The sequence below is a fragment of the Salvia hispanica genome, chromosome 1 (genome assembly GCF_023119035.1).
Source record: "Salvia hispanica cultivar TCC Black 2014 chromosome 1, UniMelb_Shisp_WGS_1.0, whole genome shotgun sequence".
Classification (NCBI taxonomy): domain Eukaryota; kingdom Viridiplantae; phylum Streptophyta; class Magnoliopsida; order Lamiales; family Lamiaceae; genus Salvia; species Salvia hispanica.
The window spans coordinates 11,341,050-11,463,003 of NC_062965.1; the positions used below are offsets into that span (position 1 = coordinate 11,341,050).

Below are 121,954 nucleotides of genomic sequence, written 5' to 3' on the forward strand. Positions count from 1 at the left end.
GATTTGAGGGGTTAGACCCAAAAAATTCTACTTAGACCACATATTGAAAAAAACAACTTTAAACAACAAGCATCCCATGTCACGTGTATCATACAACGTTCTTGTTGCTCCCACTTTGTGTAATAATATTAAACTAACTAATCAAATAGTACTATATATTTATAATTATATGCATGCATGGAATTGTAAAGGTGGCCCTCCTATTTTTTCATAATCCAACTTAGTAAGAGGAGAAATTAATATAAATCAATGGTTATATTATAAACATAGTTAAAAATCAATACATGATGATGATGATATAATACGCATTTTTTGTAGGAGGATGAAATAATAAGGCAAATCTAATATTATTATAAACAAGTCTCTCTCCCCTTCCCTACATTGATTCAGTGATCTATTTATTTCTATCACTACATGTTCCACATTCATAAAATATTATTTTTCTTTAATGTTAATTTGATATGCTTTAGTTGAGTTTGTCTTATTATCTAGAGTTTATTACATCAAATTAGAATATATAATTATTTAAAAAAAAAACTACTATCATTTTTAATTTTTATTAGATAAAAAATTATCATTAGAGTTGATTAGTTCAAAAGTAGGATATATATTATTAAATAATTAATTTAAAAGTAAATATACCAGGGACCAGATATATAAAGAAATAGTATTAAAATTCACAGCTCAATTATTCACGAAAATATAGATATTTTTTTACACATCTTTTTACTTGTTTTAGGCTTGCATCTTTATGTTCAAAGACTCATCATTCACATTGCAATCGGTGTAAGAGAAAAGAATCAAGTCAATACAATACCACTTTTCTTTGGCGCTAAATATTCAAATTTCTTCAAAATCTTAGTTTTATTCAAATGCAAGAAAAGATGAAAGATTCCTGCACCTCAGAAACAGCCATCAAAACAAGCTCATCAATGACATAGTAGAGAATCAAATGCCAACATAATTTAGGCTATGACCTCACAGTCAAAGATTTCTCATGTTTCATCACAAATAGTGAGCCAAATTTTATACCCTCTCCAAATTCTAAAATAAAGCACTAACTTAACTAAAACCATTATCAAAGGTAAAGGCTTGATTGGCTCCCTCTTATATGCTATTTCGCTCTTTCGTGTGAAAGTGACGTGGATCGTATAAATTAATTCCTTATTTTAAAGGCACATGCCGAGTGGCAATCCCAAATCCACGGGCCCACCATCCCTTCTTGCTATCCATTTTCTATGTTCACTGCACCAAATTGATAAACATATAAGATAAGAAACCTTAGTGCGTTTAACCTGAAACTATGGTCAATGGTAAATGATTGGCTCTCTCTTATATGCTTTTCCACACTTTCGTGTAAAACCGACTTGGGATCGTATCAAATTCTCAATCACTTCAATCTTGGTACGTAAATAAAAGCAAAATTTATTATGACAGTACTGTAGTTCATTTGTAACAAGGAAGAAACTTGGAGTCAAATTAAATAAAAGAGCATAATCTTTTTTACAAGCTGTTTTGAGTCAAAACTCAAAGCTTTGGAAACGGACAGGTTACTGCACAAAAAATCCTTGCTTTTTTTTATAAAAAAAAATAAAGGATTAATGTGACACCAATGATTGTAATGTGTTTTATTTTTGGTGGACCAAATTTTACCGACTTCTTGGTATTTGGAAGGTTTTGGGAAATCATGATGAAATGTTTCAATATCTGCACGCAAAAGGAGTAGACAAAGTCCAGATGAAATTTGATTGGTAACTTTCCATCATAATTATCATTGCTAAAATAATGGTAAACGTACTTAGTCTTCTAGTTTATTTTTAACTTTCTTCGTAATCCCCTTTTATTCCATCAATCTTGTCAGATATGTACTTGAAATTCAACTTCGTAACACCATTGATTGGATGGTGAAGGAATTTGGGGAAAATTGTAGATTATGGAGGAATTTGGGGAAAGTTGGGATAAAACTGTAACATATATAAGGAGTAAACTATAGATAATCCTACTTTTCTATTTTATATATGATGTGCACAAGTTTAAATTATAAGACCGGTCGCGTTAGAATGCTAAATAATTAATATGTTACTTGCTAATTAACTGTATTAACATTTTTAATATAATAATATTGATTAGTTAGCAGTAACACATCAAATTAGTTAGTTACATCCCCTAAGACTATATGTCTAAACATTAAAATCATGAACTTAGAGTCATTTTAGCAAAATTTAACAACATATCACATTGATAAATCTGTGTACATGACACTGATTTTATATTATTAAAAATGTTTTATGGGAAAGATTGTTGGTGTGACATAGAAATCTGTGTTTTCCATGGCCTCCAGAGTCGAGAACAGCGATCGAGATTATCAACCATATTTTACAAAACTAAGAAACTGAGACTTATGAGTAAGGTAGTAGGATCAATACATTTCACTTCCTTCGATCACATCTAAGTGAGTTATTTGATAGATGATTACATTAAATTCAAGTTAACTACTTTCGTAACTAATTCGATTATGTCTGCCAAGGGATGCATTTGGATAAGATAATATACAGATTTTCTTGTTAGCTACCACAACTACTCTTGGTTTCTATTCTAACATTGTGTGTTTGAATTGAAGTTTATCTTTCATTTAGATAAGAACATAGTCATTTTGTAGAAATGCTTTTCTTGGTTTTTCATTTTTATTTGTTGTGTTTGAATCGATGGTATGTTATCTATAGTCCTTGATATCACATATTTGGTTTGTTATTTAAAGTCACACTATAGTAGGAAATTCCAAAACTATCATTTGATTTTTTATATATTTCTAAGGCTGAGGACTATATTAGTAAATTCCACGTAATTTAAGATTGATATAGTGTTGCACGTATTATTATCATTCAATTTTCTATGATAATAAAACACCATTTTTCAGCCTTAATTTAACGAGCCCTTGCCCATTAAACGGGTCGCACAGAAAATTTAACCAACATATCAACACTAGATTGGACCACTAAATGTTCTTTAAATGTGCCTATCGCAGAAAATTTAACCAATACATCAAACATTAGATTGGACTACTAAATGCCCTTTAAATGCGCCAATCTACCAATTCAAACACTATACTTGGTATTTAACTTTCCTTGTCCAGTTTGTAGAGTAAGAGCTGATGAGAAAATAAGGCGCTTTTTGGTGTGTGGGTTTATCATTATCAGAGTGAGTTTTTGTTCTCTTTAAGATATTGGGCCGATTTGTGTTTTCTTTTGTTTCCCAAACAAGTGGGGCCCTAACTTATTGTTTCTGGGATAAGGAAATTTTAAGGTAGGCCAACTTTTAAAAATAAATAATGTGTTTGGGCTGTATAAATACTAATCTATGAGCCCATTCCAATTTCTTTCAGATAATTATGCTATAGAGTTAATTAAATAGTACTAATTGATCTCCCTACTAGGAGTATTTAATTTCATTACTAACGAGCCTTTAGATTCCTCAAGTCCATCATCGAGTTATTTAACACCATGAGAATAAACCTTTGGTGTAAATTCAAATAAACATTCGAATATTATTAATTAATGGGAGATTGGTCACTTAAACTATAAACTTTACTCAAATTTTGGTTATGTCAGCGAATTTAAAATTAATCTAAAACATCACATATTTACATTTTGTTTATTATTTTCTACGGCATGTTAATAATCATATCTGACTAACTTATATGCATTTTTATTTTTATTTCATATTTGGCACTACTATATCAACGTAGTTTTTTTATACGTGATTTTTTTTATTATAATTTTTTATCATACTTGCCATAATTTTAAAAGAGGATTTAAAATATCATAAATATTTCGTGGTTGTGCAAGTAGAATAATTTTTTCATTGAAAATATGTGTATTTGAGTTGGGTAGGGAAATACTAACAAATAGAATGTATATTTTGTGATATTCTCAACCAAATTTAAAGTTCATGAAAAATACAAGAATTTTTTCAAAGTTTATTATTTTATAGATCAATATCTCTTGATTAATCCACTCTGGATTAATTAATTACGAGGAATTTAATCACATGACTTTATTAAAAGCCTAAGCAATTAATCTATTGATTAATTAACAAAAGTTATCAAAACTTTGGTTTTAATTAGTTCAAGAGAATCTCATAAATTTTCTAAAACAAGACAATACCAAAATAAAGTTCCAGTAGGATACATGCACATGTCACCTTCTATTAATCCTAAAAGTAGGAATAGAAGGACAATACCAAGATAAATATTTTATTCCCTCACCATTTCCTCCTTAATCGGAGTAATTTAGAGTAATCGGAGTAATTTAGAAGAAGAAGAAGAATGAATGAATGAATGTGATACCAAGAATGTGCTAGCCCTAATTTTAAGGATGTCTAATGCTATTTTAAAGTCTACAAACTAAATATGTTCATATTTCAAAACTCTAGACTCTATGGGTCAGCACAATTTATTTGAGCCCAAACTACATTAGCCCAATCAGTCCATTTAGGCCAGGTAATATTTTCAATCGCCATTATCAACTATCAAGGTTAGCTTTTTTAAGGAATTAGTTGTTCAATCATCTTTCTTTGGCAATGTACAAATAAACACACTACACAAAACATAGATTTGTACCTACCGTTTTGTTTGAATTCATTCAAAAAATTATCATATAAATAGATAAGTATTGCCATATACAACAGTAGAACATAAAAAAATTGCTCAATATTACTATTCCCTCCGTCCCGCTTTAGGAGTTCCGGTTGAGTCGGACACATGTTTTAAGAAAAAAATATTTGAGTGTGTAATAAATAAATATTGTAGTGGATGTTGGGATCCACTTTTAATTGAGGGTCCAATAAATAAATGTTGTAGCAGATATTGTGACCCACTTTTAACACTTTTTTATTAGTTGTAGTGGATGTTGGGATCCACTTTTAGTATTTTTAAAACTTTGTAGACATTTTTTATTAATTATTTCAACCGGGACTCCTAAAGCGGGACGCCCAAAATTGATCAACCGGGACTTCTAAAGCGAGACGGAGGGAGTAATAAATTGTGTGTTACCTCAAAATTCAAATTGTAAATTACAGTCAATCCCAATTCTTTTCAAGAGTAATGAAAAGCAACACTTGAAGACTTCAAATAGGGCAAGGAAGGAAAAATATTTTATGGAATGAAAAGATAGGATAAAACATAACATTAGAAGATTCAACAAATTCAACAGAGAAGTAGACACATGTCATATTTCCTGGAAGTGCAAAAATGAGTGTCACAAACAGTAGATAATTTGTAACTAAAAGTGTCTTGCACTGGAAATAAAATACAATATCCACCTTGACTAACTTTGCTAAAAACAGGCACATCGACTTATGCAAGTTCATTTAGCTGCAATAAAATATTATTTCCAATTTGACTAGCTTTGCACATTTATATAGCAAGTCATTTCTAGAGGACATATTGGTTGTATTATATAGTTATGAAATTATAATTCGTGATTTGCATGAGACACATTTCTTTATAAATATGTTTGGTCACTTATTCGAAAATTTTGTAGTACTAGTAATTGTTAAGATTAAATTTATGACTTCTATAATATTTTCAATTTAATCTAATTATCTAACTTTAGGTGAAAGGTACTTAATTATAAGGAAGCTTTGGAAGTGGTAATTTTGGCTACTGTGACGAAAACATATTTAATTATTTATTAAATAAGTTATCTATAATCTAATTTTTCTATGCTCTGCTTACGTTACATCACAAGATGGTGCCACGACACGAAAATGAATGTGTGAGTGTAGATTTCCTAAAAAGATTTTTTCCTTATTTTCCGCGTATTTCTGTCGGCGACAAATCCAAATTTTTTTCTCTCTTAGATTTGAAATCTATATTTTGTTTTCCCATTTGGAGAAAGATTATATTTTTGCAAATATCGATTTGTTTTTTACTTTTCGTTTGTTTGTAAGAAATTGGTGTCGTGTTCCACTCCAATATTTCTTATTCCATCATTTTTCCTCTTTCAATGAAGGCGTGATCTGTGTTAATAATCTATTGAAGTAAATGTTAAGAAAGAAATTATAGAATATCGATAAAATGGTAAAGGAAAATGAAGAAAGAAAAAGAGGATCGAAGAAATTGATCGAGAAAGAGAGACGATTGTACATTGTACTTAGTTGCATACTTGCATACTTGCACATTATTTGCGAAATTATTTAAAATATGACAAAATTAAAAGCATTTATTTGACTCCACAACTTTTAGTATACTAATGGCTGTTGATTTTATCTTTTTGTTCACATATGGCAATGAACTTGAAGCAATAAATTGAATTTCATGGAATATTTTGCTTATATATAGCACTCCCTACGCCAACAAATAAATGGTGCATTTTGCCATTTTTGAATGTCCACTAATACACACTTAATTAATTTTTTTTATAAGTAGATCCACTATCCACTAATTCATTACCCTCCTATTTTACTATAAAGTTAGTTACTCTCTTCATTTTCTATAAATAAAAACTTTTGAAACATAACATATTTTAATACAAAATTGGTAAAGTAAGAGGAATACTTATAAAAGAAAACTGTGTTAGTGAAAAATGGGTCTCATCTCATTAGAGAGAAAAAAAAAATTCTTAAACGAAAACTTTCTATTGGACAGACCAAAAAGGTAATAACTAATAATTTCTATTTTTAGAGAACAGAGAAAGTATAAGTTTGTAGATCTCGTCATTCACTAATTCATTACTCTCACATTTACTATAAAGTTAAAAATGGAAATAACACTCTTATTAAATTTTCACCTATTTTGTTTATGAGATTAAATAATTTTTAAAATTGGTAGCAAATTGTCTTTTAATTATACACACTATTTTGTTTATAAGATAAAGTAATTTTTAAAAATTGGTGCCTAATTAAAAGGTGTCTTTTGTTATCAACGGATCGTAGCGCGGAGCTATGGTGATCTTGAGGTCACGAATTTAAATTCCGCTACCCGCTGGCAGATTTTCAGCCTTAATTTGCAATATGATCGAGCAGGAATTTCACCGAAGCGAATTCGGTACACATGTGATATAAAAAAAAGGATAAGTGTCTTTTGTTCATCGAAAAAATTATAAAGGAGTATATAGTATTTAGTCATTAGTAGTATATGAGTATTTAGAAACCCAAGTTGATAAGACTATAGGAAAAGAATGCAGAAAAATCAAGAAAGAATTCAAAGATTTATCTGAAAGGTGAGTGATGAGGTCATCATCTTATTGTCGTCTAGTTCTTCCATGCAACTATAAATACATTCCATTCTCTACCATCATTCTTCACACCACAAAAAACATGAAGTTTTCTAAAGGTTTGGCGTTGTTTCTTCTTCTTGTCTTTGCTGCAACCGCAGCTTTAGCTGATGAATCCCAACTTGGTACACAAGGTATATTTATATATCTTTCCAATTGTCCATCTCTTATAACTATTGCATTATATTTCACTGATTTTAAAACTTTGTGTTTAAAGGCGATGAGCCAAAAGAGATCAACCAACGTGGCGGTGGTTACTGCCGCTACCGGCGCTGCTGCGGCGGTTGGTATGGCGGCAGCTGCAGACGATGGTGTTGCAGCCCCTCCGGTAGGACTACTTAACCTCTACTTACCAAACATTTTATTTTTGCTAAGAAGATTACCAAATTACCGGTTTTTTGATGGATTTTAATATACAAAAATTGTACTCGAATTTTAATTTTAAAAAATTATAGGTAATGCAGCTACTGAAGCGGAGGAGGCTTACTCTGTAGAGGACACCACTCTCAATGGCGGCGGCGATGGACATGGCGGAGGTGGAGGACATGGTGGTGGTGGTGGACATGGCGGAGGTGGAGGACATGGCGGTGGTGGTGGACATGGCGGTGGTGGTCATGGTGGCGGTGGAAAAGGTGGTGACGGAGGAGGACATGGTGGTGGTGGAAAAGGTGGAGGCGGTGGAGGACATGGAGGTGGTGGAAAAGGTGGTGGCGGAAAAGGTGGCGGCGGTGGAAAAGGTGGCGGCGGTGGAAAAGGTGGTGGTGTGGAAGGCAATGAAGAGACGAAGAACTAATTAATAAAGAGTTTGGGAGATAGTAGGAAGGCCATGTTTGGATGTATATGTTGTAATTGGAATAAATTATGCATGGTTGTAAGTTCGAATAACTACTTGTCGTGGAATTAAGGTCTTCTTATACGAGACCTGTACTTCACTTGTGTTTTGCCTCTGCAATGACTTATATGAAATCACTATTTTCTCTCACTACTAGCTCTTTCCATTTTGATACATACCGCTTTTAAGATTACTTGTTAAAAGGGGTGGTTTCTCTTCTAAAGCTAACACCAAAGGGAACAGGAAGACTTGGTTATTGTAATTTACTGCGAATATGCAATTGAATTTCACATAATATAAAAACCCTAAACATATATACAATTAAACAGAAACCTTTTTTTTAGTTTGAGAGTTTTGACCTGACTGACGAGATCGAAATGACAAAGACTTGAACACACAAAAGAAAGAACAATTCCTAATTTGATTCGGATACTAGTCATGCATCCGATTTCCTGAATGAGAAACAAAAGGACATAGTTTGAAGCCAAGACAACAAAAAGGTAGAAAATTGTCGGGGTCTAGAAGCCTTCTAGTAGGCCGCTGGGTTCGCACCATGTGAACTCATCGGACCATTGAAACACCACCGAAGACCAGAGGGAACCCATTGGGCTATTGGGTTCATATATATCATGCGAACTCAACATACCATTGAGATTATAGGAGTCAGGCTACCAAGTAAAAGAGTCACTAGAAAGTCCGACAAGAGTCCCAACAAACTCTCGAAAGATAAGTCTTTAATAAAATAGTAGTGTTCGATTTTATTTTTCCATTGTGCACTATTTAGTTTCTCATGTTAACTCTATTTCCTAAACTCTGATGAGAATCGAAATACGGTATGTTAAACTTTAATTCAGGTGTATGTGATTTAGTGAAGTTATTATGAAACTTTGTTATCTTGTATCACCAAGTAAATGTCTGATCGATAACTCCTCCTCCTTTAATTTTAACGCTAAGGTTGTAACATATTTAGGATAAAAAGTACAGAATAATATTTAATGTGGATCGTGGAGGGCCAAAAAACTAATTATATATGGAAAATATTTGAGAACAAAAAAAGATTTAAGTACTTAATTAATTAGGCTAAACTGTTAATTAATAAGTATGCTTTAACTTACTGATCCAGTCAAAGTGTACTCTTGACCGTCATTTTCACGAAATCACATATTTTGACCAATTTATATAGTATGGGTTCAGAAGTTCTCAAACATAATATTAAGAATAGAAAGCTTATTTCAGTTAATGTAAAAAAATTTAACATTAGTTTGACAAATAATTTAAATAGTTCCCCCATGACATTCTTTCTCCGTGTTGTTTCGAGAAAAAAAAATTCATTTTTTATAATTACATATACTTACTATCTCCATCGCTTAAAAATAGAAACTAAATACATTTTGGGCCGTCATTTAAAAATAGAAACTTTCCAAATTTTCTATTTTAGAACGTAGACCTCACAATCCACTAACACTATTTTTTCTCTTCTTATCTCTTACTTTATCCATTTTTTTTTCTTCTTTCTTACTTTATTAATTCTTCTCTCTTACTTTGTTAATTGCGCATTAAAACTCATACCGTTTTAAAAATTTCTACTATTTTTCAAGGACGGAGGTAATAATATTTGAAGTTTCATTCATACTACTTCATATTAGTTGCATCTTATTGTGTCAGTGTAAGTTACTCTTATCATGATAAGCATGCACCCAATTAAATTAAAATAGATCTTAGTATATTCAACCAAGATCCGACCCATGGCATGCCAGCCTGCCTCAATCTAACTGAATTGGTGTTATTGTACTTTCTATTTTATGATAAAACTCGTGAGCTTAATTTAATTTGGGAAAATATCTAACAAATCAATGTCAATTTAAAATTAACCCACCAAGTTTTTGTATATATAGATAGTACTCCAGTTGCCTTAGTCAATTTTCTTAGACCTCACACAAATTATGACGAATGTGGAGAATTCAATATGGAATTTTCATTTGTAAATTTGTTAAACCACTTTATCGTAATCATTTCCATGAGAGGAAGAATCAACACAAAAATACAAGAATACATTGAAACAATTATCTCTACGGTGCAGTGCATGTATCATCGTTAGCTTGTGACGTTCATCTACAATAACTCCTGCTGATGGAAATTATTAGTATTTTATAATTAGTATTAAAATGAAAAACAACACTATAGATATATATTTAATTTAGATAAATTAACCACCTTTACGAATTATATTTGTTTAGGGGTATGTAGCTCAGATAGTAGAGCATCTGTACGTTTACCATTCATTTCCATTTTTCAACACAAAAGCATATATCATCACCCATCCTATAGATTTTCTCTTCCATACACAAATTCTAGAGAATTTTAAAATAGATTTTGCATGTAAAGATTTAAACGTATAGTCAAATATATAACGTAATACACATCCTTACACAAAGACTAAACACAAAATTACAAAGATAAAGAGATGTGGAGTGGTACTATTTTTCTCTAGCCAGCCACCTATCATAAATGCTGTCGCTGCTGACCTCAACTTCATATTCCTATTAATTACATCTCGAATTTAATTAATAAGACTAATAGTCATTTAAATTTTAAAATTTGGTTAAATTTTAGTACTATTTCAACTCGTGATCTTTATAATTGGAAAACTAAATTAAGAAATTTTATTTTCTTTAATTGTCTCATCCACGCACAAAATGTCATCTTTTAATGATGTTTAAAACGATATGTTTCATTAAATTAAATATATTTTATTTCTTTATTTTCTTATTTCTCTTCCTATTTTATTGAAATATTTTTGTTTTTCGTTTTCTGGATGAGACAATCAAGAAAAATTTAAACTTTGTGATTTAGTAATATTCAAATTTCAAATATCATGGGATTGACCATAATTTAATCAAGCTTCATAATTGAAATGGCTATTATCCCTAATTAATGTAACCAACTTATGCTACGTGTAGATGTATAATACACAGCGTATTGAATGAAATCATAAACAAATACAGAGTACAAATTTATTATTGATAACAAAAATTTTAAAAAACGGTTGAGGTGTGACGTAACATGCATCTATAAATTGAGTGTGTAGGATCATTACATTATTGTATCGTAAAAACATTTCACTAAAATGAAGCTTAAAGGTTTTGTTTTGTTTGTTCTTTTTCTCCTTGCGTGCTCTATAGTAGCTGTGGAATCAGAGGTTGAGCATCAAGGTGAGGTTCAGTTAAATTGCTACTTATGTATTGAAGAATGGTGTATTTCTTTTTATGTACATGCATGTTGAGATTTGGTTGTTTGGTTTATGCATAGGTGATGAGGTCTTGGAACCCAACCAACGTAGGGGTGGGTTCTGCCGTGGTGGGCGAATCCGAAGGTGTTGCGGTGGTTTTCGCCGCGGCCGGTGTACGAGGTGGTGTTGCAGGAGTTCTGGTGTGTTATTTTTCTATTAATGGGTGTTTAGTTTTAGTGAAAGATGGATCGAACTAATTTAGTGTTTATTTTGACATAGTATGAATCAAATTGTTTTTACTCCTTAGATGTCACACTTGGGGATTGACATGAAATTTTAAGAGGTATTGTTTGATATATTAAGTGGAAAGAGAAAATAATATATTTATATTAATGTGAGAGAGAACTTTAAAAAAAAAAAAAAAATGTGAAATCTCGTGTGAGACAAACTAAAAAGAAAAGTAGGGAGGGGGTACTATATTATGATTCAAATACATGATTTATTTTGTATATCTAAATGCTTGGTTGCTAAAATGCAGCTGATGATGAAGCGGCGCTTCTAGAGCACGATGCCACAGATGGTGGTGGTGGAGAATATGGCGGTGGAGGGCAAGGTGGTGGGGAAGGCGGCGGAGAAGGTGGTGGGCAAGGTGGAGGGAAAGGTGGCGGGGAAGGTGGCGGTGAATATGGTGGTGGCGGCCATGGTGGTGGGCAAGGTGGAGGAAAAGGAGGTGGTGAATGTGGTGGTGGGAAAGGCGGAGGCAAAGGCAGCGGTGGTGGCAGCCACGATGGTGGAAAAGGCGGAGGCAAGGGCGGCGGTGGTGGCTGCCACGATGGTGGAAAAGGCGGAGGCAAGGGAAGTGGTGGACACGGTGGTGGTGGGCATGGTGGTGGAAAAGGTGGCGGTGGGCATGACGGAGGTAAAGGTGGAGGGAAAGGCGGCGGATGTGGTGGTGGAAAAGGCGGAGGGAAGGGTGGAGGAGGAGGAGGTGGTGGTGGCGGTGGCGGGGGGATAGGAGGAGGAGGTGGTGGTGGTGGTGGTGGTGGTGGTGGCGGCGGCGGCGGCTATGGTGGTGGTGGGAAAGACAACAAAGGAAGCTCCGAAGAAATTAATAATTGATTGAATATTTTCCGATGTAGTAGAATGCCATGTTTGGATCATCAATGTGATCTATTAAATGATTAAATAATTGCATGGTAACAAGTTTGAAAGATCTATGAATAAATTTCGGATGTGCATATGGCCCTTGTCATATTAGAGCATGAGCTATAATTACATACTAGTATTAAGCCACAAAATCTATTACTATTAGTACTATATAAATAAGTTCATGACTTACTCAATTAATTGAATTCCAAACACTATGCAAGCTGGAAGCATTTTTTAAACTTAATAATTTGAATTATTGGCAAGGTTCGAGTATTACGAAAATTTTATCATATACTGAATTTTGTTGTAATATTGTGTTAAGGACCTAAATCCCTAATGATCAGATAAATCGGACAATAACAAGATAAAGACAATCCGACGCCCGTGAGGGTCAGCGGAGATAAGGATCTGGGCGGCTGTGCGCGGGTTCCAACCCGTCGGGCAACGACTACTATACAGATCAGATATACGTTCCGGCTGTGCGCGGAGACCTTCCGTCGGGCAGCAAGTAGCGTAGGAAACTATGGATTCAAAGCATTTCACAAGGCATTTAGCCAAAATAATATATTCATTGATTCAAGTTCATGTTTGATTTAATTATTTTTCCACTATGTAGAAAAGTACTAATCAACCTAATTACTCATAACTTTATAATCAATCATCCAATGAAATCCAAACGTATGTTTCAGTTATTATATACTGTGAACTAACAAATTTAGGACCTTTAGTTTCACTGATGCACATTTACGATACTTAAACTTTCCAAATATCATTTGTGGTTGTTAGTCTATACCTTACGCACGTTTCAGGGTCCTTGTGAAGTTTTATCACTTTTTTCGGACTAGCAATAAGGAGCCTTTCCACCGCGGGAGGGCTATCGCGGGAGAGCACATGCTAGGCTGAGAGTGGGAAAGCGGTGGGATGGCACCTATTGTGCACCAACTGCCAAGCCATCCTGAATTTTTTTTTTTTTTTTTTTTTTAAAAAAATTATTTTCAACTGTATATATACAACTCATTGCACTTTATTTTTTTAATATTTGATAAACACCAATAATTAAAATGAATTAAAATTGAAGGGTTGTTTTGAAGGATTAAAATAATGTGGCGAACGGAATTTTTGGAAGGATCGTGGAAGGACTCTTTCCTATTGTGAATGCTCTAATAAAAATGAGTGGAGGGTAAAATATTTTTTTTAAGTGTCAAGTTTAAAAGTTTAAATATTGCCTATGTATATGCATGATTATAAAGTTTTGTAGCTTTGCCTCATTTGTCTTTATACTCGTCTCATTTGGGCTATAACTACAAAATCTTTGTAGGTAATGAATGTCATATGTTTGTATATGACCTATATTTCTACTGTTCCCTAAAAATGAAAATATTAATTAATTTATTTATTTATTTATTTATTTATTTATAGTACTTAAATTGCTCACTTTTTTAAAAACTTATAGCGAACCTCAAACAGTCAAACCCACGTTGGACACACCCGTAGAAAGTGAAGAAGATTAAGCTCCTGCTGCACTATTTTTTTCTATTACTGTTTCTCTATTTTAAAAATATGAACTGTCTCCTTTTTAAGTTCATTCATTAAAAATATGAAGTTTCTAAATTACATATTTGAGCCTGTTTAACACTATTAATAATATAGAACTGATTATCTATTAACAATACTTCATTATTTTTTTCTCGTTTCTTCTCTTACGTTATAATTAATTTATACATTCAAATTCATGCTCTTTCACAAATTTATATTTTTATGTGATGAAGAGTGTATTATTTTTTGGCAAAATAGTTCAATATCATTTTCATCCCTAGACATAGATCGATGAGGACAATTCTATGAGAAAAAATATTAGAATGAACGAAATTATAAAAAAAAATGAAGAAAAATATTGTAAATGATTGATCTGAAAAGGCAGAAAAAATGTTAAAATGACATAAAAAGTAAAAAAAAAAATCAAATAATATCTTAAATATAAACTATAGTTTTAAGTTACGATATTGCATTGCACTAATTTATTTAATAATGTGCTAAATATAATACTGATATGGTATTTTGAAAATAAATTATCAATATTGTGCGTATATAATCCATTATAAAAGAATCTGTTCATGGAATTAATATTATATTTGACGCTAATAAATGTATATTGATCGAGTATCATCTCATCCATTTCTTAAAATAATATAATCTCTCGCATATCTAAAATTAAGATTTTGGTTCGGTGAGTTTTGTCCAATTCGCTGTCGTCAATTATCACAAATTAAAATAATATTAATTGTGTTCTCTATTTGACTATGAATAAAATAATAAATGTGAATAGCAAGAGCCGTAAATACCAGCCCACAAATGTGGGCTGAGCCCAATTTTCAACCGGATAACAAATGCAAGTCAGTAGTCGGTGCTTTGAAAGTGGCGCAGCCACCTTATTCCCAATTATGATCACACGTGGTATTAATTAAATACTAGTACTACAAAATAAAATCAAATTAATACACCACTAAATATATTAACTACCCGAATATTCTGTAGTGATGAAACATCAATCACATTAAAGTTCAGAATCGCGTATGATCAATTTATCATTGCAATGCATTAATTTTCACCAAAAAATACAAAACACACATAAAGATTCATGGCCCATTTTATTTCACCAAAACATGCAAATGTACATACAAACATAGTACTCATAGCAATCCCAGATAGTATCCAAAAAATCCCCAGCAATGAATCAAGGAATCTCACTATCACAGAATCAATTTCCATAAATAGATGTCATATGTTTATACTTTATAGTAGTAATTAATTAATTACACACGATTAACATAATTCAAAAACAAAATCACTACTAATATTATTCTAATTCAAAAAAAAAAAAAAAAAAAAAAAAAAAAGAGAAAGCAGAATTGTTTTGTATAGGAATAGGATGTTGGTTCAAATCCATGATAGCAACATGTCCAAGCCGTGGTCCCTTCGAAAAAGGAACAAAACTTCACAAATGATAGTAACGTGGGCGTTTGCTCCCCGGCAAACACTGCTCCGAACTCGTCGACTTGTCCATGACCATTTTCAGCGCCCTCCTCAACCCCCCTAATCCGGCGTCGTTTTGGGCCCCGACTCTCACCCACAGCACGCTCTTCGTCCGCCCTCCTACGGTCGCCATCTCCGCCCTCACCACCTTCGCCTCGGCCGCCTTCAGCGCTTGTATCATGTCCACGATTATCTCCGGCCTGTCGTCGCACGACAATGCCGCCTTTACCAGCCCCGTGCTCTCGCATTGCGACAGCTTCAGCTCGTCCGCCTCGCTCGGGTAATCCTCTTGCGCTGCCGCCGTCTTCTTCAGCTCCTTCACGCGCCGCACGGCTTCTCCCAGAAGGGAGGCCTTGTCTGTCTGCACAATTGGTAAAGTAAGAGAGAATTACAAAAAAGAAGTTGAAACAATGTAATGAACGGTGGGGTCTATAAATGATAAAGTATTCTATAAATGGATATGTACAATTTCTATGAGATGGACGAAAAAGGAAATTCAGCTTTATGAAATGAAACGGATGTAGTATTATTTTTTTAATTGTACCTTGATAGTGTTGGGGAGGATGGATTTGAGGGTGGCGATGTGGCCGTTAATGCGCTTGCGGCGGCGGCGCTCGGCTTCCTTGTGGCTGATGCTGGCGGCGACGGCTTTGGCTTCGGCCATGGATCTTGGGCTGAGGTTTGGATTGTCGGAGTTTGTCGGGGAACTCAGCATTCCGACAACATCGTATGAATCCGAACAGGTCCCGAGTTCATAGAAACTCGGGAGAGAAAACATATCTTCTTCTTAAACCTCAGTTTTCTAACTGGGACAATCCAATATAGAAAATCTGAAAATTTACAAACAAAAAGATTAATTTAAAGTCAAAGATTTCATACACTATAATCTTTTGTGAGTTGGTGTATGTGTGCGAGAGAGAATGTGATTGAACTTACAAAGAAAAATGTTTTGTGGTGAGGAATCTAATATGTGATCAGCAAATTCGATTCTGGGGAAAAGGAATCAACGAGGTTGATCTCGGTTGGATTTTCAAGAAAATATTGTGAAAAAATGTTTCTATAGATAGGCCTTCAGTGTCAATTTTTGTTGGCCAGATGAGTATATGAGATCTTCACTTGCATCTCCATTTATAGTAGTAATTGTTTAGTACTACGAGGTTAACTTTGTGGCTTTTTAAGGTTATTCTCATTAATTTCATCATAAAACCAACTCAAGATTACAAAATAAAATAAAATTATTCGTTATATATTGAATCTTTATCATAATTTCAGTATATCTGTTTAATAAATGTACGATTCGAAACTAACCAATGAACCCCAAATTGCTAGTTATTTCTAATATATGCACCCCAATCACCTACATCGGGGGTAGGGGTCGACGGGGGTGTGAGTGGGTGGGGTGGTTCGGGCCGCGTACCATCAAAGAGGCTGAGGTGAGGGGACTGAATGGGCCTCGTCCCGCATAGGGATGTCAATCGGGTCAACCCAACAGTTTTTTAGCCAACCCTGCTCGGGTTGCGGGTCATTCGGGTACGCACTCATCGGGTTGTATAGGATTATAAAAGTTCATTCCTAACCTTAAAGGTTCAGGTTTCGGACTAGCCCAGCGAGATAATCGAGATACTACTAATAAAATTAGCATAAAATCAATCTAATATATAATGATGAAAACTAGTTATATAGGAGGTAAAACATTATTATGATGAATTTAAGATACTATATGCTTAAAAATGAACATGATCAATACTAATTTTATGATTTGTATAAATAAGTAAAACTTAAATATATTTTGAGAAATTTTTAAGTATATTTAAAAATTTTAATTTTTTTATGTGAATCCGTTCCTTGTTAATTGTGACATTTCTTTCGTCACGAAATTTAAGAATATTGTATTAAATGGATGGTGAATAAAGTAACAGATGGTTTAATTATATTGAAATTTTCCAAAATGGAAAAATGACTTAATTAACATGGAACGGAGGGAGTACAAAATTGAAGGTTATTTTTTAGTTATTTTTATTATAAAAATAAACAATAAAGTGTCAATTAGGAGTCAAACCAATAGAACAATAGAAATTTTATCGGGTTTTCGGGCCAACCCACCAGGTTTTTGGTTAGCCTATTCGGGTTGCTGGCTAATCGAATTATAATTTTATTGGGCTAAAAATTTCAAATCCTAACCCTCTAAATTTAGCGAGCTACTCGAGCTAACCCGCGAATTCCATGCTAGCTGCAGTGACATCCCTGCGTGGACATTACTTATTTAATAAATTTTGTAAGGGATCCAAGTAGATTTGGATATGCCTTATTCTAATATAATACTAATATAATACTGCTTAACTAAATCGGCTCAATTAATTAATGACAATTAATATTGATTTACCATTTAAATCCAGAACACATTATATGGACTTCTTTTTAATTTAATTTATTTCTCCAGTTTAAATTAATTTATATCCATTATTTGATTGACTTTGTAGCTAGATCGACTTAATTATTTTTCTTAAAGGGTGATAAGAAATCTAAAGTTGTCTTATGTATATTGTGGTGGAATAAATTCGATCAGATAAAATTTTGTTCAGTAAAAACTTGAGCAAATATCTCTCAGAGACAATATCAACTTCGGTTTATCGAGATGTTATTTGATGTTATTCTGTAAAGCAACAATACAAGTCATTCTCATCTGTTGAATTTCACTACCAAAAATGTCATCATGATAATGAATTATGAAAATCCCACACACAATGATAAATTAAAGTGGCATGTAATCAGCGATGTACACTCATCAATTGGAATATCATAAATTTGGATTTTAGCTAAGTCTATATAGTTTTTTTTTATGAAATATATTACAGTTGGCCGTGTAGATCGATCATATGATAGCCTTGTATATTTCCTTAAGGATGAAGAAGATATAAAACAACTTCCCTCTTATTTTAATTAAACTTATTTGTTTAATAACAATTTACTCTCTATTAAAGTAAAAGAAACCATTCTTAATTCGCTCGTTTATTATTAAATCAGTGCTCTCCAAATTTGTTTCAAAATTGGCTATTGAGTATAAATTCGTACCGATGTGTTTTGGGCAGTCCGAATGGAGAGTATTAATATCATAACAAAGAATTATATTATATAAATTATTTATAAAATATTGTTTGTATTTGAAAAATTCTATACGAGTACACAAACATTTTAATTATATTCATGTAATTCAAACAGCGAATTCACGGAAAAACTAGATATTTGGGAATTGGGATTTATATAATACTATATTCGGTTATATAAAATTAAATTGATCCAAATATATTTAAACTGGATGAGTTCAAAATTATTTTCCATAAGAAGCAAAAGGCTAATTTGGCATGTTAGTATAGGATTAAGTACAGAAAAATTCATCCAATCAAATAACGCTCAATATATTGATTTATCTTCTTTAATCAATTAAAAAACTAAATTAGTTCACTCAAGATTCGTAACTTATAAGTCTTGACTGGCATTGTTCAAAATAAAGTGTAAACAGCGTTTTATTTTATTAACTTCATTGATTCTTCTGCATTCGTCATAAGTATGGAATGGTAAACAATAAAAATACCGAGTATATATTTAAATACGCGATTAAATTTAATTTGCAGCAAAATAGAAGGTTGAGACAAATTGAAAGGAGGGCAGAGAATAAACAGAATAGAATAGGTTGGAGATGGAGAAGAAGAGGAAGTTGTGCTATATTTCATCTTTTGGCAGTGACAAACAATTTTTGGTTATCAAATTCAAAAGCGCAATCATTTTCCGGCGCAGAATCGATTTGACAGCTCAACAATCCATTCGGACCCAATTTTCACACACACACACAGTTACTCAGGGATCATTTGGTAAATTTCCCTTTCTCTAAAATTATTGTTGTTGCATTGCTTTTAAGGATATTTGTAATTCTTCAAAGTTTTTTAAGTATTGTTGAAATTGTAATTATTGGTATATCATGTGTAATTAGTTACTACTTTATTTCTTATTTTTGTGATAATTATTGGTATATGATGCATCAACTGTGACAAACTAATGTTTTGTTTTTGTTTGTATATGTGGAAACTAATGTTTGATGATCAATTAAGTCTAAAGGGGTTTCTCTATAGTCTTTTATGACCATCATTTTGTCGAAGACCTTTTTCTCTTATGGAATAGATAGCTCATCAGAGGCTATTCCTATTTTAGTCATCAAATTTAGTATAGTATCCAGTATTAATTAATTGAAAGTTAGTAATTTATAATCAAATTACTTATTAATTTTGATTATAATTTAATTGATGCGAATACTGCATCAAAAAATAAATGAAGAAGCCTTTCCAATTTTCCATTCAATGCATGTTTAGTGACTTTAGTCAGTTTAGATAATACATGCGTCCAAATTCTAATTAAATTTTTGTATATATGAGTTTGCTTAGTTTAGAATGGTTAATAAGTTGATGTCTCTCAATCTATCATAACACCTCCTTTTAAATTTTTATACTAATAAAAAATAAAAGCAATTCCGATCGTCAGCACTGGTTAACGTGCCTACCGCTAAAGGTGGCAATGTGATGCTAAGGTGGCAATGTGAACGAAAGTCAACCAAATCAGCCTCTAATTAAAATAAATCTCTATTTATAAAAGCAATTTAGTGGTTTCTCTAAATACAGTACTCCATATTCTGGTATAATTGAGATAATACGCTGATAAATTAAATACTCCTATATAAATATTAGTCATTCCAAGTATATTTTGTGATACGTTATTAGATTTTGAATTAATTAATACATATTGCTTCGAGGGTAAAATCAATATAAATGATTCTTTTAATTGGTAAAACTAAAAAACAAAACAGATTTGGCATTTGTAACACCATGGACTATATGCACTCATAAATTCACGTTAAAATTATTTCATGTTATAAGTCTTGCTTAAAACAAAATGAACAAAATGTGAGTTCATGTTACTGCAGAAATGTGGAATTGAACTTGGTGGAGTGGTTGATTTTTTTTTTTTGTCTGGATGTGTTAATGGATAACAGTTGGTAAGATGACTTTTATGATAATTTAACTATATAATATAATGCTCCATATAGATTATGGGAAATGATTTTCGTAGAGAATTTCTACATACGTAATGCTCTTAACTTTTTAATCAGATCAAATCGGTTTTATATTAATCGGTTGTATTATAAATTATACTCCCTCCGTCCACCAAAATTTGTCCCATTTTTCCATTTCCATCCGTCCCCCAAAATTTATCTCATTTCATTTTTACCATTTTTGGTAGTGGACCTCATATTCCACTAACTCATTCCTACTCACATTTTATTATAAAACTAATATATAAAAGTAGGACCCACAATCCACTAACTTTTTCAATTCACTTTCCATTATATTTCTTAAAACCCGTGCCCGGTCAAACCGGGACGAATTTTCGTGGACGGAGAGAGTATTATCTACTTACTAAATTACTCTTATTATATTTTAAATCCTAAAAAGAAACATTAATCTTGATATAAATCTCCTAATTAAGATTTTCATATCTATATACTCCTACTCCATCGATTAATCATTTTAAAGTTCCACCTTTTTTGCTCCTTCAAATATTTATCCATCAATTAATTAGTCTTGTAAGGTCCCACCTTTTATCTCCTTCAAATATTTATTAGTATCTGTAAAACAATTACTACTATAAACATTATCACTTTTAGTTGTTTGTTTATTCATTATTCTATCTTGATATTTCGTTGGTGAATTATTCATTATATTGCTAACTAAATCTCCTATTTCTACTCCTATTCATAGTTCATCGTTTAAATAATAAATATCCATATCTAGTACTAAAAGAAACATTAATTTGTATATTATATTTTGTTTTTGATTAAATTTATATTTTGTGTACATACTTTATTATCATTAAATTAATTTGTTTATTAAATACACGTATTGAGGATATAGAGGTAGATTATGCATATATTGTTCATGTATTTAATGACTTGTGTGTGGGATACAACTTTTAAAATGATTGGTTGATATATTTTTAAATTTCTTCCTCTTTTGTTGCCTTTATTTAAAAATATATCTTCAAAATTTAAAATATTAAATAAAGATGTATTATTAGTTGATAAATAATATGGATCTCTTATCAAATCAGTCTTTATAAATTTTAATTCAAATAATTTAATAACAAATAATTAGCACTATGAAATATTAAAAACTTGTTAACTACTAATAACTATTGAACTGTAAATAATCATATCTATAACATATGATAAAAAATAATTACTTTTAATTAAATTGTAGTTTTGAATATTAATAAATTCATTCTTTTAGTAACTTTTTAGTTACAAGAATGTTTATAAAAGAATAGAGGGGTTAGCTCAATTCACTATAACATCTATCAAATTAAAATTTGATACTACATTAAATACTCCTAGTAACTAATTAAGTACTACTAATTTTCAGAATTTTAGAATTTTTATTTTTTATTTTCTAAAATTTTGATTTCTTTAATCGAACCTCGATAAAAAAAAATCACATATTATTATCTTATTTATTTCATATTTCTAATATTTTCAAATAATAATTTCTCTTTTTACTTCATACAAGACTCCCTTTGTCATATAGAGATAGACCGAATTTTCTTTTTTGTTCGTCCCAATAAACATGGAGTAATAAATTAAAATTTGATATATGGTGTAATAATACTAATTGAGTTTAGTATTTACGGTTTAAATTTAATTATTTTATAATTTTAACTCTTAAATTTTCAAAATTATAATTTCTGTAATTTATAATTTTAGGAAGATTATGTTGAACCCTAAAAAAAAAATTAATCCCATATTTATAACTTATCTATTTAATATGTTAATAATATGTGACTAATATTTTCACTTTTTTGTTATAGAATATTAGAGTTCTTAGCTTAAATAATTGTAACATGCAACAATTAAATTTGAATATATGATATATGAAATAGTACTCTAAGTTTACGGTATTGATTTTAATAATTTCATAATTTCAATTTTAATTCTTTACTTTCTAAAATTTTACTTTATTTTAATTCTTAATTTTTGGAACATTACATTGAACCTCGATAAAATAATCACATGTTCTTAATTTATATTAATATTCTTAAAATATATAGTTAATATTTTCTCTTTCTTTAATATATAATTTTTGGAAGATTATGTTGAACCCCGAAAAAATAATTAATCGCGTGTTCATAACTTATCTATTTAATATTTTAAAGATATGTATAGAATATTAGAGTTCTTAGCTCAAATAATTATAACATGCAACAATTAAAATTGAATATATGATATACTCCTATGAAATAGTACTCATTAAGTTTACGGTTTTAATTTTAAGAATTTCACAATTTCAATTTTATTCTTTACTTTCTAAAATTTAGTTTATTTTAATTCTTAATTTTTGGAACATTACATTGAACCTCGATAAAATAATCACATTTTCTTAATTCATATATTTATTATTCTAAAAATATATAGTTAATATTTTTTCTTTCTTTAAAAATACTCCATTACAGTTCTTGGTTCATTCACTATACCATCAACAAATTAAAATATTATCATACTTATACTTCGTATGATATATAAATACTGATTGAGTTGCGTTCTTAATTCATGTATTTACTAGTTTTAAATGAAATGTGAGTGGATTGAGTTAGTGGAATATGAGGCCTTTACCATTTATACACAAATTAACCGGGACTTCTATTCATGGATGGACTAAAGCGAAAAAACGGGACTCATATTCGCGGACGGAGGGAGTAATTAATAAAACAAGCATTTCAAAAAAGAAAGAGTATATTTTTAAAATTAAATTTACTTATATGTTATTACTTTTTTTTAACACATTTAACTGTATTAAAATCCACAAATATTTATTCAATAAATTATGCATATATTCATTATCAAATAATAAAATGTTTCAAAATAAACTATATTAAAATTAGTGTCCACTAAAGCACGGATTTAATCAGAACTTTTATTTTGTACTGCATTTATAACAGTTAATGAAACATAAAATTGGATGCAATTATTTTATATATTTTTTTATTATATTACTATAACATTATAAAATTTAATTAATATAAAAAAATGAATATCGCAATTAAACTTTATAAGTTAAGAAAATATACAAACAATATGTATAACATAGTAAGAATTTAAAATTTGTTAATATTTTTAATTTATAAGTTAAATTAAATTAAATTTATAAACGGTAAATTTCTTATATTTCAATTTATAAATTTAATTTAATTTCTATAGTGTATTATCATATTATATTTAATAATGTTATTAATAACATAAAACTGCACACATGGAAGGTAGTGGGGGATGAGAATGCTAACTCTAAAAATGTGGTAGAGAGAGAGGAGAGAGACGAATGAACTGCATTCAATCCTAGCAACATTTTGGAAGATAGAGGAGAGAGAGATAGGAGAGAAAATTGCTCTAGAATTTTAGCAAAAATAGGAACAAAGAGGGGAGAGATTATAGAAAAAACGTTTTCTAAAGTATATTTATTCCTAAAGGATAGATAAGTAATATATTAATTAATTTAAAAATATAATAAATAATTATAATTAAAATTATCATAATTATAACTATATTTTATAATAATCCATAATAGAAATTAATAATTTATTAAATAATTAAAATATAATTATATAATATAAATTGTATAATAAATAATAATTATTAATTTTATAAAATAATAATTAATCAATAAAGTCATAGTGCAATTTTAATTTATAAAATTTATTCAATTATGATATCCTAAATATTATAATTATAATATAATAATTATTATATTTATTATTATAATAAATGAGTATAATACTCCATGTAACTATAATTATAATTATATTATTATATATTATGATGGATAATCCATATTTAAACTATCTATTAATAAATATAATAATATACTAATTATTATTATTTATACTTAATAATTTATTAAAAAAATTTACAATATATTAATAAAATATAATAAATATAAATTTAAAAAATCTTGATATTCTCCAAAAACAGGAAAGTAAAGTTACTATGAATCATATTCTCGGGATTCATTTTCCCTAGAATCATTTTCCTTGCCAACCAAACATGGTCTTAGTCTCAAGCTAGTTGAGTCATATTTCGTTTTAAAATGTCCTAAAATAGTTAAGTCATTTTTCTTTTTTGCCACAAACTTTATTCTCTCTTATAGTACTTCACTTTCTTTTCATCTCCTATTACTTTACTTTTTCCACTTTAACCTTTAGCATATCAATTTCTTAAATATGCTCAAAAGAAATGCTCCAACTATCTTAAGACAGAGGGAGTACTTGCCATGTCACATTCACGAAAGATCCACAAATACTACTTGTTGGTACAATTTGATTAAATCTAATGAATGTGTGTGGCGAAATAAAAATAATAGTAACAATCTTTGAGTAAACCTAATGAATGTGTTGGCGAAACAATTTTTTTTTTCTACGATATTTCATGTAATAAAGAGAGAATTGAAATTATTATTTAAGTCTCAAGGTCCACTCCTTTTATTACATATTGGATTTGAATGTAATTATATGTATTTCTATCATAGTATCAAAACGACTTACCAACTATAAATCAAATTTAATTGAAACTAAAAAAAAAACGAGCTTAATTTGAGTCATTTTAATAGAAGATATCATGTTCAATCCAATTAAAAAAAAGTTTAACCTCGTTAAGATAGATCTTGAAGGATTTGAGTGAGGATGTTGGCATATGAAACTAAAAACAACTGTAATAGTATCCTAAATTAGTGTAAAGAAATAAATGAAATCACTTTATAAATTATGAAAGTTAGGTAAATTTATTGATGTTATAATTTCCAATGAAATGCTACTGTAATAATCATGTTCAATTTGTATAGATAAATATAAGCATAGTAGTCAAAAGAAAGTTGAGAATGAATAAAGTGATGAATAAACATATTAGTACTCAAGCATGAATAGTTTGAGCAGTCCACACTAAGGAGACAAAAGGCAGTAGGATCATTGTCTCTTCCAAATTATGTTTTCTCCATTTTTGACCAAAACATCTTCATCTCTTCACCTTAAAGTGTTAAAGGCTTTGCAAATAAAGTCAAGTGGGAAGAAAATACTTTTTTGCTTCTTATGTAAAAGGCGACATTCCTTTGTGTTTTTCTGAGTTCTACTTATAATTCATTTTAATTTTTTTAAATCATCGTCTTGCTAAAGCTTTCTCGATTTTTCCACATACCAATATTTCCTTTACCTTTGTTAAAGTGTAAATTGTAATTGTGTGATATATTTGTCTGGTCAAATTCAAGGGCTCATGTAGTCATTTTCTTGGATTCCTACATTTTCAATAATATTTGAGAATTATAGTAGGAGTTAATTGACAGAAATTTTTTTACCCATGGGAGTGGGGACAGACACTTACTTGCAGGTTTCTTTGTCTTGACATTGATTCACTTAAAATTTCAAGTGCTCAAGAAAATTACAAATAATATACATATAAATATAATTGAATTTTCTTTGTAAATTTCTTCCCTTTTCATATTGGCTTAGGCGGATGGAATGCAAACATAAAGCCCAAGTACAACCAAATTTCATAATTGAAACCTTAAATGTGCAATTAAAAGTATCAATAATCATAATTAGTTTTTCGAGTAGGGTGGGGTTAACCCGTAGAGCCCATTACGATCAATGAGCCCGTCCAAGCACGTTACTTTTCTCTAGTGGACCGATCATGTCCCGAACTAGACGGGGCTGGTCAGGCCACTTGACGAGGCCCGTGTGGCCATTTTATATTTCGAAACTGATTCGGCCCAACCACAACTACTAAGTGGCTATAGTTCCATGGCCCAAGTTGCATTGAATTATTGGGCCAATCAGAATGGACAAAATTTGAGCTGTAGAAATCTAGCACCTATATGGGCCATAGGAACAACGAGCCCATTTTTAAATCCATGAAATCCTATATGTTTGTGATTTTTAATGATTCAGCTTCTTACATTTAACCTTTTCTAATATTCATTGAGATATTTCTTTCCATTCTGAATTATAAAGTACTAACAAAGTAACATAAGAAATAAAAGTCATTTTCTCATAATTTCAATTATTAATATTCAATATGAGACCTTAATCCATTGCAATTTCAACCAAATAAGAAGCTTTACCATAGTGAATATTTTTGGAGGGATGATGGGCTACCATGTATAAAAAGATCGACATTATTATAGTGAACGGAAAGAGTAGAACTAGAAACATTGTAAGGAATAAAATTAAGGGAAATAGTACACCATCAAATCAAAGAATTGTCGCGATCGTGGGGGTGTACAAATTGGGCAGCGTTGAACGGTCCACTGTTTCTTCCACGTGCAATTGTACTTCGAATATTTTCTTAGATTTTTTACTCCCTCCTTCCCACAAAAGACTTGTGGGATGGCACGGAATTTTAAGAGATTTTGTTTTACGTGTTAAATAAAGAGAGAAAGTATAATTTTTATATTCATATAAAAGAAAACTTTTTCCAAAAATGGAAATATGAAATCTTTTGTGGGTTAAACTAAAAAGGAAAGCGTGACATATTTTGTGGGACGGAGGGAGTACCATTTATGCACATATCTACTCATTTTTAAAGTTTTTTTGACGAGTTAGGCAATATATAAGCCCGTCTCGGATCGAAGCTCTAAATTCACTCACTTCATCACTTCCCTCATTTTTTGTGTTAGGCCACAACTCTCACAAGCTCTGGAATAGCATGGATTTGTAAAAAATATTTAATTTTTTTTAAAAATTAAAAAATTGAGCTGAGATCCGGGTCCGGTCCGAGCTACGGCATCGCCGGGCCGGAATGTAACTGGGCGTGTCCCGGGATCACGCAACGCCGACCCAAACCGCACTTGGCATGACCTCAGGTCCCTCCACCGGCTCCAGACACCCCCCCCCCCCTCACAACGCCTCAAAAAATTAACCGGAACCGACCCGATCTCTAATTCGATTACTTAACTAACCGACTCGGTTAGAACTTGTCGTTTATCGGTTATAACTGAATGATACAAACTCCAACACTTCAACTTTTAAATTTTCAATTTTCATTTACTTTTATTATTATTATTATTATTATTATTATTATTATTCATATTTCCTAGTAATACATAATTTTGTCTAGACACTTCAAAAGTTTAAACTTTAAATGATCTAAGAACTTTTTCTAAGACTACTTTTAAAATAATATTTAGGAACTTTATTGACTTTGAGATATTATAAATGAAAGTGACACAAATTAAATAGTCTTTGACAAAATTTGGAAGTAAACTACATTTTCTTCTATTGTAATGCCACATAAAGAAGTGCAAAACGAATATAATATAAATATGAAATTTTAAAAGTATAAAAATACTACTATAGAAGTTTATTCCTTAAAAATATAATTTAATTAAAATTTAATGATCATTTATAACTGATAGCCGACTTCGAGAAAAAATGCAAACCGGTACCGACCTAAACACCGTGAATTTTGGTTATCGGTTAACTGATCACCGACCAGTTTCGGTTCAGTTCTCGGTTAACCGAATAACCGAGAACCATGTACCCACCCCTAACAACGCCTGCAGGCGCGAGCCAGAACCTAGGTGTGATCCGGGCCGAAGCACTGCGGATGCCCTTAGGCCAAATTTTACTTCCTTTATAAAATTGGTTAATTGTATAATAACTTTGATATTATATTTAATTGTTCTATAGTTTATAATCTGGAAGGAATGTGTATGATTTGACAGATAGATAATATTGTGCTGACTCGTAATAATAATAATGTATCATACAATAATATTGTATCAAGAGAACACAAGAAAAAAAAATGACATGGATATCTAATTGTGCCGAAGTAACCGTTTAGTGCTAAATCATGACTTCTGCAGTTAGTTAAACATTATCCAAAGAATCGAAGATGGCTCGTAGCATCTATACGTGATGTCTTTGAATTCTACAGTAGATCTTCAAATATATTCATTGAACTCTTTATTCGACATTTGTGTAGACAAAGCTTATCGAATAATATAGGCTTTGACTAGAAAGAAAACATAATTCCCACTAGAAAAAGGAAGATAAAAAATCAAAATTCCTAGTAGGAGATTTGCAAAAATCTCTATTGTGGAGTCTATTATTTTAGTCTCATGTCTAGTCTCCTATTTATAAAGTTCCATAGAGACTGGACAAGGTTAAGCTTATTGGACCTTTACTAATCAAATTGAGTCTCAATTTAATTCAAGCTAATACATATATATTATAATCAGCCATTGTAGTAGAATAATAGTAGAATAATATTGATGGTACGTCCAAACCCAAAATTATGGATAATTTTGGCTTCCTCTTTCATTACGTTATTTCCTGCGTTTAATATATAAATATTTGTTAATTAATTGAAGTGTGTTATTTCACTTTAATTATATAATAGTACCATGTTATTCAAGAGTGGTCTATTTTGGAAACAATATTTATTATTCAAAAAATGAATTCCAACCAGCTGAGTTAATTGAATTATATCAAATCGGACTCTCCTAGAATGCAATTCATTGTAATATTAATCCTTGAACCACTATACATTAATCATCATTGCCTGAGATAACAAGATTCTTAGGTTACTAGACATCCACACCTTTTGATAAATCAAAACAATTCATAATCAAAGCTAAGATTTACACTGGTTCGCTTTAGACAGGGGTTTTGAATATCTTGTAGTAGAATATTTTAGAGATCCAATGAATAATGGGCAAGACTTACCCATGAAAATTTCTCTGATTAAATCAAAACCCCTGTTTATTAAAAACCAATAGAATATTAAAAACTAATAGAAAATGTTCATAACCAAATAATATGAAGCTCTGTATAATTAATCATTTTTATGTGTTTAAGATTTCTAATGCACCCATAAATTAGTGTAAAAACACATTGTTGGTCTGTACTCCTAATATCGTTTACAAAATTTGGGTCTAATTCAAGATTTTTATTTATTATAGGAGTATCAGAATAAATTCAACTTCTTAGATTTTTGTATAAAAAGTTTCAAGAATTATCTATTGGGATATTTATCTTACTAACTTTTGTCAGGATAATATTAAATATTGTAACACTGGTAACACCTCTAAATATTATTTTCGCTTTCATGATGTCAGCGTGGGTCGCGAAAACTCGCACCAAGTATTACATGTATAATAATAATGTATGGTCAATATTATATAGTAGTAGTATAAAAATAGCGTTATACTACATCGTTTGAGGATGAGAGAGCGAATTTTGAAAAATCATTTTTAGTTTCATAACAATACGACAAAGTTTAGTACACAAATTTGCTACACCTACCTATTAAAATTTAACATTGTATGCCTTAATTTCAAATTCAAATTTTAATATGATGATCAAATAAAATATTACTTTTAAATAAAGAAAATGACTCTATTACTATGAAATTGAAAAAAAATAAAAAAAATTGATACTACTATAATGGAATGGACGGAGTAACTTATAGTATGACATATGGAGTAGTACATTATTTCCACTCAACAAAAATTCATCCAACATTTTTATTAAAAAGTGTCATTTTGAATGTTGTTATCCTTTGTTTAGATGGAATAAATGCCATGCTACCAATAATAATAAATATTCATACTAATTTATACTGTTACATATATTAAAATATGAATTTTCTGTTCATGGAATAAAAACCATTCTACCAAATTAATACTACTCATTTTGGTTCTTCTACTAAATTAGTTTCATTCTATTTATACACATTTTTTCACCGGTTTTTCATTTCTACTTTATTTTTTTTTATCTTTTCTATTTTACTTATTACTATATATTATCTCAATCTCATGCTGATGCTACTCATATTTTTCTTTCTCGGTTCATAGTAAATTGCTTACACTATTTCTATTTAAAGTAGAATTAGGATATTTATTTACGATATTAAATTTAACTAAACATCATCTTATCATATTTAAATACTCCATTCCTCTTATAAAAATATGGGTAATGGGTATGACACAAGAACTAAGACAAAATTGGTAAAATAAGAGAGATGAGAAAAATTGTAAGGTAAAGTAAGAGAAAAATTAAGTGCGAATATTATAGAACGGAGAAAGTACTAAAATTAGGGTTTATGGATGGAGCTAAATGCTCAAAGCAATTTAGTTTCCGATATATTATCGTACGCTATTTAAAATTAAAATGCAAGCATATTATACTAGAAATTAAAATATAGGACAGTTAGTGATTGAGTGATTGACATAAGCTCAAAGCCTCAAACCATCCACAAATCTGAAAAATTGAAAAAGTATGACGTAGATGTAAGTAATTGTCAGCCAACGAGTAAATTACAACATTTTTGTGTATGAGTACATTTTTATTTACTAGTAGTACTACAATTTTATTATCGCCATTGTTACTGCGAGTTCTCATTCACTTTTATAGGTAAATCCTATTTTACACGTCCTTATTTCAATCACATTCTAGTATAAAATAAATATATAAAAATGCTCTCACGTTCCATTATCTTTCCTCACTTACTTTTCTTTATATTTTTAAAATCCGTGCTACATTCAAATGGAATTCAAATGGCGGACAAAGAGAGTTCAATTTTTTCACTGATATTCATTACCTACATTCGAAAATTATTCATGCAGCTTCTTTTTTTTTTCTTTTTTCGTGTCACCAGCAAAAGTATTAAAGAGTAACTAAATACTCCATTAGTTGCGTGATTTTCTCCTCAATTTCACAACACAGCTATAACTATAAGAGCATCTCCAACCATTTACACTAAACTTAAATATCACATTAAATATAATTTTATTTCAACCATTTGCACTGAACTCAAACTTAAAGAGTATTCTCCATATTATGTCATTTTTACTCACAAAATTTGAAAAAGTTTTAGGTTTTGGTTTAGGCACAACTAGTATTTTTTACTCAAAAACAATAAATGAGATTGGTTTTTGAGTACTGATAAGTCGTGTTTTAAGCCTTGGTTACTAGTCAGAATTACGTGCTTTAACGAATATTATGTGCAAGAAAGTTGCTTAAGTGTGCAGTGAAAAGGACACTAAAAGGGTGCAATAGTAGCCAGAGTGCATGCCACAGAGCTTGAGCGGATAGGGAAAGGAATTGCTAGGAAACAATTAACTATTGAAGATGGGTAGAGCTGTCATTTCAGAAAAAGTAAAACCTTAAGCAAGCCACCCTATAAATAGAAGACCAAATGAAGAAGGAAAAAATACTTGGAGACTAGCTCCATTCACTCGCATTCCTCGCTCTTAGTCCGGCTTCCAATAGAATTTTCGGCCGCCTGCCGAAGGGAAGTTACCGTCCGTCACAGCCAGTTGTCGCTGTAGTCTAGTATTTTATCAGTTCATCGCTCCAAGGAGCCAAACAATCTCACTTGCTTTGTTTTCTTTAAGAATTCCAATTTACGTACTTGTTTTTTTTGCTTTTGATCTGGATTCCAGTAGTTACCTTAGTAGGAACATCTTTTGGTTGATGATCTTATTTGCAATGGACTTTATTTCGGTTCTATTTCGTGTTTCCAGCTCAATCATGTTCTTATTCTGCCTAGTTAGCAAGATCTAGTAGTTTTACGTCAATTTTTGTTGCTATATGCTTGGATCTGTTTAGATAAATTAGATCTCGATGTTCCTTCGAGTTTCTCCAAGTTACAGTTGTTAAATTAGATCTAGTAGTTTAGGTATTCGTTGTTTTTTGCATGCTTTAGTTGCCCTAGTTTGATTTCTTGTTTGATCTGGATTTGCGACTTGATTTTGTGATAAATCTGAGTTGTTTGAGTTTGATTCCGAGTATTCATCAATGGAGTTTTGATTTTCTGATCATTTTCGTTGCTTGAAGAAGAAGACAACGTCACCATCTGAGTCTGGGGCCACTTGTTGCTTTTTGTTACTTTTCTACCTTGTCCTTTCACTTTTCAGCCTTTTTACAGATCTAGGTAGTTAGTTAGTTAGCCATCATTGCCTGTTATTCCTTTTACTTTTATCTATCCATTTATAGTAACATTTCACTTTTTGCATGCACACTAGTAGTCCAGTTCAACCATTCACGTACACTTTCACAGCATGAATCGTTCAAGGTCTTACTAGTCAGGATAGGTATAGGTCCCAATTTCTTTCACGTCAAGTTAAAACTCAACCCCAAAGTGTGGTAGCAAACCACCCCTTCCAAAATGTCATCGCAAGTGTATAACACCTACATCCATCTGTGTGGGATCAATTATTTACACCATTATACTAGCCAGTAGAGTGGGTTGAGATTTATGATACGGAAGATAGACACAGACCCAACGACACAACTAGGTCTAGGTACCCTCCTAGCCAGTTGAAGTTTAAACACACACGCACACGCGTCAGAGTCTATTTCCTCAGCTATAAAGTACTAATAGAGCTAATTACCTATCTCATTTCAGATTTTAGTGTATCAACGGAGATGATATAATCTACGCAAAAATATTTTTGTTTAAACATTATACTATTCATTACTAATAATTTTCTTTTTTTAAATTAAATACTTATAATTAAAGTTTTTGAGTAATTCATTATCTAATACTTACAAGTCCACATTAGATATGATATGGGTTTTAAGAAAAATAGTAGAAAGTGGGTATAAAAAGGATAGTGGACGTTGAGTTTTACTTTTGTATATTAATTTTATAATTTAATGTGATTATGTGAGTGAGATAAAGTTAGTGTAATGTGAGGTTCATTACTAAAAATAGTACTTTAAAAACAAATGAGATATTTATTCGTGGACGAACGAATATATCAAAATAACATTTATTTATGGACGAAGGTATTAAATAGTTACAAATCTATTTATGATTATTATCTTGCATATATTATTCTCCGACAACACAAAAGCAACAAAAGAAAACATTTGCTAGTCAAGACATACCAAAGTGCCATTATAACATGGTATATCTATCTAATAATTATTTGACAAATGGAATTAAGTTAACACCTAAACTAATCTCACCAAAGGGGCCATTAACTTTATTTAGAAAAATACTTAAATATGGTAATATTTGTGGACTTTCCTAAATACTCCTACAAATATCAAATATGCATTCATATGCACACATATATTAAGAGAATATTTTCGAAAGAATTTTATCATAATTTTAAGTTTGAACTTAGGGGTGTCGAACCTGACGGAATCGGGAAACGGGGCGTGGTCGGGTATTCATATTTTGGGTTTTGCGGGTACCGAGTATACCCGATACCCGCTCGGGTATATACCCGTTAGTCCTAACATACCCGGTATTTATATAGGTATTTTATAATTTTTTTATTTTAATTTTAATACATGCTATTAGAATATTATTTTTATTAGTAATTTAGTATTAAGCGTATTTTTTTATGATATATTGTATTGGGATTTGGGGGCATTATAGTTTCTGGAGAATTTTTCATTAAGAAATGAGCGTCTGTATGAATAATTTGTGTGTTACTATAGTATTGTCTTTGGAGCATTTTAGTTTTTAATCTATTGTATTATTGTTAATGATTTATGAAAGTATGTTCTGCAGTCTTACAGATGCAACATGGAGTATTAGGTGTACAGACGCTCATATGAATTTTAGAACTTTGGAAGTGTGCAAATATAAAAAGAAGATTTTTAAAAAGATGTTGCGGGTCGGCCGGTCGGGTACCCGCACTGTCGGGTGCGGGATACCCGACTTAGTGCGGGACGGGTATCGGGACTGCCATTTCGGTCGAAATCGGGTGCGGGTACCCGCGGATACCCGTTTCGACACCCCTATTTGAACTAGTAATATTTATTTATTCATGATGCAGTCTATTTAATAGTATTATACGTATTAACTATTTAGTACTCTCTCCTTCCAAACTAAATTGAGTCATTTTCTTTTCTAATAAAAAATAAAACATCTCATCACTCTTACTTTATTACTTTAATCTCTTTATTTTTCCTACTTTATTTACTTTCTTAATTTTCAACACAATTTCTTAATTTTCGTGCTGAAAAGTTTTGACTCAACTTAGTTGGGACGGAGTGAGTAAGTACTAATTTTGAAAGGGTTAATGTGATCACGATTAGTATTAATTTTAATTATTTTCAATTTTGAATGTAATTGCTATTTTAAAATGAGTGATTTGTTGTATTTTTTTTTTGGGAGTTTTTTCATACCATATAAACATATTTGATGTAATAATATTAATTTTTTTTATCATGTTCTATTCATTCATCTAGTTAATGATATGCAATAGCAGAAAAAACTAAACCATATACTACTATATTTTATTATGTATATATGCGCAAAAATATTTTACACATCATAACCAATACGTATCATGTGAAAATTAATAATATTAAGTTCATTAAAAGTAACTAAATATATCATATGAAATTAACAAAATTAAGTTAACTAAAATATTTTACATCATGATTAATGGAGTATCATAAAGATTAACAAAATTAAGTTAATTAAAATAAATCCAATGAATTTGTTCAGAAAGTCGACTAATCGCGAAATTTTGTGAATATACATTGATGCATATTTTGCACATATAGGAAGTTCAAAAGGTGTTACCATATTTATTATTTTGGCCTTTTCCAAAGAATTGTGACATATTATGTATGATTAATTTGAGTATTAATCACTTTACATTTGTCAAATAATTGAGTAGGCATATAATGTCATAATGTCATCTTGATGTGTCTTGAGCAGTGAATTTTTTCTAAACAAGACAATGGAAATCTGGTGTCCTAAAAAGGAGTAAAAATCAACCAAATTCACCGAACACAAATTTCATTTTCTTCCATTAACATTACAACTAGTTTGAGCTCCTGCTGGTGCGGTAATAAATAAAATTACGGTATCACAAACAAAATACTGGAATAGGTTCGACGACAAGACATCTAAATAAAGCACTCACTGTAGTAATTGCACGAAATTATACAGCAGAGAAGTGATTGGAGAGGGGTCTACTGAATCTACAGTCTCATACCCACGGCCCTACGCACATGGTCACTTTCCAACAAAAAAATTAATCTCTCAGTCCACCAACTAGAGGCTAGAGTTTATGAGGTACTCCACTAGTATATCTCTCAATCCAATAAAATACTCCCTCCGTTTTTGCCACGGTTGAAGCGAAACCTTTTTGCACGAAATTTTAGAAATGAATATTGGGTGTGTTAAATAAATAGATAAAAAAGTAAGAGAGAGGAAAATGTAGAGAGAATAAAGTATAAAGTGAATAAATTAAAGAGGATAAAGTAAGAGAGAGTAAAGTAAGAAAGAGAACAAAGTTACCATATAAGAAAATGACTCAACTATAAAGAAACTTCCCGAAATGGTAAAATGACTCAACTATAGTGAAACGGAGGAAGTATAGCCTATTTTTTAAGTCTCACTCAAGATGGCCACATTCTTGAGTGACATGGAATTTTAGAAAGTATTTTTAGGTGGAATAGATCACTCAAGATGGCCACATTCTTGAGTTACATGGAATTTTAGAAAGTATTTTTAGGTAGAATGAAGTAGAGAAGAAAAAAATAGTTAAATATTTTAATAATGAGAGAGAAGGGATGAGGTTATTTCCAAAATTGGAAAGTGGCCATCTTGATTGAGAAAAACAAAAAAGGAAAGGTGGTCGTCCTGAATGGAACAAGGGGAGTATAAAACACTTGGTTTTTAGCATGAGATTTTATATAGTGTTGTTTTATAAATGAAAAAAGAGAGAGTGAAATAAGAGGAAAAAGTAAAGAGAGCGTTGTTTCCATTTTCAGAAACGTTTCATTTTCAATAGACAATCCAAAAAGGAAAATGTTTAATTTCTAATGGGACAGAAGGAGAAGGAGTATACATATTTTTAAAATTTAAAAACTTTTTTTTGTCTCTAGTAGAACTTATTCTCTATTAATAATACTTTATTTATTTTTTTCTTTTCCACTTCTTTCTTATTTTACCAATTATTTATTAAAATTCGTGTCAATCAAAAGTGCATATTCTTGTGGGACAGATGAAGTATTAATTAATTCCTCTAGTAAATGAATACTCCCTTTGTCCCATTCATGATACCCACATTCTTGAACAACATGAAATTTTAGGAGGAGTTGTTAGTGGGGTAAGTAGGGTGGAAAAAGAGAATTGAACAGTTTAATGAGGTAGAGGACAGATGGATTTATTTCTAAATATAGAAAGTGAACATCTTACGTGACAAACTAAAATGGAAAAGTGGACATCTTGAGTGGGACGAAGGGGGTAGTTTCTTTTAGATAGGGATTAAGGCCATTTATAATCTCATCCCGGATCCAGGCCCCAACTCCCCCATACGTCAGTCATCATTCCCCTCATTTTCTGTATAAGGCCACAACTCTCACAACCCTACAGGCCTCATCTGGACCCCAACCATTAAATTCCACTTTTCACAACTACAAACTATTTTACTCGTAAAATAGTAAACTTTGAACAATTAAAACACGGAAAACTCATTGTTCATTTGAAAATTTAAAATTACAAACTCTAGAAATTAAAGAAGTCCTTAAAATTCAAATATTACAATTCCTAAAAAATTAAATAAAAAAAAACTACTTCATTCGTTTCCTCATAGTTGAGGCTAAACTTCTAGGCACAAAGTTTAAGAAATAGAGTGTGTTAAGTAGATTTGAATAAGTAAGAAAGAGGAAAGTAAGAGTGAGAAGGAAGGGAGTACTTTTTCTTCTTCATCTTTGAGCGAAGGAAGTTGATCATCTCATTATGCAAAGTCGAGTTTAAACTCCGACATTGTCGATGTATCCTTCGCCGCCAAGTCCTTCAGATGGCCCAACTGCAAGATTATACTCATAGAATCAGACATCTTATCTACCGAAGGGTTGGGTGGCGGTGCTGGCATAGTTGGGTAACTCGTAGCAGCCTTCCCCTTTGCTTTCCTCTTCAACTGGGGGATAATCCGAAAAATTTGGTCACGTTGAGGTCGATTGTCGGACCTCCATCGTTTGTAGAGTGGTTTCTAGTGGCAAAAAATTTGGTTCTCTTTAGCGCGCCACTCCCGCCGATTCTACTCCTTCGCTGAATATCGGGCTCCTATGGAGAATCTTCCAAATGTCGTAGTACTTGAAGTGCTTCTTCCCGGAAAGGTAAAACTCCTCGTAGGTCATCGCCACGAGGCTCATCTCGTTGTAGGCTACTTGTCATTCCACTTTGAAATCTTATTCTGAATTCGGCCCAAGTGGTTCTGAAGCTTCATGTAGTCATGCTCGAACGTCCCTACTGGTCAACCAGCTTTAAACTTCTCAGCGACTCACTCCCATAACACTTTACTGGCTTGCTGGTTGCCGATGATAGGGTTCTCGGAGAAGTCAATGAAGTTCTTGGCAAGAAACAAGGTCTATGTACTTCTTCGGTCTGCTATCATCATCAACTATAGCAACCTTGCCCTTCCCCGCACGTTAGGTGACGAGCTTCATCTCAATGATGTCATACTCATACTAGCTGACGACGACAAGTTTAATGGGGCGGTGGTGGACCCCATTGTCGGACTAATAACAACATTTTGTTGAGGTGACGCTGGTAAGTACCAATTTGTTGGACGCGATAAATTCGTTCATCTGTTGTTAGTCGCTGTTAAACCACTGCATACAAACCGAATTTAAATGAATAATAGAGAGGACACAAGCGAAATTGAGGAAGAATGGAAATGATGTGAAATTGATATAAATAGGTAAAAAAATTCGATTTAAAAAAAGGGTTCGGGTTCGGGCCGAGTGCCCGTAAACGCCGGGATGGACCGCAACGGGATGCGTCCTCAGGCCCCTCCGTCGGCTCCAATCGTGGCCCAGACCCAGCCTCCCCTACATGCAATGCACCATGGCCCGAGCTGGACCCTAGATGTGGTCTGGCCCGGAGCGTTGTGGATGTCCTAAAAAAATATAATACTCCTATTTAACTAATTAAAATAAACTGAAAATAAAGTACTCCCTCCGTCCCATTGAAGATGATCATTTTCATTTTTGGTTTGTGAAACTAAGATGACTCATTTCTAAAAATGGAAACACCTTTATCCCAGCTTTATTTCTTCTCTCTTACTTAACTGTCTCCATTTGCATACACAATAAAGTTGCGTAAATTCTTGTGCCGTACAAGGAATGGATCATCTTCTTTGAGACAGAGAGGATATATATGAAATAAAATAATAAATAAAAGCAAATAAAACAGAATGAAAATAAAGCAAGAACAAAGAAAAATTTATTAAATGAAGATAGATTAAAGTATAAAAAATAATTAAACGAATAATTGAAGACGGAGTAAAATATGAAAGAGAATTAAGTATAGAAAGATTAAATGTGGTATTTTTCATAAATAAAAATGACTTAACTGTATTAGGGGACAACTAAAAATAGAATATAATTCAACTACTTGAGACGGTGAGATTATTAGAGAAAATAAGTTTTGTTTCTACGAAGAAAAATTACTCTTTTGTTTTACAATAAGTGAAATATTTCTTATTTTGCATAAAATTTTATGCACTATTTTTTTATTAATTAAATGAAGAAAAAATAAAATAAGACTGAAAATAAAATAGAAAAACTGATATTTTATTTAAAAAATATGTCATTTAAAGAATGTGATATCCCAAATAGAAAAATATGATACTTACTAAAATAGGAGCTTTTTAAAACTGAAAATTGGAAAACTCTTGGACGAATAAAACAAATAGAATTACTATTGATTATAGTGAATAAAGAAAGTAATAGATCAGTTTTTAACGGACTGATAGTGTGAAATGATGAGACAAAACTTCCCCTAGTTTAAATTCGTTTACACTTCGTTCAGCAAGAGCATGTACTTTTAGATGGACATAAATTTTACTCCCTCCGTCCATAAATAAGAGTTTCGTTTTTTCATTTTTGTCTGTCCACGAATAAGAGTCTCGGTTCATAATTATCATAAATGGTAAATGAGATCCCACATTCCACTAACGCATTTCACTCGCATATCATTTAAAACTAATATATACAAGTGGGACTCCTATTCCACTAACTTTCTTCTACTCACTTTTCTTAACATTTCTTAAAACACGCGCCATTTAGAAATAAGACTCTTAATCGTGGATGAAGGGAGTAATATATAATTATTAAAATAAAAATAAGATAGAAAAATAAATAGTTAAAGTATTGTTAGTCGAGAATGAGTTCCATCTTATCAAAAAGAATTTTTTTTTCTAAAATTTAAAAATGCATAATCTTGTGAAACACACTAAATAGAAAAGAGTTCATGCTCTTGTGGAATAAGGGGAATAATAAGTTAAAAACAATTGACAAACAATAAGCATTAAGTTTAATTTTCTTTTACTTCCTTGGTTAATAAATAGATTTATCGGATTTAATGCAATAAAAAAAAGAATGAAAAGTACAATGAAATCAACGGAAAGGAAATAATATAAATCGGAACTATAAATCATAAAAAATTATTGAGTCGAGAAGTCTAGTTTCCGCAGGTGATGCACTTTTTGTTAGTACTAAATAAACATGCAAGTATACAAAGTAGATCTAATATAGCTAATGGTTAGTACCATATATCAAATACAAGAGAAATGATCACAAATTGACTATCTCTTACTGATGCACTTTTTATTAGCACTAAATAAACCTGCAAGTATACAGAGTATATATAGTATAGCTAAAGGTTAGTACCGGATATCGAACATGGGGAAGACGAACACAAAGTGTCTATCCTCTACTAAGACTCAAGTACTATCTGGAAAAACGATTGGGTTTTGAAAACTTTTGAAAAACTAAAAACAATGGAAAGCATAGATCAACTAAAAGCAGATAAAACACAGAGAAAGACGATAGAAATAAGGGAATCCTAGGGATGCGTGTTCACAGTTATGGTTATACAAAATTCCAACTACAATACCCTAGCACAATTTATACTTTGAAAGGACGAGTCACCTAGCTTATGCTCATGCGATACAAATGTTGATTACAAGATTAGGGTTGTCAATCCTAACACGTAATTCCAAAAAGCTCCTAAGACCCTTGAAAAGTCCTCACTCTCAATTAACAAGTGCCGTTTTAAGGGAAGCTAAATGTAGTGTCTACTAAGTGAATCTAACTCGCTAGAACTCTGTCACAGTTATGAAGCAAGTTATATTAAATCATACACGATTGTGTCACTCAATCATGCAGCATCAAAACTACTTAGGGAAGAAACAAAGTAAAAACAAAACAGATATTAGATAGAAAAAGGAATTTGTATAACCAAAGTCGTTACTAACACATCCCTAGAATCCTATGAGTTTAGTTACACATAATTGAATAAGCTAAAAACATAGATTGAAGGGAAGACAATTTGAACATAAAACTAAAGCAAATAAAACCCGTGGGTTGAATCCTTGTTGTTCTTGATGTTCTTGAAATCCTTCTCCAACTCCTTGCACCAATGAAGTACTCTAGGTCTTGATCTCTATGAAGTATTTTGCAATTAGAAGTTCTCTCCTTTTGATGAAGCTTGAGGTCTTATTTATATAAGGGAATTCTAGGGATGTGCTTTCACAGGTATGATTTATACAAGTTCCAACTACAATACCCTAACACAGTTCATACTTTACTAGAACGAGTCACAAAAATATTTTCCATGCGGCGCAAAGTGGGTCGTCAATCCTAGATTTGCAACTCCCAAAAGCACCTAAGACTTCTACTGTTCTCGCTCTAAATTAAAAGTACCGTTTTAAAGGGAAATAATTGTAGTGTCAACTAAGCTCTTCTAATATGCAAATCCTCTCTTGATTACTTTGCAAGTCAATAAATCATCATAGAATGTGTCACTCAAACATGAAGCATTATCTCACACTTAGATTTGAAGCAAGTAATGAACAAAACGGATATTAAATAATTAAAAACTGTATAAACCAAAGTCATTACTAACACATCTTCTATGAATTTAGCCACTCATGGAGAATTACACTAAACCAATAGTTTAGGAAAAACATACAAAACATAAGTACTAAGATAATAAAACCCAAATGTTGAATCTTGTAGCCTTATCTTCTCCTTGAACAATGATGAACAACTGAAGGAACTCTCAAATATTATTCTCTCGTGTAATGTGCAACAAAAGGTTCATTTGATGAAACTTTAGGGGGTATTTACAGCCTTGAAGTCGTGTACAATGATATGGCAATTCTTCAGCATAGTATGGTATGTCTTGGAGAGAAAACAGGGCAATTTCTGTGCGCCGCGTTTCCCAGCGGTCGCTGGCCAGCACCCCGTAGCTTCTGGACTCATATCAGCGGTTGTTGCGCACACTCCAGCGGTCACTTGGCGTAATCTTCTTTTCAGTCCAAATTTTCGAAGCACACCGCTACATGGACAGCGGTCAATGGCGGCCAGCGCTCCATGGCTCGAAAGCTCTAGACTTCTAACTTCGACTTTTTGCTATCTTTTTAGGCTCTATTTTGCACATTTCTCCCAAAACACGTTAAAATTTCAAAATAGATAAAATATGCAAATAATGGACATGTAATGCAACTTTGGCACTCAAAACGTACCAAATAATTGTCTTAAAACAATGCACTGAGCGTAGCAGGACGAGATATACTCTAGTAGTGCTCTTAGTTCCGGCGAAGTCTCCAAAAAAACGAATTAATTGTACTCCCTCCGTCTCATAGAAATAGGTCATGTTTTTTTTATCTGTCCCATAGAAAAAATCCATATCCATTTAGAGCATCCACAATGAGTTTAGGCTAGCCATAGGTCAGCTATAGGCTAGCCACAAACTCCTCCTGCCACATCATCAGGACAAGCAATAGGCTAGCCACAACAATCAAAATTTAAAAACAACTAAATTTACGGAAATAAACACAAAATACGTAATTAAATTTACGACGCATATACGGGAAAATTCATTAATTTCATTTAAATAAAAAAAGTGCATTAATTAAAAAAATTACATAATAAAAAAAAACCGAGCTTCCACACACGAGCCCTTGCCTAACTCTACTCCTCACCGCTACCCGGGACCCCCAAATCTTCCGCATGCGAGGCCGCATCTGAGCCCCCCGCCTCTGCCGCAGCGGCCGCCAAATCGACCTGCATACTCTAGAGGAGATCATGAAGAAACCTCTTCTCCACGGGGTCAGTTGCCGCCCTCCATTCTGTACACTGTCGTCATCAGTCGGCTGCGACGACTCGCTTACCACCTTTTTGCCCTTCTTCTTCTTCGGTGCGCTCCGACCCCGCCCCTGACCTACTCCCTCTGTATGAATGGGAGTGTCTTCGTATCGAATTCCCGGTACCAACAACTCCTCTAGGGAGAAAGTGTCATCTCCAGTGAATTGAGTCTCTACTGGGGTCAATGTGTGGGATGACGCAGTCAAAAAGTCAAGACTGGGGCGATAGACATTGTCCCCACGGCTGCACCCCCAGCATCCCCTGAATCCCGGCGGGCTGCATCCCCTGCCATCCTGGCCCCCACCCCGGCATCATCTGCCCGCCCGACATCCCACTACCCCCGGCTGCTATCGCGACCATCATCTGCTGCCATTGGTACATATTGTAGTACCCACCCATCGGTCCCCATCCACCTCCAACGGGTACCGTGGGAGTTTGAGACCCGCTCGTCACTGGAGGAGAGTCGTTGTTGTTCTCCATTTCGTGATATTGCTCTTGTACAGAAATTCGGAGAGAGAGAAAACTCGTTAAAACAAGTGGTGCAAATGAAAATGACGTTCAAATCGCGTATATATAGTGTTTCGAAAATAAAAATAAAAATAAAATAAAATACACAGCAGACCGATCGCCAGCCTACAATGGCGGCGAGCCAATCGGCGTGCGCATCGGCCAGCGACGCGAAATCGACCAGCGCTCGCCTATTTTCTCGCCGATTTGGCGCTAGCCGGCCACAATGGTTCGGCAAGCGGACCGACCAGCGCCGGAAATCGGCTAGCCGGCCCGCTCGCCGCCATTGTGGATGCTCTTATGACAACATTTTTCTTCTACCCTTTTACTTTATCATTTGGGCCCCACTATCTCCACTACACTATTTCAACTATTTTTTCTCATTCTCTCTTACTTTACAAATTATACATTAAAACCCGTGTCAATCCCAAATAATTTATTTCTATGAGACGGAGGGAGTATCATTTAATATATTTTACTATTAATCTCTTTTACATAACTAAATAATATTGGCTAAATTTACTCTCTCTATGTCCGCGAATAGGAGTACCGTTTTTCTATTTTCTTCTGTCCGCGAATGAGTCCCGGTTCACTTTTACCATAAATGGTAATAGGGTTTCATATTCCACTAATTTATTCTACCCATATTTTATTTAAAACTAATATTCCATATATATAATTTAGACTTATATTCCACCACCTTTTTTCCACTAATTTTTGTTAACATTTCTTAAAACTTATTCAGCTATGAAATGAGACTCCTAATAACACGTGGTGAAAGTATATTCAAAAGAAGCAACTCAATTAACACACGCTATATGAATAGATTAATAAAATTCATAGTATATAGTTATAGCAAAAATTAGACAAGTCCCCTATCTCTCTTTCTGTCCAATAGCACAATGTTGCATTAAGTGATTGGTGACTTTTCAACCAACAAAATAGGTTTTGGGTTTCCCCAAAAACCCAATACCCAAACATGAACAGTACTACTTTCCAGCTGAAAAATAGTAGAGAGAAAAAAGAGAGAGATACACACACTCCAATCTCCCCAATTTGGTAAAAGCAGTAAATTCCCTGGCAACCAATATCATCTCTCGTTTCTTCTTTATATCTCCCACTTTATCATATTTCCGACCGGGCCCCTCTCTCTCTCTATATGGATCTGTAATGTATAATCAAACGATGGCGCCTTAACGAGGAGGTGCGTGTCTTTCTCATCTCTCTCTCTCTCGCATATCCCTTTTTCTCGATCGTTTCCTTTAGGGTTTATCTTTAGTTCTCATATTCCCCTCTAAAAATAGCAAAATGCCGCCTTTCTCTCTCCTCCCCACCATTTCTAGAAACCCTGAATAATAATAATAAGCATAAGCATAGATAGATCCGTTTCTCTATTTGTATGCTGGTTTATTCCGTGTGTTGTTTAGAATAGAAATTAATTATGGCAAGAGAGAAGATTCAAATCAAGAAAATCGACAACGTGACGGCAAGGCAAGTCACCTTCTCCAAGAGAAGAAGAGGCCTTTTCAAGAAGGCTGAAGAGCTCTCAGTCCTCTGCGACGCCGATGTTGCCCTCATCATCTTCTCTTCCACCGGAAAGCTTTTTGAGTATTCTAGCTCCAGGTCTCTCTCTCTACCTCTTTTTTATTTATTTATTTTTGTTCATTTTTGTGGTTGAATATTTGTGATTCTACTGTTACCTTGCATAAATAAAACTCAAATTTAGTGGCCGTGGTTTTTTCTTGGGAGTCTAGTGTTGGAATATTTTATGTTTTTTTATTGTTTGTCTCACTTTGATTTTACAATATTATTACATGCACTGTTCTTTCATCAAATCCCATGTAATGATATCACTGCATCATTAATAGGTTTGCAGATTTTCACTTAAAAATATCATATCTGCTATGTTTATATTTTAGTGAGGGGTATAGAAATGAAAAAAATAAGATCATTGTCTGTGTTTGATGGGGGTAGGATTTAGTCGTCTGAAAATGGCAAAAAAATTCGATCTATTCGTGTTTTAGTAATTTATGAACTCCTTGTCAAAGAAATATTATAAAGAAAATAATTACTTCTTTAAATAGTATAGTCATTAGGAAATTAAGATGACGTTTCTTCAGTTTGAGGTTAATCATACTTATGCATCACCCTAGCTAACTATCTTACTCTTCTTACTGTTTTAATTGATATTACCAGCTAGTATACGTAACTTGTTACTTCTGTGTTATTGTATACAATTGATATTTTGGTATATTACTATTTATAGTAATATAACTACTAGATAGTTCTAATTCATCAGGTTGGACCACGTTGGATCATATCATATTTTTGAAATAGTTTCCAAGACCAGCTTGAATATAGGAGTATATATTAATGAGTTTATAAAATTCCTTTGATAAATATGTTATCAGAGATATTTGGTGAACAATCAAACATTTTTTCATTTTAATAAACCAATAGATAAAATTGAAGGTTTTTAGATATATGTAGTAAAATGAATTTACCCTTTTAAAAAAAAAAATTAAACTTAAGAAATATTACATACAGTTTGCTAATTACTGCAGAAGATATATGAGCTATGTAGAAAAATTAAAATCTAAGAAATGTATGTTCAATATTTTTTTGGTGTTTTGATATGATGGCCTCCAATAATTACACTCATACTCGCACTTCATGGATCATCGCCTTGGTAGTTATTGTCTCACCAACTAGCTAATCATAAGCAAACTGTGATCCCTTCTTTTGCTCCTCTGCATACAAAGCTATTTCTAACTGTTTGTCCACTCGATCCAAGGGCACAAAATGTGTAATTTTCCTTTCTTTGTACTAAATTTTATTGTGCAAAGCAAAGTCAATATCTCATTTTACTCTCCTAACAAATCCTATGCATTATAGTTTATTCTAGTATTAATGTTATTCAAATTTGTGTTTCTTTTTTTGGATTATGAAGTATGAAGGAGATACTCGGAAGGCATAATTTGCACGCCAAAAACCTTAACAAGTTGGAGCAGCCTTCCCTCGAGCTGCAGGTACTTACTCTCTTTTTCTTGCTATTTCACACACAACTTAGGTTTTAATGAAAAAGCAAGTAATATAATACATGTCATGTAGCTAGTAGAGGATAGCAACCATGCCAGGCTAAACAAAGAAGTGGCTGACAGAACCAATCAGCTTAGGTAATTTACAATCTACTACTTTTATTAGTACAATTTCAAGAATTATCCATTTGTGTGAATTTTAACCGTTATTTTTGTTTTGGATAAAGGCGCATGAGAGGCGAAGATCTTCACGGATTAACTATTCAAGAGCTGCAGCAGCTGGAGAAGTCACTTGAACTTGGCCTAAGCCGCGTCATTGATAAGAAGGTGAAATAAATAAATCAATCTTTTTTATTTCTTTCAACATAGATTTGAAGATGAGATATTGATCAAATATAGTTAATACCTTTTGGTATTTGGCAGGGTGAGAAAATCATGAATGAGATCAGTCAACTTCAAGAAAAGGTATAAATTGATGACATTTTGTTATGTTATACAAGCACTTGGATTTTAAGGAGAATAAGTCAACACATTTTGTTACTTATGTTTTGATGATGCAGGGAATGCAGCTCTTGGAAGAGAACAAACGACTACAGCTGCAGGTTGTGAACTCAACTCTGTAGTATCTCTCTCTCTCTCTCTCTCTCTCACGCACACATCGATTTTTTGATCAAATTACTACTTTGTAAATTAGGTGATAGATTTAACAAATAATGGGGCAAGGAGAGCGGCGATAACTGCAGAGTCGGATACTATAATGTACGAGGAAGGGCAGTCGTCTGAGTCCTTCACGAACGCTGGCAACTCCTTCGGCCCTCCACAAGATTATGACAGCTCGGATACATCCCTTAAGCTTGGGTTAGTTTATCTAACTCTCACTATAATTAAGTTGTTACCGTAAATAATGTTTCATCTTCATTATACTATGGGATATATATACTATTTGAGTGTTGATTATTTTATTTTGTGAACGTAAATTTGAAAATTGAAACCTCGGACCCCATAAATGTTCTTTAAGTAGAAATGCAACTTCGAATAGGTGTATAATTTTCTATGTGGTAATCAATTTGGTGAAATTATATTTCTTGCAGGCTGCCTTACAATGGGTGATGAAACTCAACTTGGAAGAGTTGGTGGCTAATTTACCAGATGATGACTTATTTTAATGGAATTTTAAAACTAACTACAAGCTCAGCTAGAGCAATATGTAGACTCTTGTGAGGTGCATATTAATTCTATGTTTATGTATCCTATATGTATGTACAAGCAAATTTAATTATCTAGACTTCTCTTGACGACAAACGATGCAAACTGGGGATTGTTATCATGTAGCGTAGTACTAATGAATAATGGAGGTCCCATAATATTAACTTTGAACTGTTTTGTGTTTGAAACCAATTGATATTTAAGTTCATAAAGATTAATAATGAAGCAGAGAGAGTAACATCGTTGTCAGGATGGCCGAGTGGTCTAAGGCGCCAGACTCAAGTTCTGGTCCTCTTACGAGGGCGTGGGTTCAAATCCCACTTCTGACAATTGTATTATTTTTTCTTATAATAAAATGCAATTTCCAAATATGGATATGTAACATATAGGAGTATGAGATAACAAAATTTATTTATTGATATTTTTATTATATCTTAAACGAAGAAATAGAGGAAATAAAAGTAGTCCCACAAAAATATGGCATTTAGGACGACACAAGAATTAATGTATAATTGGTAAAGTAAAAGAGAAAAAAATAATAATAATAATTATAGTATTGGTAGTAGAATATGTGGTCCCCCTTATTAGAGAGAAAGGAGTTATCAAAAGTGGTGGAATTATAATAAAAATTTTATGGGACATCTCAAAATGATACGTGTCTTTATTTTTATGGAAACGAGTGAATAGTAATTTTTAGGCTTTAACTGTTCAATGGCCCAGTTAAGTCAGAAATTAATGACTTCATCAACGATTGGCCCATTCCTCCACCATAATGCAGCCAACATATATCAAGCGGGTCTAATCGACCCATTAACTTATATGTGCTTTGGGGAATTTCTTTTTTTCTCTGAGGCTAAAATGGAATAAAAATTGGTGGAAAATTTAAGAAGAGTGGTACTAGAATATATATGTCAGTTACTCCCTCCGTCTTAACGAAGATGATTTCTTTCTTGGGCGACGTGAGATTTTATGCAATTTTATTTTGTGTGTTAGGTGGAGAGAATAAAGTAAGAGAGAGGGAATAAAATAGAGACAAAAGTATTTCTATTTTTAGTAATGAATCATCTTGATTGGAACAAACTAAAAATGAAGTGGATCATCTTATGGACGGAGGGAGTATTAGACAAAGCAAAATACTTATTCTATAAGCGATGGTTATATGTAGTATTTTGAAATAGTTTAATTTCTTTAATATATGTCTAGAACATTAGTGATCATTGGGGTTTGAATAATTGTATAGACATTTTATAAACGGGCTCCATCTGCTCATTTTATGGAAAGTTTCCTAGTATTAAATATGGAAAGTTTCATATGTAATTGGTGTCCATATACTATCATAGTATAGTGTTAATATAACATCAACCATTGACACTGTGTTGATATTTTTTATTGCTATTCCTTCCATCTCTAAAGAGTATGAACTTTGGGTTCGGCACAGATTTTAACAAATAAGGGGAAAAATAAAAAAGAGAGAGAGAAAGGGTAGTGGAAATAATGTTAGTGGAGAGTGGTGTCCACATTATTATAATGATATAAGTGTTAATGGTAATGGAATAAGTTGTAAATAAAATGATGTGTAGGGGGCAGTTGTTTGAATTTTTCAAAATTATAAAGTTCATATTCTTTAGGGACGGATGAAAAAGGAAATAGTTCATACTCTTTGGGACAGAGAGAGTATTATTTTATTTCATCTATAATATTGAGTGTTGACTTGAGGAAGGATATAATCGTGATCAACGCGTGGTTGTAAGCAAAGTGACCATGACCAATATGGTTGCGGCCAACGAGGATGTTTTTGAACCAAATCAGAATGATGGCATAGAGAAGGAGTCAGACGTGATCAACAAAAATGTTAGCCCTCAAGGGAAAGTTGATTGTTGCGAAATTCAATACAAGGAAACTAAGTTGTCAACGGATCCGAAGAGAGCCTTTTTGCACAGCGGCAAGAGTCTGTCCGGAAGGACGTGGAGCGAGGATTCGGTGTGCTTCAAGCGCGTTGGGAAATAGTGAAAGGCCCGGTTCGTTCCTGGTACATGTATCATATCGCCAATGTGATGCACTTTTTATTAGCACTATAAATACCTGCAAATAGGGATGTCAATTGGGCCGGCCCATCGGGTTTCGTGCCAACCCTACTCGGGTTGCGGGTCAATCGGGTGCGGGCTTGCCGGGTTGTGATTTCTTTCGGGTTGTAAAAGTTCGGTCCTAACCCTAAAAGCTCGGGTTTTGGGCTAGCCCGACGGGTTAATCGGGTTGCTACCGATAAGGCTAAGGCTCGAACAATCCAATAAATCATGATGAAAATTAGTTATATTTATAAAATATAAAATATTTAATTATGATAAATTTAATATATATGCTTAAACTCAATCATAAAATACTAATATTTGTGATATTTCGTGAAATTTTAATGCATGTTAAAAATTTTAATATTCTTTAAGTGAGATTAATTTATATAAAAATTATTATATTAATAAAAATTCAATATATAATTTATATATTTACCATAAAATTGAAAGTTATCTTTTTTTAGTTATCTATGTCATAAAATTAGTCAACGAAGTGTCGAATTAGGAGTAAAAAAATGAAAAATATAAATTTTACCGGGTTATCGGGCCAGCCCATCGGGTTTTCGGGTCTGGCCCTAACGGGTTGCGGGTTAATCGGGTGCGGGCTTATCGGGTTTTATTTTTATCGGGCTAGAAATTTCCGACCCTAACCCTACAAATTTAGCGGGCTATTCGGGCCAGCCCACGGGTTGCGGGCTACATTGACATCCCTACCTGCAAATATACAGAGTTGGAATAGTATAGCTAAAGGTCAGTACCGAATATCGATCATGGGGGAACAAACACAGATTGTCTATCTTCTACTAAAACTCAATTACTATCTGGAAAACTAAAAGGTTTTGAGAATTTTGAAAAATAGAAAACAATTGAAAGTAGTAAACAACTGATTGCAAATAAATCACGGAGATAAAAGTATAAAGATAAGGGAGTTCCAGGGATGTGCGTTCATAATTATGGTTATGTAAGTTCCAACTACAATAGTCTAGCACAGTTAATACTTTGAAAGGACAAGTCACCTAGCTTATGCTTATGCGATACAAACGATGATTACGAACATTAGGGTTGTCAATCCAAAATACGTAACTCCGAAAAGCTCCTAAGACCCTTGAAAAGTCATCACTCTCAATTAACAGTATCATTTTAAGGGAAGCTAATTGTAGTGTCTACTAAGTGGACCTAACTCGCCAACCTCCTCTCACGATTATGTAGCAAGTCATATTAATTCATCACAAAATGTGTCACTCAAACGTGAAGCGTCAAGATTAACTTAGGAAAGAAACACAGTAAAAATAAAACAGATATTAAATAGAAAAATGAATTGTATAATCAAAGTCGTTACTAACACATCCTTAGAATCCTACGAATTTAGTTACACATGATGTAATAATCTAAATACATAGATTGAAGGGAAAACAATTGGAACATAAAACTAAAGCTAATAAAACCCCTAGGTTGAATCCTTATCGTTTTGATGTTCTTGAATCCTTCTTTAACTCCTTGCACAATGAAGTACTCTAGCTTTTAATCTCTGGAAAATATGTTGCAAAAAGAGGATCTGTTTTGATGAAGCTTGAGAGCCTATTTATAGGGAAAAATCACCTCTCATCCTAGAAGGAAAAGATCTGCAAAATATGGTAAATCTTGGAGAGAAATCTAGGTCAAATCTGCTTCGCCGCTTTTCGTGGCGGGGCCCGCACTTCGGCTGGCGGTCGCCAGACAGCAGTCCTGACTCTCTGATTCATATGTGGCGGTCACCACACATTCTCCGGCGGTCACCGGACGTGACTTCATTTTTTGTACAGAAATTTCGAGGCGGACCGCTGCAAAGTGTTGATCGCCAGGATTGTTGCGGCGGTCGCCGACTGAAACTCCAGATTTCCAGACTTTGCATTTTGAATCACTTTTTCGTTTCAAATATGCACATTTCTCACAAAACACGTCAAAATACCAAAATGTATAAAGTATGCAAATAATGGACATGTAATGTGCTTTTGACATTAGAACATACCAAATAATGGCCTTAAAACAGTGCAAACTCCGAGAGTATTACAATGTCATGTACGCGTGCATCATCTTGCACAACATGATTATTCACGATTAAGGTCCAAGAGTTGACGATTGGTCCGACGATGAAACCGATCGAGCGCAGGTCATGCAACCCCACGGGTCATTTGAGGTTTACCCTATGGAGTCAATGAGAGATTACAAGCTCAGAAGAACATGCACAACCGACAAGCTCATCTTCAACTCATGAACAACATGGTTAAAGAAGTTTGGACACATAGGGGTCGTTAAAATTGTATCTCTTTTAATTATTTCCGTTGTAATTTTTTTTAATTAAGTAATGTATGTTTTGCTAGTTCTTTAATCTAATATCTAATTTTGTTATTTATACGGTGTAAACATAAAAAAAACAATATTTAAATTGAAATGAAAAATGGATAATTGATAGGGCGGACATTAGGGCGAAACCATAGCAGAAACGAAGGGTGAACTAAGAAATGTTGATGTGGCCACCACTAGTCCGCCCACTAGGGCGACCATTACAGATGCTCTAAACGCCACGTCTTTTCTATAAAAATTCTTTAACTTTGTAAAAAAAATTAATTTCTGTCCGATTTAGTGTACTTTAGTGGTGAATTGTGAGTTAGCTTGTCAAATTCTTAGGAGTATCCACTCAAGAATGTGAGAGCTAGCTTATAATTTCATCATTAGAATATGCCCAACAGGAGTATAATTTTTTATATTCACCCTCTATGTTTGCTTCTGATGTCATCCCGAGAAAGAAGGAAATCGATCGATGCTATCTTGGGTTGACTTGATGGCTGATGCATGCCCAAACCATATTTAAGACCAACACTAAAGAGGAGAGAGACTAGATTTTAGATATTAGGATTGCATAGGGATTGGATGGTTTGGATGGTAGAGATTAAGTTTTCGCTATCTTTCTTTCTTTAAATGTGTTTAGTTGACGTAAGGAGAAAGTGTATGCAATCTAAGCATGTCATATTTAAACCTAATGTTTCCAATGGATGATCTTTGATCATTGAAGTAATAATGTTTTCTATAAAAGCACGATGCTCAAATAAGAAAATATAGTGTATAAAAAAGTCACGCATTTGAAGCATGTTTTTTTTTTAAGAGGGAACCACGATACTAGCACCCAAAAAATAAGATTTGCACCTTTTTAGTACCCAGCATTTATAAAATTACATTTTCAGTAAAAAAGTTATATAAATCTCAATTTCAATCAGCATTTTTACTATTCTACCCTTCAGTTATTGAGGGGTGTATTTGCCCATTTAGCTATTTGAGAAGGGCACCAAACTTGGGGTTTTTGAACGTTTATGTACTTCTGTTGTGATTTTTTAAGGACAAAAAATCTTTGTGGTATTATAAATCATTGTCTATTATCTCAAAATAAATTATTTAAATCTTTGTAGTATTATTTAAATTATTGCATTGCAATAAGAAAATTAATAGTATGTATTTGTAGTATTATTTTTAGAAAATATTGAATGGTTTATTTTTAAAGTACTCGTTTTTAGTTCAGTGCTTGATTGCAATAATAATGTATAATTGTTAGATACCGATTTTTCTAAAAAAATCAAGTTGTAATTTATTTTGACCTAGATTGAATTGAGTTGTTGTTTATTTTATTTAAATGACTTTATTCAAATTATTGTTACAATCAAGCATTAAACTAAATATGAATGCTTTGAAAATAAATCGTTCAATATTATCTAAATTATACTACTGCAAATACATACTATAAATTTCATTTTTAGATAACACAACAAAGATTTAAATATTTCATTTTTAGATAACACTACAAAGATTTAAATAATTTATTTTTAAAAAATATACAAAAATTTAATAATACCACAAATATTTTGGTCCTTACAAAATCACAACAAAAGTACATAAACATTTACAGATCTCGCAAGTTTGGTGTCATCCTCAAATAGCTAAATGAACAAATACACCCCTCTCAAGGACTAAAGGATAGAATAGTGAAAATCATGATTGTGTTTGAGATTTATATAATTTTTCAACTCGAAATATGATTTTATATATGCTGAGTACTGGAAAGGTGCAAACCTATTTTTCTAGGTACAAAACTACTTCACTACTCTTCTTTTAAACCAGGGACATAGTCGAAAAGGATTAACCATTATTAATACGTAACTTTGATCCTAATTTTTATATACCCATCCAAATTAAATCTTAAGCAACCATTAATTAAATGATGTTTTAGGCCAAGATAGTTTATTTTACAAAAATTATTTTGAGAGATGTTGTACAAAATTTTTTATTAGATGTCTTTTATATTGACGATCACATCTAACTATTTATAATAAAGGTTGAATTAAATAGGCGAAAACGATCTAGTCAAGAAACTTTATTTTTTGCATCAAACCCGTGATTTTCATTTCCTTTAAAATAGTCTTTTCCTTTCTCTTTTTTTTTCCCGTGAGAGCAAGAAATGAGGTTTTTTTTTCAAATTTTACAATTTTAATGTTATTCTAATTTAATGATACCAAATGAAACGACAATGCATTGCACCATATTTCCATTTTAATTCCATTCAATTAGTAATTTCCAAAATTACATGGCAAATAAAAATGAAAAATAAAGGTATAAAGGGAAAAGTCAATCCAAGTTTTGATGAGCATCGAGACAGCAGTCTGTCGGTGGCCGATTTCCCAATTGAAAAATGCCAACAAATATTTTGTGTAAGATTCTTGTGTAAAAATTTGCATCATAAAAAACCTGCATAACAAAACGAAGCCATAGATTGTGTGACGCGTAGAAAGGAAATTGTTGGCTGACAAAATCAGCTGTGTGAAAAAGCATCTCAACCATTTACATTAGTTCACAAGGAGGCCAACCGTCCAAATCGATGCAGCTGTTTCTTGTCCTCTTACTTTCAAGTTTTCTGAAAACAAAACGTGATTTCATATTACTATTTTCTCTCGCGTTTGCATTATTCTTCAGTTAATTTTACTCGATCGCTGTTACTACTTTTTTTATCCTCATTAAACTGTTTATATAGTCATTACTCATTACTAAAAGTTTAACTGTGAGTGTGTGTAATAAATAGGCGTGTGGACTGATAATGAAAATGGCCCTATACATGAAACTAGCTTTTTAGTTGTGGGTTCCAACTTCCAAGATTTGGAGTTGAATTTCATTACCCTCAACAATTAAAAAAAACATGTGCAGTTGGTTGCAATAAAGATGAACAGGCATTGTTATTAGTACTATCATTCTCACAGTCACAACCACAGACCATAAACCATGGCTGCAGCCCTTTTACTGCTGCTGCTTTTTACTCCTTTTAGCCATGCCTTTCCCTCACTTCTCTCGGTATGTTTTGCTCTTTCATTTCTTTGTTGATTGTGAAGCTGTCTTTGCGTTTGGTGATTTTGCTTTTTTTTTGTTTGATCTATGGTTTAGTGTGTGTCTGCTTGTCTTCCTGTTTGGTAAATTCTGCTGCTTTGTTTAGTTATAGCCTTATAGGAGAGGTGGTTGCAAAAGGGCTGAGATTAGAAGAACATGGAAACTTTCTGCCTTGAATGAGAAATGGCATTTTGTGGAATTTAAGGAAATGTTAGGTATGTAGAGAAAAGATTTGACCTTGATGCGAATTTCAGAATTCTTGATTCTTGGCTTGTTGAGGATTTCGTTGTCAGTGTAGATTTGGTGGAAGTTTCTTAATTGATATAGTAGTAATCAAAGAAATCATTTGTGCTTAAACTGAAAGTTTCCAAAAAAAGAATGTTGAGGTAGTTCAATTTTTCTAGCAAATTGGTCAAGCACAGAAGTATTATGTCAACTTAGTTGGTTGTTATATTCATTTATCTGTGTTTATAATAGTAGTAGAACTTGATGTGCATTAGTAAATGAGGTTTAAATAGAACACTGGAGAACATGCGTGGATGATGATACTGCGTTTATCGATAAAAGACATATAGTTATTACAAAATGACTCATGATGAACGCTGAATGACTGATCTGAACTTATACAGATTTAGCAGCTCGTTTCCTATTAACATCTTATAGTTCGAACTTCGACCTACCTGCCATCATTGTCATAGGCTGATAATTGTATCTGGTGTAGGAGTTGAATGATCCAAAACCACGACATTCTCGTTTACTTAGGAGTGCTCTGGAACGCCAAACTGTGAGTAAAGAGTTCACTGATTAATTTGCACTGTCTTCAGCAATATTCGTTCTTCTACCTGCTGAGACATTCTTGCTTATGTTTCAGTCTGTGGAGCAACAAACTGAACTATGGAGGCCTTTTCCCAACCAAGGATGGAAACCTTGTCTCCGACAAGACAGTGCCTCCAGTAAGTAGAATTGTTTGCATCGTCTCAATTCCGTCTCCTATTTTTTAGGAGAAATGCACAGCTGAATCAGAGCATGTATAAACTGAACTGTCTGTCTTAGCAGCGCTGCCAGAGAAATCTCAAGGGTATATTCAAGTGTTTCTCGATGGAGGACTAAACCAGCAGAGAATGGGTGTAAGTACTTCGGTTTATTATTAAATGGCACGTGCGGGAGTTCTGTTTTCCTTGAGCCGGTTGATATTAGCTTATCTGGAGTAACTAATACATATAATCCGTTTATAAAGATTTGTGATGCAGTTGCTCTTGCTAAAATTTTGAATGCAACACTCATAATTCCGCATCTTGAAGTAAATCCTGTTTGGAAAGATTCAAGGTCCTCTTTATTGAGTTCTTTCCCTTCAAACGAGTTTTGTTAGGACGGGAGTTCTAGTTCTTATTCTTTTTTTTTTTGTCTTCAAGCATTGACCCGAACGAGACAAACGCTCTTTTGTTTTTCCCTGCAGCACATTTGATGAAATTTTTGATGTCGATCACTTCATTAATGTACTGAAAGATGACGTATCTATCGTCAAAGAGTTGCCCGATGAATACTTTTGGAGCACTCGGGAGTACTATGCTGCAGCGATTCGAGCTAACAGAGTAAAGCAGCACCTGTTCATGCTTCAGCAAACTGGTATCTGGAAAATGTCTCACCTGTCCTGCAGAGGTTGGACTCCTGCGTATTTTTTTCGTTTTCTGGATTTAAAATAATGATAACACATTAGAAAAGCTTATTTCGTGTCTGAATAAAACTTTCAGTTGAATGCTCGAGTCCTGCAGCATCTTATGCTGCTGGCCTAAGTAGAAATATCTTTGTTCTTGCCAAAACTTCAATTTACGATGATATTTAATTGTTATATTTTTGGGGGTTTCAGCTATGGGATTGCTGCAGTTGCGCCTTTTTCCCACCGTCTGGCTTTCGACAATATGCCCAAGGACATCCAGAGACTACGGTGTAAGGTCAACTTCCAGGCTCTAGTCTTTGTTCCTCACATTAGGGATCTTGGCGATTCCCTTGTCAGTCGTCTCAGGTATCCTCTCAACACCAACGAAGCTGGGAGCGGTAACTACCTCACAAGAGTAACCGATTCAAAACACAAACAAGGGAGTGGAAAATTTGTCGTCCTTCACCTTCGTTTTGACAAGGTATGATTGGTTATAATACTCCACCTTTGTCGTCAGCGTGGGAGAAAGTATCTTCATGCACACACTCTGAGACTGCTTCGCTTTTCCTTGGTAGCGTCAAGGTATAATACTTCGGTTTCATTCATTATTCAGGATATGGCTGCTCACTCAGCCTGCGACTTTGGTGGAGGTAAGGCTGAAAAACTAGCTCTTGCCAAGTATCGACAAGTTATTTGGCAGGGAAGGGTGTTGAACTCTCGATTCACTGATGAGGAGCTGAGGAGTCAAGGGCGGTGCCCGTTGACCCCAGAAGAGATTGGATTGCTCTTAGCAGCATTGGGGTTCGACAACAGTACTCGCTTATATCTTGCTTCTCACACGGTATATCGAGCAATGTTAAGCTGAACCTGCAGTTTCTAGAAGTTAATTTTTTCGCGATTCTGTTTCAGGTGTATGGTGGGGAAGCGAGGATCTCGACCTTACGTAGTTTGTTTCCTCTTATGGAAGACAAAAAGAGCCTTGCCTCTTCAGATGAGAGAGCTCAAATCAAAGGAAAGGCTTCACTATTAGCTGCAGTTGATTACTATGTCAGCATGCACAGCGATATCTTCATCTCCGCCTCGCCTGGAAATATGCACAACGCTGTGGTAATTAGTTCTTCCCATCGAATCTTTTCTATAAAGTTGCAATGTCAAACACGAAAAACTCGTATCAGACTGTTTAACAGGTGAATATCCGTCAAATGGTATTCATACGGGATCCAAGTTTGAATCTGTGGTATATTTGTAAATTTGAAAGTATACTAACGCGACTCCCGAATTTCCAGGTTGGCCATCGAACATATGAGAATATGAAGACGATAAGGCCTAACATGGCTCTTCTAGGGCAGCTTTTCTTGAACAAGAGCCTGACTTGGGTAGAGTTTCAAGAGGCAGTCATGGAAGGGCATAGAAGCCGGCAAGGGCTACTTCGACTACGAAGGTCCCAACAGTCTATTTATACATACCCAGCTCCAGACTGTATGTGCAGGGCTTGAGGTTGTTCGTGTGTTTATCATGTCGATCGTTATGAATTTATGCTGCAGATAGTATGTGTGGCTTGTGGCTTGTATTACTTAGAAAATAAATGGTTCCCCTCTCCATTCATTTGGTATATTTGTAAAATTTGAGGTCATGATCAGAATTTAGGATATGATTGTAATATGTTGCTCATTTCCACTGGCTTAAATTATTTTGTTTAATTAATGTATTTCATTTTTAAACGTAGTAGCACTTTTCCATGGTCTTGTAGCAACAAAAGGCCAAACTCCTACAAATTAGATCTAGGATTATGCATTACAAAAGGCATCTTCAATTCATAAAACGTAAAGCTAAATTAAACTTAATAATAACAGGAAGAAGCACAATAATGTTGGCTTTCCTTTACTTCGATATTTACCAATAAATCAAGGGAAGATGTGCCTAAGACCATGCAGTAATCTCAAAAATAGCCTGTGTATATGTACAGTTCTGATTATACTTACAATTTGTGCAGTGCGGGAAAGGCCAGATATGATTCTATTTTTGCGGATCTGACTGCTCGTTACTGAGTGAGCCAGGGGTGTTCAGCCTCTTACTGTCGTTTTTCTCATCAGTTACTGCTAGCCCATTGCCACTATGCAACGAGGCCAACTCTTTCGTGTCTTCTGGATTTGGTGGGGCAACCATTTCTTCCTCGATGGGAAGGGTCCTCTTCGAGCCATCCAGAGCAACCCCGAGGACTATATTCTCTTCCAGAGACGGCTTAGTTGCAGGTATCTGTGCAGCTTGCTTCGAATGTGAAGTTGAATAGGCATTGTCTGATCTTCTGGACCCCAAATCCGGTGAGGAGACTGAGCTTGCATCTTGCCCCACCTTTTGCGGTTGCTTAGAGGAACTATCTGCTGTTGGACTTTGTTCTTCGACAGGCTTGTTATCAGTGTTTGCAACAGTTTTTGCACTGCTACTGAGCTTAGGATCAGATGAGGATTTGGTCTCAACTTTAGGCATTTTACCAGCCTCGGAATCAGATTTGGTAACTGATTTTTGCACGTCATTTGTTCCCTTGACAGCTTCCTCCCCATTTGCTCGTGCTGGTCGAGCCTGGTTCCTAGGCTTATCCTCTCCATTGATTTTATAGGATGGTTCAATCAATAGCACTGGACGATTTGACACTCCCCCTCGATCATACATAGTTTCTGAAAATGGTACATTGTCCAGGTCCGCATCAGTATATACTTTCTGAACTGTGCGGATGGGAGTAGCCAGTCGAGCACGATGGTGCCTGATGACTCTGAGTAGATCGAGCATAGTAGCTTCCTGTTGTCCAGACAAATGGAATCAAATACAATAATCAAAACAAAATTGATCTGAACTAGTAGAAAAAACCAGGTGTCATGTCAATAAACAGAATGGAAGAGAAGTCTGGAAAAATTTGTGCCACTTCTATCAACTTTGCATTTTTGCAACCATGCGGATAGGGGCATATATAATCGACAGTTGGGTGATTCTATTTTTACCAGCCTACATCACAGAGAAGTTTAGACTATGTAGTTTCTTATCCTTATATAAGCTATGACCTCCAAATAATGCATCATTCAAAAGGCGTAGAGCGCAGTGTTTATTGAAAGAGAGCGAAGGCTAAAAAAAGAGTTCCTCACCTTAACGCATAAATATTCTTCAAAATGTGAGGTCTTCACAAAGCAGGACACCATTATCTGCATAATTGTGTAAATTTGGAGTTATAATTGTATCACAAATGCATATTCCAGGTAATGATGAGAAATCTTCACACTTGTATTTTAAATTAAGCTCAATGCAGATGATTTTGTAAACTCTATCTCTCTGTTTGGGGTTTTGCTTGGTAGGTGGGGGAGAACATCAACAGTTTTTCACATTAATGTCGACAGAAAAAAAAATTCCCTTGAATTGTGATTTAAAAAATTAAATCTCACCATGAGGGCCTGATTTTCAGGATTAATATTGTCCAAGAATACGCGTCTGTGCAATTTCTGTTGTTCCACGTGAGGATTCTTCGCCAACACCTTGCGCATATCAGCTACAATGTTCTGAACAGAGCAGATGACTTTTTGAGATTGATCAATGAGAGAATCAATCCATTACTTTGCAACAGAATTTATCAACTACACAACTCACATTAATTTTGCTGACATCCAAGTGACTGATGGCTAGGTGGGTTTTAATACGCCAATGAGTTTTTTGAGTGAGATTTCTCACAACATTCACAGTAAACTTGTGGTTGGGAATGTGGACAGCTTCACGATCTTCACCTCTCACAATTGTCGGCGACCACCATCCCACATGCTGCAGTCAAGCAACATTAGTGATGACAAAAACAAGATACGAGGTGTAGAATGGTTTGTAAATTCACTTTGGAACTAGGCATTCGCAACTTTCAAGAGTTTGTGTGCATTGCAATGTGCGAATAGCAGGACAGTCCAGACAGCAAGACTGAGAACATAATTAAACAACCAACATACGATTTTGATGTCGTGAGACACCATGCCTTTAAGAATTATGTTACACAGCTATTGTTTCAACAACTATTATAATGAATGTACGAAGATGACCCCATACAAACCTCAACTGTCCCAGAAACATCATAACCTTCAATCTTGGTCTGAATCCACTGATTCACAACGAATGGACGGGTCGCATGAATCATTGCACTTGAAAGGAAATTAGTAAAGATCTGAGAAAGAAACCAAGGACTCGTGAGTGGCTTTCATAAGCGGTCTTAGTTTACAGACATAAACACAACTTAAAAATAAGTAAGAAATTTTAAAAAAAATGGATTGAGATATACTCAAAAAGACGAACAGAAATTTTATTTACACCTCTCGTCCAGCTAGTGTGAGCAGGACAGTCCCAAGACCCCCAGCTGTGAGCCATTTTTGGGTTGAGAAACCTAACAGCTCCATAAACAATGAAACAGCCGCAACCCACACAGCTGTATATATAGCTTTTCCAGCAAACTGGAAACCCATCTGTCAAGAAGTAACACAAAGAGTGAACTAATTTCAATATCAAATGGAGAGAAACCTGTTTTGTGACTTCCAATTTATGCATCAAAATCCATTGAGCAGCAGCCAATAAAATTTGAACTTGACCGATAGAATCATGGACTCATCACGTACAATTACGAAAAATGGGTGGGATTTTCTACAAGATTGGTATCAGATTAAGCTAAATTGTTGCAAATTTGAATCATACAAATAATCATTTTTCGCATAAACGGGCTCTGAAATGCCATTTTGTACCAGCAACAGTTAAATTTTGTTTTAAACCATGCTCACAAGATATAAGATTGATAAACCAATGATACAGAACTTCAATGCTCATAATTCCTGATGCGAGGTAATGCACGGAAAGCAGACAAAATACAGTAAATTCTGAGGATTTTATTTAATTTTGATAATGTAATATACCAACTTCAAGAGAACATGAAATACATATTTATCCATTGACCCTAACTGCTGGATGTCCACTGAAACCCTTTTAACACCTTTACTGAATATTGCTCACTCATGTGGGAATTTTAATTGGTGAGTCACAGGACTACTTTGAATAAGACAGGATCCTTATTTACTAATACCTACATAGCTCATTAGCAATACAATTGTCACAAATGAACACATGTTGCCTTATCACTAACTGGAATGTTTAAGCGGTTAGAGAGTTCTATGTTAGTATGGATAAATAAGATCTTCATTTACTAGGATGTACACAATTTGCAAGCATTTTAATGGTTCATACTTCATATTTGTTTAAAAATATGAGCATTTATGTTGTGAGTTCTCACTACAGTACTACACATCCAGGGAGTCTATAAGAAACATGTTACAGGGGTAAGATAAGCACTATGGAATTATGTAAGAATTTCAGCAGAAGAATTTCAAGGGAAGGAACTCAATATTGGACAGAGTGTAGATTAAGCAAGTATGCAGTTGGCTAATCTTTTCAACAGTATGGTAAAGTGGTGTAACTTAAGTATCCGTGCACCACAATAAGCGAAATAATTTTTTGACACTAACAATAGTACAAGCGCATTAAAAGATCCTGTAGCATGAAACAAAGAGTGGGAGCATACATTTCTGGTATCTTTGGAGTCATTTGTCTCCATTGCAAATTTTTGTGCTTGTAGGATCAGACTGCATAAAATAATTAAAAATTAAAATCTGACATTAGTTCTCTCAGATATCAACTGGAAAAGTAAAAAAATTGGAATATCAGATATGGAGATCAAAACTAAGATAGACACGTAAAATTATGACTAAAATCATAAAAAAAATGGAATTACACTGATCACAATTAATCACCTAGGAGCAAGCTTTCAAAGTACTTTAGCCAGGCTACTATTCTGATATGGCAGAAAGTGTTGTGAATACTTATGTGCAAAGCCCGACTTACTTTATCAGGACATTTCATATAATATTTGGACTTATCTATTGTATATTTTGCTCAAACAGATACCTCAGAAAGAAGAGTAAAGAAGATAAAAAAATGGGACAAATGATGAAGTGTTGGAATTCTACTAAAGCAAGGAAGGGAGATATCTTATCTGAGAAGGACGTGAAGGATTCTCCAAATACATAAGTGTATGAAGTAACTTTTCGAACGCATAATATGAGCATGGACATATAAATGAATGCTATATTCAACCAGTAGGAAGCTCAGATGAATATATGAATATGCACGAGAATCTCTAAATGCTTAAGTATATGATGTATGAGCATGAAATATAAATGAATGCTATATTCAACCAGCAGGAAGCTCAGATGTATATACATGAATATGTCCGAGGACCTTAGCAAGTCTAGCTGCCAAAATACGTGAAAATAATGATAGGAACCAACCTCTAATAATATCAATTTAAAGCAAAAGAAAGTGGAGTATAGAGTATCAACATAATGTAAACAAAAATCTTTAGGAATCAACACCTGTCAGTAAAAAGATATCAATACGGACCTTGACAGACAATATGCAAAGCCCAACACTGATGACAAAGATCTGACAAAATTTAGGAGCCTTTGTTTAACAATCTGACCTGCTTCTGTTTGTATAGTTACTGGATCCAATGCTCTGTAAGATACAAATTCTTGTTTAGTGAAAGTGAACTGTGAGATCTGATTTTCTATCTTTTGCTAATAAACATACTAACCTGCAAATAATGATTGCTCCTGTCCATAGTAGCAATGGCCGAACATAAGATGTTGTGATTTGATAAGTACTACTCTTTTTCCAAGTATTATCACCCTTCTGTGTGTGTGACAAATTTACTGTACTTGATTAGTTGATGACTTACAAAGGTCCAGCACTCAACTAAGAACTAAGTTTCAGAGGCCCATCATACAAAGGTATAAACAATAGAAAAAAAGGAACAGGGACTGAAATATGAAAAAGAATGCAATACATGGAAGAGTAAGTTTCTGCTAAGTCGCACAAGTGGCCCAAGTCCCCATACAGCAAAGATAATAATACTGACTGCTGAAGCCAGTTTAATCACAAGAGGACTTCCTTGCAAACGATTAAATGATCTGCAAGGCACAAATTTTTGACTTACCAGAATTGACTAAAGAAATATTCAGAAAAACAATTACTGAATGTATAACAAAGTTTCACATCAGATCAACTTTTTCATGTTCATAACTAATGCTTCAACAGGCTTAATTCTGGCTTTAGCATTCTTCTCAGAAAGACCAGACGAGAAAAGAGATGTTGAAGAGGAGCACTTACCTTGCTAATGTCAAGGTTGCATTCTTTACATAGTTAATGTCCGAAGGCGCGCCTGGATTTAAAAAACAATGGCACCTAAGCTGGTTATTTCTACAAGGAATGGTGCATACTCTTGGATTTATTCTCTTCGAAACATTGGAACTCCAAGAATGGTGTTGCTGAAAATGCAATTGAATAATAATGTCAAGAGCGGCCAAGAACAAAGAACTAACATGCATGCCAAATTTTCATGAATTACATACAATAATCAAATCCTTAGTACAATAAAATTCACTATACATTCGGTTTACCAAAAACACGAATTACTATTGTAATAAACCACAAATCCCCTGCAATTCCCATCGAACAAAAAATCCTTATAAAATCGAGACCTTTAACCAAAAATAAACTGCAAAAACAAAATGAGAATTCCCCCTTCCAGAAAACCATCAGAAATAGGGCTCAAAAATAAAACAAATCCAATCACGGAACATACCAGTGATATTGAGGGCAGATTATCGCTCGATACACATAATCTGCTTTTTGCATTCGGATTCTGCAGCTAGAAATTGATTATGATTAGAAAACAATCAGAGAAAAGATAGCTGACTTGGGAATGAAAAACTAGACTGTTCGAATAGAATAATTACCCGAAATCTCTTACTGCGCCAATTGTTCCGGCAATTTCCGAGCTGCAGGGAGAGCTGCAGAGAACCAGAAACAGTCATTTTCCTCAATTCGCCTCCCCCCTCCCTCTTTCTCTCTCTATGCAAATTATATGGGTTCGTCGAATTACTCGTTTTTTTGTGTAGAAAAGTAATTACTCGATGAAAAATGGAATATAATCTCCAAATTGGATTTTAATAGTACTAGTAACAAATTTATTTCTACATTGGGAATATGCATATTAAATTGTGTAGAGTGTCAGTATTATGATAATAAAATAAAATTTAATTGCCTTTTGTAGTTAAATCCTAAAAAAGCAGGAAGAAGAAAAATTGAAATACGAGCTTATAATTGAAGTAATTTTCCTTTGACCTTAACAGTCTGATCTACGACTACGAGATTTTATGCTGCGAACTCCGACTCCCAAACCCTAACCACTTCTGCCATCTTAGATTCTTGTATTGCTTGCTGCGGAACAAAAATTCCTTTGATCGGTAAGAATATGCTTACAAATTTCGATTTTTTTTGTTGTTTGTGCTATGGATTTTGCGGGGGGTTCATTCACTCGTTTGTGCAAGTTACGAGCTTATGCTGTTTGTTTTCTAGTCCTCCTGTGCTCGATAATCTCGCGGATTCTTCATTTCTTCTTCTTCTTCTTCTTCTTCTTCTTCATTGTGTTTAATTTTTTTTTCTTTTTTTGATTCGTTGGATTTGTGCCTTGCACAGTATTAGGGGTTCTGGGACTTGATTGAAGCTGGTGGTGTAGAAATTTCCTCGTGTTTGTATTTTAAGCTGTTCAGCTTATCAATTTATTAGGGATTCAGTTGTTCTTGATAATTTACCTTCGTCGGACACAGACCAAAAGCTTTACTGTGACATTGAAATTAGTAATCAAACTTCTACGCTTGAAACCTAACCTGTTTTAGATTATCATGGTTAGAAAATCTAGATTTGTTAGTTTCCAGGAAAAGATGACCTCATAATTGTTCTCTCTTTTTTGAGAGGAAAAAAGGTTCTATCTTCAATTTTTTGTCTACTAGCATATGAGAATTTGTTAAGCTTTAGGTTTTCCGAGGTTGTGAATTCAATGACGGAAATATGCTATGGTAGAATTTATGACTTTCACAACCATTATTGTCACCGCATGCACATAATTCCCTCTGTAGATGCAAAAGAATTCACTTTCATGGCAATGCCTAGTGTATCATTTGAATTGTATATCTAGATGATGAGTTATAGATGTATAGTAAGTTAAACTCTGATCTCAATATAATGTCTCTGGCACATACATTTGTGTTTTAATACAAGATAAATGGAGATACAGTCATTTTGAATATCTTATTGTCCGAGTTTATTTCTTCCATTTTTGTTCTTATTTATTTTCTCCTAAACTTGTAGCAGAAGCAGATAAATTGACTTGAAAATCTTGGAGTCTGTTTCAGTATCTTTGTAAAGTACCTGCAGAAATGGCAATGACAATTGAAGGTTTGTACCTTTATGCCTTCTCTTTCTATATTCATGATGATTTGTTTGGCATTTAATGCTCAATCCTTATTTTGGAATTAAAGGAGACAATTGTTATTTTGTTTTCTGTATCATAGTTTGATTTGTTAATTGCATTGTCTGATATTTCTGGTGAAACTTAGTTATCTCTGCATTCTGATCTAGTGTTGCTCACAATACTGTTGTCAGTGACTCAGTCGAATTAACTTAAGCATGAATCTTTTATCTGTATTCTCTACCAGGGGTGGAGCCAGGAATTTAATTTAGGGGGGGAAAAATATATATATATATATATATATATATGAGGAAATTTTGAGGATTTGAGATGGGGCATATATAGTGAATTTTTTTTAAAATAGCTTGTAGGGGATTTTTTATGAGGGGCATTTGTCCCTTGTGGAGCTCAAGTGGCTCCATCACTGATCTCTACCCACCAGTATGCATTAGTTATTAGAGATTGGAGCATGTACTAGTATGATTGCTAGTTCACATGCAGTATTTGCTAAACCTCTTTTTGATTTTAACCTAAATGCATTTTTTTCGTAGTGTTGTAAATATATTTTTACTGCAATGTCTAATCTACTTTATATTGTGGTTTTGATCTTGCAACTTATGCTGGTACGCTATTCCGGTACTGTGTGACTGATCTGGTCGATCACTCGATTGCATGCAGTGTAAGTGACGAATACGAATCTATTAATTTAATCTTATTCCTTACATCTGCACTTTATTTCCTTTCACTAGAATGAGAAGGGAAGAGGCGAAGTGTAGAAATCAGCACTTTTTTATTCCTTTCTGCTGTATTATTGACCATTAATCTTGGCATTGGATATCCAGTCTTGCAGGACTTGCATTCATGTTTTCATCTAGCATCCTGCTCCAGATCTTGGTAGGTTTTGACTAAGCTCTTAATTTTCATTATTTGCATCTCCACAATTCTGAAATAACTTCTGATTATCATGTTAAATTGTTAATATAAGGGTCCTTAATCACATGATTATGTATATTCCATCATTATCATGTCTAAATTTGTTTACATGAAAAAACACCACAGTTTACTGTGTTAATTTTCCATGTAGGCTCATGCATTTTTGATAATTATTATAATTATCTTCTTTTTCTGATAGTGCTGTGTAATTTGGTATAAATATGCTGGTAGAAACATGTTTATATTGCTCTTTTTGATTGCTCTGACACTATTCCTGAATGCAGGCTTGTGCGATATACAGCAACTGGTGGCCAATGTTATCAGGTTTGCATGAAGGCTTTGCATTTTCGTTGGAGATGGGTTAGAGGAGGGGATATTTTAGTCAAATGATGTTGGTCATTACATTTCAATACCTGATCTTGTTGTGAATTTTCTTCTCAGCTCTGATGTATGTTCTGGTGCCAATGCCTTGTCTTTTCTTTGGTGGTGGAACCACTCAATTCCTTACCAGTCGAGAAGGTGGAGGGTGAGTAATTCTATGCTTATGACTCAAGATGAGAACGCATCTAGAAACTGCATACCAATGTTTGACATCTTGTGGGAATTTGTTGGGAATTCCGTTCACACTTTGTTATAATCCGTGTTTCAATGGTTGCGTTAGTATGTTTATATGGAAATAAGCCATGCCTGTACTTGGTATTACTTTGATTCCATGGTTGCACGATTTAAAGTTGCTGTGTTTCAAATTTTGTCTCTTTAATTACAAATCTTCTTAGTTTTGATTGTTGTTTCCAAGCAGTTGGATAGATGCTGCCAAGTTCTTGACAGGTGCATCTGCTGTTGGGAGCATGGCCATTCCCATCATTTTGAGGCACGCCGGCTTGATTGGAACCGGAGCAATGTTCATTGAATTCACGTCTTTCTTCATATTTGTCTGCACGATCCTTTGCTTCCATCGTGCCAGTCTGGACGATGAGTGGTAACACTTCTATCAAGAGACGATGTCTGTAAATCTTGGACCGCTGCAGTGTTTGGTTATTTTGGAAGAGTAAAATGGAAAAAAAATTAACAAGAAAGTTGAAAAAGAGAGGAAGATATATATCCAACATGTACAGATAGATAAATTATTGGTCGGTTGGCAGAGTTTGGTCTTGTGAATCTTTGATGTTAGATTAGCAGCAGACCTCTTCCACATTTCTGACTCTTCCAGTAATTTGATATTTTGAAATAATTGATACGTCTCCTATCTCTATTTGTAATAAATATCTTAATTCACCCAAAGTCGATGCTGTGGTGAATAATTTGTGAAGAATATTAATATTCCATTTTTCACGTTGAAGATTAACTTCTTGTTGGAACTAACTAACAAAATCATGTTTCATTGTATTCAATTGTATATAATAATATAAATGAATAAATTAAATAAAAAAAATTCCCATGACAATGTGTAGAATAGATCACAAAGTTGAGTGCAAAGAAGTTGGCAGCTTGTGTTGGAATAGGCAGTGGTGGCCACGTTGGGAATTAATGTGGAATAATTTTAGGTGAAATTCCAAGAATAGATTAAGGAGCGAAAAATCCTCATAGCCATTAACCCCCTAATGTTGTGCTAACTTTTGAGTTTCATTGTTGATCAGTCAGTCCCATGTGAATTGTGTAAGAAAGGGTAGAGATCGGAGATGTTGCAGAGAGCTGCGAACCATGCATATTCATGGTGGTGGGCCAGCCACATTCGCACTAAGCAATCCAAATGGCTCGAACAGAGCCTTCAAGGTAACTCACTCTTTTTCCCACATTTTTTCAACCTCAAATACATATGCTTCTCACTGTTTTTTGGACAACAAATCTATGTTAATCTAGTATACAAATGTTGATAATAATATACTACTCCGTGTTATTGAAAATTTGTAAATTTTGTTTGGAAAAATGCAGACATGGAAGAGAAGGTACAAGGCATGCTCCACCTGATTGAAGGAGATGGGGACTCATTTGCAAAGAGGGCGGAGATGTACTACCAGAGGCGGCCAGAGCTCATCTGCGCGGTCGAGGAGGCCTTCAAGGTGTTCCGCTCGTTGGCCGATCGCTACGACCTCTTATCCAAAGACTTCCAAAACGCCAACCACACCATTGCCACTGTCTTCCCTGAGCAGGTGCAGTTTGGCATGGCAGACGACGACGAAATCCTGCCCAAGATCCCGGACAACTTTGTCGTCCCGGATACCAACATGTCGAAGATCCCCAAGCCCCCGGTCAGGGATCTCAAGACCATCATTACTAAGGCCTCAAAGCAGTTTCAGGCCAAGAAGGTCAAGAATCAGAGCCGTCCGAAACCTGTTGTCGTCTCGGGGCTCACCAAGGAGGAGGCCCTTGAGGAGATCAACAGGATGCAGAAGGAGATTCTGTCTTTGCACACTGTGAAGGAGTTTGTGAAGAGCTCTTTCGAGAGTGGGATAGCTAAGTATTGGGGGATTGAGAGCCAAGTCATGGAGATGCAACAGAAGATTTGTAGGTTGCAGGATGAGTTTAGTATGGATAGTGTGATCGAGGACGAGGAGGCTCGTACGCTCATGGCTCAGGCCGCTTTGAAGTCGTGCCAGGAGACGCTCGCTATGCTTCAGGAGAAGCAAGACAAAACTTCTCTCGAGTCTAAGGACGAGTATGAACGGATTGAGGCTGCCTGCGGCCGCTTGAAGTCACTCCGGGAGAAGTACATGCTTGAGCAGAGTGATGGGGCTGAAAGGCCGGGGAGTTTATCGCATGAGTTTAGTAAAGACTTGGCTGCGTTGCTGCAGGAGACGAAGGAGCTCGAGGAGCTGCCTGAGAAGTTGGAGGAGAGCTTGGACACAGGCTCATTGGCCTCATTGTCTGTCACACAGTTAGCTGAGAAGATTGATCTGTTGGTGAATAAGGTGATAACGCTAGAGACTGCTGTGTCGTCTCAGACGGTTCTTGTGAACACGTTGAGGGCGGAGAACGATGAGCTAAATGTGCAGATCCAGAGTTTGGAGGAGGTGGAGGAGGATGGGAGCCTTGGTGGAGACACTGAGGGGTTGAGCTCCAAGGTCATTCAAATGGAGGAGAAGCTTAATAAGGTGCAAGATTTGAACAAGAATGTTGAGAGCCGCAACAATACGCTTCAAACGAATTTTGCCAAGGCGAAAACGAGCATTGACACTCTTTCAGAGAGGCTGAGTAGTGTGAAGGTGGAGGATGATCTTGAGCCTTCTTCTAGTGATCCGGATGGCGTGGTGGCCGCTCCTACGAGCTCTGGTGACCCTTCGGATGATGTCAAGGCGAATGCAGAGGAAGTAACCAGTGTGGAGGCTGATGAAGTGGCAGATTCCTTTACAGATGCTGATGATAGTCTCTTAACAGATGCAGAGACGGGCGAGGAGGTAGGTCGCGCCTCTGAGGTAGACGAACAAGGGGTAGACGTTGATGAAGTGGAGGCGCGTGAGGATGATGCTGGCCGCGCCTCAGAGAGTCTGGCCGCACGAGAGGCGAGCGAAGATGAGGAAGAGGTGTTCAAAGATGTGAGAGAGGTACACAGTGTAGAACAAGGAGTGAACAAGGTTCGACGCTCTTTCTCAACCGTGCAAGAGAAGGAACACAACGAGAACATGGTAAGGAAAACATCATCATTCTCTAGCCGCAAAACAATTACGGAGATTCTAGAAGAAGATTCCGAAGATTCGCCAAGACACCGAGGCAGAGCCAAGGCGAAGGCGCAAGAGAAAGACAAAGACAAAGACGACTACAGCTGGCAGCAAGTTCTCCTCTGCGGAATGGAGGATAGAGAGAAGATCCTCCTCAAAGAATACACCACAATCCTAAGAAACTACAAGGAAGTAAAGAAAAAGCTCAACGAGGTCGAGAGAAAGGAACGGGACAGCCAATTCGACACCACCATACAGATGAGAGAGCTCAAAAAGGCCATCGCAAGACGAGACGATGAAATCACCAATCTCCGCATGAGGCTAAGCACCCTCGAAGGGGCCACCGCCCCACTCTCCACCATCTCAGAAGAAGACGAAACCTTCCAGCCCGGAGAAAATGAGGATGTAAGCCTCACCAAGGACATCAGAGGCCCCCCCTTGACAGACGAAACCAACGAGACAAGGGTGGTGTTCATGGCATCGTCGCTGTCACAAGTGGAGGAGAAGCTACGGGCAGACATCGACGCCATACTAGATGAGAATCTAGACTTCTGGTTCAGATTCAGCACCGCGTTCCACCAGATACAAAAGTTCAAGACAGAGGTCAGAGACTTGGATGAGGAGCTGTCGAAGCTGAGAGAAAGGCGGAAAACAGACAACGGAGGAGGAGGAGACACACAGATAAAATCAGAAGTGGTCCCAATATTCAAGCACCTGAGGGACATACAGAGGGAGCTATCAGTGTGGCTTGAACAGAGCGCGCCGTTGACGGATGAACTGAAAAACAGGTTTACCTCACTATGCAACATACAAGAGGAGATCACGGAGGCGCTGAGAGGAGGGGTGGAGAAGAGATTCAGCAGCCACCAGGCGGCCAAGCTGCAAGGGGAGGTGCTCAACATGAAGCAGGAGAATGAGAAGGTGAGAGAAGAGCTCGAGGTGGGGCTCGACCACGTAAGCATGTTGGAGCTGCAGATAAACAAGACGCTGGGGCTGCTAGATCAGGAGTTTGGGATATCAGAGCAGTCAGAGAATAGAGGTAAAGTGCCGCTGAGATCATTTATCTTTGGGACTAAGTCATCCAAGAAGCCTAAGGTTTCCCTCTTCTCTTGCATGCATCCTAGTAGGAAATATCAGGTGCTTAGAGCTGGGCTTCGTCTCTCCTCTCATAATAACTCTTCTTGAATCTCTTTTTTCTATCAATCTTTGTTTTCTTAGACATGACATGTGTGTTTTTCATGCTAACTCTCTATGTAATAAGCACTCTCATATTTTTATCTACTACTAACATTTTCACAAAGTTGTGTTTTGTTATCTTAACTACACTTGTTAATTGGCCCAACCTACTCCATTTTTGGGTTTGTGAATCTTAACAGGATTAGATAGTGTTTTCTCAAATTGAAATATTTCGTACAAAAATAACTACTTCATCGATTCCACCATAGTTAAGTTGCATTCGGTTTTTGGTTATCAAACTATAGTTAGTAGGAGTGTCCAAACGGATAGTGGATATCATATCATTTCCGATCTGATCCGATAACCAAAAATATAGGGATACGGGTCCGGAGCGGATTTCATCCAATTAAATGTTTCCGTTATCGGGTAATACCCGAATGAGTACACGAGTATACCCGATTAGCCGTACAAAATATGGTTTATTAATTACTACCTTCGTTCATAAAAAAAATAGTTTTAGTAGGGGACAACACAAGTGTTAATGCGAAATTGGTAAAGTAAAAAATAAGTATTGAGAAAAAAATTATTAAAGTATTGTTAATGAAAAATGAGATTAACCTGATTAGAGAGTGGAACTTACTATATAATAGATAGAGACTTGCGTATTTTGATAGAAGGATTAAAATAAAAATTACAAAACTATTTTTTATGGACAGATGAGTATTAGGTAGTATACGAATCATACAATTACCCTAAATTTATATAATAATCACTCAAACCACCCTTCACTCCACCTTCTATGTCAAATAATCGAAAATACTACTAGCATTTACTAAAACTTGGGCTGTTAATTCTCTCACTAATTTTATGAATCTGCATCTTCTTGCGCTGCACCATTCTTCTTGTTTAAAATTTCTACCATGCTTGCGCCATTCTTCATCGTTTGCTTGTCTTTTTCTTTCATTGCTACACATGAAGTATGAGGTTAATCAGTTAATGTAAAAAAGATTTTGCATTGTAGAAAGTTGGCCACACATGTGTTTATTGTTAACTATAATTAAGATATAAAAGTAGATTCAAAATAAATTAAATAATTTCATTCTTTTTGCATGTCCATTTGTTGCAATAATTGGATTATTGGATATAATTATTAAAGCCGGAAAATATAACTTTAAAATAATTTTATGATAAAAATAGTATAACCTTTTTTATATTAACATAGTATGAGATTCTCGGGAACATGTGAGTTCCTTGTGTCCGAACATTTACAACTGCAATCTAGTAGATAACACAGTAACAACATTAATATAAACATAATAAACAATTTTCCTGAACTCATTACATAAAAATAAATAATATTTTAAGATTCTTCAAACTATTAACTACGGTCTAATCTCACTATTAACCCGCAAATACACGTTAACATCGAATAGATACTAATAGAGCAAACAAACAAAAGAATGATCAAGATTTTATGTTAAAATTAAATCAGAAGTAATTATATTTTATTTTATATACATAATATTATTTCTATACATAATCCATAGTGCCATATCCAGTATAAAAAATAAAAATAAAAATATTTAAATATATCTGATACTTAAACTGGGTCTAGCAAATGATGAATGAACATTTCTGCCATGGATGCTGACATGGCAGGGATATAATACAAGCATGAAAGAATCCTAAACATGATGATAATCGTATAATATTCCCAACAAAACTTCAATATTATTAGTACTAAAAATCTTAATAATTAATTACGTTAACAACAGTTAAGCCAGAAGGAGACAGAAGTGCACGTGCGCCTCTCCGCAATCGCCGAGAAATTTGAGTCAAAAGATGCCGCGCACGTGCCTCTAGTCAAAGGTCAAAAGGCAGTGATTGCATTGCACGAGCCTATAACTCTTTTCTCTCCCCTTTAGTTTTTAATTACTGTATTTTATTTCGGTGTTCGGAAATTCGAATGTGTATAAAATATTTTTATAAAGGGGAAAAGATTACTCCTAACCTAAGTCTAAGATAAGAACGACGAGTAGGATCCGTCTTTGATTAATTATACGCCCATGCATTCACATTTATTTATTTAGTTGTAAACTTATGAGTTGAAAATTTTGACTATCACGGATTGTACTTTGCATGCTCTTTTTATATTACTAGTATATCATGATGTATGATACTAAATCCTCTATTATATACTACTACTACAATATATTTTATTTTGATTGTTTTAAAAGCCAAACACTTAATTAATGTATAATTTAAATTTAAACTTTGCATAGATGAAATTTGAGTCGACATATGAGTTTATATACTACACTCAAAATCTCAATACTTTTATCATCATCACAATTTCAATTTACTGTTACATTATAAAAATAGTCAAAATTATACTCTTTTTTTATCATCATCACAATTTCAATTTACTGTTACATTATAAAAATAGTCAAAATTATACTCTTTCCGTCCCACGATAGGAGTTATATTTGGTGTAGGCACGAGTTTTAAGAAATATAAAAAATAGTGGATTGAAAAAGTTAGTGAAATACGAAATCTACATTTTATATTGATTTTATAATAGAATATGAGTAAAGTGGGTTAGTGAAATGTGGAACCTACTTACCATTTATGGTAAAAAAAAAAGTGAAATGTGACTCTTGTTGTGGGACGAACCGAAATAATAAAATATGGGACAGAGGGAGTAACTTTTAGGTCTAAAACAACTCAACATCGCATCCATTAATGTAAAACATTTATTCTCTTCCTCGCCCAATATTCTTTGTCACATCCTTGTCTCCTTCCACTCCGACCACCACTCTTTGTTGTTGATAACTACCTCTTCTAATTTCCTATTTGGTCTGTGGGCATTGGATGCGTTGTGGCGGAGGAGCGACGAAGTTAGAGTGTGGCGGCGGATGACTAAGCATTTTCATCTAAAAGCTTTTAGGCGATGAAACTATTTTCCTCCTATCAAATAAAAGCACATCAAAGTCGTAGGCACCGACGAACTTGAGGTAGAATCGATAAATGGATAACACAATGCTCCTAAAATGCAAGCTAAGATACTAGAGTTCAATTATACAGATAAGAGAGACTGGAGAAATGCTTTGAGTTAGTGATTTGATATCCATCTACACCTCCATACCTTTTATAGGCACAACTAGGGATACGAAGAAGGATGAAATTAAACAACTATAAGCTCACGGTGGTTATAAGGAAATTTTGATAGAATATATTGAATTTAGAAATGAATTATATAGATATTAAATAAAAATAATAATATTCATAAAAAAGCTTTGCTGGCTCTTAAACTCCGAAGAAGATTTTGGATTTCTTTAGCGCATTTTTTATTTTGTTACATTGATATTCATGTTATTTCTTATAAAATATCCTACTGTATTCATGAATAGTTAGTATATATATATATGGGATGTAATCAATTGCTAACTAATTACCAATCTCAAATTGAGACCAATTTTCAACCATTAGATTTGAAGATCTTGTGGTTAATATAATGTCAAATGTAATATATTTTAAATTTAAATAATTATTAATTAAATTAAAAGGGTATTAATGTCAAATCCTATATGTAGTAATTATAACTAACTACTTTCTCTCTCATCAAAATCATCTCAAATCTTTAAATTTACGTAACTCTCTCAATTTAAATTATTTTTTCGCAAAAAATATATCAAATTAAAGATAATTTAATAGGATTTCAACGAGATCTCAATTGCATATGTTCCGACGATGTTCGGGTGATGAAATTTGATAAATTATATTTCAATTTTCGTACATGTTGATAAAGCAGCTATTTTCAACAAATGCAACAAAAAATCTCAATATATTGTAGGCAAAATCTCAATATTATGCATGTCCAATCTCAATAAAAATGTGTTGATATTTTTTTGTCCTTGTGTTGATATTCTAATGTCATATTGTTGATATTTGTAATACACAATGTTGATATAAAAAAACACTCACGAAAATTATCATATGATAACATAATGACGATATTACCATTTTGTTGATATTTTGTCAACTATTTATTGAGATTTTGTGAGCTTTAATCTCATCCACTCATTTTAAAATCCAAGGGTGGAGATTTAGTCTTGATTTTGGATTAGAGTGCTATAAGCATTAGAATAGGACCCTATATATATATATATATATATATATATATATATATGAGTTGTGATCAATGTCGAACCAATTTTAAAGACCGAACTAGAGACCAAATCTGGGCCATTAGATCTAGTTTTTTTGATGAGATGTGCTGCTGTGAAAATTTTTTCTGCTTCATTACTAGCCCATTTTACTTCATTGTATAGGTTTATTACTTCATTCTGTACGTAATACCTTGAAACTACAACATGTTTTTACTTGCTTCCAGTAGGTTTTGAAATGATTCAACATATGCTTCATTCAAATTAATTGACATGAGTTTTTGTCATAACTCATATTTATTGTGATAACCTAATAACCCTAATTTTATGGACGAAAAATATCATTTTATGGAACAGAATATCATTTTATGCATGCTGAAAAAATATCATTTTATCGTGTATAAATATCATTTTTAGTAAAAATGATACTTTTGACCCATAAAATGATAGGGTTATTAGGTTATCACATAAATATGAGTTATGATATGATCGCACCCCTATATATATATATATATATATATATATATATATATATATATATAAATCTTTTCACTCTTTTAATTTTATTAAAAAAATGACACTCTTATTATTTTCAAAAACCAACATTTAAAAAATAAATAGTTTTTTCCATTTTCCTAATATTATTAAAAAATACATAACGACATTTTTATTATTTTCACCAAAATTCTCTTTTGTATATGAAAAAATATCATAACATACATATTATTTTGACTAATATTAATAATAAAGGTTCTGCAAAAAGATATGACTTTAAAATTTCATTATTTAATTATCATTTTAATTCAAAATAACATGAAATGTTCGATTAATTCACTATAATTCTTAGCACAATGTATTAATATATATAATATGTAAGTATAAGGCAAAATTGTAACACTGGGAGCTCCATAACAATATTATAAAAGCAACTCATATACGGTTAGATGATTGAAGAAATAAAATATTTAAGACTAAAGGTCAAAATTGGTCCTAAATATATAGTCAGAATTTTAATTTGGTCTAAAACATTTACTTTTTGAAAATCGAGGACAAAACATTTGTAATCGTTATCGAAGTGGTCCTAAACATTTGACATCGTTGTCAAAGTGGTCCTTTTCCGTAAAAAACTAACGGTCAACGCCTAATTAATGATTTTTTTAACTTAATTAATATACTAATGCATAATTAATTAAGCAAAATTAAATATAAAATTAATAAAATGCTAAGAAATTCCAAAATCGACTATTTCTCCATTTTTTTCCTTCTTTTCCATCTCTCCTTCGTTCTTCCTAAATCGGAATCTCTCTCTTCTTCTCTCCGGCGCTCAACGTCGTCGCGTCTTTCTCTCTCTGCTCGATCTTCCACAAATCGTCGTCATCGTGTGTTTCTCCGCGTTGCTGCTGTCCGAGTTCAAAATCGTCGCCGTCCATTGCTGGAAGAGAAGGAAAAAGAGGGAGAAATAGTCGATTTTGGAATTTTTTAGCATTTTATTAATTTTATGTTTAATTTTGTTTAACTAGTTATGCATTAGTATATTAATTAAGTTAAAAATTCATTAATTAGGCGTTGACCGGTAGTTTTTTACGGAAAAGGACCACTTCGACAACGATGCCAAATGTTTAGGATCATTTCAAATATTTTGGACCCGATTTTCAAAAATTGAATATTTTAGACCAAATTAGTATTATGGCTCAATATTTAAATAAAAAGAAATAGAAACAAAATATTGTATAGTGACAATTGTTAAAATCGTCGTCAACTTTGAAAGAGTGAGCAGTGTCAGAAAGTGCAATGACACCGTAACACTATTTAATCAAATATGCAAATATTTGTTTTTCAAAATAATCTACATTTGCAAAGTGAACTAGCACGAATAATGAGTAATATTGGAAATAATTTAATTAGTTGAGTGTGTTAAAATTTAGAATTTTGTGAATAATAATAATTGTAAGAATTTAATTAATTACTTAAAATATTTATTTTTCATAATAAAAAATTGCAAATGGTAGTAGCATGAATAATGAGTGATTTTGAAACAAATTAATTATGCAAAACTATAATTTGGAAAACATTAGAACAACATTAACTTTTGTAAAAGCATTCAAGTTTTTGTTTTTGTTTTTGAAAACCTACAGATTTACGTGTATTATTTTGTACTACTTGGCATGAATTTTCCAATGGGTCAAGATTATAGATCCGACAGATCTACTTGTATTACATGAAATAGTTAAGAGACTCATAAATAATAGTAGTAGTACAACTTACTAGTACTATAATGAAAGAATGAATTTAAGGGATGTATTGTTGACAACGAAACTAAGTAATCTATTTATGTAATATTGTGGTCCTATCAAAAGCCTACGATGATTAAAAGAGTTAGGAAATTGAGTTATAAGACTATTTTCAATTGCACGCTCAGACCTAAACTGAAATAGTAGATAATTAGCTTTAATGGTACTCTAAAATCAATCTCATTTTTAGTTTTTGAGTTAAATATACTCCTTATCTTTAGGTTTACACTAAAATAAACTTAAGTCACTTTTTTAAATTTTGTGAGTGAAAAAAAATATAATATAGAGAATATTCATCTAAATTTGAGTTTAGAATAACTGATTAAAGTAAAATAAATATTTAATAGTATGATATTCACACATGAATAGATTTTAGTTTAGTGTAAATAGTTGGAGATCAATATTTAATAGTATGATATTCACACATAAATAGATTTTAGTTTAGTGTAAATAGTTGGAGATGGTGGATAATTTTATTAGTACCATTAGTCCCTGAACATATGGCGTAATACGATTTAGAGGGACTTTTGCACTATTCTTTGACATTTCCACCATTTTAACTCCTTTTAAATTGAGGGAAAAAATTGTCCATTGACTAAGAATATGTGGTGATACTAAATACTTTGTCGGGTACCTTCTTTGTGATTTTTGTTTCAGTTAATTATGAATTTTTTTCTTTTTTTTTTTCATTTTATTATTCTTTTTCCTTCTTATTTTTTTATTGTAAAAATATTAATATAAATCAAAATAAAGTTTAATAATCATATTGCAATATACGATTATGTTATTATACATTTGTGAATCTAATATCCTAAATAAATGAGTGACTATTGGATTGAATCCTAAACTACTCCGATTTATATACCAAAAATGTCTTATACTTTCAATATATAAATAAAATACTTTTAAAATTAATTATATCATACTCCTATTAAGTAAATACTTATCAACATAATTAAAATGTATACATCCAAAATAAAAGGGCATGATTTAATTAGTTGCCACTTCACTTACTTATTGGTCATCTTTTTTAGTTATACTAATCATTAACCGAATTTGCTTAAATAATTTGCGATTTTGAATTTTATAATTAATTTATTTTAAATTTATATTTTGAAAATAATAAATAGAAAAAGGAGAAAAGAAGAAAAAATAATACTACTCCATAATGAGAAGAAAGAAAAAAAAAATTAAATCCAAAATCGCAATGAAAGTACCCAATGAAATATTAATACTAGTGCTGCTTGTTTTAGATAAATCTGAATGACATATATTAATGGATATATAGTTAATGGGTAATTTTATTCCTATAGTTTATGGAAAATCCAAACAGGTTCAAATATCTAAAATATAATGCAAAAGATTCTCGAATGTGACTATACAACGACAAAGCGATCAATTGAAATTTTTTAGTCTAATTGAGAATTGAGATACATTATCAGCTATTCATTTTCATTGAATAAGTGATTTAGAATTTGTCACATAAAAAATATTTTTAAATTAATTAATTATAAAAGGGCAGAATGATAATTTCATGATACATTTTATTCAATAATAGTAATTTTTTAATTTTATTTTTTTTAAATTTTTTTAAAATTTATTTATTTATTTATTTATTGTCAGCTACATATACAATTCATGTCAACTACACATATAATGTCAACTACATATATAATTCATGTCAACTACACACATATAATGACAACTATACATATATAATGTCAACTATAAGCTGTTGACATTTGATATGCAAGCTATTAACGATAATACCCCCAAGTTGACATAATCTACTTGTAGTTGACATTTCGAAAATATTGTGGATGAGTGGTAAAAAATACATCTCAATTTTCAATAAGGCTAAAAAATCTCAACCTAACAGGTTCCTATACAATGTCTATAGATTAATGGTGCTAATAAAAATTATTGAGGTACCAAAAAGATTGAAACTAAATTCTCCAAATCTAAATTTATAATTCACTCTAATTAAAAACTAACTGTACTTTGAAAAGAATTATAGCAGGCGAAAACATATTGAAAATATAGAAAAGGTTTACGTTAAAATGACAATACCTCTTAGAGTGACACCGTGATACCACATATACATCAATATTAAAGACGCTACACAACAATCTATAGATTGTTGTATAATGTACTCCTTCCGTCCCATAAAAGTTGAGTCGTATTCCTTTTTAGTCCGTCCCAACAAAGTTGAGTCATTTCCTTTTTTAACAAAAGACAAAACATCTAATCACTCTTATTTTATTCCATCATTTACTTTACTCTCTCTTATCTTTCCTATTTTTTTCATCTCTCCTATTTATTTAATATAAATTCTTAATCTCCGTGCCCAAAAGTTTTGTCCCAACTATTATGGGACTGAGGGTTTACAAAATATTGCTGGCCGAGAAAAATTGTTGTATAGTGTATAAAATATTGTTGACCTTTTTTTAGGGTATTTTTTGCCACGTAAAAGCTAATTATTTATCCACATGTAAAAATGATTGGCTAAGAATGATGTTATTTTAAGAGGGGATGACGCCCTGACACTCTCGTGCAAACGAAATTAAAAAATCCCCTTTAAATTTAAAAACTCGATAAACTTCGTAGATAGACCGCCTTCCCGCATCTTACGCGACGTTTGCCGCATAATATAAAAATAAAATTGTCGAGTTTATTGTTTATCTCATCACCTTTATGCTAAATAATTCAAAAATCATCTCTTTAATTCGAAAAAGGAAAACCTCATGGTTCGTTCCCCTCTGGTTTTACGCCGAATGGCAGACTCAACCGCCTTTCCCTCCCCATTACTTTCCTCCATCTGCCTTCTCTCTCTTACATTACATACACATTACATTTAAATCTTTATAAACTACAAAAACCCTTCTAACTTCTCACCACTTTTACTTATTATTGCTAGCTGTTGATTGACTAAATTTTACTGCCTTTATTTCAAACTTCTGCATTTGGCCTTCTTAATCCCACTCCATTAATGAATGGATGTTGCTAATTAAGTAATTAGGTACTACTACTGCTTCTTAGTGGAGTACTACTATGATTTTTACTTGTGCTTAATCTCATGTTCTCTCATTTTCAGATTATAAACCGAGGAAGAAATTAAAAAGATGGCGCCCGACAACAACTGGCTCTCTTTCTCTCTCTCTTCAATGGAAATGCTCAACTCCTCTTCATCTTCTTCTTCTCATCACCCTAATCATTCCCACCATTACTATTCCTTCGGAGATAACTTCTACACCACTGGTATGCATTTTCTCAGCTTTTCTGGACGTTTTCACGAATCTTTCAATAAAAACTTCACTCTAAAACACCTCGATCTCTCCGTTTTTTTTTGAAAACTAAATTAATTTGCACATTGAGTATTGGCTGAGTTAACTCGCTAACAACTCGTTATCACACTCACTGTTTCAGGGTGGCCGAGCCACAAATCCGCCGCCGACGATATTCACTACATGCAGCAGCAGCAGCAGCCACCGCCGAAGCTGGAGGATTTCTTCGCCGCCGCCGGCGACTCGACGGAAACTCAAGATTCCTCCCTGACCCACATCTACGACCACCACCACCACGGCGCCGCCTACTTCGACGGAGGCGAGCAGCAAGATCTGAAGAGCATTATTGGGTTCCAGGCCTTCTCCGCCAACTCGGCCTCCAACGTCGACGACTCGCCCTTCGCCGCCAAGACTCAGTCTCCGGTTGAGTCGGCCACCGAGTTGGCGCCCTACTCTCACTCCCCCGCCGCCGCTAATAATGGGTTGTCTCTCGACGTCAACATTGACAACAACGGCAACACCAATAAAGCTGTCGTGGCCGCGGATTCCAAAAAAATCGCCGATACATTTGGTCAGAGAACTTCGATTTACAGAGGTGTCACTAGGTGAATAATTTTTTTATTAAATCCAATCTTTTTCTTGATTTAGAAGAATTTGTTTCTGTTTACATGCATGACCCAGATAAAAAGATTTGATTTTTATTTGATTATCTGATTAAATTTGTGATGTTGCAGACATAGATGGACAGGGAGATATGAAGCGCATCTATGGGATAACAGCTGTAGAAGAGAGGGCCAAGCAAGAAAAGGGCGTCAAGGTACAACTAATTCATTTTTTCTCTCTCTGGGCTTGTACTTTTTTCGAGGAATAATCAATTAATTCCATCATACCAAGAAAATTGTGTAGAAAAATTGAATCTTGTTATCTTTCAATCAGGTTTTATGATGATTGATTGAGAAATAGTGTAGTACTAAATGTACTTGAAAGTTTTTGATCTTGTTATCTGAATTCTTGAAATGTTTACCCAAAAGTTAATGAAATTATTCTTGTTTTAGATTTGATTGTAATAAGTGTAACACAAGCATCTGGCTGTGAACATAGTCTGAACACTGGTGGTCTGAATTTCTGAAATGTTTATCAGAATTTTTTACTTTAGCTTTTGCCTCTTTTTATATCATGGGACAATGACTTTAGATGAGGTTTGACCAAATATGAAATTTTGAATGCCCACCTTAATTTCTGGAATTTGCTCACTTTTTTTGAAAATGGGCATCACCACAAACAAAAGTTTCTTGTTTCAAGTATATCTACTAACATCATCATTTAATAAAATGGGGTGTGATGATCGCATGCATTGCTATATTGGGAAATTGGGACAAGGAAATGTGTGTTGTTATTTTTAGTGATGGGAACATGTGAATAATTTTGGGACTAAAATGTTATCTAGTGTAGGCTGTGACATTTGCCAATTTAGCTGCAATTTATGTGACATAGGTTAAAACAAGAAAAGAGTTGATGGTAAAAAATGAGCCTGTCTTGTGTAAGTAGAATGGCTGAATTTTAACATAAAGAAGCTCTCCTTGCTTTTGTACCCATTTTGTTTGTTTGCTCTAACGCAATGTATCGTCTTTTGCATGGACCATGATCGTGTCGGTGTTGCTCAAAACGCGAACTTTATGCTACAGTTTATCTTGGTGAGTGACGTTTAATTTTGTTTCTACAACTTTGTTCAAATATGCAATTTCATCTCATGGATGTGAGTGTTTATCATGTGATTTGGGAATGCAGGCGGATACGATAAGGAAGACAAGGCGGCACGTTCTTATGATTTGGCTGCTCTTAAGTACTGGGGTCCTACGGCTACTACTAATTTCCCGGTAGAGTTCTAAATCGCCTTTTCTTGAAACCGGATGGTTGTTATCGTGAATTATAATCCTAATCCGAGAATTGCGGCTTTAGATGTCGAATTACGCCAAAGAAGTGGAGGAGATGAAGCATATGACTAAACAAGAGTTCATAGCCTCACTAAGAAGGTTTGCTTATACTATTACTCAGGAAAAATTTCTCTATTTATAAGGCATCACATTTTTGCCTAAATCATTATTTTCTGTAATATTTTCAGGAAAAGCAGTGGCTTCTCAAGGGGAGCATCAATCTACAGAGGTGTTACAAGGTGTGTTTCGTCGAAATCAAGGTTAATTTCTAAGTTTATTCATCAAGAAAAACACGTTGTTAAGCGCATATTTTGCTTACTTCCACAGGCATCATCAACAAGGCCGATGGCAAGCAAGAATCGGCCGTGTTGCAGGGAACAAAGATCTCTACCTCGGTACATTTGGTACGCTCCGATTCCTTTTCGTGTCGATGATGAGATATATAACGAAAAATGACGAAACTGACATGTTCTTGTTGCAGCAACTGAAGAGGAGGCAGCAGAGGCGTACGACATAGCGGCGATCAAATTCCGAGGGATAAACGCGGTCACGAATTTCGAGATGAACCGCTATGACGTCGAGGCGATTGCAAAGAGCCCCCTCCCCATTGGTGGGACCGCAAAGCGGCTGAAGCACTCCCTCGAGGGGGTCGACAAAGCATTGCCTCTGGGCAGCAGCAGCATGCTTCAAACTCCGTGCAACAGCAGCGGTGGCAGCAGCATCAGTTTCGCTGCGATCCAGCCATCCTCGGGCATCCCATGTGGCGTGCCCTTGGACAACTCCACTCCGTACTACCACCACAACCTCTTCCACCACCTCTACCCCAACGATCCGGTGGCCTCCGACACCTCCAGCTCGGTCTCCTCTCTGACTACACCGATGAACATGATGCAGGCGCCGGGGGAGTACTTCGTCTGGCCTCACCACACCTATTAACATGCTAGCTACACTTAGCCAAAGATACTGGTCTTCTTCTACTAATGTTTAACCCATAGTCCCTATTCGAGGGGATTCGTTGTCGACTAACCATAGTGTCGCTCGCTCGTCCGACCTGATATAAACTCTTAGGATTATTAGTCTTGTGAACAATGAAATGGAAGGTTTTAGTTTCTAGGTAGAAGATGGGAATATGTGGTGTAAGTAGCTTTGGTTGTTTAGATGTATGTTGAATGATGCAGGTAGCAGTTGGTGTGGATTAATTTTCAATCAGTTTTCCACTGCCACTATCTGCTCCTGCAATCACTCAAATTTTGCTGCAGTTTTTAGCACATATATATAAAAATCACACAAAATATATATTCTCTAATTCCTTGATTCCTTGATCTTGATTGTGTCTCATGTTCAATTTGGACATGTCTACTAATCCAAACCTCTTAAAAAAAGCTAATAGAAAAGTACACTCAGCTCTCTGTACATACTTGATTTTGAGCAACAATACTAGAAAAAAGAGGTGAGAAACACATGGAACTTCAACTCTCCTGATTCTTGAAAGTGTTGTTGCTATGTATATTATACACTACTCCATAACTAGCTGCATATGGCGATTCAAATCCGTGAGGTACGCGGGCGAGTCGTAGTCCTCTGCGTCACAGGCATCTATGTGCAGCGTTCGTCCCCCTATCGACATCAGCTTCATGTCCTCCACATAGTCGTCGCCTTGCAGCATCTGCACGCGCTCGCCCATGGATTTCTGCTTCATGTCCAGCCCGTTATCGCCTTTCAGCAGCTGCACAACCTGCACAAAACACGTGGGCGTGAAGGGTTTTCGCAGATGTGTATCTCGACTAATTAGAAAGTGTTGGTTAGTTACACGCATCATGTTTGGCCGTAGCGTAGGCTGGTGGTGGATGCACGTCGATGCTGTGAACATTGCACGCTTCATCTCCACGACGTCGTAGTTCCCGCCTAACCTAGGGTCGGCTATCTCTTCCACGCTGCTGTTCTCCAAATGAGGCTTTGCCTGACAGCAGATGCGGGCCTTTTCAGTCTCGTATTTTATTTCATCAGCATTAATATAACCAAATCACAGACATACCCACATCACCAGGCTTTGGCTGGAGGAATCAACTGCGCGACGCCCTGTGATGAGCTCGAGTAATAGAACCCCAAAAGCGAACACGTCTGTCTTCTCATTAACCAACCTGTGCATGAAGTACTCCGGAGCCATATACCTGATCTCGACTTAGTAAACATTAGTACGGATGTAAAGGGAGATGCAACGGGTGAAGAAAAAGTGTGCTTTCGACTTTCGTACCCAAAAGTTCCCTCGATTGGAGTGACAACAAGATGAGCCCAGCCCTCAGGAAGCCATTTTGCTAGTCCAAAATCTGATATCTGCAAACACAAAGACAGTTACATTGTATCGAATCAACATCGAAAAACCAGAACAAGAACCTGAGCTTCATAATCCTCAGAGAGCAAGATGTTTGAGGCTGTTATGTCTCTATGGATTATTCGCCTCTGGCAGCTCGAATGCAGGTATTGCAAGCCCTTGGCCACCCCGATAGCCACCTTGTATCGCGTCCCCCAATCCAGATGACAATCTTCTGAGCCTGAAAAAGTAAACCACACTTCATCAGACATGATTCAACATCATATATAGTCCAAATCCAAGACCAGCATCAACAAAAGCAGGAACATCACCGTGTAGGGAAGTGGCGAGGCTTCCATGGGGCGAGTATTGTAGCACGAGGTACAAGCCCTGATCAGCGCTGAAGCCAATGAGCTTAGCAGCGTTGGGGTGGTCGATGTGGGCAATGATCCCGAGCTCAGCCAAGAAATCACCGTTCTTTCCTTCATCGTTCTTCTCCCCCTTCATTATCTTCTTCACTGCCACAACTTGACCGTCGTGTAACATTCCTTTGTACACTTCTGCGTGCCCCCCTTTCCCGATCATTTTGTCTATCAATGTAGATCGATATAAGCCAAGATCGACCGTTAAAATATATAGGTCAACAAAAGTAAACATAGGAGAAGAGAGAGACTCAAAATCTCAACTTGAAATTCTTGATGGAAGCCAATATTAAAAAGTATGACAAATAATGGATTCAAGAATTTAGTATAGTAAGGCAAAATCTTGAATGTCAACCAACTACTTTTGCTGACTTGTTACATAAACAGCAACAATCATCAACCATTTTCTTGATTTTACCAAAACAACTTGAGACACCCCTTATTTTTCAAGATTCCATATAACTAACACACAAACTAAAACAACAAAAAAAACAAAAAAAAATCTGAGATAACTGAAAAAACTAACTCTTACCGGAACTAAATCCATGGGTAGCATGTCTCAACTCCTCGTAGCTGAAATTCCTCCACGACGGTTTAGGCATGATGAAATCCCCGGCGTCCTCAGAGTTGCTCCGCCTCCCCTGCGCTCTCCTCCTCTGCGCCTTCTTCGACATCCCATTACCCCCTCCCAGCAACGAGATGGTCGAAATCTTCCATACGGACGACGTCTTCTTCACCTGCCCGAACATCTTCTTCCACTGCAGACTGCTGAGCTCCCCCGATTTCTCGTCGAGCCTCGACACCATGTCGAGAACTCCCCTCGGAGACGTCTCCTCATCGGTTTCTCCCAGCTTCGCCCCAGATGCAGGGGACTCTGTTTCATCTTCTGTTTTCGACCTCTGCTTTTCAAGGTTCTTCTTCTTCCTCTGCTTTCTTGGAATGTTTTTGCACTCTGCTGCCATACAATATTCTTACATGAGTTTCTTTTTTTAAGGTTGTAATGAATACTAGTATGAGATTACCTTCGATCTTCATGGAGAAATGATTGAACACAGAGCTTTTGTTTCCCTCTCTCGCTCAGCAAGAACAGAGGAGAGAGAAAGCTTCTGAAATGGTTGAAGAGAGTATAGATTAACGGTATATTTATGGGCCACGAATTAGTTAAAATAATAATAATAATAATTTTGTTAATGAATTTGTACTATAGTGTAATGAAAAATGAGGAAGCTGGTTTAATTAGGATGTGAATTTCCCTTAGCGGTTCGTGACTGCGGGCGCAACTGCCGCTTCTACGCTCACAATTGATGACCTATCACCATTTTGAATAGTACTACTATAATTATTATTTTGGGTAGGGTGTATCGACAATCAAATAATTTCGTTACGTAAATGTTCATAAATGCAGTTTATTATGTTTGGTATATTATACCGATCAATTGCCCATTTTTATTTTCTTCCAATATATTCTACCTAATTTCTAGTACTAGTATCTACCTTCTAGTAATTTACATGTTAATGATCCACTATGAAATAATCAAATAAATAATAATGTTGAGTTCTTGTCTCAGGCTCAAATATGTATGTACTTGAAAAAAATTAAATAATCGGATATTTGCTACTCTTTTAGGTAAATTAAAGGACTATAAATGTAACATAAGTGATACTGCATATATAAGACTCTTCTCAAATTATTTGTACGCCTTTTCTTATGAGTAGGGAAAACAACTGGCTTAATTAATTAATGATTCCAAAGTCAAATTATCACATGTTTAATCTTCAGATTTGAGCCAATTTTCATTTCTAAGGAAAGTAAAGGCTGCTTAATTGTGATTGCAACAATTCCAAATATTTCCATTTTATCAAAAGCATCTACTTTCCCCCCCATTAATTGTAAGGCGTCATTTAAATAATCACTATGAACGAACTTGTGCACTAGAATTTTTATACATTTATATTGTGAATCGAGTTTTGTTGTGAAAGTTTCAATCGATCTAAGTATCTTGATTGATACCCAAGCGTTTGATTTTTTTTCTGTTATGAATGAAAATGCTCCAGCCAAAAATTGGCAAGCATATTACATTGAGAAAGGTAGCAAAACAACTATACCAAGAAACATATATTAAAATATTAATAAAATTAAATAATAGCTTCACACACCAATATCAAGCATTTAGATGTATTGATCTTGCAACACACAACAAATAAAAGTGAACATGACAAGCAATACAAACTCCTCAAAATGAGATCAGAAAATCACTAATAGTGAAAAAAAGAAATTACGAAGGAAAACAAAAACTAAGCCAAAATCCGAAATTAGGCGCTGCCAACCCAAACATAATATTGCGGACTAAAAAAATTGGACACCGCCTATCCAAACATAATAAAATGGTCTCTAGCAACTAAATAATTTTAAAGCTAAGGGTTTAGCTCATATATCAAAGCGATGCTTGCTCAGATCGAAGCATCGTCATACCTATTGTAAACTAACTCAATGATTTAAGATTCCAAGTGCAGACAACAAATCCAAGCGACACTCACGTAACAATCAAAACAATCTACTTAAATTGAGATCTTATAACCAGAAATAGAAATAAAAGAAAACCCTAGGGCAAAAAACTGTAAACCATAATCCACCTAGGAAAGCAAAATCGGTAACTCTAAAAATCAGCTTAGAGCAAATTGAATCTAACTCCAAAAAGTCATATGTAGCAAAAGAAATTACCAGAGCTGAATGGGGAAGCTAAAATTCCCAAATAATATCAAAATACACTACATCACGAAGGGAAATAAATTAAGGCATTAAAAGTGAAGGGTTTTAGTCAATTTTTCATAGCGATTCTAAGATCGAACATCATCATACCAAGTGTGGTTGACTCCGCTAGTCATTGCATAATTATGTCTTAGACATTGAATTCAACACAACAAAATCCAATGTTGCTAACATCAACCAAGCTAACAACAACTTGGGATATAATGAAGATCCTCGTTTCGAATGATCTCATATGATGATTTCTAAAAAAATACTTAAATTAATTCTATGAAACAATTGATGATTTTAGATTGACACACAACTGATTAGTAAAAGGATAACAAGCATGTACTTACATATTATCGAAAACCTATTACATCTGATCTTCTTTTTTGTAGATGAGGGTTTGCTACACGCGTTACTCCACCAATTGCATTCTAACCTTCAATCTTCTAGTCAATTACTCTTACTCACAAATTTAAATATTATGTGAGCAATAAACTATCAAGGTAATTAAATAGTGAATTATGCCTAAACTGGTGGAGGGAAGAGAGTAGGAGTAGCAAACTCTCGTCTAAAAAAAGATCAACACAAAAATATAACCCTTGATCCATAGGAATATGCCTATGATCTATTTTTGCAATCTATACTACAAGTTAAATTGCATTATGGATTGGATATGTAATTTCACAAAATTAACTCAAGTATTTTCGGAAATGTCGCAACGAATATATAATATACTTATGATGGATGAATCATAGTTCGCATTTTTTTCTTAAATTGATTTTTAATGTAATCTTTCCCTATTGCGTACTATATTTCAAATCATAATAACAATCTCGATTTACTACTGTCTTAGCCTAAACTGTTCTATAGAAAATCTTTAGTTAATTTAAAAAATCCCATAAAGCTTACATCTAGTTGGCTGTTTGTGATTATAAAACAATCAGTCAAGCATGAACAAAGGGTTAACTTTAATCACTAAATTAAATCTAACATAAGTGAGTTTTCCATATTTTTAACCTTTTCACATGCAATTATATCTCCTTCATGCTTGTCCATTCTCGTGATCAGATGGAGATAAAATCCACCACACAAAAAAGTAAATTCAACTTATTGTTTGTTATACATACTTATTTTCGCCAACAAATTTAAATAAAATGTCGCGTTATATAATTTGCTTATTGATATTGATTTGAGATATTTTTTTACTCAAGAGTCAGAGGAATTAAGACTTCAAGGTATAGTGGTTGAACTAAATCAATTGCTCGCGCATTCCAAAATAAAAAGGAAACAAAAAGAAAGAAAGAGATTATAATATCACTAGGTTTAATGTGTACGAAATCCATAATTGATGAATCCACCAACCTCACCAGTCACTAATGTCAATACAGTTAGAGAAGTATGTTTAACCGATTTTTCACAAAGTCCACATGTCCTAGTCAAAGGGGTATACAATTCTAATTTTTGTGTGAGACCATCTCACAATAATATTTTTAAATTTATACCTAATTCATCTCGTAGAGATTTTGGGAATAATATATGTTTTAATGCTAAAAATTAATAAAACATAAAAGATAATCAGAAGAAAGTACTCCGTTGAGTTAGTATAGTAAATAGCGAGACCCACATCATTAAACTTACGATGAAAAAACATTTAGTATAAATTAATTTTATGAAATAAACAAAATAGCAAAATACAGTAAGGCTTTTTTTTAGATAAACTTATTTCAATCCTTATATTTCGCCCATTTCCTAATTTTAAAAGCCTTGTGTGCGTAGAGCTTCTTGTCATTCTTGTTGTTGCTTACTGATTTTGATTCAGAATGAATTTAAAATTCTATTTATTAAAAAAGTTGTACTATGAAAATCCTGCGACATAAAAATGACTTGTTGTATACAAATTAGAAAAAAAGATCACGACAATCCAAGGTAGTTTATTCTTGACTGGATACAAGCCACCAAAAGAGGAAAAAAAAAAGTAATCATATTTATGAAAAGAAATTGCTAATTGGATTTGGTAGTCCGAACTCAAAAGGTGGTCCACCAAAAAAACTGAGAAGTAGACAAATATTAATGTGATGTAGTCATACAATTATTTATTACTTAAGCAAATTGATTTTGGGTTGGTTAGGGGTGTGTGGCCTAATTATACATACTCATAATAAATAAAAACCCAAACGTGTAATTCAAATAAATATTATAGAGGTATAGAAAGGCTGTGTGAGTGACATAGATCTGCACTGAGATGTATAGTGCAAAATATTCAGTAATCAAGCATTTATCACACTAAAGTGCATCTATATTGGAGCATTTATCACACTAAAGTGCTTCTAGCTCAACCAATCCAATAATTCTCCCCATTAATATATCCTTATTGTGTGCTCCCTTATAATAGCAATTCTTAATAGCCTTTTGTTTTTATAATTGATAAGATAGATCGTACATTAGTACTATATGATATGATTGCATATCATTATTTTTATTACTATGAATTTTCTATAAATGGGTCAATTAGATAATAATGGGCCATAGTAGGCCCAATGTTGTTATCATGGTAAACCCAATAAAATATAATGGGCCAAAATTGGCCCAATTAGAATCGGGTGATAAGAAAAAATGAAAGTAAAGTAATCTGCAAAATCAAGTGAAAAGCAGCAGAGCAAAATTCAAAGTAGGAATGGCGTTGTTGGGCGAGGACGGGCGAGGCTACGAGCTGGCGCGCAAGCTGGAGAGCCAGGGTATTTGGCGGTCGTGGCTCGGCGACGCACTCTACTCCTCCTTCATTCCGTTCCTCTCGTCGCCGGCAGCCTGGGACTCCTTTATGCTTCCCGACGACTCCAAGTCTAGGCCGCAGATCTCGCTCGAGCTCCGAGCCCGCGCTCTTCTCTTCGATAAGGCATCCGTATCTCTGTTCGCGCAGCCTACCGCTCTCTCCAAGCTCAATCCTAATTGTGAGTCGAAGTTACCGTTTGCTATAACTTTGTGTTTTCCCCAATTTTTTAGCTCGGTTTGAAACGAAGAAGTTTAGGTCTCGTTAGGTGATTAGGTTTTTGGTTGTGAGTTACGATTGCTTTGTTTGTTTTCTGTCTGCTGCTATATCAATTTATTGATTTATAATTTTGCTTGAAATCAGTTTATTGATGTCGTAAGTTTGAACTCCAATGTTTAATTCGCTTTCTTACTGTTGTGGAAATTCAATTGAAGTGTTGCCTTATTCATCCACATTAATTACAACGTCCATGCTTGCAGCAATTGTTTCTGTTATTTCCAATTTTTGATGTTAGTAGTACTATTTTTTTCTTTTCTGTGCTTTTGATAATTAAAATTTACATGATAAATTGGTCAAGATCTGGAGCTGCACGGTGATGATGTGTATTTTACGTTGGAAAATGGTGGGCAAGATGTGGACCAACGACACCCAGGCGTTGCTGCTTCAAGTACTACATCATCAAAGGTATTTAAGTTTTTATCTTAGTAGCTTGTTCGGTTTTCATTGGAGTGTCTTTTATTGTTTTATCTAATTGTGTTTTTCGGCATTATCGTGTCTTTTGTGGGTATAATCGATTGAACAGGGAAGAAATGGATGCATTGTAGATTTAGGGAGAACTAGAAAGAGCATTTGCTTGTGAGAAACTTAACTAGATTACCTTGAATTGAATTTAATCACCATTCTCACTCATCACTAAACCCTTCCGTAATGAGTTATTCCTCCAAGTCGTTGTTGGTTGCTGATCATTTTTGTGCTTGGATATTATAGTTTATCCAGAATGTTAGATGTCCTACATTGACTATATACCTCAGAAAATATGTATTTTCACTATTCAAGATGTTTAAGACGACAAACTTTCATGTCATTATCATTGTTGTTTTCGGAGGCAGATATGCTGTTCACTAATCAGAAAAAAAATGCATGTAGCCTAATTTGTAGATTCCTATGAGTATCAAAATCTCTCTCTCTCTCTATCTATCTCAGCACACATCTCCCTCATATAAGTCATGCAATTTGCACTTGCACATGTCTTCTTTAAATTGCCGCTGCACTTTGAGTGTGCAGTACTGCAGTTAGAGTGTTCAATTTCGGCTGCACTACCATTTTGTCGTTATAGAATCTGGTAATGATATGTTACCTCCATCTGGACTGAGGGCTATTTTATATCAGGTACATGTAGAATGTCTTTCTTTTCTTCTAGATGTTAAACCTATCCATCTCTCATAACGTCAACTGGAATTTGGTGTTAGTAACGTACTTAGTTTTGAGATAAATTTATCGATCTTTCCTCCATGTCATTCATTGTCGGTTGCTGATCATTTTTCTGCTTGGTTATTGTCATTTGTCCAGAATGTTCGGTGTCCAACATCGGCTATATACCCCTCAGAAAATATGAAATATTCAAGATGTTTAAGACGTTAGACTTAAACCCAACAATTTGATGACATTTCGCGCCATTATCATTGTGCTTTTCCCAGGCAGATATGCTACTTTACTAATTAGAGAAAATATGCATGTAGCCTAATTTGTAGATTCCTATGAGTATCAATATCTCTCTCTCAGCACACATCTCCCTCATATCCGTCATTGCACATGCCTTATTTAAATTTTGCAGCTGCACTCCGAGTATGCAGCACTGCAATTGGAGTGTTCATTTCAGCTGTACTGCCATTTTGTCTTAATAAAATCTAGTAATGATATGTTACCTCCATCTGAAGGGAGTGTTATTTTATATCGGGTACATGTAGAATGTTAAATCTAGCCATCTCTCATGATGAAAACTGGAATTCGGTTTTAGTTTCCAGTGTGAGGCCAGGCCAGGCCAGGTAATATTCTCCCTCCACTATATCCCCAGCTGTTAAAGAAGAAAATATGAAAGACAAGAAGTAATAAATTTTCTTTCAATCAAGTGTCCAATATCTCCATGCTATACAACCATCTTAGTATGTGGATATTTAATTTATGATCTGGCTTTGTTAGTTGTGTATATTATTGATCTGTAAATCCATGAACATGCAGACATGTCCTAATGTTCTTTTTCATTGTTATTTATGCTGTATAACATATTAACATTAGTATGGCACTGTACAGGGGCGCTCAAAAGCATCTAGCATTGGATCAAGATTTAGTGAACCAGACGTTGATGCTGTATCACAAAGACTTAGGCTGGAAGAACTACCGGAAACATGGTACAATCAGTTTTTTGAGAAATATAGGGCAACCAAATCTTATACATTGATGTTTGGGGATAGGGATTCTGAAAAACGGACACCTGAGCAGATGTCTACTTATCTTAGTTTGATTGAGAATCACAAGAGAAGGAGAGTAGCCTTTGTGGACAATATATCAAGCTTGCGATCAAACCCGGTAATGGTTGATGGCAGTCCGGCTGACGATGCTCCCTTGTTCCCCGAAACAATGTCCATTTTTAATTGTGTTCCTGATAGTGCAGTCCTTATAACAAGGAGACTTGAGAATAATCAGAAAGTTCCGTTCAATGGGGTTTTAGACAACTTACCTCAGACCATGACGAAGAGCCCAGTGATGAGCCCTATTATGATCGAGAGACTTGGTATCCGACCTGAGTATCTCAGCATGGAACAAGGACAAGGTTGGGGAAAGAATGGTTCTCAAGGGAGCAGGAAGCTTCTTAGTCAAGAACAAGCATCACGGATTTCACAGAAAGTGGTAGTGCGATTGCTACACAATGTGGGGTTTGAATCTTCTTCAGACACCTCCTTAGAAGTTATTGCACAACTTTTGAGTAGTCATATCAATAAATTAGGGCGCACCTTGAAGCTCCTTGCGGATAGTTATAGGAAACAGTGTTCAGCCACTGAATTACTAAAGATGTTCCTTCAAACTGCAGGATATAGGTTAGTGATGTACGTTTCAGTATTGTTGAATATAAATTGAATTTGTTGTTTTCCATTTTGTTTTTAAAATACATACTATCTCAGTAGTTGTGTGATTGTATCTGATGCTGATCGTCGACTTTAACTAATTTACTTATGTTCTTAATAACATTATCAGTGTACAGTTACCAGACAACTGCCATAAGCATTAACCTTCTGCCCTGTTTTATTTCCAGTAACTTTAGGACCCTTGTGGAACTTATGAAGGATAACTCGAAGAGTGTTGCTCCACAAACTCAGCAGCAAGGGCTGAGCATCCAGGGACAGAATCTACCGCAGCAGCAGCAGCCTTCCGTTCAGCAGTCTCAGCAGGTATGAATTTTTCTTTATCTTGCTTGATAGCCACTGTGAAGCCTTCCTTTCGCTTTTGTCTGTCAGCAAGTGTCATGTTTGGTTCACATATTTACGAGGAAAACTAGTACATGTCAGAAAATGATTGATTAATAGTCAATTAGGTTGGAATAAAACTAGCCTGAACTATAAACTTTCTCGGGTCATGTCACCGTTTTATTTTCTAACTTTTGGCTGTTAACAATATTTGTTACATTCTAATCGATCTACTCTGGTCATGTCACAGATGCTAAGGCAAATGAATCCCCAAATGCAGCAGATGAATAATCCTCAATATCTGGCGTTCCAGCAGCAACAGCAACAGTGGGAAAGGATGAGGAGACGGCAACAACACCAGCAACAGCTACACCAACAGCAACAGCTGCAACAACAGCAACAACAGTCAACACCTCGTCCTGGCATGAATATGAACATGAGTATCGACAAGGATAGGCCTCTAGTGCAAGTGAAGATGGAGGCTCCATCCGATTTTCCACTGGATACAAATACCTTCACATCGATGAATCCCAGACAACCCCAGCTGCGGCAGCAACAACTAGCTGCAATATCTTCTTTTCACGCTCAAGCCAACAACAATGCCTTTAGGCCTATGAATTCTCTCCAAATCCCACAAATTCATTCACCGTAACTATTTCTTCCTCATCTCCATGTCTTTTAGGGATCCCATTGCTATTTGGATCTGATGCCTATTTTCTCGTACGCAGGACCATGTCAATGGCAAGGGCTCCACCTGTAAAAGTTGAAGGTTTCCAGGAGCTGATGGGCGGGGATTCTTCCGCGAAGCATGATTCAGAGGAAAATAAGCTACTTTCTCCTCGTAAGTAGTGATGTAAATGCTCATCTTTGAGTATGTGAATTAGATAAATACTCATTGGTCATATCTCTGAACCCAGTTGTAGAACATCCCTTGTTTGTGTCTACTAATTCAACGTAGGAATTATATAGAGAATCCAATCTCGCACAGCATTGCACTTGGCCATTCTCAGTTTATCAGTGTTTATATTTTAAGTAGAGTTCTCCATCTTTAGATACAAAGTTAGAAAATTTATCTCTTGCTTCCGTTTTTCATTTTAGTTAATGAAGAATGATTATTCGTGTGAAAAAGAAAAGAAAATGAAATCAGTTTAGCGGCAGAAAATGCTTGCAATTTTTGTGAGTATCAGAGAGTACCTTCTCCTCTTCTAGTAGCGAGTAGACATTTCTGAGAAGATGCTAGAAAGAATAAGTATCAAAAAATAAAAAATCCAAGAAAAGATATCAAGATACAAAGAACACACATTTTTCTTGGCATCAAATATTGAATAAGACCATTGGAATTTGATCATGCAAGATATGAACAATGGCTCAGTTTCAGGCCTAGTGGTTTTATAATTACTCCATAAATGAAAAAGAAAGAAGTTAATTTTTAACCATCCATTTCTAGATACATGGATGGCCGCCTTGACGCCTTCACCATCGATATCTGTCAAAATTTGAGTAGTAAGAATGATACTGCTCCATCAATTCTTGGAAAAATATGAACAACTTCATAATGTTTAGGACTCGAGGTTAACAAACATAATGTTCTCGACCAAAATCACACCATGTTCATATCATCATATGTTTAAAACAAAAAACCTAAAATGATAATATATTTTTGGACCAAATATAGACTTTGGTCTAGTGTTTTAGTAGGTAGGATTTAAGTTACTAACCGGATCAAAATCACTAATACCGTCAAATTTAATAGCATCATCACTTTTTCAAAAAAAAAATAATACTTCATCCGTCCCCTCTGAGTGAATAATTTTTTTTAGATGTCCCACTCTATGACACATTTCTAAAAATATAAACATCACTCTCTCTACTTTTTTCCTCTTATTTCATTCTATCTACTTCATTCACAAAACAACATTACATAAAATCTCGTGTCGGAATAGAAATGTTCCATATAGAATGGGACGGAGGAAATAATAAATTATTCCCTCCGTCCATGATTAAGAGTCCCATTTCTAAATGGCACGGGTTTTAAGAAAATGTTAAGAAAAGTGGGTGGAAGAAAGTTAGTGGAATAGGGGTCCCACTTGTATATATTAGTTTTAAATGATATGTGAGTGGAATGAGTTAGTGGAATGTGGGGTCTCTTTACCATTTATGGTAATTATGAATCGGGACTCTTATTCGTGGACGGACCAAAATGGAAAAATGGGACTCTTATTCATGGACGGAGGGAGTATATGTTAAGGACTTGAAGCAATCAAAATCGTAAAATGTCATACATTTAGGAGCAAAATAGGCTTTTGGACATGGCAAATGATCTTTCTATAACCACAATTATTTGAAATCGTGATTGAACTTAATGCATATTAAATATGAGAGTGGTTCAATTGAGTTGAAAACTTATCTGTTGGAATCACAAAACAAGTCATTTAGTGGCATAAAACCACACAGTTTCCACTTAATAGTTAATATGTTTTCTGCTGTCAATTGATAAATTCTCAAGTTCTTTGTACTACTATTTCACAAATGACACACATCAACTGTCAAACTAGTACTCCAAAAAGGCCATAGAACTAAAATTCAATCAACCAAAATTCTTGCATTTGAGTCCTTTAAATACATATAGTACATCAACTTCAACTATCATTATCTCATAAAGATCCATACTGTATTTTCCAGATAGTGTAAATGGGAAGAATATGCATGTGTACTAGGGCACCCCTATGGGCCCTATCCCACCTAAATTTTTAGTATCGATACAAAAACGCACTCAATCCCTCTTTTTTCTATCTGCAGATCCAAAACATTTTTGATAAATTGTCACAAACGAATGAACAAATTGCAACTCAGTAGTAATATACAAGTTTTTTCATATTCACAGCCAGCGAAAGCTGGCCATGTGTTGAGCTGGAGTTGAGCGATCGGACTTTAGTACTTGACAACATGATGTCGCAACCATAGCTCATACATGATCATATGAAAGGCGTCGTGACTAACAGCAGGCGAGTTCCAATGGAAGTGCTTTTGGACCTGAAAACGGAGCATCATAAAGTTTAACACGGTCAGATGCTCTACACTCCAAGGTGCAAACCCTAATTGTGCAGAATAGGGGAGGTGAAGACAGACTATTTAAGTCGAACAGTGGGAATCGAACCATACCTTGACCAAATTGTTGTGCAGTCTGACAAACTCTTCTTGTGTTATATTCTTCAGGATTTGCTTAAGCTGATAGACATCTTTCTCCTTGAGTACCACCGCAAATTTATGCCAATTTAATATGTCATTGAAAGGCAAGTCGTAGTAATTAGAGAGTATCACTGCACAAACAATCCACAGTCGATCAAACCAGAGTTACGAAGGACATTGAATAATCACAAATATATATTTCATGCTTAATAACAATTAAAGCATCATTATGCACCCCAAAAAAATCACATGCTTAGTATTCTTCAAATATTGTTACTGAAATTCTTCATTTTTCTTTTTTGGCATAAGTATTTCTTGTACGAGTCGTACTCCTTTTCTGACAGTAGATTACTACATATCCATTTCTATAGTTAGATCTCCATTTTTTAGCACAGCTACATTCTAATCTTATATACCAAGACCAAACTGGAAAATATAGCAGCTTTAGTGACTTGCTCTATGCATGATCCCATTTGTCACAAGAAGGATTGTTGCCTCTGCGTTAGTGAGGTTTTAGCTATTGTATTGGCATATCAAGATCAGACTACCACTTAAACTTATTATTGGATATGAATTGGTGAGATGGGAAAGGATTAGTTCTCACCAGGTATGCATCCGTAATGTATAGAGTCTGCTATACGGGCACTATTGACCTGAGAGCCACCAGGGCAAATGCAGAATTTTGTTCTGTAAAATCTCTTTTGATATACAAGATGCCCAGTGGCCCTGTTAATTCTGTTGTTGGAAATGTCAAGTTCAGTATCATTTTCCCATACCCGTGCCAATATGACACGAATCTTGGAATTCCTATGCCCTGCCCAGAAACCAAGTGTCGTCCTGCAACATATGATGATTAATTTAGCAGCCAAAAGTTTACAAACAGAAAATCCAGATTTCATCCAGACAGCAGTATCAGAAAAAAGTCTCCTTTATTATTTTCTTGCTCATGGGGTTTCAAGGCATGAAACATTTTCATTTCACTCACAGCCAAGGAGGTTAGTAGCAAATTTCTTAATACTATTACCCTCAAAAGCAGATTGAAAAAAATATTTTATACAAGGTCAAGTCGATAAGTTTAGGAGGCAACAACAAGCACCTTAAGAAAGCAGCATAGCAGCAAGTAACCAAAGGATGAAGTGAGGAAGAATAAATAGGTCCAGATTTTGAAAGTAAGTACCTATTCTCTATATCATTTCCTCCAGCAGGAAGGGCAAAGGGCTGAAGAACTTGAGGGAGTGCAACATCTTTGTGTGGTATAAACCCAACATCATAGCTAGGAGAGCAAACAACACGAATCGAGTTCTTTATAAGGTTTGGGAGTCCTTCAGTGGCCCTCACACCAACATCATGGCAAGTAACAAAGAAATGATCTGCACCCAGTGTTCTATTCCAATATGGGTACTTGGACATCAATCCCTCCACATAGTCCCGGACAATTACAGTCATATTCTCATATGAGATACCCTGCATGTTATTTTAAAAAGATACATACATCAGCAACCAAAACCCTCAAAATTTATAGTATTGCAGGTAGAGAACACAAGAAGAATGCAAGCAAAACTATTCAAATTAACCATCCCTAATAACTCAAACCACATGGTAAGCAATTGCACATAAACTTTACCCCTTCTTCACATGAGTCTGAGTCCCTATAGATAACAAATAATAGCAATAGCAGAGCTGGTGAAATACACATTAGCACTCTGCTTTTATAGCAATGAAACAGATCATGGTGATAAGCTCTAAAGCAGACAATTGAAGTGGAAGGAGATAGGTATTTAACCATGGCGTACACTATCACACTCAAATAACAAGATCATTAAGCATTCTGAGGAACAATTCAAAAGAAGGAACAATATCAGTTTATTCAGGAGGCAACTGGATAAACAATTTCTTACGAAAGGAAAAAATGAATTAAGAAACAAGGCAAGAGAAGATAAACTGAGCTCTTAAAATAGAACGCCATCAGAGTGAAGATACATCAATGCAGTTGAAAATTCAACATCTGAATGATCCGCTTTTAGCAAAAAAGATACACAGCATCTACTGAAGAAAAGCGTTCAATAGACTCAATTATGTATCCAGTGATCCGATTTACAAACATTAAAAGCAACCGAATTCCGGAACAAAATTCACGAATGTCGGCATACCTTTCCTCGCATCTTATGGCAAGAGATCGGGATGAAGAACAAATCCGCCCGATCTGGATCATCCGTCACAAATTTACTATCCCTAAGATTCTGAAAAAAGTATCCTTCGCTCGCATATTTACCAGTCAGCTTCCGCGGCGTCTGGTAATAGGTCTTCGGATCCCCATCGGAGTAGACGTACACCTTAAATCTCTTCAACATCTCCTCATAGTTCAACCTAAAAACCTTCGGCAAATGGTATACATCGGCATCGTCACTCTCATTTCTCTCTCTCTCCACAACCAAACTTTTCTCCGCATTATCACCTTCGCCGTAATCAACATCCTAATAGCAGAAAACGACGAAATTGATCGAATCAAACCGTAAAAAACAGTGAATTCCAGGAATTGCATAAACGCAGAGATGGAAAGAATAGTACCTCGGGCAGGGAGGGTTGTACGGAGCGGGCGATAGAGGTAGTAGTGGGGGAGGATAGGAGAGATGGTGAGTGTAGCGATTTGAGGGAGACGTAAGTGAAGGAAACGAGCGTTACAATAGCGACAGTGAGGAGAGAGCGCCGGAGCGTGCAGACAGCGGCGGAGGGAGGTTGCTGCTGGAATTTCGCCGCCGACATTCCGGAGGCGGATGTGGTCGGTGGCGTTCAGTAGCGTAGATTTATTATCTTCTGAAGCTAAACGCGTGAGCTTTAAAGCGACGGTGGCTGAGTTTGGCCGGAGCCAAGAGTGATCGGAGAAGTATTCTGTGTCCCTTCGAATTCGATAACATATCTACATTTGCGGTAAATATGAATACCAAATTTGCAATTAACTTATTTTAAAATAGATAAAATATCGAAAAATATGAAAAATGACTAATAATAATACTCCAATAATAATAGTCCAAAAATCGACAGGAAGAACGACGCGAGTCAGAAGTGATATGCCCTGAATTTCCGGCAATGTGGCGTCGCAATCACACCAAGGAGCTCGGATGTATAGCCGGCGCCGATCTGTCGGCTGTCGGCGCCGGAAAGGAAGGATGGCTGGTGGAAAGCCCCAATCTCCTTGTTGCCCTCGACACCAATTCCATCGCTCTCGCCAACCGTTCCCTCATCCTCATCCTCAATTGGTCTCAATCGATTAACGTCGGATCCCTTATGGATTCAAATCTGGCTGCAAAGATCAGGCCTGAGCTCTCCCCGATCGAGGCCGAGTACATCTCCGCCATCGAGTGGCTAGTCTTCGATGACGACATCAGAGTTCTCGCCGTCGGCACCTCTTGCGGCTATCTTATGATTTTCTCCATCCAAGGTCGTCTCATCCACAGACAGGTCCCATTCACAGACTTTAGTTGTCAATTTTTTTTTTTTGTGGTGTAGATAATTGGATGAGCTATTCGTTTCTCGACGATTTTGGCCGATGTTTGCGCGTTTATGTGTTTCTGTTTGTTGAAATGCTGTGTAATTTTAGTAGTTACATGATCAAATTAGAGCACATCTCATTGCTTGCTTTGAAAATAAGGTGCGTATTACGCTTTTTGTGTGTGTGTTTAGTTTACGTTAGTGAGGCAGATGACCACTTGATCAATGATATTGTGAAGTTACATACTCTCTTGATGTCTACCTTGTATTGAGCTTATGAGGAAATAAATGGTTATCAAGAGTTAAGCTTAAATTGTTTGAATTTTCTGCTGATGGTGTACATTTTGCAGATTGTCAATCCGGCAAAGGTTCTTAAGATAAGGGTCCGTGGTATTAAGCAAGATCTGACTCAAGATACATCGTCAGAGGAGGTTTGCATTGTAATGCCTGGTGTAGTTGGTCGTTTTGATGGATCTGATATTAAGGTACTTCAAATTCGTTGTTGTTTACTTGAGCATCCAACTTTTGTTATGTGCATTTGCTTTGAACCATGCTTGGTATCTGATTTTCTCTTTTGTTGGAGTGATTTCCAGTTTGTTCTTTGTGAAGATGAGATTTTCCCTGATCTTTTCTTCTCTTTGCTCTATGAATGTCTGTTCAAATTGTGTTGTTTACACAACTTTTATGAAATGCAGAGTCTGCTGCAGCAGTGGTTTCAAGAATCAAACTCTCGGCTTTGGGATCAGGATTCCAATGCGTTTCAGGATAGTTCTGGGAACCCAATTAGGAGCCTTCCTTACCAACTATGGAATGTTAGCAAGTATGGAGTATGTGCTGATGCTGCTATAACTGGGGTCATGCCCCCGCCGCTGATGGAAATCCAGGTAGTCATATAGTCAAACCGGTATTGCCTGGAACCTCTATTAGACTATTAGACTTACTATGCAAATCATGTTGATGACTGAAAACGATTCTATGCTTCGGTGCATAGTACTTATGAAAGCAAAAATTCAGTCTCTTGTTTTCTGTTACTTCCTTTAAATGTCTACTTTCCCCAGTTAGAAGTTCTTCCACAATGTGGTGGTTTCTATCTGTCATTTTTGTAATTTCCTGGGAAGTTTCTGAATTTATTCTGGTATTTGAATTCAGCTGATTTTATTGGCAGTCAAGTCAGCGCTACTATTGTGCAGTCACCATTGGAGATGATGCTGTCATATCAGCATTTAGGTTAGTTAGATTTTGAAATGCTTAACTTATTTTCTTTGGAGTTTTTCCTCTTTCAACCTAAACTTGATATTGCCTTGATTCATGTTTCTTAATTTTATTGGTTGATTTTACTTTCCTGAAGGCTTTCAGTTGACAACAGCAGATCACTTGTGGGAGCTATCTTGTCAAAAGTTGTTCCTGCCACATTTTCAACAATAGCTTCACTCTCGAAATTGATTTGGCGTAGCGAATCAAACAGTCCTAAAAAAGCAGAACCTAAATCTCAACCATTTGCCCGAGGTGAGAAAATTGCATGTAAATTTTGGCTTCTATCTCCAAATCACTATATTTTCTTTGCACTGAAGATAATACTTATCTAATAGTAATGTAAACTATTTGTATAATTTTTTTTATGAGCAAATGAATATAAATTTAAAGGCGGTGCCACGAGGGACTCAAACCCTGGCCAGAGGCATTACCAATCTACCACTTGACCAACTCACACAAACTAACTATTTGCACAATCTTAGTATCTAAGATGGTTGCTGGACTTTTTCTGACAATGTCACTTTGTGACAGCCTCTCCTCTGACTTGTCTGAAAGATCATCCAAGGAAGGGTGAGAAGCTCACACTGTCACCTAGCGGTTCTTTGGCTGCCATTACCGATTCACTTGGGCGTATTTTGCTCTTAGACACTAAGGCTCTTGTTGTTGTGCGTTTATGGAAGGTACCTGACAATTTAACTATGCTATTCTGTTTTCCAGTAAACCCGCCTTATTCCAGAGTTTTAGATAACTATATTCTCGACTCTACCAGTTTGAGCTTCAAGTTCTCTCTACATCATCACCATGTAACATATACTACAACCTTAATTTACTTTCCAGGGATATCGTGATGCAAGCTGTTTATTTGTAGAGATGCTTGCCAGTAAAGATAAAGCTGCCTCACGTCCTGCTTATTATGAACACACAAAAAGTGATTATTGTCTCTGTCTAGCAATCCATGCACCACGGAAAGGAATAGTTGAGGTATATTTCTCTTGAATACTGGCTTTCCTTGTAGATAATTATGATAAAGTCAGTGATGATGAAGCTTTTATCTCAACTACTAATTGATTTATAGCAGGAAGAACCAACATGTATTTTCTATAAAACTCACATTTTCCTCTGCTTTGCAACTGCGTAATACACATGAACACGAAACAACACCACAACACATTCTGCCGTAGTCTTGAACTCTTTCTCTCTAAGGGTGTCGCCATGTTTCATGAATGTGCCTTGTCAGACGAACGTTAATAACTAGTTTCAATTAACCGTGCATAGTACTAATATTTTGGATTCACTTACAAGGTCGGAAGTTACTTACTTTCTCCTCGCAGGTGTGGCAGATGAGAACTGGGCATCGCCTTCTGACCATTCCGTGTCCTAAGGGCACAAAAATTCTGCAACCAACTTACAGATTCAGTTCAGCAACGACATCTTCGTCGTCATCTTATGTTCCGCTGGAAGTTTTCTTTTTGAACGGAGACTCTGGTCAAATATCTGTTCTCAATCGATTTCTTCACTAACCTCTTGTATCCAATCAATTTCTTCCTACTGTTTACTTTAGGATGCTTAAATATTGTCTTCGTTTCTAGATCATATACTGTACTTATTTGTTTTAACATTCCTTCTGAAGTTTGGTTGGCCAAATAATTTCCAGTCAGACTAACTAATCTAAACTCATATACAGTACACTATAAACGATGCAAAATCTAGAATAACTTATTGAAAAGTAGTATGCAGATTAATAACTACCCACCAATTTATTTTTAACAAAATCAAGCCAAACATATCAAACCACCCTGTAAATATAAATACAAAATCAAATAAAATCAAATCCATTAGTTAAAAAATTATAAGAACTAATCAATTGGCATTTTATATATTTTTAAAATACTTTTGAAAATACAAAAAATATAATTTTTTAAAAAATATATGGGGTATTATGATAAATCTTATTAATCTTACATAGCGTAATTAAGCGATTGATCATCCTAATCTAATGGCTCTAATTGGTCTTAGTATAAAATGAGTTTTAGTTTGATCAATTTCCTCTATATATTGCGGTATATACTGCTATTAGTATATATCACAAGGGGAGTGTTAGAGTGTCACCATCTCTTAAAATAACATCATACCATCATTCTTAGCCAATCATTTAATGACGGACCCATAAAATATAGTTCGTGGGGTCGGATATAATACATAATTAATAATAATTATTTAAAAAATATTTCAAATCATGTAGTTATATCTTCTGTTATGAATGATATTTTCGTAGGAATATCTATATTCAACAAAATCTATTCAAAAATTTCTTTAATTTATAATAATAGTACGTAGTAATTAAATGTTTCCCTCTCTGTACATGTATTAAGATATTTTTCAATCAAACACCTCCCATCATATTTTTACAGCTTATATAAAAAAAATTAAGAAAATATTATAAAAATAATAATCACTTGGTAATTTATAACTAATTTTAAAAACTCAATAAATGAAATAAAAGTAAAATGAAATTATGGTTAATAACTTATACTCCATATAATAATTATGGTGATAATAATAATTATGGTGATAACGGGAGAGGATCCCCTACTGTGGGGGAAATCACAGCACTAGGTGCTGTGATGTTAAACGACGTAGTTTCGTAACATTTGTTTTATCAATATTCATTGTTTTTAATTAAAGCCGTTTTCTTTTTTTTTTCATTGTACATATGACACGTGTTTTGCTATACTGCCTCCACAAAGTAAAATATAGAGGTTATGTGAATTGGAAGCATAATTTATTGAAGTTTGTTTTTATTTTGCATTTTTGAAATTTTTGTTAGATTTTTCTTTTACGGCTCTTTTTTTGTAAAAGAAATACCATTCTTTAGATGAAATATAACTAAAATTTGAAATTAGGTACAAATATAGGATTGTATGGGATCAAATCTTTTATTTCTTACTTATATTTTTTAACCTTGATTTAAATTGGTCAATTTATTGAACTATTTTTTAAATAAATAGTTATATATTTTTATTATATATATATTAAAAATTATAGCATTATTAAACTAGCTTCTATTCTCTATTAAAAAGGAGTTGTAAAACAGCTAGTTAAAAATTTAACTACCAAAAAATGTTTGCAAATTAGGTTTCCTAAAAAAAAAATTTTACAGCTCTTTTTTGGTACATGTTATTATGGTAATAATACTATAGAGCGGGTTTATATTCTTTTGTTACAGATAAAGTGGTGTAAAATACTACTTAATAGAGTGGCGGATTTGTTCATTTGTTGCTAATTACGCCATCAACATGTATGTTAAAAGAAACCGACTGATTTTATATTTTAATAGGCCGTGATGCCCTATCATCAAATTTTATTACTCCCTCCGTCCCAAGATAAGTGACCTACTTCTTTTGGGCACGGGATTTAAAGAATGGTATTTAAATAAGTTAAAGTGGAGAGAGTAAAGTATGAGAGAGAATAAAGTAGGTGAAGAATAAAGTAAGAGAGATGACTTTTTGCTAAAAATGAAAATATGTCGCTTATAGTGGGACACCCCAAAAATGAATACAAGTCACTTATTTTGGGACGGAGAGAGTATTAAATAAAGAAGTGGGGAATAGTTTAATCTATTACAGAGTATACCGATTCTACTCCTATTTTTTACTGTATCTCTCCCCCATTCCTAATGTCTCCTCAATCCGACTGATTCGTCCTCTAGTTACTCCGATGAAGGCCAAACCATGGGGTGGAGATCTGCTGTGTGGGGTCGGAGATGCTGCTGCATTGGGTCGGAGGTCAAAAAATGAAGTTTCTCGGCAGCCTCATCGGACGGCGGTGGGGTCGGTCGACCCCACCCGACCCCACCTGCATCCGTCGTTGCAATTATTTGTACACGTGGACGAATAATAAGCTGCCACATGGCAAAAAAAAATCTGAAAAAGACGGCCAGCAATATTTTGTACACTATACAACAATTTTTCTTGGCCAGCAATATCCAACACGCTATACATCAATCTATAGATTGTTGTGTAGCGTTTATAATATTGTCGTGTAACGTTTATAATATTGCTGTATAAGTGGTGTCACGGTGTCATTTTAAGAGGTGTTGTCATTTTAACACAAACCTATATCACAATATATAAAAAATTGTGGTATGTACCGTATATGAAAACTATTACCGTTGTTGTATCATATATTAACATATACTCTCTTTGTCGCTAAAATGTATAAACTATTTTCTTATTAGTTCGTCCATGAAAAGTATGAACTTTCTAATTTTGGAATTGTGAAACAACACATTACTCCTACACATCATTTTATTTACAACTTATAACTTTAGTTTACACTACTGACTACACTACTAATGATGTGGAGTCCACTCTCCACTAGCACTACTTACACTACTATTTATCTCTCTCTTTCCTATTTTATCAATTATACATTAAAACTCGTACCAAACCAAATGTTCATATTTTTCAGGGACGGAGAGAGTACCAAAACTTTAATATTATCGGTATTTTTGTGGTACGACATATACCGACTTTTTGATACTCCACATAAAAATGGAATGTTTCTCTCTTATACTCCCTCCGTCCCCGATTAGGAGTCACACTTTTCCATTTCGATCCGTCCCCAGTCCCAGTAAAGAGTCACACTTCATTTTTACCATAAACAGTAAGTAGGTCTCACATTCCACTAACTCAATTCACTCACATTTATTATAAAACCAATATAAAAAATGGGTCCCACATTCCACTAACTTTTTCAACCAACTTTTCTTTATATTTCTTAAAACTCGTGTCCGGTCAAAGTGTGACTCTTAATTGGGGACGGAGGGAGTACTTTACATAGTTCTTCTCCTATCTCGTATACTACTTTACAACTTTTTTCTCTCCCTTTCTCTTTACCTACTTTATTTTCTCATTCTCTCTGTTATTTTACCAATTTCTTATTAAAACTCGTATCGTCCACAAATGAGATTTTTTTTTCGGACGGAGTTATGGAGAGAGTATTCTTTTACCAACCTAACATTAACAAATTTTTTTTACAGTACATACATGCAAAAAATTATAATAATTCTAATAATAATGTTAAGTGATTATAATATTCCCCCTGTCCCTAAAGAATATACACTTTGAGTTCAGCACAAGTTTTATAGTAAAATTGATAAAGTAAGAGAGATGTAGAGAGAAAAAGTAATTAAAGTATTGTTAGTGAAGAATGAGGTCCAAAAAAGAGTTGACTCCCTATTATATGCTATTGTGATAAACATATAAGATAAGAAGCCCTAACTTAACCCATAAAACCATGGTCATAGCCTCATAGGTAAAGGTTGACTCCCATTTATATGTTATTCCACACTTTTGTATGAAATCGATGTGGGATCGTATCATAATGGAAACATAACTAAATTTAAGTATTCATTTCAACTTCCTGTTTCTAAATTTTAATGTCAATTCTAAACAGTTTTGTGTTTGTACAAGTAAATATTCATAAGAGTGAATTACATTTTTAGGCTCTATACTTTCCGCGACGAACATTTGCGGTCCCTATACTTGCAAAATATCATTTGCAGTCCCTATACTATATACCACTTGCTCGTTTCAGGTGCTTTTTCACTTTTTGACCATATTTTCGGACAAAAATGCCCCCAAAAGCCTAAAGGACATTTTTGCACTTACTCTCCAAAAGTAGGTATGTATTTTGATATTTATGTTAGTTTGGGTACTTTAACTATAATTTTTGTTTTCTTCGAATAATTTTTGTTTGAATTAGTTATAGTGTGCACATGGCGGAAACTAGTAAAAAGAAGGATGTGGCTTAAACCCCTACACAATTTTTTTTCTACTTTTTCTTCTTTAATTTTTACATATTATGTTTATCCCTTACAAAAAATTCTACTGCAAAAAAGTAAATGGTTACAATTGAATGAATGAGAAAGTTTGAATCTGTGAATGTATAAACTTACAAAGATTAAAAATAATTTTCGAAAGCTTCAAGAAGAAACAACTTACTTGACAATAAAATAGAATAATAACAATATAATATTATTTTTAATCGCTATCACTATACTTTTTAAATATTAATATATTAAAGTAATTGTGCTTAAAAGCCACGACATTTAAAATTTTTTTAAAGATTTTTAAAATGTGAAAACCCCTCCTTTTTTTATAAATCACCATTTTATTTGATTCATCTTAGTTTCAGGAAATAGAATATGTGCTTTTTAATAAATTGATTTTTATTAAGTTAAAATCCAATATTAAAACTATGCATAATTTTTATACTATAACGAATCCAAACAAAAATTATTCGAATAAAATATAAATCACAGTTAAATCACCTGAATTAACATAAATATCAAAATAAGTACCTACTTTTGAAGAGTGAGTGTACAACAATGCCCTTTAGACTTTTAGGAGCGTTTTTGTCCGAAGATGTGGTCAAAAAGTGAAAAAGCACCTGAAACGAGCCATTGGTGTAGTATGAGGACCGCATATGATATTTTGCAAGTATAGGGACCGCAAATGTTCGTCACTGCAAGTATAGAGCCTAAATATGTAATTCACTCTATTCATAATATCATTTATTATGTCGCTATCGCATCGGCAAACACTGCACATTTATGTATTAGTAAAAAGTGAAACATGTTTACTATTTGTGACGCTGCAACATATACATGAAAATCCCACCAGCTACTGATACATTAAGAGACTCAAATTCTCCAGCCATGGGAATGCTTACAAGCTCACAATCCCTCCGGCTAAACTGCGAGAGCCCCGCACCTTCGCTTCCTAAAACCAGGCACAGCGGCAAATCCTCCATGGACTCTGCAAGATCTTTAGAAAGCTTCATCACCGGTTTCAGGTCGTCCCCCTTGGCTGGATGGCCGGCCAACATCCTCATCTGAAACTCATCTCTGAGATCTCCTACATTTTCCCAACTACCCGAAACAATCGGAATCTGAAAGCTGGCTCCCCGGCAAGCTCTGAGTGCCTTGTCGTTGAACGGATCACAACAGCCGGGTAGAAGGAAAACACCATCCTGTTGAACAGAGAAATGTTGGAACAAAATACATGTAAAGAATAAAAAAGATTGGATTTTTTCTATGGAAATAACATCCCTTACCCATCTGAATGCTGTTGCAGATCTTACAAGTGTGCCTAGGTTTCCAGGATCCTGTTTTCAAGAAAATTTCTATTGTTTTCATGTTCATTACATGGTACATAATTAAGGTGATTGTCTGTAATTAGTGAAGCATACCTGGATCCCATCAAGAACTAGAATCCTATGAGGAAATGGAAACAATGTCCGGCAATTTTCATCATGCTTGTTGACAATCCGAAAACTTGAAGGGATTCTCATCAAAGCAATGACTTCAACAGAATCAACAGACTGGATACCGGATATTTTTCTTATCACCTCCGGACTAACTTCAACTACGTGAACAGCTTTATATTCGATTTCTTCAGGAATAGAACAATTATCCACTACAAACAAGCACTCAATTATAGGCTTACCTGATTCTGACATATGAGAGCTGTAAATCTCCCTGCAAAAAGTAGATTTTCACATTAACAAAAAGTAGATTTTCACATTAACAAATGACATATGAGAGCTGTAAATCTACTTAGATAAGATGTAATTTTCACATTAACAAAGCACTACCCTCCAAATTATAGGTAGTAATGGAGCACAACTGAGAAATGGTCTGCATTAACGTCAACACTCTAGCAACAAAGATAACCTCTAACTCTCTAAGACTATTAACATCACTAACTTTCATTTTAATTCATTTGTAGGGTGCAGAAAACCCAGGTGAATGCAAAGCCTCCTAGGAAAATTCTTACAGGCACCAAAAACTCACCAATAATGAAAGCAAGGTAGAATTAACAAGCAGCACATATACATGATAGAATTTTAGAAACAAAAGAAGCCCAAAACCTTCAATGAACACTGACATTGTTCAACTAAGTCTAATAATCCTTGACTATTGGGCTTTTCCCCTTCCTTTTTCACTTTAACAACACAGTTGATAGACTCAACACCTGGTGAATTAAACAAAATGCTATAGTAGACTTTGCAGATAAGCACATGGATATGTTGTGATTGTTTGCATATAGATAGGATAAATGCAGTTGGTGAATTTCTTCACAGGAAACAATAAACAAAAATATAAATAGCAATCTTGATAAAGACAAGAAGAATTTGAGAGGAGAAAATGAAGTCACCTTAGAGGAGTAGTGCCGACAACGAGAACCATGCCATGAAGATGGCGATACGAGGAGCTCTGCCGAAGCTTCACACAATGTTTAACAAAGGGGTTGGACGTGCTTATAATGGAATTCACATTTGGAGGTAAAGAAAACGCCTTCTTTGAGGCATTTTCACGAACACCTTCGTCGCTATGTCGAATTCTACAAGTGGCGTGAAAAGCTGGGTTCTTGGCCTGTGAATTTGGTGGATTAGTAAGAGAAACAGAAGCTGAGATGAAGAATTTGTTCAGACATTGCATTTTTGTGTGTACTGAGATGTTTGTTGGGAAGGTTTTTCGTAATCTTAAAAGTTAAAACGGTTTGGTCGTTGGTTTAGACTCTAGATATCATTGACTTTTCTCTTTAAATTCTCTATCTTTTTCCTTTTTCAAATAAATAAATGGAAAAACAAAAAGTTAGTAGAACCCAACAAAATCAAAATAAAATATTGAAAACTTGTATACAAACAAAATTGTTTAACCGATAAGGCTAGCTCCTTTTGTACACATTTTTACATGTAAAAAAATATTCCCTCCATCCCACAAAAGATATCACACTTGTGGTAAGATACGAGATTTTAAGAGATTTTATTTTATATGTTAAATGGAGAGAGAAAATATATTTTTTATATTTATGTGAGAGAACACTTTTGCAAAAACTGAAAATGTGATATTTTGTGTGAGATAAACTAAAAAGAAAAATGTGACATCTATTATGAGATGGAAGGAGTAGTAGTAGAGTAGTAAAATAGTTGCTTTATTGGAATAATACACAATAACATTATGAGAGACAAATTTTCTACAATAAGTTACTCATCTAAATACTCCATTTCCTAAAACCCTTTACAAAGTGATAAATGGATCTCTACTTATGAAAAGAAAATCTATGTCTTATATAAACTCACTTTATCTCTATACTATTTGGAAAACTATACGATTGAAATAATTGTGTTAACATTTACTTATTTCAAAAGATTAACGAATAAAAGGGTTGAATTTTTTACCTACTCCATAAAATATAAAATGTTATTTTTTATTTTCTTTTATTTTCTTTTTATAATTATTTAGATTTTAATAACACTAAAAGATATCAATTTATATACTATAAAATATGATTAAGTAGAATTGAATCAAATTTCATAACGGTCAATAACTATTATCTCAACACAAAAGATTTACATATAAAAGGTATAATTTTTACTTACTCCATAAAATATAAAATGTTATTTTTTCTTTTATTTTCTTTTATTAAAATATTTAGATTTTAATAACACTAAACGATTTCGCCTTATATACAAAACTAGTGTTAGGCCACGCGCTATGCGCAATATAAAATATTTTTGTTTTATTAATTAGACATTGTGAATAATTCAAATAAAATAAAAAATAACATCGTTACATAAAATTAAAAAATAAAATATAATATGGTATAGTCACAATATGTTAGATAATTATAGATATAAAATTAAATAAGTTTTAAATTTCATGAAAATATTTGTTAATTAAAACACTTATATCAGTCTTTATAATAAAGAAAATTACCATCCTTAACACATACACACTTTAATATTAAAATACTATCAATATTCAATTGATATAAATATTTATTATACAACTAAAAAATATAATTAGGACTATGATATTGCTAAAAATAAAATAAAATAATGAACAATAAAAAACACACATATATAAACATTAGAATAATAAAATAAAAGTTAGTAAGTCATGAAAAATAGAGAACATATATAGTAAAACACAAACCACATCTACCGCTGCCTTATTTTTCTTCTTAATCTCTAAATTGACGATTTATGTTGTATGCATGTGCGTAGATACAAATGTGATATTTTATGATTTTTGTCTTTGTTGCTTCCTTTCGCCATTTCGTTGACTTTAGGTGTTTTTCTTGCATGAAAATTAGTATGAAAGTGACGAAGTTGACGACGAATGCGTAACGCTGTAGGTTCAAAATATTATAGATAGTCAACAACTTATGTGGTTTCTTTATTTGTAAAAAGCAAAATATTGTAGCCTAGACAGTAAAATAAAACAAATTAACATGAAGAAAATACTTAAATATGAACTAATAATATCACTAAAATAGAATGATCTTCAAAATAGGATTTAAAAGTGTTATTTGCCTTTTATCATCTTTTGCACAACTCTCTCTCCATTACCTCCGACTCACATCTTTGGCTCTTCGTCTTTCATTCTCCACATGACACATGTTCCGCCTCATTTACGGTTTCCACAATGATAGAACATGTATTTATAGACAAAGATCACCAACAATGTCTAAAACCTTTCAAATGCAACTATACACAACATTTATCTAGCTAATGGAGTAAATAGTAATTAAACAAATATTAATTTATGATATAAATAAAAAAAAAACGTTAGAAATCATTGGTATAATCATATTCAATCCATACTCTTAATTGATTATTATTCCCTCCGTCCGCGAATAAGAGTCTCGTTTTTCTATTTTAGTCCGTCTGTGAATAAGAGTCTCGGTTCACTTTTACCATAAATGGTAATAGAGTCTCACCTTCTACCAACTCATTCCACTCACATTTCATTTAAAGCTAATAGTATGTACAAGTGGAACCATATTCCACTAACTTTTTTCTACCCACTTTTCTTAACATTTCTTAAAATTCGTGCCGTTCATAAATGAGACTCCTAACGACAGGCGGATGGAGTATTAGCTTAATTTGACGTCTAAGATATGGACTATAGTATAGAGTCATTCACTAAATTGTGAGTAAATAATTGAAATTATCTTTGACTATGTGTTTGAAAATAATGCATAATTAAATTATTAGATGCAAAATTAAGGTAATTTAATGCCACACCCTAATAGGCGGTTACATCATTTGGTCAAATTCCAATAGAATACTACTTTACCATCAAATGAAGTGAATTAAAAGTAATCAATGAGAATAATCATTGTAACTGCTACATTAAAATTTTTAAATATTACATTTATATCTATGGCACAAAATAGTTGTTCAAAACCTCCCAAAACTCTCATTTTATATATGTATAGATAGATATGATTAAGTAGAATTTGATCAAACTTCACACGATGTAAATAAATATAATCTCAATATAAAAATAATGGCAAAATTTTCATCATCAAATAAGTCATATATTATAATGTTTGTTACTGTAAAAATATCTATTGCGAATTGTTATTATAGGCGCTATAATGTTTTTATTTTATTTTAATTAGATTGTATATAATGACTTTTTTTTGGAGATATTAAAAATCAATTTGTTTCAACAAAAACATTAGTCATTCGATCCTAGCGCTTACCAAAGTTAATTTGTTAATCGGTCCCTGTATTTTAGTTAATCACATCGTTCCCCATTTTTCAAATTCTACTTTAGTCCAAACACCCCAGAAAGAGTAACGGTCATATAATTTGAATCCAAATTCAAACGCATCCGAAAACAGTCAAAACACAGACAAAGGCGCACTCAAATTGCAGAAAGAAACGCCCATTTCCCCTAATCAAAAATCAGAAAACCCCAATTCCCGAATTCGAAAATGGAACAAAATGACGACTTCCAATTGTTCAATGACAATCAAGAAATTCGCAATTCTTCCACCGGTTTCGATTTGGGAGAAGCACAGAATTCGACTCAAGACATGGAAGAAGACGAAAAGGAAGAGTCTGTGGCTGATCTAATGGTTTGGGATTCTTGTGCGAGATTAATCCCTAACGGCTTCACAGTTTCTTATCCTACAGGTACGCCCTCTAGATGTTTTTGAAATTGTTTCAAACAATATCAAGATTAGGGTTTTGTTCTCTGAAGAATACTAGTTCCTTTTCTAGAAACATCTATCTTTCTTTGAAGTAAAGATTTGGGAAATGTGGCTTTGTTTTTTTTGTCTGATGTTAAATAGTGTTTTTGTTTTGCTATTCTTTAATGAGGAAATGAGAAGTTTGAAGATGAGGGAATAAATTCAAGATCTCTTCCTTCTTCCCTTTTTGAACATATAAATAGAGGGAAATTCATGAAAAATCGTTTTTTGTTCATGTTAATGCCTTCTGAAACTGCTAGATTGTTTGTTGTTTTTTACTAAAGCTCATTTCTTTGTTGATCAGATGAAATTATGCTCTTTGTCAATGCTGGTTCCATGACATCGCTGAAATCAGACTCGGGGGTTGAATTTACAGCAGACAATTTTTATGAAGGCGGAGATGCATTTCAAACAGAGGATTTCATCTCCGAGGGTGGAGATTGTTCGTTCGTTTATCAGTCTGCACGACTCGGAAACTTCAGCTACAGCTTTGAGAATTTTCCGACTGGGGATTATTTCATCGATCTCCATTTTTCTGAAATTATTAATGTCAATGGCCCCAAAGGAATGAGGGTGTTCAATGTTTTCATGCAAGACGAAAAGGCAAGGGAACTTGTCGATATTCACTGTCTTACATGAGAAAATTTCAAGTATTTGTGCCTGTAGTTTACAGTCAAGTTTGTTCACAATGCAGATTTTGTCTGAATTTGATATCTTCTCCATTGTGGGGTTCAACAAACCTTTGCAAGTCATTGGTGCTCGAGCTGCTGTTAAGGATGATGGGATTCTTCGGTTAAGGTTTGAAGGGGTATTCGGGAATCCAATAGTTAGTGGAATCTGTGTAAGGAGAGCGCCTAAAAGCTCAGGTATTTTGTTCTGTACCTAAATGTTTCTATCTGGTGGGAATGTTTAGAAGATAACTATGAATGTTCAAGCATTTGTCATTGGTTGCAGTCCCTCAGCCAACTCATGAGTACTTTACGTGTTCAAATTGTTCTACTCAGATAGAATATCCTTCACCTCAGGTAAGTTGTGAATAAACATGTTTGTAGATTTCAGAAAAAGCTATCCTTCAATTATCTTGCTATTTATAATTGTACTATTTGGATATTTCAGAAAAAAGCTATACGAACAAAATCAGTAGCCAAGTATGAGAAAGATATACAAGAGTTGAAAGACACATTGAAGCAAAAGACTGATGAATGTTATCAGTCTTGGATGTCTTGGAGTGCAACCAACGAACAACTACAAAAGGTTAGGATGGACCTTGACAATAAGACATTCCAGACATACTCCCTAGGTAAGAATTGGTTAGGATTGTTGTCACATTTGTGAACTTATGGTAATTTGTGTCACTTAAGATTCTGTGATCCAATTTTGTCAAATTTTCGGTAGACAAAACTCTAGAGGAGCAAGCCACAAAGCTTAGGGACCTTGCAAGCAAGTATGAGCACGACAAGGAATCTTGGACCAAGGCGATCAGCGACTTAGAACAGAAAGTAAAGGTTTGTCGACGCTTCCATATTAATACAGTGCAGAAAAATATATTGTATTGTATGAAGCAAGCTGATTTTTTTTTGCAGATCATGAAACAAGAACATTCGGAGCTTTCTCGTGAAGCACATGAATGTGCAGACTCCATTCCTGACTTGAATAAAATGGTTTTTGCAGTTCAGGCACTTGGTACGTTTTAGAACAACATCAAATAACCTATTATGTGAGATGCGTATAACATAATCCGACTCATTATGCAGTTGAACAGTGTGAAGATCTCAAATTTAAGTACAATGATGAGCAAATGAAGAGGCGGAAGCTCCACAATCAGTTGCAGGAGACCAAAGGTTAGCTTGTGATACCTCTTATCATGTATCTTAGATTTGAATCTGTTCTCAAAATTTAGCTGTGTATCAGGGAATATCAGGGTTTTTTGTCGTTGCCGTCCCTTAAGCAAGTCTGAGGTCGTAGCTGGGTGTGCATCAGTGATGGACTTTGATGCTGCTAATGATGGAGATCTTGGTATTGCAGCAAATGGCTCCAACAAAAAGAGTTTCAAGTTTGATCGTGTTTACACTCCCAAAGATGATCAAGGTGGGCACTTCCTATTATATTTTTGGGTTTTGGAGGAAAATATCATTCTAACACAATATCTAAATTCTTACCTCCTGTTTTCAACATGAGCAGTTGATGTGTTTGCCGATGCTGCACCCATGGTGGTTTCTGTTTTAGATGGATATAATGTTTGTATATTTGCGTATGGACAAACTGGAACAGGCAAGACATTCACAATGGAGGGTACTGAGGAGAATCGAGGAGTCAATTATCGGACCCTGGAAGAACTGTTCAAGATTGCCAATGAGAGAACTGAAACAAACACTTACAACATTTCAGTTAGTGTGCTTGAAGTTTACAATGAACAGATAAGGGATTTGCTGGCTATAGAAACATCCAAGAAGTTAGTTGTTTTCTTCCCATAAATTGAACAATTTTGGAAAGTATAGTTACACAATTAACATACTAATTGTGGAATGATTCTAGATTGGAGATAAAGCAAGCTTCTGAAGGATCACATCATATTCCTGGAATTGTTGAAGCCAAAGTGGAAAATATCCAACAAGTTTGGAATGTTCTACAAGCAGGAAGTAGCGCTCGGGCTGTTGGATCGAATAATGTGAACGAGCACAGCAGTCGATCTCACTGGTAATGCCTTTTGCAGACTTTTAGTTTCTTTATTCCCTGTTATCTATAAGGTCTCATCTCTCTCTCTTTTTTCACACATTTCAGCATGCTCTGTATTATGGTAAGGAGCAAAAATCTAATTACTGGAGAGTGCACGAAAAGCAAACTTTGGCTTGTGGACTTAGCAGGAAGCGAGAGGCTTGCAAAAACTGACGTGCAAGGTGACCGACTTAAAGAAGCTCAGAACATTAACAGGTCGCTCTCTGCTCTTGGAGACGTAATATCTGCTCTTGCAAATAAAAGCAGCCACATACCATACAGGTTGATGAAGTAACAGACAGCCCTTCTCATTTTGCTCTTAGTTATTACACCTTTATATATGAAACCTGACTTTGGTATCTAATTGTTGCAACATTCAGGAACTCGAAGCTGACTCATTTACTGCAGGATTCATTAGGTAAACTTAAATGGTTCATCAGATTGTATAAACTCCACGTAGCTACGAGGATAGATTTCCCATTCTCTTGTACAATTACATAATGTATCTCTTGTTTGCAGGTGGTGACTCAAAAACATTGATGTTTGTACAAATTAGTCCCTCAGATAAAGATCTAAGCGAGACTCTGAGTTCACTTAATTTTGCAACCCGAGTCAGAGGGGTAGAGTTGGGTCCTGCTAGAAAACAAGTTGATACAACTGAGCTCCAGAAGATGAAAACAATGGTATGCTATTCAGAAAGATCAAATTTAGTATAGAATGAGTGCATGCTTTTAAAACAATCTCTTGAATCGATTCCGTCTATTTCTTGATGCAGCTTGAGAAAGCACGACTGGAATGTAAGTCCAAAGACGAATCCTTGAAAAGGCTTGAAGAAAATCTACATAACCTAGAGAGTAAAGCTAAGGGAAAGGATCAGTTCTACAAAACCCAATTGGAAAAACTAAAAGAGTTGGAGGGTCAAGTAGAGTTGAAGTCATCACTGCAATGCCAATCCGAGAAACAGGTTTCACATCTTTCGGAGAAGCTAAAGGGGAAAGAAGAATCATGTTCCAGACTTCAACAGAAGGTAGAGATATCGACTTTTATGTGCATACCCACTCTGCTCAGGTAAGGTAAACTTGGAAATCATGAAAATTAATCCATCTATCGGTTTCCTCGTGTTTGTTGAAGGTCGTGGAGTTGGAGAACAAGCTGAAAGAGAAAGACGAAAATCATTCTACAACATACCAAATTAAGGTTAATGATCTTGAGAAGAAGTTGAGAGAACAAATGCAACAATCTGAGTCCAATTCTCAAACACTTGAACATAAGGTTCTTGCTCTTGTTTTTACATAAATAAAACATGCAGTATTGTTTCGAAGAAAAGTCACATGTATAATTGGAAGTTCTATCATGATTAGGTCAAAGAGCTCGAAAGAAAGTTGACAGAACGGGAAGAAAATGCAGAGTGTCTCTCCCTGAGGCAAACGGTACTCACAACATTCGTAGCTTGTAACGAGCCTGTGGATGCACGTTCACTGCTAACATTATTATTTATATGTGATTATTGCAGATTAAAGAACTCGAAGACAAACTGAGAGAGAAAGAACAGCAGCCGGTGAAAGAGGAGATGACAAATGAAACTGAGCATCGCATTCTAAGAAGTTTGAGTCTAGCAAACCGCAGAGGCAGTCACGGCTCTGCTATGGCCAAGGAGAATGACAATCTCCATGAGGTCAGAAGGAAGAGATTATCAAGAAACAGTGAAGTTGGAGTTACACCTCCGGTGAGCGACCACCACGCCAAGGAGAATGACAATCTCCATGAGGTCAGGAGGAAGAGATTATCTAGAAACAGTGAAGTTGAGAATAATGGTGCAGTTCCACCTCCGGTGAGCGACCACCGCGTCTACAAAAGCAGGCGTTCAGATCCTCCAAAGCCTGCTGCGGCTGGAGTTTCAAGAGTGACGAAGCCATCCATTGCGGTGCAGAGGCCCGTTGCACGTGTGAAGACGACAAGAGATGCAGCAGTCCAGGGGATCAAGGAGAAGGACAGCAAGAAAAGAATGTGGACCAGATAGCGAACTAAGTAATGCCGCATTGCTTCTCTAACTCACAAATTGACATCCTGATGCCTGCCTTGGTAGTGTGTGTGTGCATGTTTCAAAGCTGTAATATTAGTGAGTTTGTCTACCAAATCAGTATCTATATCATATAGTACCAAATTGCTGATTAGTGAGTTGTTTTCGTGTTGTTTGTCTTCCGCTAAAACACTTTTTGGCAAGATTTATATAGTTAGTGCCCGTTCAAATGATTTTTATTATTAATATCATTCATAGGATAAACTTTTCCATAACTTTTGTTCATTTTCACTTCAAAAACACTAGACACTGAATAAGCAATGTTTTTTCAAGTTTGGAGAAGCTCAAAATGAAATAAGCTGTTTCTTGAAAATTCAGTTTCCTTTGTAGTAAGAAATTTCCTGGAAAAATGGATGGAAAAATTGTGAGCTAGACCATCTCCAATCCAACAAATACACAACCATAAATGCGAATTGCAAAATTAGAAGGGGCAAAGTAATTAAAGTCGGGTGAAAAAACCGTTGAAGATGTGAAAAAACGAAAAAAAAATTAAAAAAGAGTGAACTATAAAAAAAAAATGTGCACCTTTTCGGTAGATTTAATCACAATTCACGTACTTTACACTATTTTCGTAAGAAAGGAGTAAAAAAATGGGAAAATAGCCACAAGTGACTGACTTATTTTCAACATGTATTTTGATAAAATGAATATAAATAGTTAAAGTGAAGAGAAAATAAGACAAGATGAGAGAATAATGTAGAGAAATCCAACTTATATATTATTCTTTCTCTTACTTTACATTCTCTCCACTTCAGCTATTTATTAGAGTGTCCATAATAGGTGGGCCGCAGCGGCCGCCGGCTCTGTGTCCATCTATTGCTGGACGTGCAAGAGGCGTGACGGGCTGGGGAGGAAGGGTGCAAGCCGCATTTGCGGCGAGGAAGCGGCGGTGGGGTCGAGGGAGCGACGACAGCCGAGAGCTATGGCTTTTTTATTTTTATTTTTTAAAAATCTTTATCTATAAATAATCTATTCCCAATTCATTTTTTTCATTCCATTCTATTCTATTGATTTTTGTGCAATTAATTTTGTTCCCGTCTAATTAAAATATACCAATAATTGATAAAATAATGTGATTTTTGGTTGTGGCGTGACCACTATTGGGTTGGACAAGTTTTGTGGTTAAGGAAGAGTTTTTGTGGCTGTGCCTTGGGTGGATTTGTGACTGTGCACTCTATTGTGGACACTCTTACTTTCTCCAACACACTCAAAATGTCCACATTCTTGAATGACACGGGATTTTTGAAGAAGTTGTTAGGTTGTACATATTCTTGAGTTGCACGGAATTTTAGGAGAAATTGTTAGATGGTGGATTAAGTAAAGAGAAAAAGGTGGTGAATTAAGTAGAGAGAAAAATATAGTTGAATATTTTAATAAAGCGAGTGAATGATTTAATTTAAAAATATAGAAAGTTGACCTTTTAAGTGGGATAAACTGAAAAGAAAAAATGAGCATCTTGAATTAGACGTGGGATATCATTTTTCCCAATAGCCCCAAAAAAAGAAATATATATATATATATATATATATATATATATATATATATATATATATATATATATATATATATATCAACCACATGGACAGGGACATAAGTATAAAAGTTCGATATTGAAAAGTGTATTATTAAATGACTTTTTTTTGTTGTTCACTATAAAAAGAGGTATGGAGATGAAGCATTGGATTAAATAGCGATGGAAACACTATATGATGTTTGGGCCCGCCCAATTTGATTATTGAGCTTTTTTCATTGGAATCTAAAAATATAAAACTACGTTACTTGGCGGTCCAGTTTCTAGTTCAATTTAACATGGTTTTGTGACATGTTTATACTCCCTCCGTTTATAAAATATTGTCCAGATTTAATTCGGTATGAACTTTAAGAAATGTGAAAAAAAATGAGTTAAAAAAGTTAATGGAACAGTGATCCTACATTTATATATTAGTTTTATAATAAAATTTGAGCTTAAAAAGTTGGTGGAAAGTAGGGTCCATTTACTAAAAATAGAAAAAAGCAGAATGGA

At 34.3% G+C, this 121,954-nt stretch overlaps 15 protein-coding genes and 1 non-coding gene across 24 annotated transcripts; 11 read left to right on the forward strand and 5 right to left on the reverse strand.

The window, feature by feature from the left end:
* The first annotated feature begins 7,289 nt into the window (after positions 1 to 7,289).
* On the forward strand, positions 7,290 to 8,256 carry LOC125213011 (glycine-rich cell wall structural protein-like). Of its 2 annotated transcripts, none has more exons than XM_048113354.1 (3): positions 7,290 to 7,408; positions 7,492 to 7,602; positions 7,739 to 8,256. In XM_048113354.1, the coding sequence occupies exons 1-3, from the start codon at positions 7,318 to 7,320 to the stop codon at positions 8,065 to 8,067; spliced, it is 531 nt and encodes a 176-aa protein (XP_047969311.1). In that variant the 5' UTR covers positions 7,290 to 7,317; the 3' UTR covers positions 8,068 to 8,256. The 2 variants fall into 2 exon arrangements, with proteins under 2 accessions (XP_047969311.1, XP_047969305.1); XM_048113348.1 differs by having other exon boundaries at positions 7,292 to 7,408; positions 7,730 to 8,256.
* Positions 8,257 to 11,202: 2,946 nt separating this feature from the next.
* LOC125187043 (glycine-rich cell wall structural protein 1.8-like) lies at positions 11,203 to 13,304 on the forward strand. Its single transcript, XM_048083557.1, has 4 exons — positions 11,203 to 11,318; positions 11,416 to 11,535; positions 11,874 to 12,359; positions 13,294 to 13,304. Exons 1-4 carry the CDS (start codon positions 11,234 to 11,236, stop codon positions 13,302 to 13,304), a joined length of 702 nt encoding a protein of 233 aa, XP_047939514.1. The 5' UTR covers positions 11,203 to 11,233.
* Positions 13,305 to 15,377: 2,073 nt separating this feature from the next.
* Positions 15,378 to 16,611, reverse strand: LOC125216407 (transcription factor bHLH30-like). 2 transcript variants are annotated; one of them, XM_048118111.1, is made up of 3 exons: positions 16,454 to 16,611; positions 16,062 to 16,347; positions 15,378 to 15,878 (listed from the first exon to the last, which is right to left on the reverse strand). In XM_048118111.1, the coding sequence occupies exons 2-3, from the start codon at positions 16,293 to 16,295 to the stop codon at positions 15,480 to 15,482; spliced, it is 633 nt and encodes a 210-aa protein (XP_047974068.1). In that variant the 5' UTR covers positions 16,296 to 16,347; positions 16,454 to 16,611; the 3' UTR covers positions 15,378 to 15,479. The 2 variants fall into 2 exon arrangements, with proteins under 2 accessions (XP_047974068.1, XP_047974077.1); XM_048118120.1 differs by lacking the exon at positions 16,454 to 16,611 and having other exon boundaries at positions 16,062 to 16,423.
* A 27,548-nt stretch (positions 16,612 to 44,159) lies between these two features.
* LOC125206573 (MADS-box protein SVP-like) lies at positions 44,160 to 47,583 on the forward strand. 2 transcript variants are annotated; one of them, XM_048105826.1, is made up of 9 exons: positions 44,160 to 44,447; positions 44,671 to 44,866; positions 46,194 to 46,272; positions 46,355 to 46,419; positions 46,509 to 46,608; positions 46,705 to 46,746; positions 46,842 to 46,883; positions 46,976 to 47,139; positions 47,373 to 47,583. In XM_048105826.1, the coding sequence occupies exons 2-9, from the start codon at positions 44,685 to 44,687 to the stop codon at positions 47,389 to 47,391; spliced, it is 693 nt and encodes a 230-aa protein (XP_047961783.1). In that variant the 5' UTR covers positions 44,160 to 44,447; positions 44,671 to 44,684; the 3' UTR covers positions 47,392 to 47,583. The 2 variants fall into 2 exon arrangements, with proteins under 2 accessions (XP_047961783.1, XP_047961778.1); XM_048105821.1 differs by having other exon boundaries at positions 44,161 to 44,447; positions 44,676 to 44,866.
* A 149-nt stretch (positions 47,584 to 47,732) lies between these two features.
* Positions 47,733 to 47,816, forward strand: TRNAL-CAA. The gene has a single exon. It is a non-coding gene; the product is annotated as a tRNA-Leu (tRNA).
* A 6,713-nt stretch (positions 47,817 to 54,529) lies between these two features.
* LOC125200963 (O-fucosyltransferase 39-like) lies at positions 54,530 to 58,316 on the forward strand. Its single transcript, XM_048098817.1, is given in 11 exon segments — positions 54,530 to 54,926; positions 55,681 to 55,743; positions 55,831 to 55,912; positions 56,016 to 56,086; positions 56,197 to 56,285; positions 56,416 to 56,555; positions 56,558 to 56,618; positions 56,827 to 57,097; positions 57,230 to 57,457; positions 57,526 to 57,723; positions 57,903 to 58,316. Coding segments are annotated over 11 exon segments (1,482 nt in total). The 5' UTR covers positions 54,530 to 54,857; the 3' UTR covers positions 58,113 to 58,316.
* A 158-nt stretch (positions 58,317 to 58,474) lies between these two features.
* LOC125200962 (mechanosensitive ion channel protein 2, chloroplastic-like) lies at positions 58,475 to 64,661 on the reverse strand. 2 transcript variants are annotated; one of them, XM_048098815.1, is made up of 13 exons: positions 64,479 to 64,661; positions 64,325 to 64,384; positions 63,850 to 64,007; positions 63,527 to 63,650; positions 63,275 to 63,372; positions 63,082 to 63,195; positions 62,204 to 62,264; positions 60,951 to 61,100; positions 60,695 to 60,805; positions 60,250 to 60,417; positions 60,048 to 60,161; positions 59,754 to 59,810; positions 58,475 to 59,412 (listed from the first exon to the last, which is right to left on the reverse strand). In XM_048098815.1, exons 1-13 carry the CDS (start codon positions 64,554 to 64,556, stop codon positions 58,633 to 58,635), a joined length of 2,073 nt encoding a protein of 690 aa, XP_047954772.1. In that variant the 5' UTR covers positions 64,557 to 64,661; the 3' UTR covers positions 58,475 to 58,632. The 2 variants fall into 2 exon arrangements, with proteins under 2 accessions (XP_047954772.1, XP_047954771.1); XM_048098814.1 differs by having other exon boundaries at positions 64,325 to 64,390.
* A 1,948-nt stretch (positions 64,662 to 66,609) lies between these two features.
* Positions 66,610 to 68,169, forward strand: LOC125200964 (vacuolar protein sorting-associated protein 55 homolog). Its single transcript, XM_048098818.1, has 5 exons — positions 66,610 to 66,671; positions 66,835 to 66,886; positions 67,210 to 67,249; positions 67,367 to 67,451; positions 67,725 to 68,169. The coding sequence occupies exons 2-5, from the start codon at positions 66,854 to 66,856 to the stop codon at positions 67,906 to 67,908; spliced, it is 342 nt and encodes a 113-aa protein (XP_047954775.1). The 5' UTR covers positions 66,610 to 66,671; positions 66,835 to 66,853; the 3' UTR covers positions 67,909 to 68,169.
* A 108-nt stretch (positions 68,170 to 68,277) lies between these two features.
* Positions 68,278 to 71,865, forward strand: LOC125200961 (kinase-interacting protein 1-like). The gene is made up of 2 exons (XM_048098813.1): positions 68,278 to 68,698; positions 68,858 to 71,865. Exons 1-2 carry the CDS (start codon positions 68,605 to 68,607, stop codon positions 71,764 to 71,766), a joined length of 3,003 nt encoding a protein of 1,000 aa, XP_047954770.1. The 5' UTR covers positions 68,278 to 68,604; the 3' UTR covers positions 71,767 to 71,865.
* A 9,188-nt stretch (positions 71,866 to 81,053) lies between these two features.
* Positions 81,054 to 84,738, forward strand: LOC125221597 (AP2-like ethylene-responsive transcription factor AIL6). The gene is made up of 10 exons (XM_048123749.1): positions 81,054 to 81,233; positions 81,309 to 81,472; positions 81,641 to 82,103; positions 82,233 to 82,315; positions 83,184 to 83,192; positions 83,287 to 83,375; positions 83,458 to 83,531; positions 83,621 to 83,671; positions 83,760 to 83,836; positions 83,914 to 84,738. Exons 2-10 carry the CDS (start codon positions 81,337 to 81,339, stop codon positions 84,366 to 84,368), a joined length of 1,437 nt encoding a protein of 478 aa, XP_047979706.1. The 5' UTR covers positions 81,054 to 81,233; positions 81,309 to 81,336; the 3' UTR covers positions 84,369 to 84,738.
* On the reverse strand, positions 84,727 to 87,282 carry LOC125221604 (receptor-like cytosolic serine/threonine-protein kinase RBK1). Of its 2 annotated transcripts, none has more exons than XM_048123770.1 (8): positions 87,188 to 87,282; positions 86,698 to 87,117; positions 86,076 to 86,333; positions 85,827 to 85,984; positions 85,687 to 85,766; positions 85,468 to 85,603; positions 85,243 to 85,392; positions 84,727 to 85,167 (listed from the first exon to the last, which is right to left on the reverse strand). In XM_048123770.1, exons 1-8 carry the CDS (start codon positions 87,198 to 87,200, stop codon positions 84,949 to 84,951), a joined length of 1,434 nt encoding a protein of 477 aa, XP_047979727.1. In that variant the 5' UTR covers positions 87,201 to 87,282; the 3' UTR covers positions 84,727 to 84,948. The 2 variants fall into 2 exon arrangements, with proteins under 2 accessions (XP_047979727.1, XP_047979718.1); XM_048123761.1 differs by having other exon boundaries at positions 86,698 to 87,120; positions 87,188 to 87,272.
* A 4,285-nt stretch (positions 87,283 to 91,567) lies between these two features.
* LOC125201226 (putative cyclin-dependent serine/threonine-protein kinase DDB_G0272797/DDB_G0274007) lies at positions 91,568 to 96,180 on the forward strand. 2 transcript variants are annotated; one of them, XM_048099255.1, is made up of 7 exons: positions 91,568 to 91,868; positions 92,265 to 92,371; positions 93,998 to 94,095; positions 94,159 to 94,782; positions 94,998 to 95,133; positions 95,399 to 95,796; positions 95,877 to 96,180. In XM_048099255.1, exons 1-7 carry the CDS (start codon positions 91,595 to 91,597, stop codon positions 95,995 to 95,997), a joined length of 1,758 nt encoding a protein of 585 aa, XP_047955212.1. In that variant the 5' UTR covers positions 91,568 to 91,594; the 3' UTR covers positions 95,998 to 96,180. The 2 variants fall into 2 exon arrangements, with proteins under 2 accessions (XP_047955212.1, XP_047955211.1); XM_048099254.1 differs by having other exon boundaries at positions 93,998 to 94,782.
* A 1,545-nt stretch (positions 96,181 to 97,725) lies between these two features.
* Positions 97,726 to 101,253, reverse strand: LOC125200674 (probable glycosyltransferase At5g03795). The gene is made up of 6 exons (XM_048098399.1): positions 100,906 to 101,253; positions 100,488 to 100,811; positions 99,515 to 99,801; positions 98,942 to 99,174; positions 98,311 to 98,468; positions 97,726 to 98,181 (listed from the first exon to the last, which is right to left on the reverse strand). Exons 1-6 carry the CDS (start codon positions 101,098 to 101,100, stop codon positions 98,080 to 98,082), a joined length of 1,299 nt encoding a protein of 432 aa, XP_047954356.1. The 5' UTR covers positions 101,101 to 101,253; the 3' UTR covers positions 97,726 to 98,079.
* A 33-nt stretch (positions 101,254 to 101,286) lies between these two features.
* LOC125200673 (rab3 GTPase-activating protein non-catalytic subunit-like) lies at positions 101,287 to 104,709 on the forward strand. 2 transcript variants are annotated; one of them, XM_048098397.1, is made up of 8 exons: positions 101,287 to 101,796; positions 102,177 to 102,311; positions 102,522 to 102,710; positions 102,992 to 103,053; positions 103,175 to 103,332; positions 103,612 to 103,760; positions 103,918 to 104,061; positions 104,412 to 104,709. In XM_048098397.1, exons 1-8 carry the CDS (start codon positions 101,425 to 101,427, stop codon positions 104,598 to 104,600), a joined length of 1,398 nt encoding a protein of 465 aa, XP_047954354.1. In that variant the 5' UTR covers positions 101,287 to 101,424; the 3' UTR covers positions 104,601 to 104,709. The 2 variants fall into 2 exon arrangements, with proteins under 2 accessions (XP_047954354.1, XP_047954355.1); XM_048098398.1 differs by having other exon boundaries at positions 103,193 to 103,332.
* Positions 104,710 to 109,669: 4,960 nt separating this feature from the next.
* Positions 109,670 to 111,684, reverse strand: LOC125201792 (uncharacterized tRNA/rRNA methyltransferase slr1673-like). Of its 2 annotated transcripts, XM_048100045.1 has the most exons (5): positions 111,303 to 111,676; positions 110,592 to 110,623; positions 110,335 to 110,510; positions 110,200 to 110,250; positions 109,670 to 110,115 (listed from the first exon to the last, which is right to left on the reverse strand). In XM_048100045.1, the coding sequence occupies exons 1-5, from the start codon at positions 111,584 to 111,586 to the stop codon at positions 109,726 to 109,728; spliced, it is 933 nt and encodes a 310-aa protein (XP_047956002.1). In that variant the 5' UTR covers positions 111,587 to 111,676; the 3' UTR covers positions 109,670 to 109,725. The 2 variants fall into 2 exon arrangements, with proteins under 2 accessions (XP_047956002.1, XP_047956001.1); XM_048100044.1 differs by having other exon boundaries at positions 110,335 to 110,623; positions 111,303 to 111,684.
* A 3,101-nt stretch (positions 111,685 to 114,785) lies between these two features.
* Positions 114,786 to 120,104, forward strand: LOC125204394 (kinesin-like protein KIN-14R). The gene is made up of 18 exons (XM_048103052.1): positions 114,786 to 115,080; positions 115,441 to 115,739; positions 115,831 to 116,002; positions 116,091 to 116,161; positions 116,253 to 116,436; positions 116,532 to 116,641; positions 116,720 to 116,819; positions 116,891 to 116,977; positions 117,048 to 117,224; positions 117,318 to 117,588; positions 117,672 to 117,833; positions 117,918 to 118,133; positions 118,232 to 118,269; positions 118,371 to 118,534; positions 118,627 to 118,878; positions 118,983 to 119,123; positions 119,213 to 119,281; positions 119,365 to 120,104. The coding sequence occupies exons 1-18, from the start codon at positions 114,879 to 114,881 to the stop codon at positions 119,869 to 119,871; spliced, it is 3,222 nt and encodes a 1,073-aa protein (XP_047959009.1). The 5' UTR covers positions 114,786 to 114,878; the 3' UTR covers positions 119,872 to 120,104.
* Positions 120,105 to 121,954: the final 1,850 nt, after the last annotated feature.

Excerpts from the sequence above, each read along its gene's own strand:
- LOC125216407 (XM_048118111.1), bottom strand. The coding sequence starts at position 16,295 with ATGTTTTCTCTCCCGAGTTTCTATGAACTCGGGACCTGTTCGGATTCA. Across the intron at positions 15,879-16,061 it reads TCCTCCCCAACACTATCAAG|ACAGACAAGGCCTCCCTTCT; the intron begins GTACAATTAAAA and ends CCAATTGTGCAG.
- LOC125200962 (XM_048098814.1), bottom strand. The coding sequence starts at position 64,556 with ATGACTGTTTCTGGTTCTCTGCAGCTCTCCCTGCAGCTCGGAAATTGC. Across the intron at positions 61,101-62,203 it reads ACTCCAAAGATACCAGAAAT|ATGGGTTTCCAGTTTGCTGG; the intron begins GTATGCTCCCAC and ends ACTTCTTGACAG. Across the intron at positions 60,806-60,950 it reads TCACACTAGCTGGACGAGAG|ATCTTTACTAATTTCCTTTC; the intron begins GTGTAAATAAAA and ends TTTCTTTCTCAG.
- LOC125221597 (XM_048123749.1), top strand. The coding sequence starts at position 81,337 with ATGGCGCCCGACAACAACTGGCTCTCTTTCTCTCTCTCTTCAATGGAA. Across the intron at positions 82,104-82,232 it reads ATTTACAGAGGTGTCACTAG|ACATAGATGGACAGGGAGAT; the intron begins GTGAATAATTTT and ends GTGATGTTGCAG. Across the intron at positions 83,532-83,620 it reads TTCATAGCCTCACTAAGAAG|GAAAAGCAGTGGCTTCTCAA; the intron begins GTTTGCTTATAC and ends TAATATTTTCAG.
- LOC125200961 (XM_048098813.1), top strand. The coding sequence starts at position 68,605 with ATGTTGCAGAGAGCTGCGAACCATGCATATTCATGGTGGTGGGCCAGC. Across the intron at positions 68,699-68,857 it reads GCTCGAACAGAGCCTTCAAG|ACATGGAAGAGAAGGTACAA; the intron begins GTAACTCACTCT and ends GGAAAAATGCAG.
- LOC125200964 (XM_048098818.1), top strand. The coding sequence starts at position 66,854 with ATGTTTTCATCTAGCATCCTGCTCCAGATCTTG. Across the intron at positions 66,887-67,209 it reads GCATCCTGCTCCAGATCTTG|GCTTGTGCGATATACAGCAA; the intron begins GTAGGTTTTGAC and ends TCCTGAATGCAG. Across the intron at positions 67,452-67,724 it reads ACCAGTCGAGAAGGTGGAGG|TTGGATAGATGCTGCCAAGT; the intron begins GTGAGTAATTCT and ends GTTTCCAAGCAG.
- LOC125200674 (XM_048098399.1), bottom strand. The coding sequence starts at position 101,100 with ATGTCGGCGGCGAAATTCCAGCAGCAACCTCCCTCCGCCGCTGTCTGC. Across the intron at positions 99,175-99,514 it reads GGAAATGATATAGAGAATAG|GACGACACTTGGTTTCTGGG; the intron begins GTACTTACTTTC and ends CATATGTTGCAG. Across the intron at positions 98,469-98,941 it reads ACATTACGGATGCATACCTG|TGATACTCTCTAATTACTAC; the intron begins GTGAGAACTAAT and ends TTGTTTGTGCAG.
- LOC125221604 (XM_048123761.1), bottom strand. Across the intron at positions 85,604-85,686 it reads CCAATCGAGGGAACTTTTGG|GTATATGGCTCCGGAGTACT; the intron begins GTACGAAAGTCG and ends AGTCGAGATCAG. Across the intron at positions 85,393-85,467 it reads GCCAAAGCCTGGTGATGTGG|GCAAAGCCTCATTTGGAGAA; the intron begins GTATGTCTGTGA and ends ATCTGCTGTCAG.
- LOC125204394 (XM_048103052.1), top strand. The coding sequence starts at position 114,879 with ATGGAACAAAATGACGACTTCCAATTGTTCAATGACAATCAAGAAATT. Across the intron at positions 116,162-116,252 it reads TAGAATATCCTTCACCTCAG|AAAAAAGCTATACGAACAAA; the intron begins GTAAGTTGTGAA and ends TGGATATTTCAG. Across the intron at positions 117,225-117,317 it reads CACTCCCAAAGATGATCAAG|TTGATGTGTTTGCCGATGCT; the intron begins GTGGGCACTTCC and ends CAACATGAGCAG.
- LOC125213011 (XM_048113348.1), top strand. The coding sequence starts at position 7,318 with ATGAAGTTTTCTAAAGGTTTGGCGTTGTTTCTTCTTCTTGTCTTTGCT. Across the intron at positions 7,409-7,491 it reads ATCCCAACTTGGTACACAAG|GCGATGAGCCAAAAGAGATC; the intron begins GTATATTTATAT and ends TTGTGTTTAAAG. Across the intron at positions 7,603-7,729 it reads ATGGTGTTGCAGCCCCTCCG|GTAATGCAGCTACTGAAGCG; the intron begins GTAGGACTACTT and ends AAAAAATTATAG.
- LOC125206573 (XM_048105826.1), top strand. The coding sequence starts at position 44,685 with ATGGCAAGAGAGAAGATTCAAATCAAGAAAATCGACAACGTGACGGCA. Across the intron at positions 46,609-46,704 it reads GCCGCGTCATTGATAAGAAG|GGTGAGAAAATCATGAATGA; the intron begins GTGAAATAAATA and ends GGTATTTGGCAG. Across the intron at positions 46,747-46,841 it reads TCAGTCAACTTCAAGAAAAG|GGAATGCAGCTCTTGGAAGA; the intron begins GTATAAATTGAT and ends TTGATGATGCAG.
- LOC125201226 (XM_048099254.1), top strand. The coding sequence starts at position 91,595 with ATGGCGTTGTTGGGCGAGGACGGGCGAGGCTACGAGCTGGCGCGCAAG. Across the intron at positions 92,372-93,997 it reads CAAGTACTACATCATCAAAG|GGGCGCTCAAAAGCATCTAG; the intron begins GTATTTAAGTTT and ends GGCACTGTACAG. Across the intron at positions 95,134-95,398 it reads CCGTTCAGCAGTCTCAGCAG|ATGCTAAGGCAAATGAATCC; the intron begins GTATGAATTTTT and ends GTCATGTCACAG.
- LOC125200673 (XM_048098397.1), top strand. The coding sequence starts at position 101,425 with ATGTGGCGTCGCAATCACACCAAGGAGCTCGGATGTATAGCCGGCGCC. Across the intron at positions 103,054-103,174 it reads GCTGTCATATCAGCATTTAG|GCTTTCAGTTGACAACAGCA; the intron begins GTTAGTTAGATT and ends ACTTTCCTGAAG. Across the intron at positions 104,062-104,411 it reads CACGGAAAGGAATAGTTGAG|GTGTGGCAGATGAGAACTGG; the intron begins GTATATTTCTCT and ends TTCTCCTCGCAG.
- LOC125201792 (XM_048100044.1), bottom strand. The coding sequence starts at position 111,586 with ATGCAATGTCTGAACAAATTCTTCATCTCAGCTTCTGTTTCTCTTACT. Across the intron at positions 110,624-111,302 it reads GTCGGCACTACTCCTCTAAG|GGAGATTTACAGCTCTCATA; the intron begins GTGACTTCATTT and ends TACTTTTTGCAG. Across the intron at positions 110,251-110,334 it reads TAGTTCTTGATGGGATCCAG|GATCCTGGAAACCTAGGCAC; the intron begins GTATGCTTCACT and ends TCTTGAAAACAG.
- LOC125187043 (XM_048083557.1), top strand. The coding sequence starts at position 11,234 with ATGAAGCTTAAAGGTTTTGTTTTGTTTGTTCTTTTTCTCCTTGCGTGC. Across the intron at positions 11,319-11,415 it reads ATCAGAGGTTGAGCATCAAG|GTGATGAGGTCTTGGAACCC; the intron begins GTGAGGTTCAGT and ends GTTTATGCATAG. Across the intron at positions 11,536-11,873 it reads GTGGTGTTGCAGGAGTTCTG|CTGATGATGAAGCGGCGCTT; the intron begins GTGTGTTATTTT and ends GCTAAAATGCAG.